The 133,615-nt window shown below is 43.0% G+C and overlaps 1 protein-coding gene across 11 annotated transcripts; it reads left to right on the forward strand.

Annotated features, from left to right (window-relative positions):
- The first annotated feature begins 8,110 nt into the window (after window positions 1-8,110).
- tcf7l2 (transcription factor 7 like 2) lies at window positions 8,111-93,899 on the forward strand. 11 transcript variants are annotated; one of them, XM_070927194.1, is made up of 15 exons: window positions 8,111-8,587; window positions 8,757-8,823; window positions 9,014-9,138; window positions 37,911-38,012; window positions 44,989-45,048; window positions 78,130-78,262; window positions 80,902-81,004; window positions 82,028-82,114; window positions 86,429-86,554; window positions 86,649-86,808; window positions 87,136-87,243; window positions 87,940-87,988; window positions 88,743-88,793; window positions 89,964-90,036; window positions 93,311-93,899. In XM_070927194.1, the coding sequence occupies exons 1-15, from the start codon at window positions 8,399-8,401 to the stop codon at window positions 93,762-93,764; spliced, it is 1,887 nt and encodes a 628-aa protein (XP_070783295.1). In that variant the 5' UTR covers window positions 8,111-8,398; the 3' UTR covers window positions 93,765-93,899. The 11 variants fall into 11 exon arrangements, with proteins under 11 accessions (XP_070783295.1, XP_070783296.1, XP_070783299.1 ...); XM_070927195.1 differs by lacking the exon at window positions 44,989-45,048; XM_070927198.1 differs by lacking the exons at window positions 44,989-45,048; window positions 93,311-93,899 and adding an exon at window positions 91,223-91,265 and having other exon boundaries at window positions 86,414-86,554.
- Window positions 93,900-133,615: the final 39,716 nt, after the last annotated feature.

Here is a 133,615-nt window from a genome sequence, read left to right on the forward strand (position 1 = left end):
ATACATTGTGCATCACAGGGGATCACAAAAGGTGGAACATTTTTAACATTAGTGTTATTATTTCATTGAAATTCATATATCAAAATCCTCCAGCTATGAGCACATAAACAAAAGAGTGAGGGGGCTTTGGAGTCACCCATGTGGAAAGCATTGATTGCTGCTCACTTGAAGCCTTCAGGAGTCTATTGGACGCAAAACTTGAGGCCAATTGATTTTTCTGCATTAATTTCTCAATTAGGATCCTTGAAGAAGACCACGAGGGCTGCAGCCAAAAAATTCTAGTTGAAGCATGAAGCTTTGGGGCCTTAATGATGTGTGTGTGTGTGTGTGTGTGTGTGTGTGTGTGTGTGTGTGTGTAGATTATGTGTCCACACTGTATCTGATCTACCTAACACAGAACTATCTGTGATCAATTTTCAGGAAAAAGGAATACCTGAAAGGTGATCAATATTTGAACCAACTATGCCCTTAAACTTCACACACTCACATCCCTCCATCAGAGTCAAACATTAGAACAAAAGGCCGACAGACCTTTAAGAGCAGCTGTGAGCGTACAGCGTTTGTCGTATTGACAACAAAAAGCATTTCAACAAGGGAGAAATTACACCACTAAATGTGTAGTTTGGTGTGTTCTGTTGCTTTTCACCCTCTGTGTTATTAATGTTTTACCTGGAAAATAACAACTATTGAATTATTATTCTTGTGTCTAGGGCCATGTCCATTGTCCATTAACCCTATGTTTTGACAAATACAGTAGTTTCAGGGTCAAGGAACAGACTTTTCATAGCAATGTGTTGTTCTAAATGGATTTATGTTGCTTACAATTGATTTTGAATTTTGAGATTCTACACAAAGCATTTACAACTGCTTTAACCTCCACTATGACAACTGTGTGTAGGGAACTTCAATGACAACTTCAAAGGTGTGGACAGTGGTTGAAAGTAACTTAATTCATGTACAAATTTGAGGCTCTGTCATTTTACTTCATTACATTTATATGACAGATATCATTTCTAGATACTTTCTCAGATTAAAACACACGATCAGTTCATAAAGTATGATGCATCGTTACAGATCAGACTAACAGACTGTTTAAGAATAGTTAAAATTAGCTCCACCTCAACAAGCTGCAACATTAAAATGCTGCTTTAAGGTATTTAATTTAATACAGAATAACAATAGGTGGTATATAGCTTATTTTTACAAATATCAAATATGTATTGATGGTAATTATATGCATTTTCACAGATGTTGATGGCACATAGTAGCCCAGTATACGTGTATAGAGACTAGGTAAATAATAAAAGTCAGTAAATATTAACACCCCACAACCTCTACTGTTATTCTCAAATATAAACTAATCTAATGAAGGCTGAAGATCTTTTTGTTTCATATAAAAAAGAGTTTATATACATGTGACCTGCATTTCACAGCCTGATGAATAGATTTTTCTTTATAAAGAGAAATGACATATGTGACCACAGAGATATGAGCCTTTGCGTCAACTATAACCTGCTCACAACTTGATCTTGGACGATGTTTACCTTCCTTTTGACTCGTATTGTACAAAGAACGTAGACTGATGTCTCATTAATGGGCTCATCTTCCATTTGGTTAATGAAAACATAGCCAAATGAACACGACGTTGCTCTGATTTGCACTGACAGGCAACTCATTTGACTCAAGGTCACGTCTCCATTGTGTCGCTTGTTAATAAGTGTGCATGTAGAGCTTTAAAGATGCAATTGTTTCTCTGTACTAAAGCTTTTCCAATCATTTCAAGGATTGAAAGAAAAACAGCCGCTACTTTATAACTCAGCAAATGAGCAGCAGTGTCAAGTTCAAATGGAAAAAACTTTATTTTATGTTTGCTATGATTACTTAAATTCTTCTCTGATTTGATTTTCTCCAAAGATGACGAGATAATGTGTGCAGAACCTTTGCAACCGAAACTTGCCCTTCACTAAAGTGCCTTGAATGTCTTGGTAAATACCAGTCAATGTGCACTAGAATTAAAAGAGCACTTCTATGAGAAAGTGCTGCACAATATATTGTCTTTTATATCAGTGTGATATGATTTATTTCATTGTACAAACTTGGATAAATGGCAACGAATATAAAAAGTCCTCGGTAAAGCTCAAAATGAATGTACATGCCAATTTAGACGCAAAATAGTACAAAAAGTTGCTCAGAACTCACACACAGTTGCACAAAGACAACCTGCCTCCATCGTGTACATAATGACCCTTCATTCAGGCCCCAAAAGGTCAACTCGTCCTCACTGTGATTTTAATTATGGCCCCGTTGTCAGGAACATGAAGAAGACACTGTTCCTCCTTTTTTCTTCTCTCACAATAAGGCCTCCTGCTTCCTGTTTGAGGAAGTACCTTCTATGAGATGCTCCCAGTCTCTTAACCAACAATCAGAAAAGGGTCTCTACCCCATTAAAAGCCCAGAGATGTGGTGGGTCCTGCATACAAGACCATCACAGAAAGGGAGAGTTCCTAGTTGCTCCTCAAACACAAAGCAGGGGTCAACAGGAGGCCACTTTCTCTGCATTCTTCCTGTGCATCTGCTTTTGGCTTTTGGCAGCCGAGGGTTCAAAAACACAAAAGGTCAGAGATTACATTTGTTGTCTGACTTTTGCTTCAGTCGCTCACCAGCTGGCAAACTAAACTAATCTATAAATTCATCAGGATCTTGCAAAAACGACTGGAAACGCTGAGATAAGAGCTCACATCCATCTCTTCACAAAGGGTCATGTTCTTAAGAAGAACACCCGCGGGGTTTATCCGTCTATGATTCCTTTTCTGGTTTAATTATACAGTCTGTCAGTGATTTTCTGTGTGATAAAATCAACACTATGCTCCGTCATGTGGGCATGCAGGAGGATCCAGTGGTCCGGTGGCACACCACCATCTTCTCTCCCAATCAAGACATAAATCAGCGTATAGAAATCCCTTTGCTACCTGACGGCTGATGCATTCACTGTAGGGCCAGTGTGAAAATATTATTCAAACCATTAACCCTCTGGCGTGTATACCATTGACCTTTAAGTAACATTTACCAGCCAGCAGTGGCTTGGCTTGCCTCTCCCTACGAGATGCTGCCGTGACGGACAGGTGAGTGGTGTTTGTGCTGGCCGCCCAGATATGCAGCAGCCGAGTACATACTGCAGGTTACCTTGTCTCTCAGGTGGATTCCGTGTTTAGAGAGTTCAGGACCTGCCTGGGACCTTGATTAATGACTATCGCGTCCATTTCTGAAAAACGCTTGGCTGTTTGTTTTGGAGACAACGGGAGACAGCTCACATAGCTGGCCTCATGTGGTTCCCACGATGCTATGTGGATGAGTTCTGGAGACACTCAGCTCCTGCTGGAGTCCAATACCTACAGTGATATGAAAAGCAGTGTGCCGACATTAATCATGAGCATCCAAGCTGTTCACAAGAAAACTCTGATCACACTCCTGGGATTTTTCAAGGGGGAAAAATGAAGCTCAGCATCCTGAGATTTGATCTATTTTGATTATTGATTCATAAACTTTTAAGCTAATGAAATGCTTGTTGAGCTGTTTGTTGTATTAGTTGCAATGTCTCTGGGGGTTAATATTGATTTTAGATGAGTGCAGAGTCACAGGGCAATGTGACTCACTCTTCATTACACGATTATTCCCTTCCTCCACTGTCTTCATTGTGATTTGTGTTGTGGACTGGAAACAGAAATATATAAAAACATTTGTGAGGTGAAAAATGTGTTTACCATATTTCCAATAAGGAGTAAGATATTTCTGTGTGGATAGACTTCACTGATAACAACAGTTGTGAAATGTGAAAAGGATCTTACCCTCAGCCCCTTGCGCTTTGGTCAACATAACACTCTGAGCATTTTGCTTTTTAAATTCAAGGACTTAAGAATGCAATTTCTGCTTACAAAGCTTTCATTTGTATTTATCAAATGTATTGTCCTATTGTGTCAAATAATTACAATGCTGAGGGCCAAAGGAGCAGAGAAGCTCCTTTTCTGCAAGTACAATAAAGGAAAAAATAAATATATATTTACAGTATGTATACAGTACATATATAATGACTTTTTTTTTCAAGAAAGCGAGTCTGTCCACATAATTCGCCATGTTTTGATGTATAGAATACAAATCCCAAGCCAGCAGAGACTGAGGGGATATGTTCTCAGAGTAATTAAAAGAAGTACGCATAGAAATATTCAGCATGGCAAACAGTGACGTGCTGAATTTAATAAGCACAGTAATAAGTACAATATTCAAGAAAGCACAATTAACCATTTACACACAAATGCAAGCACAATCCAGATATGTGTTGCCTGATTTGCTTTTACTCTAATGAATAATATACAGCATGAAACAGTCTTTTCATAATCAGGTAAATCAGACATCTATTTCTCCATCCTGTCCATCCCAAAAAATGATGAGGACCATTAGTGTACACGTAATTATGGCTAACCACAGTATTATCCTGGTGATAGAATTTATATGAGCTGCGCTGACAATAAATGCCAAAATACTTAACAGCATCCTTCCCAACAATAGAGGAAATTTGCACTCGACTAAATGCAACTAAAGTTAAATGTTAAGTTTCACTTATTATCAAGTGAACAAACTTCATTACCAGAATAAATCGAAGCACAGTTGCCTTAAAACAAGCATATTTCTGTGAGGAAAAAAGGGAAAATGTCCAGCAGTAATATGTTAATCAGCAATGAGAGACCTTTTAGCTGGTATGGTTGGCAACATGGATGCATGATGGGTAATTAACTGTTTGCAAACACAGAGGATGTGCACTGTGTGCTGCTGCTACCTTCCCTGCCTAAGATGAAACAATGAGGGGTGTTCACAGAAAAGTAGGTGATTTCTCAAAGTAGTCTGGTGTTCTGTGCGAGGATCTGTTTCTTTTTGAGTATTTATGTAGTAATGATTGTACCAGGCATTTCTACTGTGGGTGCAAAAACAGAGTAAAAGCTGTTACAGCAAAATTAAAAAAACATTCAGCAAAGGTTGTACTGAAACTGAATTGAAAATTGTATGACAAATTAATACTAAAACATTGATCTGTAAAATACAAATAAGCTTTCCCATGTAGACTGTGTGTAAACTAGGAAGTACAGACTACATATATGTTCATTTAATTGTACAGCTACAGCTTAACCACAGGATCTACAAACATAAACGTATGTGCAGTGGGATTAAGAGGATTTAAGAGATTCTTGTCATTAAACACATAAAAGCTCTATTCACTCTGCTTATTCAAACAGTGCTTTCTGACTGTGGATCGACTATTTAATTATTCAACAATAAAATAAATATTCCTAGAATCATTTGATACCAAAAAAGAATTAAAGCTAAAATGTCAAATATGTATTTCTGGCAACCTGTAAGAGTGCAATCCTAAAAATACATAAAAGAAAAACTAATACATGCCGTATACGAGCTAAATGAATGGGTATATCATGTATACATATAGTACATATTGTTGTACATACATCAAGGCAAAAACAAACATATTATGGAGTTTATTTTTATTTTATGCCTTATATAGAGGTAGCATGAAAGAGGTGGGATGAGGCAAAAAGCAAACATACCATGTATCATGTATTATTTAAAGTACTTGTTTTTTTTGTATTTTCTATAGTTTTTATTGGCTGTTTATAATTAATTGTGTCCCAGTTTGATTATTGCTGCCTTCAAATCTAATGGTGAACAATTCAAACTAGCTGGGGTCAGAATCAGAGTGTGGCTTCGTCATGAGGGCTGATGAAGACAGCAGAGAGCTGAAGTCTGGTGATCAGACACTGGTGATGCCTCTGACTTCCTTCCACGCTGGAGAGACGTGGAGGTGCGTGGATGAGACAATCCCCCAGTTGCACGAAACCACATCTGCACATGGAGCAGAGGTGAGCATGCACCACCCATAACAATATAAATAACAGCAACATAAAGCCGCGCGTGCTCCTGCTCCATCATTCAGAGCAGCGGCGGCAATGCAGCCTATCATCATCTTATTAAAGGGTCCTGTAGATTAGAATCACCAGGGCGGCATCAGAGGCAGGTGTCCCCACGGCAGGCATGATAACATGCTGCCAGCCCCCAGTAAACTCTCAGGTGCCTGCTGAGGCAATCCGGGGAGAGGCCAGCTTGGAGCTCCTCTGCTTTGGTCTGGTCTGTGTGGGCTCAGGTTTGGAGGGCCCCGAGCGGCGGGGTGCCTCTTCTTCCACCGGCTGCCTAAACACAGACACACTGGATGAGAACCAGAGACGGCGATCCCTTTCCTTTCCTCCCTGCTCCCTCACACTGCTGGCTGGGCTGCAGCCAGCTCACACAGACACTGCTTTCACCTCATCCAGATAAAGCACATCAGTGATCACTGAGCGGAATAGTCTGCTTTCATGGTGTTGCCTGGTCTAGGTGCGTTGGTAGACAGATTCACAACACTTTGGTGCTACACTGTGCACATAATTCCTCATCACTGCTGTTTGACAACACTGCAGAGAGCAGATACAGGAGGAATTACTGTCATAACATTTGTTCTTTATGCAGCTAACAGCACGAAGACATGAAACAATATTTTTTTAATCAGCAATTCTATGTTCTTCGTTTGATCTTATAGTGATTTATTTTGCCTGAGAGGAGCCAGCCATGTTGCAACAGAGTGTAAGTGTCACCTGCACGTATGTTTCAGCTCCATTCATTTGCAGTTACATTTGACATTCATTGTTGATTTTGTGATTGCTCCATCAAATATCGGCTCTAATAGAAACTGCATTTCCTGAGCTGATGAGATAAGGTTACTGAATCACCGGTGCTGAGCTCATCACCGACACACACACACACACACACACACACACACACACACACACACACATGCACAATCCCCTTGTTTAGCTGGAGAACCCCCCCCCCCCCTTTGCTTTTGTATACATTTCAGGTAGGCAACGGCATTTTTTTGGTTTGTTTTGTTATTTTGTGTTGATCCCTAAAATCCCGAAATTGTTCAATATTTTACATTTTAGATTCTCTTTGTTGTTCCATTTAAAAAAAAAATCTTAATTGTTAATGAATAGAAACACAGTAAATCCAATTGACTTCACAGAATAACTGCTGTGCATGTAAAAGGAACAAAAGTAGGTAACAAAATATGGTTTTGTAGACATTTACTGTAATATATATATATAATTTCATGTGGTCAAATTCTACTTTCTTAGCCTGCAACCACCTACAGCACACATTATCTTATATCTGTCTTTTTTTTTTAAAGGCTGTATTTCTATCAGAATAAGACACAGAATTGGAGCATTCAAATCTGCATCAGTTATTTGTGTCCAGTCTGGCTGCTGAGGGAGAAGAAGAGAAAAATAAAAACAGCCCAGCCTGTTCTGCCAGTGAGGAATTCAGGTTATAGTCCCAGAGGACATCACACCTGTCAAGAAAGCAGGATGCAACAACACCCTCCATCCCAAAAAATAGATCTGAGGAAACATTATCTAATATAATGAAAAATAGATCTAAAGGAACTGACAAAGCAGATAAAATTGGAAAACAAGCTCGGAGTAATATAAGGTTTTATTCTGCTTTGATAGGCCTCTAGTATTTAGTGAGCAAAAAAAGTAGGTTATAGAGCCTGAATGTGAAGGTTTTAAAAGAATAAAAAACTTTAATTTAAGCTGTAACGTTAACTTAATGTGGCCCCAGTGTGACAGACTGGCCGGGAATGGTGGAGTCAAACTGGTTGCAAACAGCCTGAGGAAGTACCCTCTTTTCATTTTTTTCCCCCCTCTCCACCGGGAGACCGCCCATATGTGCGTTTAATCCACATTTGCTAGAAACTCCTATCTTCCTCCTATTTTACCATCACTGTCCTGCTCCCAAACTGCCTTTTTCCTCCTCACATGCTTTCCACTGCAGTCGTCCGCCGGCTTCCTCCAGCCGCCTTCCTCCCTCTCTCTCCCTCTCTCTCTCTCTCTCTCTCTCCCTCTCTCTCTTTTTTTCCTCCTATTTATGAAAACGTCACTTCAAGTCCCTCCCTGTTTGAATCTCATTAGTTTCTTGTGTGTTTCTCCCTGTCAATAATCCTGAATCCAGACTCTCTCTATTTCCATCCCTCTCTATCTGTCAATCAGCGCCGCCTTTGAACTGAAAACCACTCCGACCAACTTCAACTCACTCAATCCGAGCGGCTCGGCTCCTTCTCCGGCTTCCTTTTTCTGCCAAGATTCCCTTCTTTTTTAGTTTTGTACCAACCGCCAGAGCTTTGGAAAACGCCAATACAGACCCCAAACTTAAACTCGGACTTTCTAGATCACCGAGATCAAGGGTTTAAAACTTCGTGTTTTTGCCCCCCTCAAAAAAAAAAAATTTTTGCACGGGAAAAATGCCGCAGCTCAACGGCGGTGGAGGGGACGATCTGGGCGCAAACGATGAAATGATTTCCTTCAAAGACGAAGGGGAGCAGGAAGAGAAAATTTCGGAGAACTCCTCGGCAGAAAGGGATTTAGCCGATGTCAAATCTTCTCTTGTAAACGAGTCGGAAACGAATCAAAACAGCTCGTCGGACTCAGAGGTAAGTTGCAGATAAAAACGGGGATCGACCGTCCCCGGCTCTTGTTAAATTAGGGGCCTACGTTTTCTGACATGTTAACGCTGATAGACTTGAAAAGAAAGTTTACTATCACCCTCATCGCCCGCTGTGTTAACTTTAACGCAATCCCTGTGTTTCATTGCATTTCAAGGCGGAAAGACGGCCTCCGCCTAGATCTGAAACTTTCAGAGACAAAACAAGAGAAAGTTTAGAGGAGGGTGAGTTTCTGCTTTATTGTTCCTCTCCTGTTACATATATTTTTTTGCACCATGACATTACATGTGCCTGGCGGAGAGGATCTCCTCCGCTTTACTCCTCAAATGCATTTTTTTTGTGGGAAAAAAGAAAAAGTTTCAAGGCCACTTTATAAAAAAAAGTTTTCTTCTTTTTCCCCCCCCGCCATGTTAGCTGCGAAAAGGCAAGATGGAGGGCTGTTCAAGAGCCCACCGTACCCGGGCTATCCATTTATAATGATCCCCGATCTCACAAGCCCCTACCTTCCCAATGGATCACTTTCTCCAACAGCACGCACAGTAAGTTCATTTATTTACAACTGTATGTGCACACACACTCCTAACACACACACTCACACACACACACACACACGCGGACTCCCGAGTAGACACGGAGGCAGCCGGACACGGGAGTGTTGTCACCCAGAAAGTGCAGCCGATAAAAATGTGGAGCCAAGTTTTGCAACTCCTCATGAAGTGTACAGTACAATGGCATGCATGTCCGCCTGCAGCTCGCAGCCTGCGTGTCTGTCATGGGCAGCAGCTAGCATGCTAACGGTGCTAAGCGCTAGGACTCGATGCATTGAAAAAATGGTTGTATGGCAGGTGGTGTGCACATGAGATTTTGACTCATATGTTTCCGGAATTTTTACTGTAACAACTTTTACATTAAATGCATGAAAAAATATGAAATTATATTTTTAATTATTATTGCGTTATTATTGTGCAGGGTCTGCTGGGTTCCACGCCACAAGTGCATGTTTTTAACCCACTGAATAATGCAATTGGCTTGTGTTTGCACAGCCTCATCAAACATGCCCTTTTTTCCCCCTCAACACAAGCTGCATGAGCATTCAGGCCTTTTACACTGCCTTTCTGACACGCTGCACGCGCTGTAAAGCTATGTAAAAACCACACAAATAAAATCAATATGCAAATGAGCTTTTTTCAAAGTGATTTGCATGTGTCAAAACGTGTGAAGACATCATGCAAAAGGTGCATGCATTAAAATTTGACAGCTTTTTTCCCCTAAAACATTAAACAGTAGTTTTTTTTCGTATTCATATATACATATATATATTATATATATATCTATATTTAAGAGTGTGATTTATTGAATGGAAATGATTGTGCAACTCAATGCTGTGTTCTGCATGTGCGCCACCTTTGCTTCAAATGAGGACTGCCTTTAAAAAAAAAAAAAGAAAAAAAAAAGCATGTGCCATGTAAACCCATATTTATAAATAAATTCATGTTATTTTGACACAATCAGCCATGCTATAATTATGCACACTTACTCATTTGCTCAGCACCTCGCTGGTCCCACTGGGCAATGGCAATCCTTAAGCGGCATAATTTTCCTCAACCATGGGTGTTTTTTTGCCCCCCTATTTTAAACGGTTGCAATTACAAGTCTGCACTTTAGGACCTGTCATCTCATTTTACAAGGTTAAGGCTAAGACCAGGCATTAGGAAATATGACCCTTCCACCCCCCCCCCACCCCCCCACCACCACCTCAGCTTTGGCTAACGAAACTGATATTTGTTACCTCAATTTTTTTGTGCGCTGTGCACACCTTGAAAATAAATGCACATCTGACACATAATGCCTTCTTTTGTGTTTGACACAATTTCTGCCTCTGAGTTCAACATGATCGCCCAAGGTTTCACATGAAATATTTTTTTACTGCTTGCACAATTCTTTGTGTGTGTGTGTGTGTGTGTGTGTTTTATAGTTTTAAAAGGTTGTATCATTCCCGGCATATGCACATATGAGAACATTTTGCCATTCTTTCCCTCTTAGTCAGGCTGCCTTGTTAACGCTACCGGCTGGTATGTGGAATTAGTCACTCATTATTCTCATCAGTGCTGACACAAACACACACATTCACAACAACACACATGATTTGAACTGAGGCACTTCCTTGTTTCAGTGGCAGAGGTTTGTAGTTTTCTTTGTGACTATCACAGTAGTATGTCCTGTACTAGTCCTTGGAGCGCTCATTTCATTGTGCTTATGCAGCAGTTAGAAAAGCAGTAAATTGTGTAGCATGGCTGGAGGATGCTGCGGCGAGACAGCGCTGACCTTTGCTCTCTTAATTCCACCCCTGAAATACTATTTTCAGACATAATTCAGAAAAGGAATGATCTTTTTTTATTTTTTAAATACACGTTTGTTTCCTGATTTTGTTACCTGTTTAGTTTCCTTGCGCCACTTTCTTGTATACAAGATGAAGTCATAGAGACAAAATCTAAAAGCCACTGTTGATTATTGTGGAGATGCTTTATTTGCAAATTAGGAGACCACATTTATTACAGCTTAATTCACAGATCTACCTGAGCAGTAGGTTTTTCAGCTTGCGGTGATCTTCCTACTGTACAGCCTCGGCCCCCACTGTCTGCAGCGCCCTGTGTGTCCAGCCATTAGAGCTTTGAAGTCAGCGGTCGCTGTAATATAAATGTATTAGACTTAAAGCTGGCATAAATAATTCACCTGGACATTGATTAGCTGTCTTGCTCCCTAACATGTCATGTGAGGCACTGAATATGACTGCTAGTATTATTGGAATGAGACTTTCTCTGTCTTGTCATGAAAAGGCTTTGATTCTCGCTGCTTTTCCCTTCATTTTTTTCTTCTTCTGCTCCTCTTGGTTTGGGCGATGCTGCTGTATTATTTTCAGGATGTGGATTTCAACATCAAGGCCTTTTTAAATCTATATTTTTTGTATTTGATATTAATGATTTAGATTGAGGCTTTTGATGGCAACACTTTCAGGTATTTCTCAGAGCAAAATTCTGATCAATTTAGATTTTTTTTCTGTCAGCTGGCACTAATCCTGATCTGTCTGGACATCTTACCTTGTTTCTGTAATCTTTGTTTTTGCATGACTTGAGGTGGTGGGGAAAAGGAAAAAAAAAATTCCTGCATGTGGTGATTACCATAATTTGTTTGACCTCTGGGAGCCATAATCGGGTAGAATTTGTTTTTCCTATCACCTAAGTCCAAGGAGGCTCACAATTTAGTATCATTTAGCAATTTGACATGACGTTGTGCCCAGGCTTTAAAAGCCTTCCTGTCCTTGTCTCCTCCTCTCCTCTCCCTGCCGTCTCCCTCCTCCCTAAACCTCACACAAAGGCCTGCTGGATCACTGGGTGCAGGTCGAATTGGAGAAGTGGCCTGCCCAGTTCACCCCGGTTTTCTATCTCCTTTCACTTCCCCCCTGTTCCCTTTGCTCTCTCCATCTCCCTTCCTCCCTCTGTCTACCTTTTGTCTCCTGCCGATGCTAACACAGGTCTTGTGAAAAAAGGCGGCGGGTTAACTCTGGTGCTGTGGGCTAACATCACACCTCAACAGGTCTGGAGACGCAGAGGCTCAGGGAGGGAGAGCGGGATCTGGGCGGCCAGCTCTCCTGCATCGGGGCTGCAGGGCCGTAAATCCACTGGCTTTATTTACTGCCTCTCGGACTTATGAATGTTAAGATATTTGACGCCACCCCTGGCCCCATAATTCTCCAGGCCTGGAGACTTTTGGCGGAGGTTTTGAGTTTCGACGTATAATTACGAGTAGTTTAAAAAAGAACAAGAAATTGGAGGAGGGGGGGGGGGGGGCAAAGGGGGTTGATGAAAACGCAACACCAAGCATCCACTGCTGTGTTTAGAGTGAAAAAAGACGCTCCCAGAACCCGTGGCGATTCCACTACAAGACGGTGGAAAGGCTTTGTGTTGTTGAAACAATAGCTTTTCTCCCCTTTTCCCTCTTTGTTTCAGTTGTGTTGTCGTGCCAGGATCGCTCGTGTTGCCGTGGATTCACCTTTTTAAAAAACATTAATCCACTTTCATACAGGCTGACTACTTTTGTTTACATTTTTATTTTATGGAAGAAATAATGGAGGATTTTCTGGTCAGATTATTGTAATGAACATGCACAAGTGAATGCAACACCACTGCCTTTGTGCTCACGTGCGCACATTGCTGTGGCCTTATCTGTTATAATTGACACAGACAGACGGTATCTTTCCTAAACGTGGCAGCAGCATAAGCATAACAATGGTATATCATATGGATTATGTGTGTTCGGCTGCTGTAAATGGATTTTTGGCTGTGACAAGAGGAAAGATAGTTTAATGCGGATTTAAGGGATAGGGCCCACACCTTATCAAATTGGCTTTACATGTTAATGGGGCCTAATTGGTGTCCGCGGGGGGTTTTGTGGCACGACGCGGCCGCATTTTGTGCCTCTAGCCGCAAAATGCACTCTGAATTTAGTTGGAAGGTTGCGCTCCTTTTGTCTTGCAAATCACTTTTGTTTACAAAGTATGGCGGAAGCGGCTCCCGCTCTCTCTCTCTCTCTCTCTCTCTCTCTCTCTCTCTCTCTCTCTCTCCTCTCCCTCTCCCTCCCACTACTCCTTTTTGTGCTTCCTCTCTCTCTCTGCTGTTTCTCTCATCCTATGCGAGGAGAGAGGAAAGAAAAGGTCCTTATTTTTCTTCGACTCAATAAACAGTCATAAAAAGCACAATCTGCTTTGGATTTGAGGAGTTAAGTTAGAGAAGGGGGGGGGGGGGGGGGGCTGGGAAGCAAAGTTTGGCACCATTAAACTAAAATTGGGGCCTGCTAGACATTAGCGGTGCACAGCACATTCTCGGAGCTTAATTAGTCCAAACTGTAATTGTTCATGGTCTGCCAATAGGAGTAATGCTCAGGAAAAGTGGAGTTGCACTAAATCGGCCCAGGGTTTTTAAAACAATAAATCACTCGCATATTTGTGCCGTGATTCAGATGGAGGCTCGACCTCTCCCATCTCGACATGTGGTAAATTGTAAAGTCAATGAATCGCAGATGTAGAGGTGGGGGGTGGATGGTGGTGGGGGGACTCAGAAAGAGAGGGAGAGGGAGTACAGTAAGGTTTTGTTGGTGCCTGGTGAATGAATGGAAAAGATTTGTGCAGTAAATATTTACTGAGGAGATATATATATTATTTTCTCTCAGCTAGCGGGGCTTAATTGTCTAATGCTGATGATGTTGGCAGGCTGAGCCGTGTGAAAGCTTACGCGCTCGTCGATCTGTCACTTTGCTTGAAACACCACAGAGGCAAAAAAAAAAAATCAGCCAGTTTGTGAGTGTGTTTCTAATCAGATTTTTAACTAGTGCAAAGGGAGTAGTGGTTCCCTGGTGGCAGTGTGAGCTGGGCTTGGGTGTAGCTAACGTTCAGCTGCAGTCAAGTCTGGTTTGGGGCTGAACCTTTCTTTAATTAAATCACTGACTTCATTGTTTTTAATGTAATAACAGCTAATCTGATGCCTAATTTTGACTTCAATGTAACAGATTATGCCTGTTACTCATTAAGTCACAGCACAGCCTGAACATTTTTTTTCTTCTTTAAAAAAAATTAAAAAAAAACATTCTCAGAATGGATAAATCCATTTTCACCTCCTGTATCCTTCCTTGTTTCTGTCAGTGAGCCACCACACTCTGCTTTCTGTGCCTGAGCGAAGAAAAAAAAAGGCATTAGTTTAGCAGCTGTGCACTGGTGCCCTCCCCCCCCCCCCCCCCACATCCCCCAGTGTAACCCCCCTCTCCCAGCAGCACCCACCCTTGCTCCCTCTTTCTCCCATGCATTTCTATAGAGCTCAACACAAAGATAGTACTGTACATCTGGAATGCAACTTTTGTCATCTGTTAAATATAGGCTAGCTCTGCTCCTGGCCCACAGGGCTTGGGGCTCCCTGAAACATGGAAATTAAATTATTCTGTGTGTGTGTGCATGTAGCCAACAGTTAAATTTGTATCCATACACAGAGCTTGTTGCTTTACTTTTATTTACTGTTTTTCATTGGTTCACAAGGAACATTTCAAAAATGGAAATATGCACAGAACCTGATTATTAATTTGGTTTTTGACCATTTTCTCATTCGATTTCCCTTTCCAAAGAAAAAGTCTGCATTTTGGAATACTTTAACATGAATATGCTCCAAACTTCCTGACAGTACTTTCAAAATACATGGTTCTTTTTGAGTTTGAAATTCTTGAAGGACAGTGCACCGCTGATCCATTCATCCTTGTGAAGTGGCCCCTAGTACAAATACAAGTGTTGACAGTGTTGGTTGGTAGAATGTGAAGCTTCCTCTCACTTTCCAGCCAATAGAGTGAACTTACATGGAGCTGTTTCAAATAAAGACTTACTGAAAATGGTGATAAGATAATTTGAAGTGGTTGCTGGAGATTTGAGATTTTAGTGGCAGTGTTACTGCGCTGGGTTAAAATAACAATTGATCCCATCTCTCAGATTTGAAGGTTATTGTTAGGATTGGCTAGTTTTAAGAGATAATCACCTAGAATTGGTATTTTTCACAAAGTGTCAAAATGACAAAACCATTGAAAATGCCATTTACTAGCGAGACAGGTTGAGTGTTGAAGAACATTTCAAGTATTTTGTCCTGCTGAGCTGTAATTGTGCACCTAACCATATTGGAACCGTACTGCATTTGTGATTTGAGGAGAAGAAATCCACATGGTGTTATGTGAAGAATTGTTTGAGCTCAGGTATTGCTCCAGAAATACTCCTGGTATGTGCATTTCTTTTTTTCTCCTTCGTCTTTTCCTTGCCTGAATGTGCATATTTCTGTAAGTTCATTCATAATGGGAGCGGAGTGCTCCAGTAGCCAAATGAATTCACCAGTAGCGGAGTGGGAGGGAAAGCATGGGGCAGGAGGGGGCAGAGAAAAGCGGGAAATGTGTGTTAGGACTCTGCGAGTGTGTGTGTGAGTGTGTGGAGGGGGACGGAGGGGCGACGGCATGGGGGGGTCTGGGGGTCGGATGCACAAAAGCTGTCTGAATAGAGCGCATAATTGCTGTTAATGCCAGGGCAATGAGAGCAGCGACAGTTCCTGGTTAGATGTCCAAACAATAGTGCCCCTAGGCTTCACATTTATCTTCCTGTTAAAAAAACCCAAAACAAAACAAAACAAAAAAAAAACCCCAGTAGGGACTGAGCGTAGAGGAACACAGAGTGGAACAGGCAAGTTTCAGTTTTCAGCCACGCTTGACGAGCAGGCATGTGTTCATGTGTGCGTGAGGTTTCTGTCTCTGAATCAGCCCCCACCCTCTCCTCCACGTTGCTCTCTCCGCGCTTCCCACCCTCATCGTCATCAAAAAATTAGCCTTAAAAGCTCCGGGTGAGAGGGCTGCTGTGACGCTGGAGGAATTCTGGCGGTGCCGGCCTTCTGTTTGGATTGTGAAGTGTGTATGGGAAGGGTCAAAGTGCACCAGCGCTGACATGCTTTTCGTTGAGAAAGGAGCTTCCCCTCTCACCCCTTTTTTACAACAACTGATGGGGAGTGCTTGAGTCTCCACTGGAGTTTTTTTTTTCCCAGCTTGTGTGTGTCTGTATGTGTCTGTATGTGTGTGTGTGTGTGTGTGTGTGTGTGTGTGTGTGTGTGTGTGTGTGTGTGTGTGTGTGTGTGTGTGTGTGTGTGTGCATGCGTATGGGTGCCACACTACCATCACAGCTCTTAATGATCATGTCGGGCTAGATAATGACTAGCCGTGCCAGTGTGCAGCGAACACCTGTGGTACACCAGCCTTTTATGGATGTGGTAGAATGCTCTGGAATGTACCACAGAAGAAGAATCTCATTCATGCTAAAATTGTTTTTAAACACTTATTTTTTCCCCTTTTTGCTCGGGTACATGAATAATCAGACAGTAGTGGTAGGAAATACTGGCATCTCCCTCATCTGCTAATTTAGTTTTCTACATAAAATGAAAACAAGATGTTCTGTTACCTCAGCTTTGAGCTCCTATGTTCTGTAATATTTTAATTTGTATCACATGATATTAAACATAAATAATAGCACTCTATGTGCAGTATCAAAATTTGTTCAACTCCACACAGTATATTATGCAGATGGTGTTTTTCAGCAGTTTTGTTTTTGTACCTAGTTTGTATCTCCATTCTTAATGTAGTCAAGGGAATTTCTGTATGCAGATAATCTGTTCAAAATGGCTCAGATGGGAAGGAGGCATTCTGTGTGTGCTAAACACATAATGGAGGAGTTTAAGGTGATAAAACTCCAGTCAATGTATTTTTAATCTACTAATTAAACTTTTAATTGTAGCAGGATAAGCTCCAAGGAGTGTGTGTTATTGTGTGTGTGTGTGTGTGTGTGTGTGTGTTTGGGAAGCCGAGCGAGTCCACTAATGAGGTGATCGTCTGCTTGTTTTGCCGTTAAAGGTGGTGGATTCATAACTGCCTGCAAAAGGTGAGGGAGGTTTTAGAGCGCGAGCAGAAATAAATTCATCTGCTAATCTGCGGATTATGGCAGGATTTGGATAAAAAAAAAAATGTTGGCGAGATTTCTTAAAAATGCACAAGGCTAATAAAATGTAACCCCTTTACTCTGGCATGCCGTGTGGAACAACGTTAGATTCTTCTTCTTCTTTTTTTCTCTTGTTGATGAACCAATTCCAGTGGAAAACAGATTAGCAGTAAATTCCCATGTTAGCTCTTTAACCAGCTGTTTGAAAACCTATTTACACACAATAATAATACGCCTCTTGTAAAGAGACAGCTGTCAACTTGTGTACAGCACTAGATAACATTTCATGTGAACAGCTTGTCACATCCACACATGGCCTACGCAGAGCACGTGAATTGCCAACCATTGTGCAGGTGATGGTGTTGATCATTAAGTGTTTATTTTGCAGCATCAAGTAATATGATTGGTTTTGCAAATTTGAATAGATTGCAATGTAATTTTATACAGTCTGTAAACAGTACTTTACATACTTTATACTATTTTAAATTTACCCTTTAAATAATATTTGTTTTTCCTTCTTTCTTTTTGTCATCATAATGGATTTTTGCATTTTTTAACTGTACGTCTAATATGCACACTCAACACGTGTGGACATTTTTGTAGCTTATTTTCATCTCCTTCCACGCCCCCCACCATCCTCAGTATTATGCATTCATTCCACTCCAGTGAGAGGCCGGTGTGTCAGCAGTGTTCGGGGTCAATTCCAAAAGTGAACAAATTGACTCACGGCACTGAGTGAATTGTCAATGGCCTTCCTCCCTCCAGGGGTCAGAGTGAATGGAGTGTCTTGTTTGGACAACTGTCCCGAGGTGAGATGAGTGGCCTTCGCCGTCCAGCCAGAAGGGATGAACTGATGGACGGACAGACAGACAGAGGAACCAAATGAACTGGCAGACAAACAGATAGGCGAGAGAGGGAACATGGCAGTGTTGAGGTGGAAAACAATGCAATCTATTCACCCTAAAATCTCTGTTTGATGGACCTGCAGTTCACCGTCGTTGGCAGCTCTGATGGTGTCCACTGCTGAGGCACTGCCACAGGGAGGAAGTAATGGCTGTAGTCTTCCTACAATAAAACTGAGCCTGAATGACAACTGATTTAGTAGACCTCTGTGTTAAATATTAAACGTAGATTAGTGCTGCACATGTTCCCGTACTTGAGTTTACATACTTGGCTCTTAGGATGATTATTCTACATCCTGGTTTCTGTAATGATGGGTCTTGACCCAAAGTTTGACACAAGTCTTATTCCGGCAGGTTCCCCTTGTGGCAGTCCCTTTTCAAAACTGTTTAAGTGAAAGATTGAATTTCTTATGTGGTTTGGAATCTACTTAAGTGGGGTGACCCCTGTCCAAAATGAACACCACAAAATTTCAAAGTTTGTCTTTGGTGGATAAACAAGTAAGAAGATATGGGCCTGTATTCTTTTTGGGCTTGGTTATGTGCTGTATGTTGTTTGAAGTGATGCCTTGTCTTTGTCTGGTAAACATTTGAGCGTTATATAAATTTGTTCTCAGACGGAAGTTATTTTACTTTACTATCTCTTGCCGTATGGGCCAAAGGTTAATTTCAGATATTAACCGTGAATCCAAAACCTCAGTTATAATGAAAGTTAAGATTAGAGCCTGGCATCACTGAGCGGGGGTGGCCTTTGTGTCATGTGATGCACGTCACAGTGCCCTTTAGAACCAGGGTGCTCTTTATCTCCTCTTTACTGCCTCCTCTATCTTTATTGGCTGCCACACTTTGCATATTTTAAATATCAATAAAGATAAATTTCCAGCTTCGTCATTACCGGTGGCGTCAAGTGGCTACGATTTCAGGATGGATCCTTTAGCGACGTGATGATTTTACTTCTCTCAATAGCTAATCTCTCTCCGTGGGAGGTCAGTGTGGACTCTGGCAGTCAGCATTAGTGTAGCCAGTGCAGGGCTCTGGAGCATTTCTAGTAGATGAGTCCAGTTTTGCATGACTATAAAAGCCCTTTGTCTGTTGTGGATGACCCTTGCTGTTGTAAGGCCTGTATCTGTCTCTGCTCAGGCAGGCAGGCAGGCAGGCCTGCAGTGAGGATGCAGCAGCTGGCCAGGGCCCAGGCACAGGAATGCTGTGTGTGCTGTTTAAACAGTGGCTTGTCTCAGTGCAGGCCTGGAGGAGCTGAGGGAAGGAAGTTGCTGCATGTTTACATAGCTGAATTGTCCTTTGGGCCCCCCAGTGTCTAATGCACTTCTGTTCAAACATTCACAAGTGTGGAGATGACCCCCACTGATGCTGGTGTTCACAGCTCTGCCTTCACCCTGCCTCTGCTCTCTGTCTGAATGTGTGTTTGTGAACAATGAAACAGTGAAAGACTGATAGCCACTACTTTCTTCCCTACTGTGGGTGTTTGCTGCTTTAACCTGGAGGCTTGGATGATAGATAAAAAGTATTACAAGGCTCAATTGATCACACTGAGACATACGGGAAGGGCAACAAGAAGAGATGTACAGACAGATGAAGAGATAGAAGGCACCTCATTGCTCTAACCAAGGTCCTGTCCAACAAGAAGCCAGACATTGACATACGGCGGAGTCGTCAAGCTAATTGTTGTTTGAATTACCTGTTATGATCCAATGACAAATCTCTCACACTCTTGCCACCAGAGCGGAAAATGTATCCGGGGATTGGCATGATCTTCGCGAGTGTGTAAACCTGGCTTCAACAAGATGGATAAATGCAATTATTGGGCAGACCTGGAGAGGAGAAAATCCATTTAAAGCCCGTAAAGCTAAGCAGGGGCCGTGGTTAATTCATTTGGCCAATTTACAGGTGATGTACGAGTGTCAGGGCACATTAGTCAGGCGGGGAGAGGTGAGTGTGTGTTGGCTCAGTGGATGTGGGTGTGTATTTTTTTGTAGGGGTGCTACATGTGAAGATGCTCTTTGGTTGCAGTGCAGTCTCCTTGAGACCTGGTTCCTTACTTCCCCCCACTGCTCCCCCCTTGCCGTCTCAGCGGACAAAACAAATGGAGCCTGGTCATGGAAATGACAAAAAGATGCACTGAGTGCATTGAGTGGGAGGGAAGCGGGATTGCTTTGCAAATGAGGTGGGGAAATGTGGCTGTGGTCCGCTGGGCGGCAGAGTGAGTACCAGTTTGCTTTGCCATACCGAGCTCAATCAGGTCCTGTTGGCACCTCCACGTCCTTCGAGTTAAATGACTGCTTTTTCTATATGCAGCAGTTGTGGCCATGGCGCGACCAGTCATAGTAATTAAATGCCCTAAAAGAGCAGACCTGTAACCTAATTTCTGGTTCCAGTGTCAATCTTTCAAGTAGTATCTTTACAAACATTTTAATTTCCATGTAATTAGAAGTGAGTGGAAGATAATGCATAAAGAGCAAGGTGAATAAAAACTGTTGTCGTAGGGTTTGTGTTTATGTTGATGGTGTTACAATTCACTCTGACCCAGATTGTCTTTGACACGCTCTCTGAACTCGGGAGTTTCAAATTGAGTTATAATTACAGTGTGGATGTCGATGTTTACTGTGTACCCAAAGCCCTCAGCGCGGTGACGGGCTCACCTGAGAAATCATTCCTTTTGGCCTCCGCCACTGGCAGTCTCACCTATGTTACTTTCATTTTGTTATTATAGAAGCTCGTCAGCTGCTTAATGCTCTAAGTTATTTTCGTCTGTTTTTCATGCGTGGCGTGGACAGATTTGTGTTTATCAACTCATTGCAACTCGTTGACATTAGATGGCTTCGCTCTGCTTAGTCTGTTACAAAGCCATTGTCTCGCTGGAGCGAAACCACTCAACAGTTACACAAGCTGAGCGGTATGCAAAAACAGTGGTTAGAGCATAGCTGGGCGGGTGAGAGGCGTTGAGGTAAGCTTTGGTTTACAGCTCAAAGCCACAGCCTGAATCGGGGCAGGGTTTGCTATCAGACAGAGAAACACGAGAGGTTAAGACCTCTCTCACTATGAAGCCGATGCTTTTTAAGTGGTTGAGATCATACTTGAGTGCCTCTTGGTTCAGTAGATTTGGATTGCCGTGTGCATGCGTGTTTGCAGCCTGTGTCGGAGGCAGTGTGTGTTAGCATTTGTCACCTGACTGCCAGGCAGCCGGCCTCAGGAAACCAGAGTCAGTGTGAATGCTGAGGCTTGTCAAAGACAGGTGCCAGTGCTGCCGCCCATGCCTGCCGCACAGCAGCTGGGGAAAGACTGCAAGGCCCACAGTCAAGTGTGGGCCATTGGGACACAGCATCAGCTAGAATTCCCTGCTTGTGGGGGATCAAATGGGCAGGCCTCACTGCAGTCCTGTGGCTTAAGGCTGCGCCTGTGCATGCACCTTCTGCAGCAACTCGGTATACCGTACATACTTTCTGCACTCTGTCTTTGCACTTCTATAAGGAGTTATTGTGCTCCGAAATAAACTTTGACATGTGCATATGTTTTCAGTGCTATCAAAATAAGAACTGAACATGGAATTCAGTTTTAATTCAAGAGTGAAACACCGAAAGACGTGCGATGGGCAATGTTTTGAATTTTGAGAGATAAGCAACAGATTTGCACCAATGCTACAATTACATCATTGCAGACGTGAAACCTGTCATGTGCTAGTGAGCACCAACAACCACAAGAGGCATGTAATGGCCTTCAGTGTATGAAATATTCCATTATGTAATATCTGTTGCCTAATTGTGAAATAAGAAAAGCAATAAAGTAAAAATGCCCCTTCAACTCCTCTCTGTTAATGTTTTAGTGTCTCTGACTTCCTAAAGTACTCTTAACATTGTGGTGTAAAACAGCAGTGCAGCTCCTTTCCCATCAGAGCAATGGCACAACTGGAAAGTCGAACAGGAAACCTCCCCCGTCCTCTCAGGATAGAGGGGTTGTAGATGTGCCTGGGAGCCATTACTGTAAGCCCTCTGAGCTTTCAAGGGGAAGTTCCATGGACCCTTTTCTTCTCATTTTCTACATTCGCCTTTGGGATCGCTTTTGAGTGCAATCTGAAAATCCTGTGGTGTAAATATGCAGATCTAGTCATCATCTTCTCCTGATCCGCCTGCTTGCTTCTTCCCAGATGCTTGCCCACCCTCATGGGAGAACAACTGCTGGCTGCCGTCTATAGGCCAGTGCAATTCCTCACCCTGACTGAGAGAGAGTAAAAAAAAAAATTCATGGAGGTTTTCGATATGCTCCCACAGATCATTTTACATCAGTAGACGTGCCCCTCAACACAACTGTTCCCAGTTAGTGGCGAGCTGCCAGTCTTATTACGGTCACCAGTAGGACAAATGTTTTTCACTACTGCTGTGTGTAGTTTCATACTATGTGGCTTAGTTGAAAAGTTATCCAAGCTGGTGAACCAACCTGATAATCTTCTTCCTCTTATGCTTTGGTACATTTAGATATAAACATTGGCCTCAGCTGTACATTGTGTAGTCAAGTTTTGTTTTACATGGCATACATTTGGCATGAGACACAAAGTTGTGGTTTAATATGACACCCAGAGAGGAAATTATGGAGCGGAAATGTGCCAAGTTACCCCAACAAGCAGCCAATCAGCTGGATAATTTATAGTCATACAGTCCAAATCATCATCTTTTTTGGTATGCCCAAGAAAAAAGTTTTGGTAATTGAGTTAACATTAGTGGTAGGCCTCGCACATTCAGAAATTATCTCACAGAAAGCATTTTATGCGTGACATTAATGAGGCCAGTCAGCGCAGTTAATTTACTGTTATTTAGCTCTGTGGTAGTGTTAAATCATAAACAGGCAGAGCGAGGCCTCACTAGCAGTCAGTGATGACTAAATAGCAAAACTTAGGCCCGAGCTTGAGGAGAGTCTTGTTTCTTGGCTGGCTGGATCGACTGTTGCAGCTCCCTGGCCAGAGATTGAGATGCTGTGGTCTGAGACGCTGGGAAAGTCAACCTCTAATTGTTCACAGAAGCCATTGGCAGGAGGAGCTGAGAAATGATGAGCGAGGCATCAGCACGGATGGATGCTGGGATGAGACCGCTCACACTTGCCGTTCTGGGGGTTTTCAGGAAAGAAGTCGAGCCCAGTGGGATGCTCCCCAAAGACAAACTGGTTGTCCTAACCAACTCTAGAAAACCCAACTCTTTTTCCTTGGCTCACTTTTAAGAGACAGACACTTTCTTCACGTTTTAAATTGGCCTTGTCATGCGGTTTCCTCAACTGGGCTGCCGGGAGCCGACTGTTTCCACATAGGCCAATGTTCTGTACCAGTTTTGGTTTCGAGAAAAATAAGGGTCTGTTTTTTCTGGCATTGATCACTGTGGTATTAAACCTCCAATTTTTTCCAAAAGCTAACACAGTCATGCGCTTGTATTCTTCACGCCTTTTTGATCTCTGTCACAGTTGCTTGGCAAGAGGCACATCTGCCTCTCTGTCCTAACACTGCCACGACCCTTTAACCCTCCTTCCCACCCACCCCTCCCACTTGTAGCACAAATCCAGTTTTTGTGGTATTTTTCTGTGTGCTATAATTCAGCAAATAACATCAGTAATGATTCAATTGGGCATAAAGTAATTGAGAGGCGGCCTGCTTGCCATCTGTCTGGTGAGATTACTACTTTCTGTGTAATTAAACGTGTGACCTTGTGGCCGTGGAGGGAGGTGCCAGTGGGCAGCCGCTGCCAAAGAGCCAGGCCGTCTTATTTGAAGTCAAGGGGAGGCTGGCTGGGAGGGGGGGTGTGTTGTTGTGCGGTTTTAACAGTTTAGCCCGGCTGCTAAAGATAGCGCAGGCTGATGTGAGTCGAGCTTAAGTGGCAGTCTCCTTTACATTGGTGTGTGTGTGTGTGTATACTCGCACACACCAACGAGCCTGTGTCAAAACCCAAGTCACCAGGCCTCAGTCAATTTGGCGATGCGAGAGAAGCCCCGCTGAAGTCGGAGTGATCCCTGTGTGCATACAGTGTAACCAGGAGAGGGTAGAGAGGCAGGGGCCAAAGAGTGTGTGTGTGTGTGTGTGTGTGTGTGTGTGTGTGTGTGTGTGTGCGTGTGCGTGTGCGTGTGCGTGTGTGTGTGTGTGCGTAAGTTTGTGTGCACTGGTGGGGTCACGACGGGCTGAATAAAGGCTGCTGTTTTAACTCTGATTTTATGTGGGGTTTTGTTTTGACTCCCGAGGTTTGGTTTCCCTTGGACAGTGTCCAGAGACTACAAGGCCTGCTTCTCCTCAGCTCTCCTGCGAGGCCGACGTGAAGGGCCCTGCAAAGCTCTGTGATTGGATTTCAGTCCTGATCTGGTTGTTTTGTGTTGTAAACAGGACATTAAAGACAGGGGAGATGGTGAGCTAATGAGTCTTTGTGTCAGTGGGTGCATAGGAGGGGCTGGTTGAGTGGTTTTCAGGCTTTATCTTCTGCATCCTCCATTGTGGTGTCACACACCCAGTTAAGAAGAGGAACTAAAACCCCGTAGTACCCTGATGACATATAGTACACACACATACCCAAACACAGAATGCGCAACTGAAAAAGACATCAGTGTGGTTTACTCAGTGTGGGCTGGATGGTGTCTTGCAATACTTCCGCCCAGAGCGTGGAAAAAAAATCCCTCTTGTTCCACCAAACAAAAATAACCATTTTAATTACTATGGTTGTGCTATGGTGCAGCCGCAGCGCGGCTGGCAGGACCCGGCTGAGGTGGCACCGGTCACTGGGGATGGGGACGAGGTCTGGGCCGGCCTCCAGGGAAATTACAGGGTAGTGTGGAGGAGGAGGAGGGGGGAAGCTGAAGCCTGCCTCCACTCCCTGCTGTCAGCCCAGAGAGCTACTGTTTGCAGCTAGCTAGCTCCTCTCTGTTTCATCCTCGCCCTCAGGAGATAATTGGAGATGTACTCTGTGTAAACATGTTTTTTTTTTTGGTTTAAAAGTTGCGTTTCATTGTTTCAGTCAGAAGACCTGTGTATCTGCCCGGCAATTAGTTTTTCTTTTTAAATAACAACACTCTTAAAGTGGACTCAATTTTCATTTTCTGTTGTTTCTTACATTCTTATGCTTCTGTTCTCTCTCTAACCTCTTCGTCCATCCCTTGTCTCCCTTTTCTCTTATTCCACCTCCCTCTCTCTCGACCCAGCAATCTCTCCCCTCTCTCCCTCTCCTCTCTCAGTATGTGCTCTGATTACCTCTCCAAACTGGCAATAAGTTGATTGCTTTACAGAGATGATGTAAGCCTCTGCCCTAGGGTACATCAGGTTGGATTTCTCCCGCTTTATCTTGTAAAGCCTAAATTAACAGCTGGTTTGGTTGGAGTTCTCCTGGATCTGACTAAAGGATTAGGCTTGGTTCTCATGCGAGTCAATCCGGTTTGATTTATTGCAGGTCTATCAAAAAAGATCAATGGGAGTCCTTTTGAAAGTAAATCCTTAATCGCTCTTTGCACTTACGTGTCATCATTGTGAATTTTTTTTCCCCCTCCTTTCTATCTCTTGCTCTCTCCTTTCTCCATTTCTCACTCCCTAATTCTTATTCTTTCCTTACACCACTTCCTTGCCTGTTTTTTTCCCTCTCTCCTTCTACACCCCACCCAACCCAGTCTGTGGTACTGATCTGTCTCTGTCGATGGTATCATGGTGAAATGCCAGATAGATTTTTCTCTGTTCTCATTAGTTATCCATCGGGGCAAGGCAGCCCTAAGCATGGTTTTAGCATCCTCTGGTTGTGATCACACCCGAAATGAGACCCTGCTGCTGCCGCCCTTGTTTTACCTTCACCTAAACTTCACCTAAATCATGCCCTGTCTTTTCTCCACATTAGCCCTGTCACTCACCTCTGGCTCTAGGTAACAAGGAAGTTGAAGAATTAATGTTTTGCTCACATATTAGTGAACACAACCTCCTCCACTGAGGTTGAACTGGGGAGAGTTTGTGTGAGAAGGGTACATTTTTTTAAATGATATTATATTATTACACTGCTTTGGTACTTTATGAAGCTGATTTACATGTTGTTTCTTAAAAACACTTCCACAGATTTCACCTTTTGATGACATTACTTTTTCAAATCTCAGTTCTCTGCTCTTTGGTTTTGGGAGAGCGAGATGTTTTAAGACGTGTTGAATTCAAATATAATTAGCATTAGTCTAAAAAAAAAAAATCCAGTATCGTTTGGACTTCATTTTCCTTCATCTTCCTTGCGTCTTCATTCCCTCCAGGCCTAGATGCATGCTAACACGTGAAACGTGCTAAACCGATTCCAATAACATAACCATAACTTAACGTCATCTCACATATTGGAATACTGAATGCTTATTTTCTTGCACATTCAAGTGCACATACTTCCCTGCCGACAAAATGATATAACACTCAAACAGCAACCTGCTGCATATTTTCTTCCAGACATTCGTAAAGCGACCTGGCAGCTGTTGAGAAGTAAGGAGGAGGGAGGGGGTTAAGATCTCACCAGCTTTCTCTTTCTACACTTTCTGTCTCACTTTCTCTTATTCCTCCAACAACAGGGCTCATTATTTGTTACCTTCTCCTCTTTCCTCCATCTCCAGGCCATGACTTTCAATGAATCTGAATACAAACCAGTAGCACAGACCCAAAGGGTTAGATGGGTGGACAAACCGCGATGATGGTGCTGATGACGTGTAGGGTACATTTCGGTGGAGTGGTGGCTCCTCCTAAGTTTCTCATCCCTATCCACCCAGCACCCATATTTCTCTTGAGGATTTCCTGCATCCCTGAATGCTCTGGAGTCTATTTCCTCCATTGTGTGAAAGTGCATGGGGCAAAGGGAGGTGAAACGGGCTCAGGGTCGATCAATGTCAAATTCTGGTGTGTCCTCCTGGCATGCTCGGTGAGCTGGATGGCTGGCAGACCTGGGGGGTGGAGGTGTGGGAGGGGCTGTGGAGTGGTGGATGTTGGGTGTGTGTGAGTGGGGGGGGATGAGATCGACGGGATACGTGGGAAGGAAGGGCTTGCTGTCAGCCAGCTGGACCTCTTAATCCTACAGCCTTGGGGAAAGGGTGTGTGAACGTGTGTGTGTGTGTGTGTGTGTGTCTGTGTGTGTCTGTGTTTGTGTGTATTGTGTTTGTCTCATAGAGATTTGTCAAGTTTAGCACACCTCTGCTCCCCTCTTTGGCCCAGCTGAGCCCACAGTGTGTGTGTGTGTGTGTGTGTGTGTGTTGTGTGAGTGTTCCAGCGAGAGGCAACCAGGATTTCATGTGCACTGTGTTTACTGTAGTCCTCGCTTTAACGGCACACTGTATATTTATGTCGAGACGACACAACCTCTCACCCCCTTGATGTTGGAGAGGCGCTGGGGGTTGGTGCGAGTTGGAAGTGGTTGAGGGTGGGGGAGGAAGGGGGAATGAGGGGGAAGTTGTGAGGGCAACAAACACTGCCAGCACCCCCTGCTCCGCCCCATCCCATCCCCTGCCTTCATGCCCAGCCCTCTCCCAGAATCAAACGCCTATTCTCTAAAACTCGTGTGTGTGCACTTTATCCCGCTCTACGTCATGCTGTAACTAACTGGCTGATTGCGTCATCCCCTTGTCATTCATTAGACACAAAACATACTATTTAGCCACATTCCATGCAAGCTCTCTCTCTCTCTCTCTCTCTCTCTCTCTCTCTCTCTCTCTGCCTCTCTCTCTCTCTGCCCCACTCTCTCTCTTTTGGCGTAGACTTTTGCATATATCACAGGCTGGCAGGCTAAGAGCTTGGGACTTCCCCACGCCACACTCCAAGCCTTTGATCCTTTGCTTTGGAGGTAACATCAAAAGGAGAGGCATAGAAAGGCAGCTACTACTGTGAAGTTCAATGTTCAACTTGATGGCTTGGCTGAGGGCTTTTTTTCCTCTCTCCTCCCCCCCTCCCCCCTCCCTCACCTCCCTCCCTCCCCCCGCTGCTCCCTCGATCCCTTCGCTGCATCCCTCAGCTGACAAAAACACACAGTTTGTAGCCAAGGGTTTTTTTTTGTGTGCCTCTGACCTCACCTCCTTAGAACCTATCTGGCATAAAACAAGACCTCCTCCCCATAAAAACTCTGATATACAGATGGTGTACACAAAGATGCAGTCGTTTCTTTTTGATGGTGTGGTAAAAGGTGCAGTTGCAGCGCCCGGCCCTTCCCTTTCTCTCTGTTTCTTCCACTCTGCGTGGATGACATGCAGCATCCTACATTGCGGCTGGTTGCATCAATGCCAAGCCAGGCCCATTGCCGCAGCGGCGGTGGATAGGTTAGTGGGAGTAGAAGGGCATCACACCATATTGTTTTCTTGCGAGCCTTCTCTGTATGGATCCATCCTCACTCTCTACGTCACGTCTTTTTGAATGTGAGAAAAGTGAGTGTCAGAAAAGGCTCATAGAAGTAAAAGATGTACTCTCTGCTTTTCCCCCAGCTGCTTTGGTTGCTGTGTTGACGCGGGGCACATACAGCTTGCAATCATTCGTTCACAGGAAAACAAATGATTTTCATAATGAATGCCTCAATGCCTGTTTCTTATGCAAACTATCTAAATTAAGGAAGTATCAGATGAAGCCGTGCATTCCAGGTCAAAGCCTAGCTTTTCTGTGGTGTAGTCAACGGTATTTAAATGACACAGACTTGATAAGGCGATCCAGAAAGCTGAGGTGCTCCACTAAATGCTTTTTCGTCTTTTATGAGCTTCCCTGTCTGACTGTGCCAATTAGCAAAGGCGTGTGGCCTGCTTTTCTTCTCCTCTTTTTCTCTCTTTTTTTTTTCCTGCTCCAACTCTCTTTCTAGATAGACGCTCTCTATCGTGCTCCCGCACACAAACACCACCGTACACACACCAAGCACACGTTTGGTGTATCATTAGCTTAGTGTGCTGGGAGGCGTGCGAGCCCGGGCTCTCCCCTGCCTTATCTCCATGTCAATCACAGCGTGTGTGTGAACATCAGTTGTAATGATCTCCATCCAGCCTGTCGGTGCGTGTTAGCGCCTGGCTTCCCTCGCCCCCGGAGCAAGCCGTTCCCTAGCTAATAGATGCAAAATTAAGCTGATCAATAGATGGCCTCAGCTCATTATTGACATGTTATCGCGGCGTGGGATTTTTGTGCGGGGGTTTTATACAGAGATAGCTGGAGATGCAAGGCAGGAGGAGCAAAAAAAAGTTAGTTGTCTTCTCCAAATGGCTCAGGCCACTTTACTTCAACCCTGCAATGATAGCCACATTAAGCTAATTTATTCTTACTCAATCTTATGCATGTAATGTGATATTTTAGATGCTAAAGCGGTGGTCTATTTATATTACTTGTCCTATTGGAAGAGTAATCGCCTGCTCAGTGGTAGGAAATGAGATGGAGACTTTGTAAAACGCCATATTAAAGATTCATCAATAATTGGCATGTGTGCTGCTGTTTGTGTTGCGGGGGAGGAGGGAGGGGAGGGCTCTTATGGACGGATCACCATGTGATTGAGCTAAGTGGTAATTAACCATGAGAGAGGTGTGTGTGTGTTTGTGTGTGTCTTTTTGAGCCTGTGCTTTCAGGTGTGTGTGTGTGTATGCATGAAGATGCATGTGCTGTTCTGTGTCAGAAAAGGTGGCATCACTGACAGAGTTGATTTGGAGGTGAGTGCTGGGGCATGTGGTCAGGTTATGGTGGTGAGGGGGGTGGGGGGTGAGAGCCACCCATTCTGGGCCGAGCCACACTGCCGCCTCCCCTGACCCTCCTCAGGTCTTATTGTCAAGGAAGCGTCTCCCATTTTAATGAGCTCCAATAACCAAGCCCTTATTACTTATTTATTCATTAAGCTACCGTGGCAAAGCGGCAGTAGCCCACTGTGTGAGTGTGCATGTTATTGCTTGTGTGGGATTTTTTTTTTCTTTCTGTCATGCACGATATCATAGTAAATATCATGTTTCGTAACAACAATAATAAGTTAGGTTAAACCTAACTGAATCTAATATGGATAGCTTAAAGCTGATGAATTAGCCTCGTTGGTTGGGTTACAAATCCATAACCTGAAACCATATTTGAGATTTGAGTTGAAACCCTTAAAATCCCGGGCTTTAGGTATGCTGAGGGAGTAGGCCTCATGAATATGGAGGCTGAAGTGCTTCGAGGTGTATGTGCAAGTGTGAAAGAGACACAAAACAGACTGAATGTTTGTTGGTTTCGTATGATGCTTTTGTGAAGATTAATTGCCTGTTGGTATGTGTGTGTGACGCGTTCTGATTGATGAATATGCGTAGGTGGAATTGTGTGATAGCGTGTAGTGTTTTCAGAATATCGGAAGTCTTTGTGAAGCCTGAGAGTGTACACATTTGCTCCCTCTGAGGCATGTTTCATAGCTTCCTTATATCCAGTGTACCGTTTAACTAATTCATAGTGAACTCTCGCAGAACAAAACCAGACACCCAACATCAAGGGCAGCGTTCAGCTCTCCTCCAGCACAATGCCAAATACAGCACTCTCTAGCAGAACGTGGGCGCTGCAATCAGCTTACTTATCTCCCTCAGCAGAGCTCAGCCGCTGTTCACCTTTTTAACTCTCCCCTCCACGCCTCAGACCCTGCTTCCTGCAAACAAAGGTAAGCATGTAGTGAGCATATGAGTTGCCCAACCTCTTCTTCTCCCTTCCTCTGGCTTGGCCTTGCGTAAGGGGCTCAGACACACCTAGGTCTGCAGACATGCCCGTTCACCTCCATGTTGCCGCTAAGTAGGTCAGTGTGACCAGAATGGTCCGGGACCTGATACTTGACCTGTCAATGCATCAGCCTACTTCCACTGGGCTGTGGAGCCTCCACCACCATTAATAACCATGCTAATTTAATTATACAGAATATAAGAATGCACACAAATCATATATATATCAATATAAGACTGCAAACTGGGAAATAGAGTATCTAGAAACACCATCTCAAAGGCAACTGGATTTGCTGTTTGAAGACATTTCACCACTCATCCAAGATTAGTTTTCAGAACTGAGTGGCATAATGTCCTCACGACAAAACCGGTAAATCCAGTTGTCTTTCACTTCAGTACATCTTGATATCCTGTTACCTGGATGACTGAAAATATTAATTGCAAGGAAAGTAGTGGGACTTGCTTATCATGTTGATGATTTTTAAGAGCACCTTTTTAATACAGACATTTTGTTACATAAAAGATGTTTTGGTGTCACAGCAAAAAAATGTTTTTTAAAATAACTGTGCACTTCGCATTCAGATATCTTATTAGCCTTTGTGGCGAGAACAAAACACAAATAACTAGACTAAGGAGTATTGATGAGTAATCCCACTCCGTTGATTAATTAAATGAACTGTGATTACAACACTATTAGGAGTAAGTAAGACAGTTGCATTTAATATTGCAATAATCAGAGCTTCCAGCCTCATAACATGTAACCCACTCAATTTGTCACCCTAGGTATTATGGAAGCCAATGAAAGTGCCCCAAAGCCCAAGTTATATTTGTGTCTGAGTAAAGGGAAAGAAAGAAAGAAGAGTCACTCAGATAGAATAGCAGCGAGTGCAGCTCTGTGAAGCAGGAGAAACACCTGAAAGCAAAGGCATTCTGCAGCAGAGCCTGATGCTAAAGGTGCCAGAGTGCCTGTTCATTAGCGGGGCTGATGGAAGACCAGCCAGCTCCTGCTGGCCTTCACCGTCCCTGCCACAATATTTATAGACCAGCCAAGAGATACTCTTAATGACACAGGGAGAGGGACAGTGGGAAAGGGGTTGGGGGTGCAAAAGTCAGAAATGGAACGCTGTTTACTTTCTGAAGCTTGTTGAGAAGTTGGTGTGTTTTGGACTGCGATCATGTCACCCTCACACTTACTTTGAGAGCCCTGTATGTGCATCCAGGTCTGTGTGTAATCTTTGCTATTGTCTATCATCATCCAATCCATTTAATTAAAGGTAGTGAACTACATTTAGCTAAACCTTCAAGTGGACAGTTCGGTCTCCTTGTGATTGTTGTAGAAAAATGTGTTGGCTACATGTTGCGCAATCCTTTGAAACTTTCCGGCCAATCAGCTGGTATTTGAACAGCACATTTGTCCACACTTGCTAAGTAAACAGTGTCACAGAAAAGCGATACTTATCTCATGAACCAGTGTTTAAGAGAGCGAAACTAACTTCCAGAACAGTCCCCAGTGTTCACTGAAAGAAGTCTAAAGAAAGTACACCAAACAAATCGGTTAAAAGCTAAGCAATTCTCCCTTTTTTGTCAAAGACTGCAATACTTTCTGAGATATTACGAACAATAGTAGTTTCACAAGCCTATTTCTACAGCCTCATTTTAAGGGGCGAGTAAAGTCTGAGTTGGGTGGAGAGGAAGGAGAGGTCATGAGCACATTCCCCTTGTGGAAAAAAGGCTTATATGAAAGTGTCAGGTTGAGTTTTTTTTCTGCAAGAAAGAGAGAGAAGGGGAGTTTGAGGTGGAGGTGGAGATTGTTGGCAAAGGGGGTACGGGTAGGAGGTGAGGTTTTGGATAAGGTCGGCGGCCCCAGTGCTGTCAGGGCCAGTGGAACCCCCAAGCGGTTCTGGCTTTGGAGTAAATATGGGCCCAGCGGACCCCTTCACGCCCCAGGGCAGGCAAACCCCAGGCCTTCCCACATTCCACTTTTATTTTCCTGGTTGCAAAATGCCTCTGGCTATCAGAGCAGGTGGGGTGATTTTTTTTTTTCTTTTAATATTTACTCATAAAATGTGCATTAGTAGTACCAAAGCAGCCATGATGGGCCCTCTTGTATTGGCTAACTTTCTTCCAGTTTTGTTAAGGAATTCTTATGCTACTTCCATTCGCTTTACAGTAATCCCATTCCTCCAGAGATGCGTAGTGTACACAGAAACAGACACAACAATGTATCATATAGCTGAGTGGGTTGGTGACTTCTTTTTTTAACCAGGGGGATTTCTCCCTCCCTCAATTACAGAAAATGACTGTCCCCTCATCAACAAATTACGTGTTTGTATGAGTGTTTGCTTCTTCTCTTGCACCTGTGAGTCAGGACAAAGACTGCAGGCAATATCCGCAACAGATCAAGACAATATGCTCAGCTCTCGTTTTTTAAAGGGATAAAATTGTAGTCAAACTGGATGGACTAATCTTTTAAGCTCTGTGCAGTTTACTAGCAGAGCTTTGAATGGGCTCCTCTTACTAGCCTTGATCATTTCAGACTTAAATAAAGCTCTTTATAGTAGCAGTCTGATTGGTGTAATCTGCAAGCTGTCAATCCCATCTCTGAGCGCTCTCCCAGAGGAGCTGCCGGGCCTGTTGACCAGAGGATGTTCAAATGTGTGTGAGCATTGTTGTTCAGGTGTGAATGAGTGAGCAAGTCTGTAAAGTATGTCGGGCGGGGGGGGGGGGGGGTCACTGTGAATGTGCATGGGTTATTTCTATCTGTGTGATATGAGGCGGCCACAGATGGGTTGAAGATCTGCTGGACTCTCTAGAGCAACAGCCAGCATCCATATGCTGACTCTAAACCCAATCTGCTATCTGTCTGTCTGTCTGTGCCTGTCTCCCCTCCTTTCTCGCGTTGCTCTCATGGCTGGAAGGCTTGATGGAGCCCCAGTGGCCCTCATCATCTGTCCCATGGTTCCCTGCTGGAAAGTGGACCAGTGTTTGGGAGCCACATTGGCACATAAGGAGCTCTGTTTGTTTGATTGGTCTGAAGCCCTCTGCTCTTAATCCAAAACAAAACGAACAAGCCGTGCGGTGGCTGCTGCTCCAGCCGCCAAGCTGCATGTGATAAACACATCAGATGGGGGCTTGATGGAAAAGAAGCTGGTTGTTGACCAGAAACAGGCAGAACAATCCTGCACTTTCCGTGTCTGTCATTCACACTAAAAAATTTATGAGTAAGACTCTTCCTTGTCAATAGCATGTATTGACGTTTGGTTAATGTTTGATAGGATGTGGAAAAAATGGTTTATTTTTGGGAGGATCAGAGTCTAACACTGGTACCAGGAAGGAGTGTTTTAGGCTTAATTGCTTCTGTGCCAGCTTGTTGAATTAGTAACAACAGTGGTGGAAGCCGGTGTGTAGACGTGCGAGGATGATATGTGAGCGCTCAGGATGCCCCTCCATTTGTCTCAAGCCTATGTCCCTTCTGCCATGAGTTGTGACACCGGGACCAGGGCCCCAGCTTGTTTTCACTGCGATGACAGTCAGTGTGGATCTGGGTTAACACTGTAGCTCATAACATGCCAAACCTTGGTGCAACAGCATTCACTCACATATGGGTCAGTGGTCCAGCATGCAAGTAGAAAGCACCCGCTATATTAAAAAAATTGCACTGAAACAAGTGGCAGATAAATTGATCAGAGCTCAACATAGAATGAATCATCAAAAAATAGTCATTCATGAAGCAAAAATGCCAAACCGTATTGGCTCTGGTTTCTTCAATGGATATATTTGGGTTTTGGACAGTTGGTCAGACAAGATAAGCAATTTGAAGACATCACCCTGGGACCTCTGGGCACATTTAGCTGTTTTCTTCGGTTAATTGAAAAAAGAACAGATAAAATAATCAATAATGAAAATAATCATTAGTCATAGCTCTTGTAAACAACTCCCACCCCCCCACCACCACCAACCCCTGTCTTGTGCTTGCGAAAACAGTAGAGGACAGGAAAATCGGGACAGTGAGAGTGAGTTCATCCCTCTGTAAGGATTTAGAGGACTCCCTTGTCTTTCACTTCATCAGAGACAATTGAGTCATTCAGCTCCCATTGTGGGGCTGGCCAGGCGAGGAGGGGCGCAGGGTAGGGGAAGAGAACGGGGGGAGGTGGGGTGGGGAGGCTGAAAGGGAGAGGAGAGAAGGAGAAGCCGTCTGGTGCACAACCCGGAGCCGGAGCACAACCACTGGGTGGCTCTTACAGGGTGGGGGTCTGTCAAGGGGGGGCTGCTTAGTGTTTGTGTGTGTGGGAGGGGGGCAGGAAGAGAGACAGAGGAGAAGAGAGAGTTATCCTGGAACTCTGGAGCAATTTGTCACATTGGAATGGCTCTTGAGTTACCCGGGGGGCCCCCTCATAGCAGGAGGGTTTTCAGGTCGCAGAGTGGGGAACAGGGAGGAGCTTGGAGCAACAGAGAGGGGTCAGAGGTCATGGCCTACTCAAGCCGAGGCGGTGCGTCCGTTAGCGGGGCAGGCGGGCGGGTGAAGAGAGAGGAAGGAGGCCAAGGAGGGGGTGGTCGGAAAGCCCGGTGCTTGCCAGGGCTTCGTTTTCCTTGGCATGCTTGTAAAACCTGCAGGAGAGATTAGTGTGTGAGAACATTTGCAATAGCAGGGCTGAAGTGGAGCCACTTGTCAGGGCATGCGCTGCGGCACCCTCCCTCCCTCTGCAGTCTTTCAATGTCTCTCCACCCCATTGCCCCACTCAGGGGTGTCACCTTCATGCTCCTTACCCACCTACTCAGAATGTTCTCTTGGTCGACCCCTTCCCCGACTGCAGCTGTGTTTGAATATTTGCATGTGTGAGCATGTGTGCACACGCACATGCGATGGCAGGACTTTCCCATGACTGGATTCACAATATACCCCCCTTCTCTCCAGCACTGCCCTGTCTTCTAGCCCCTCTGGCACCAATGGACACTGTCTTAAATTACCTCATAGATGACAGCAGCCCCGTTACTCTCTTCCTTCTCTTTTACTGTTACAACACCACCCCCCTTGCCTCCTCCTCTCTCTCCTTCATGGCAATTAATACCCAGTGTGGGGGGTCCATAAAAACCCACAAGACCTCAACTCTGGAGTTTTTACAACCATTCCTTTTTCCACTCTGAGGACATACAAACAAGCATAAACAAACCCAGTTTTTTAGCAGTAAAAGCCGTCTTGGGGTCATAAATGAGTGGTAGTGGTGGAGAAAGACCAGGCAGGAAACAGTCTTTTTCCGTGCACGGCCTGTAACCGAGGACATGGAGTCAATAACTCCCTCCAGCGTCTACCACTGGCAGGCACCCCACGGTGAACTCTTCGCTAATTACCACTGATTTAGACACAGTCTCAGGAAGGGTCGCGACACACTCACTCTCTGACCAGCTCTGCCACACATACAGAACACACACCCCCAGACATGCATACAAACTAGCGGTCACCCTTGCTGGATGGCAGCACAAAGAAATTGAGTCTAGTGTACCTGCATCAGCATACAACTGCCTACAACTGGACGATGGTTGCACTAAAGTTATAATTCATAAAACAGCGATGCTTAAACTTTTTGTCACGAAGTGCCAAAATCTGATCCTGGGCTCTGGGCTAAAAATGATGGTGAGATAATTACGAAACGTACCAGGATTGCCCGAACCTCTTTAGGTGTTATGTCATTATTGCAAAGAAGCACATTATCTCAATCACTCCTGAAATATAATTTAATAGGGTTCAGGTAGCATCAAGTGAAGCAACAACCTCTAAATATGTGGATGTCAGACGATTGTGTTTACATTTCTTGACCATGTTGAAGGTTCAAATGGCATCACAGGCCCAGATCCAAGTCCAAGTTGACCCGTCAGACTGTTTTTAGGGGGATATCTGCAGCTTATATTAATGTAGACTTTATCCTATGCCCATTTTAATGACTCTGCTTTTGGGTTCCCAAGTGAAGTATTTTTTTCTTGTTAGATCAAACCCATTTTCATTGCATGCAAATCCAGGGAACTGCAAACACGTAGGTAGCCACAGAGGCTAATATTTGAATGTAATGGAACAGGTTTTCAAAGGTCACAGGTTTTACACTGTTTACAGCTGTTGCTGTTCCCTTCCTCACAATGTGTAGGCCCTTCACCTCTTAGTATGGTACCCATTCCAAAGGCCTCAGAGCTGAAACAGCTGCTATGACCTCTTTCACTCAAATTAGGTGGCCGTGACATTGATAAGCGGAGTCTGGACCGCATACCGTAAGAAGGTCAACACCAGGCAGTCAGTGGCTGACAAATCAAAGAATTTGCTGTTCGGCCTCAGAGTAAAATGTAGTAAAAAGTAGAATTTTTCACTGACAGCAGATTTGGATATTTGCCATGTTTTATTATAATCGAATATATGGAGATGAGGACAAGAGCTTTTCCTGCTTGTTTTAGAAAGAGGTACAAGGTAGACCATTTTGGGTAGAGCAGTCAACTTAGCACATGTCATCAAATTAAAAGGACTCCACCCAGTTTATAACACAGACAGATGTTTCTCATGACCCTTGTTTCTGCTTATCTGTCTTTCTGAGCTTTAGTGTGTGTGTGAGAGAGAGATTGAGGGAGAGAGAAAGGGAGGGAGACATCTGATAGAGGCCAAGTCAATCATTTATGGGAGCAGTCAGGAGGTTTAGCCGCAGAGGAGTGTGGTGAGACGCCACGCTTTAACCTCTTTATGGGTTCCAATAAAAGTCACATTTATGACATTAGGTCATCTTTAAGCCATGAGCTGTGTACAGTACTACCCCTAACCTCTGCCCTCCCCCAGCTCCAAATTAGTGACTTAATGAAATCCAAAGTCACTCGTCAGCTAATTTAGAAAAAAATGTTTTTTGGTTTCTGCTCACTGTGAAGGAGCCTGGCTACTAAAGGAACAGTTTTGTACTGTGTATTTCAGAGAAATGTGTACTTTGGTTTACACAACTACTGTGTGCACTCCTGCTGGACTCATGCTTCAGGCCATCCTCACCCCATCCACCATCCGCCTTTAGATCTTTATTTGCTTTTCCATGTTTTTGAGTTTCCATACCCATACACCTGTCAAGAAATGTCGTCTCCCTTTTTTTGTCTTACTTTTAATTTGTTCTTTTGGTTTTTGCTTTCTGCATTGTTAACATGTTTTGTTTCTTTCTTTCCATTCTGTTTCCTTTCTGCCATTCAGTACCTACAGATGAAATGGCCCCTGCTAGATGTTCAACCAGGAGGTCTTCAAAGTAGACAAGCACTTAAAGATGCCAGGTCCCCGTCACCGGCACACATCGTTGTAAGTAACACTCCGCTCGGTACTTTTCCTCTTTCACCAGCTCTTCCTCTCTTATTCATGACAGAAAGACAAACAACCCCTGCTTTTCTTCTCTCATCCATCCTGAAAACAGCTCCAGTGTTAAAGCCCTTCCCTTTTCCCCATGAATGGATGTTTTGACTGGAAAATGCGTATTTGTTTGCATTTACCCCAAAATCACAGTCACTAACACACCCAGTCAGTTTTATGTAAACTTGTTCTTTTATACGTGCACATTTTGACAATGAAAGTTTTGTGGATCCCAGAAAGTAGAACTTTGGTCTGTTAGCAAGTGATCAGGAGGCGAATGGCACTGGGGGCTGCCTCTGTGGCAGGTGCAGCAGTTGTTCTTTGGACGGCCACGCCGCCTGTAATCCCAGAGAAAATGATAACTCCCAGCCTTGTGCTGAGCTGAATGATTATGGAAAACTGCTCTCATGTTGACAACTTTTTCATGAGAATGAGCTAATGCTGGGCATTTCAGGGAAGTGTGGGCGTTCCTTCAACATTGATTACCCTATCCACGGAGTTGGAGGAGTAGTCTGGCAGGAGAGTTGGCTCGACAGCGATAGGGGCATATGCAGTGCATACACATAACAGAGCATCCACCCCAGGCATGTCAATATCTAAGAGGCAAGCAGCTCTAGAATGAACAGTCGAACGTGAACTTAGTAGTTAGCCAAAGGCATAGTTTTCAGGAGGTCAGCGGAAAGGTTGAACATAGGGAGGTGTACGTATGTGGTCACAGGGTGAGCGAGCCAGGAAAATCAATGAGAGTGGGGATTGAGCAGAATTAGTGAGGTGATCATGAATGCCCCGGGCCATTATTGGCACAGTAGTCACTTTTGTTTTGGAGTTGTGCATCTTCTACATATTGTTATGAAAATGAAAATTTGAAAAGCGCATAACGATTTTGGATGTAGTAGCCTTCCAAGTTTGTATGCTCATGAATACAATATCTCCTGTGGTAGCAGTTCAGTGCCGGAGCTAATAATACATTGCTGACCCTTTTTGTTTATGCACTCTGTGCAACAACACAGTTAGTAGTCGTCATGGTTCTGGAGCTCACACAGAAGTCAGTGATGATTTTAATCACACAAATTACACTGTCAAGACACAGTGTCCCTCTGAGTCACATCTGACATTTGATCAGTTCAATTACTTTTATGGTCTGTAATAAATACCATCTCGAACAGTTATTCAAAAGTTGGCGAGCCAAGGCCTTCTTGGTATTTTGCCCGTTTAAGTTAAGCACGTCTTAAAATAGCAGGAGTCGACAAGGCTGTTTATTTGAAACAGAAACCTTGTCAAAAGTTGTGTTTTAAGACAAAGAGCATGCGATGACAGTGTTATTCTGAACAAAACAAGCCCAGCAAAGGCCCTCCTTATCTTTCCCTGCGATGCTGGTGTTATTTTTATACCAAAGAGTTCAGGGGCCTCTTCTTACTCTGTTATTTTAGGAGACGCCGAGAAAAGAGTCCCAACTCCTATGAAGTCATTAAACTGGTCGTAGGCAGCAAAAGCTGCAGGTAAATACTGCTATGAGTCATATGGCTGTAAATACTTACCACCTCACATCCACATAAACTCCTGCTGTACAATTCATTTTAAAAGGAAGTTTGAGTTTGAACAGTGAAGTGTAATGGTTGCAGCTCCAACTTTTTAGAATGCATTAGTGATGCCATAACACATTTTATATACACTATACAATATATTTTTTCTCTCTATTTTTTTAATTAGATTGCTCAATGCCAAGGTGGGTGCTAAAATGATCTATAATTATAACAAAATACTTTGGATTTTATTTTGGGGAAAATAAGCATCTATTTTTGTCCACAGTAAGTTGTAATCCAAGCAGTGAAGCATGCAACACTTGGAACAGACCGGCAACACCAGCAACTCAAAACAGAAACTGGCTGTGGGGCGAAAAACAAACTTGAAACAACAAAGATGGACAACCCAGTCAGATGGAAGAAATAAACTTGCACATTTCTGAAGTACAGACCCATTCACAACACAATATAGTGACTGTAATGCAGAATACTGAGCAACACTGTGTTTTTAACATGTGTTAATCACTACAAAACTTTCCCATGCTGTGAAGATGAACATCTGACCGAGCATACAGAAAGTATGAGATATCATGCCAGAGGAAGCTGAAGCTCAGTTTTAAGTTTGTGGACAACGATTCAACAGTAAAAGAAAAGTGCCAATGCCTCTGTGAGAACAGTAAGTTTAAACATTTACAGTATGCGTATTAAGTCCAGGGTGAGGTTATGTTAGAAAACAGCATGTTATGCTACCCATCATTGGATTTCTGTTGAAGTTTCGGACTTGGGCGAAGGACCAACAGATTTGATTTGGTCATGAGATCATAAGGCAATTTTAGCCAAAACTAAGAAGTTAAGAGACTCGTCCAAATTCTAAAGGCGTCTTTGCAGGGTCAAAAAGAAAACAGCTGAATTTGATGATAAATAACTCAGAATGTGAAACTTAAATTAACCTTCTGGTTTCTTTCTTTCTTTGTGCTTTTAGTTCTAAGCAGAAAACAGAAGAACAGAGCAGTGGGAACACTATTAAATGCATATCGTGATTAGTACTGACACTGATCAATATCAGAGAATATATTGTAATATTTGTGCTCATATTGCCCAGCCCTAGTGTGATGTGTTTGATAGAGTACACAGGCTGGTAAGATCAGAGGCTTCGCTGCCTCGCTGCAAAGGCACACAACTCGCTGTTAGCACAAGTGATAAATTGAATGTGAAATGCAGCTTGTATAGTTACCGCTCCTACCATCCTGCTCCAGCCATCCACCTCTGACTGAGAGGGAAGTGTGATTGAATGTTTCCTTGGTTTGCATCATACAGGCTGTTGTACATACAGAAAAGACAGATTACTGTGGACAGCATTGTGAATGCCAATGATAACTCAGCACGGGCTCCCGCTGGTGTCACTCAATCAGTCAAGTTATTATTTGTTTTTACGTCAGGATGTAGGCCTGCATGTTCCAGTACGTGATCCCCTTATCAATAAATTGGGCAGTAAACGGTAGTTTCCTTTTGTTTACAAATTCGAAGAAACACTCAGGCACCTTGACCTCTCCCTGCCTGGAGCGCTAACAGGCTGCATTGGCAGTGATAAGAAGCCGTCGATTGGCCTGCTAGATAACAGCGATCTGAAGTCTGAGTGACCCTGAGACAGTTGAAACAACAATAGAGAGACAGTGAAAGATAGAAGGAAAGATATAGATGGCTGCATATGAAGCCTGTTAGAAAGTTGTGGCGAAAGAGAGATGGACAGGGATGGAGATGCAGATAGACGGTCTCATTTGTGGCTGGAAGGCTCAGTCGAGGTGGAATGCTGCAGGATCAGCCGAGAAAAGAGGAAGTGACCTCACGCAGGCTGGTCTGTCTGAGGGCACGCTGTATGCCCCTGTTTACCATGCCCTCAAAGGGGGCCACGCAGGACCTTTTTGAAGTGCCTGACCACCCCGCAGGCAGCCTCAAAACCTGCCGCCGCTGAACTTTTATGCCATTGGCTGAAAGTTATTCAATATTTATCCACCTATTGATGTGTATTTTTTGAGGGAGAGGCTCCAAGAAATATTTTTATGCCTCACACAGCTCCTGAGGGAAAGATCATAAACAGTCCTTGCTTTGTCAACTTGCCTTTTTATTGTGATGTTTTAATTTGACTTTGTGGACTTGAAGAGTCTTTGTGGATACGTAGCAGCAGGAAGTAGCTTAAAGCTGGTGGACAAATTTAGGAAGTGGTGTGTGGGTTTTTTCTTTTAACCACTTTTTCACTTCCATTATTTAGACAGTGATTATTGCATTAACCCTGTAACACCAAATAACATACCATACTGAAAGTGTGCGTGTGTTGATAGCATCAACAACGGTGCAGTAAAGGTCTCAGCAGGAGTCCAGGCTCATGTAATGTAATGTCATGACATCATTTGGCTGAAAGGTATTAAACCATTTCATCTCACAGTCATGTGATGAAACCTTTTCTCAGTTTTAGATAAAGAGCACCTCTAGAGATGATATGACATGTGAAAGCATTTTAAACACAAGTCATTCTCATTGAATCATGTTTCTTAATTTGCCGTTCTGGGAATTGGGGCAGAAACATGCAAATGTTAAGAGCATACACACAGAAACTACTTTCCTGACATTCACGTGCATACTCACACACACACACACACACACACGCAAACACAGCCTTAGAGTCTAGAGCCTAGCCCTGGTTGAACAATGTCTCCATTGTTTTGAAGGCTTTCACTGGCAGCAGGGGACGGCTGGAGTGTTAACCATTTCCCAACTGCGCCTCACTGTGTGTTGTGGTGTGTGTGTGTGTGTGTCAGAGGTAGTGAAGCATGGGCTCAGGGATGAGGAGAGGGAGGGCACTTGCTCCAAGTGTATGGTAATTAGTGTGGAGGAAGTGATGGAATCTGGCCATTTTTATGGCCTGCAAGACCTCCCACCTGAGCCTTTAGAACTACTGAACATGCTTATTTTATTCCCATTCAGTCTCGCTTGTTTCTCTGAACAATGTGTACTGAAAAGAGGCTGTTTGAAAAGAGCTAACATGTTTTTGATATTATAAAAGAAAAAACAGAACTGCGTCTTGGCCAAGCATTCAGAAAACACACGCCACAATGACTCTGTGGACCCCAACAATGGGCAGAAAGGACTGGATGGGCATGCGACTCTAGCTCTGTGTTAGAAAAGACAGAGCCAGGATCACATTCACCTTCCTTGACCGCTTCTCTGTCCATTTTGGAGGAATGGGGATAAAGGGGGCTTCCTGTGGTCTGAATGGGCCATGCACCTGGGCTAGCCAGACAATTGCCCAGGACTCTGGGACGTCTGGCCTCCTCAGCTGTTAATGAGCGACCCCGTTGTCAGCAGGCACCACCCACACACTGTCCATAGGCTTTACCTCGAAGGCTTTCTCTATACGGACTTACACCGACCTTCTGTATTTTAAGCCTTTTTTGCAAATAACCCCGCCTTTTGTCTTCTTTCTGTGCATGCCTCCCTCCATCCACCCTTAACCTTTGCTGCAAGTGAAGGCTCATATCCCAGACATTTATTTATTGTCACTTTTGGATGTGGAAATCTTAGATTTACATATACCGTGATTGAAGATTTTATCCATATTGCCCAGTTCTTTTTGGCAAGTGATCCAGACCTCAGATAGAGACCATTGTGTCTGTCAGCTGTCTCTCACTGTCTCCTCCAGACAAGACCCTCGTTCAAGGGGTCACGCTTACATCATCAGCTCGGGCCAAAATCTGAGGCCGTCGAGACGTGGCGTCAGGCCCGGGAACTGTGACAATGAAAATGAGAGCACCTCAGTCATTGTATCGGTCCAGCAGTCTGGACGGCCGCTTGTTCCCACAGACAATCCACGCAGTGTTGGCTTAGTCAGCAACAACACCACAACAGTGACTGAAGAGTTGTCTCACTCCTTCATGGACTTAAATACCTAAACATCTTACAGTAAAGGTACCTGATACATTTTAAATATGCTAATGGTTAAAGCCAAGCAACCAGAATTCAAAATGTCTAATTTTGCAATTGTTTTTTTGTGAATGTGCGAAGAACATTGTTAAGGAGTCTTTCCATTACAACATCTAATTGTAGGAAATGTGAATAGCAGTTTGTTGTATTGCATCTGTGTGTTTCTGTGTGTGTGTGTGAATAGCTCTAGGGCCATTGTATGTACTTTTCTTCCTTGCTGTGGTATTTGACCGTCATATAACCCCTGTGAACTTAAGCTACCCCAGGGACTGTGCGACTCTATGTTGGACATGCACATTTAAAAGGATAATACATATTTATATCTGTAAGTGAGTGTGTGTGTGGCTGCGTGTGTGTGTGTTTCATCAGTAACCACAGTGTTCACTCTCTGGCTGCTATGAAAAGTTATCTAGCTGGCCCCGGGGTCAAGCACAAGTACAAATAGAACCCAGTGATCTCGGTGCAGAGAAAGCGACCTGCACAGTAGCTTTTAGGTGCTGGAGCCCTTCTGTAAACTAAAGGCCCTTTTGCTTTTCTCTGCATGTTCTGAGACGTCTACTAGCATGTCCTTTCTTCCTTAGGAAATCAATAACTCCCTGTCCCTATTTTCTTCCTCTTTCTTCCTCTTTCTTCCTTTCCTGTCCTCTGTCATCTCCTGATACGTATCAGCTCTTGCTCTTAGGGGCAGTAGGTACGAATGTGCCAGGTTAACCTCTGAATGCCTCCTCCTATAAAGAAACTTGTATTTGAACAGCTAGTAAGACCAGGAAGTTCACAATTTATATTTTAGTGCACACAGTGAAGTTATAAAATATCAGAAATGACTACTCTGGGGACCCATAGTCAGCACACTTTCTTATTTTCATTCTAAACTTTATAATAACATCAAGAAAGGCACGACTCCGACACTGAGGTGATATTATTTACTCCTCTGTGCAGGATCGTGCTATCTCTTTGCAGTTATAGATATTAGAGCTTAAAAAATCGGCGCCAAAACCGTGGTGGTGACAGTGGATCCCCAGACCAGCTGACTGCTCCTGAACGTCTGTGAAAGTGTAGATACTGAGGAGATAAAATGTTCTACCAAAGTGAAATATTGTTTTAACAACCTGCCAGTCAGTACCACAGCCATGTAACCAGTGCAGAGCCAGTGTTCTCCTATTCTCTCTGTGTAAAATTAGTAATAATGGGGCCGAACATGCACCCAGGAGAAAGCTGAGCCAGCAGAGACGAGGTAGTAGTTTAAATAACTAAAAAGCCAGGGGATGCATTATTTCCAGGGAGAACACGTTGCTTTTGCATAAAACCTGGTCAGCTGGGATTGTGTGCAGATGTGTATATGTGTGTGTGTGTGTGGGAGGGAGCGAAGAAGAGATGGAGAGCTGATATAATTGTGTGACTTGGGAACGTCCATCTTTGCCTTTCAGGGGCCCTTCTGCTGGGAATTCCCCGGACAGTCAGATCTGAGCCTTCACCAATTTCATTTGGTGAGAGACCTTTGAATTCCCAAAATATCTTGTTGGATTTATTTGGTTGATTCCACACGCAAATTAACAACTGATAATTGATGATTTTAAAACAAAAATGATGAATGAAAAACCTAAATCCTGGTGATGATGCTGATAATCACGCTGTGTTGTGCTTTGTGCTATAATCCAGTGCTGCTGCTTTGTTGCTGGTGTGCTTTTACCAATCTAGGTGATGGGATATTGTGGATAGTACGTGCCTCGTACATTTGACCAAAGTGCTTGCTTCAAATTTGAAACACTAAACAGAGCCTGTCCAGCTTCTTGGGGTAGTCGAGGTGTCTTCTTGTTCAGCTTTGTTTGGCTTTTAACTAATTTCTGTGTGCTAAGGATTCTGTTTGCCTTCTGTATTTGTCTTATGCTAAACCGGTCTCAGTTTCTGGATTGTTCTGGTTTAATGACAACATCCTTTTTAGCTTTGGCAGTCATTGTGGATGTATTTGGTTTGAATTATCCTACAATCCACCAGCAGGAGGAAAGAGTCTTTCTGTTTTGTCAGACTTATGGAGCAATAACACACACCGTTTACGTCCACTGGTTGAAGATTTGGATAAAAGATGACCAAACCTGAAAAAACACTGCATGTCCTTCTCTAATTTAAAATAGTATCACAGTCAAGGTTCCTCTGTCATTGTCCTGCAGCTCTTTCCCCTAGAATATGTAATTTAAATAAAGTGGAACCTAAATGTAATGTTAGTCTTGATTTGACTGCAGAGCTGACATGCAGAGGACATCAGTAAGCCTTGTTTTGGTTTGGGTCTGTGAAGCTGGGAAGACGCTGGCATTACGAAGCCCAAAGGATAACTTATTAATCTCCTCTGAGGCGACCATGGCTCTGTGGATTGCCTACTTGAATTGTTTGACTAATCAATTGCCTGTTGATTTTGCACACTCTGCAGGGCCTTTGTTGCCAGTAAATTACATGAATCCTTCAAAAGGAGAGAAAGAAAGAAGGTAAATCATACTTGATAGTGCAAACAGCCATTAATACGATGGTGTAGTCTACTTGGACTTTCAAAAAAAGAAGCAGCAAAATAAAAAACATTCCTTTCCTCATGTCAACTTGCTGCCTGCTTACCCTCCCTCTCTTATACAAGCGCCTTTGCTAGAACTTGTTTGACAAGGTCTGGCAGGATCACTGTTGGGTGTGTCTGTCTTTCTGCATGTGTGTCTTACAAACACACCTTTGTCTACACCAGCGTATCTGTAGTATCCTTGCGTCTAAGGTGTGACTTGAGTTTTAGATGTCAGGTAGTCGGAGCTAGGTCAAGGCAGGTTGTAACAAACTATATGTTTGCATACAACAACTTGAACTCATTTAACCCAGAGGTCTGACTTGCAGGCCTGCGCGGAGCATGGATACAGAGCAAGAAGATTAAAAAAACGTGTGTGGTAATCATGATTTGGTCATAGTTCATTTGAAGAAAGACCCAGGATCAAGGTTCAGAAGTGATATTGATAAATAATCTAATTTATGATAATCCGCTCCTAACAGACTGACAGTCGAGTGCACTCATCTTTGATAAATTTCCCCAGATAGCGCGATCCTCAGGCTCCGTTCTGCGGGCCAGCCTCATGAGCGACAACAGACTCAGCAGCTCCCTACGCTACTGTATTAACACTGGAGGCTGTTTCACAGGGAAACTTGTTTTGACAGAACTCCAGGTGTCTCATTGTTGGGGCTGGCATGGTTCAACAGATTTACCAATTAGCACTGGGCTGAGGGCACAGGAAGGGTGGGAGTGGAGAAGAGGGGAGGGAAGAAATTAAAGTGGGGGGAGAGTGGTGGGGGATGGATGAGGCGGATTTGGCCACAGTGATGGAATGAGATTTTGAGTGAGAGGTGCTGGTAGGGGAAGGTGTGGAGGGAGGGGAGAGGAGGGGCTTGCGACCATACGGAGGCAGGCTGGAGTAAGGCGATCCGTGACCTCAATTTTTTTTTTTTTTCCCAGCAGTGGTATGGAAGCGGCTGAGGTTTGAGCTGAGCCACAAAGGGGAGGGGAACTACCTAGAAAAAGAAGAAGGGGGCAGGCGGGTAGCAGAGGAAAAGGGGGAACACAAAACTTTTTTACTCAATGTACACCTTACCTCAGCTGAAATGTTTTGTGTTGTTCTTTCAACTCAGGCCTCCACTCAATGAAGCATAATTTAGGTAATTTGTGGTATTTTCGTTAAAGATAAACTCTTGACACTCGATTCTGTTGTTGTGCGTTGCTAACACACATTTATCTACAGGAGCGTTGATTTGTTTTTGCTGCAAGTCCCCCTTGGCTTGCTGTTCTCACTCTGGTACGAGGCAGAATTGTTTGGGATTAAACACAATGTTATTACTCTCACTAACCCTCTTTGTTATTCCTCAGAAATGTCTGCTCCTTTTTCCAGGAAGTTTGGAAGTGAACTTTTGAGAACGGGGTGAAGTGATTAAGTGAATATCCCTGGGGTGGCCTGCAGAATTTAGAGTAGTTTTTGGCTCTTGAGTGTTATGACACTGTTGCACGCGTGCACGCACAGGCGTTGTAGCATGCATGTTCTGTAGGTACATGAGCGCTTTGTTTAGTCACAAAAGTGGTTTGAAAATGTATAACTGCAATACTGTGCTTCATTCAGACTGACAGCCTTTCTGAAGTTGAGAAAAGTTTCACTTTTTAGAGGAGCGCGCTTTTTTTGTGTGTGCGGGTTTCAGCCGACCAATCACAACAAAGAAAAGTCAGGCTTTCGCTATATGTAGGAAGCTGTCAGTTTACTACAACAACCAGACTAAAACTGTGGAAAACAGCAGAGGAGAAGTTGAGGGGTTGCTTTTTGTCTGATCTTTTCATCTGTAAGCAGTGCATGGGGTGTCTTGTTTGAGTCCCTGTTCAATATCAGGGACTTGGACAAAGATAATGTTCATGGCAGCCAGTCTTTACGAAAACTGGTGACCACCTCACAAAAGCAAAAGTAGCACTTCCTATTTTTCTATCTATCACTGAGGACTGAATTCAGTAGCACTGGGAAAGGTTTGATGCTCAGATGCTTTGACACTTGAAGCCTAAATATTTATACGCTTTACCATAACTTGTGGGCTACCAGGACAATGCCAAGTATTTAAGAATTCAACCGTCAAAGATTTGAGAAAAGCAATCAATCATCAGAAAGGCATCGAACTAGAAAGGTGTTACAAGGAGGCACCAAACAAGTTATTGGTGCGTCCTTATAAGTTCCAGATCACTACGTGGTCTCGTGAATTTCTCTGGTTTTGTAATGGCTTAGCGTTGAGCCATCCTACAATTGCTATGGCGACTGTCTGTTGTATACATATGTACAAGCAGCCTGTGATTGAGAGTGATGGAGACAGCTTTGTGGAAAGGGAGAGAGGAAGGGGACTTGAGTGGGGAAAGATGGGGGAGAATATGAAGCCCCGCCAAATTCCCCAAAGAACAATTTACAGTTATGGATGAATACACTGTCACAGTCAAATTTGAACTCCGTGTGTATGTGTGTGTGTGTGTGTGTGTGTGTGTGTTGAAGATGGTGGAATGCTGAGTGATTCCAGAGAGCACTTAAGCTGCCTTGAATTCAGTTTTCTGTTTCCCACCCGCGTTATAACAGGAGAGGGGCTTTTCTTTTGGAGTTTGCGAGGGTAAACACTGGGTATCTGCTTTCTGAGTCATTTAGCATCGTCCTCTGTCACCTTCCTCATATATTCTAAACAGTGTTTTCAGGTTTGTCGGGCCAGCCTGAACGAGACTAACCCCCCAATTTATTTGATTTTGTTCCTCTTGGCAGTTCCACTGAAGACCTATCTGAACTTTTCTTGGATTTGTTTGGCTCTGGTTTTGATGTGCGTGTTGTTATTATTTTTTTTTTTCTTCTCCGTCTTCCAAGTCTGTGTAGTCGACGGTGCCTGAGTGCCAGGCCCTGCTTTTGTCTCGGCCCAGGGAAGGAATTTGATGTGAGACTTATTTTTCCTACCCAGTCAGTTTCTTTGAGCATTTTTTCCCCTGCTCCAGTTTTTTTTTTTGTTTTGTTTTGTTTTTTCTAATAGTCCTGGAAGTTTGGGACACTTCTTTGAGGCGGGTGACGCTGCGTTTTGACTGCTCTCGCATACCTGTGCAGGTGTGCACATGCTTTCGTATTTATTTATCCAGCCTTTCGAAAAAAAATGTACCCTAATTGAATGGCCTGTTAAAACGTCACTGAAATCAGTCATGTAATAGCACGAGGAAAGTGTGATAGGGTGAAAAGGAGACCTGGATTCCATGAGATTAAGGAGGATCACCATACTAGAGGTTTTGGATGAAGGGAGAGACGGCTCAATCCTGACGGTATATGAGCTGTTTTTCATTGGAGAGAAGTCTAAACTAATGTGTCAGACCACTTTTTCTCATCAGCGAGACGTGCTATAGACGCCCAGCATTGGCCAGACACCGCCTGCGAAAGATGCAGAGAATTGCATGATGGGAAAAGAATAAACGAGCCTGTCACCAAAGTTAGGAAGACTCCTTAGTGCAGCGCTACTGTCAAAAAGCAGCTTCCATTTCATACATTATTAACATTACCTAAACGCATTATTTGTGTATTTATTCATTCATTTGTCTTGTTAACATCCTCCTGGAGTAAGATAAACAGCGCGGCCAGACTGGCTGTGTGACAGTTGTGTGTGAGATTTGAATAAAAAGCCCAGCAGCGTGATTGGAGCGAGACAGGAGCTGATTCTATGGACACCAGACTTCCTCTCCAGGCTCATTAAGGGACAGTAAGGCGATGATGTCGAGTCGGCGCGCACTTTACTGGCCTGCCTTTTTCTTTGAACAGCGTCGCCCTCTTATCTGCAACATGCTCTGTTCCTCCATAACAAGACGCTCCCACTCCCATGCACACACACACACACACACACACACACGCTGTCTGTCTCTCTTTCTCGCGCACACACATTCTGCCTACATACACACTCTTCATACTTATTTAGTTTGTGTAGACAGAAAACTCTTAAGTATGTGGCTTGTCCACAGAATTTTGGCAGCTTTTGTTGTATTTTCTCCTACGCTATCGAAAAAGCCTGGTACTTGTTTTTTTTTTTTTTGTTCTTTTTTTCTGCACAGACATCACAAATGGATATTTTAATTGGAACTTTTGGCACTGTCTCCATCTTGTGTTGGAATGGCAGACAAGTGAGTGGCTGGCGAGGCCGGGGCCGGGCTGATTGGTGTGTAGCGAGGCGTGCCTAAATCAACTGGCAGCATGAATAGCTCGCTTGATTCTCACTGGCATTCACTGGAATTTTTTTTTTAAAGAAGATTCTTTCTTTGGAAAAAGTCTGGAATAACCAACAAGGGGCAGAGAATACCTCCTGCTTTCCTGAAGCATGACTTCCCTTTTGTTTTGTTGGTGCAATTTACTTGCCTTTGTGCCAACTCACTTTTGGTTCTTTTGTATCGTCAGAATAAAATGGCTAACCTGTGTTGTTGCTGTATCCCAGCCATAGTTTCATTCACTGTACAACTTCATTCGAAGGTTTTGAAATGTTAATGCGCTCATGATAATGGAAATAATCTCATTACCATAATGAATTATCATTGCACTCTTAATGTTTTTATTTTACAGTCTACTAACTCAAAGTAAGTGGTAAGCCTGTTGGGATTAGTGAAGAATAACAGAAACTGATGGAATCAGCCCTGAAGATAATTTAAAATATCTGCTGTTTGAAGTCACATTCAGACTACGTGGCAGAGTTAGTCATGACTCTGTTACACACTATTGTGTTTGGATGTCTTAAGCTGTTTCAGGGGCTTTAAGAAATAATGATGTCATATTAGGATCTCTGCACCCTCAAGTTCAAGCATAAGGACTAAATGAAACAGAGCTGTTAAAACGTTTTTTAAATGTGATGTGACAGAGGTAGAAACCTGGGTAAAATGCTCAACATGGTGCTTTATTATTCTTTTTTCTTTGCTTCATGAGCAATGCTCTTGAGTATGCATTCATATATAAAGAGACCCTACAACTACTCCTATTGTTTCTGCGCCAGACGTCATGTACAATAACTCAATAAAACTCACAATTTCAAATGTTGTCAGAGGTTAAATCTGCATACGGTACCACAGAGTAGTTTATTCATTCGTGTACCTTTTGGGAATTTTTAGGAAATATCCACTTCCTGAATTCAGGGAACTGAAAGTGAATAGATCACCAACCCCAAATGACATGTTAGGCTTGACTCCTGCTCCAGCAGAAAGCTCGCTCTGGCTCCACTGCAGCTACTAATGCAAACCACATGCTTGAGCTGCGCATCTGCATAAGTACACACCTGCTTAAACTGTGGACAGTCTTTTAACTCAAACAGTAAATTCAGGCACACTCACGCCAGAGGCAGAGCAGCTGCGGAGCCGGGTCAGGTTGGAGTCATTGTAATCTTCCTTGACATAATGTAGTCCTTGTCTTTGGCTCAGCCTGTGTGTGTGTGTGTGTGTGTGTGTGTGTGTGTGTGTGTGTGTGTGGAGAATGGGAGAAAGATATCGTGTGTGCAGGTGGGGCTGTGTGATCTGTATACTCTGTGCTTGTAAATAAGTGTTTTTGTGTATGTGTGTGTGTGTGTGTGGTAGTGGGCCTTTCTCTCCTGGCTGGTAGTCAGTGCTGTGTAATTGCCTGGCTGTCTGCCACCGAGCCCCACTGGAGCAGAGACAGAAGTGGAGCTGTGTCTTACACAACGTAACACAGCAGCCCATCTGAACCGCTGGCCCAGAGTTTGTTCAGCTTTGGGTCTGGACACAACATGGGATCTCTTGAGATGCAGAAGAGGCCAGGGGAGATTTCTAAACACTGATGAATCAAAATGTATATATTTAGATCTAATGATTAAAAAAACAAACCAAGATTTGAAGTGTATCATCACTTCCGTAAAATACAAAAAAACTGAAATATACCACACTTAAATTCACAGCCTGACAACCTTCAATTGCTGAGGTCATGACAATTTTGGAAATAATTAGAACTACAAATAATGAGATTGTTTATGCCAGAAAATAAGGAAACATGGTCATCACAAGTTGCTGTGGCGTCTTCAAATTGCCCGTTTTGTCCAGCCAAAAGTCCAAAACCCAAAGGTATATAATATGAAATAATATAACGTAGAAAGCAGGAAATTCTTAAATTGGCGATGTAAAAACAAATAAATGTTTGGCAGAAAGTGTTATGAAATGCAGCACTACTGCTACAGGGTAGAAAGCTCTTAACTGACAGACACAGACCAAAACAGGGCCAGCCAATCAGAAGCCACAAAACAGATTTATAACCTTGGCATAAAGAACATCTCTCAACTGGTGCATGTGAGGGCCAGGTCCTAGGTGCACAGGCAAGCACATGGCACACGAGCTGCACGAGTGCAGTTTCAGCCTGCCTCTCCCGCCATTTTAATTGTTATATCTCCTCAGCCTTGATATGAGCAAAAAGGGAGGCCTCGGCAGAACCTGGCACATCAAAGGCTACCTCCCCTAGTCTTACAAGTTGCCTGTCTCTTTGGAGGAGCCCAGGCTTCGGAGAGCCAGAAAAGGGGATTGGAGAGGCAGTGTGGATTCCCGGCTGGAATGAGTTTGATGGGCTAATTGTAGCCCCCAGTGGACACAGACACTCATCACAGAGGGCCGGCAGAGAGGGAGAGCTCTGGATGAGAAGCTGCAGTGGCTGGAAAATACTCCTGCTAGCTTTCCCCTCCATCTCTGGATCTCTGCACATGGCTCTCTGGTGCCTTTGATTTCAGTATCCTGTCTTGAGCATATGGATGTCAGAAATATTCCCGACACATATCACTCTTTTTCTCAACTGGTCCCTCATTAGTTGTGCTGCACATTTCAGTTTTCTTTTTCTTGGCTCTGTAAAACTGGCAACTCCCTTGAGTAGTCCTGCCCATCTTTGTGTTTTCTCAGAAGCCTGCAGTGGTTTTTTTTGTTGTTTTTTTTTCTGAGATGGAGCTGTAGGCCTAATCTGCTCACTTTGACATTCTCCATCGGAATTGACACTTTCTCCAGGCAATTGCGCTCATTAATGATGCAAGTACATCGGCAAGCCTTGACGAGAGCGCTTGTTGGTCACTACATTTAATAAACCTTCTGACCGCGCAGAATCAGAGGCAGAAACATAACACAGTGCATAACAAAACAATGTAATGCACAGACAAAACACACTCAATCCTTGTGCCTTTCTACCAACAACATTACCAACTGGCTCAAATGCAGTGGTGATCAAAAAGGCTCTCCGCAGCTTTGAACAGTTCTCTTTTTTCCTCCATCTGCATCAAAAAGAAATCAATAGCCAAAACTTTTGAGCACATGTATCAGTTTTTTCCCCCCCCATTGCACCTCCTCCCCATCGCCAGTTTGGCAGTTGTACATTATGCCACAAGAGTAAAACACAGTTAAAAGGAGAAAGGCACAAGGAGATGACACCAGCAAGGAAACTGCTCGTGTTGGGTAGGGCCAGGGCTGGGAGAAAATCAATGGGAGGGAACACTTCCATACACGGAAATGGCACAATGGGAGGGAGAGGAGGGAGTAAAGATTTTTTTTTTTACTGAAAAATGATGCATTTGTTTTACCCAGGGAGAGAAAAAGCAAAGACGAGGAGAGAGAGAAAAAAAACACTCTTCTGAACATCTTTTGAAAAAAGCAAGTTCTTTGGTGAGGTTGAGTTGTGTGGTTAAGGTTTGTTTTATCCAACTGTGCGGAAGCGTGTGTAGCTGTCTTTCAGGTCTCTTTTTAGTTGAGGCGCAGAAAGACTACTCATGGCATGTTCAAGGGCACTCAGTGGACATGGATGCCCTGCAGGAGGCGGAATTATGAATACAACATGAGTAAACAGACACCTACATATACTATTAAAATAGTAAGCCTAGTACTTGGCAAGACACAATCCTAAGTAGTAATTTGAGCTGGTCTGTAGCAGTTCAACCTTACTCTTCTGAGGGTCATTGATAAAGACTTGTGAAAAATCAGCTCTAATTTGCCTGATAGTGGCATGATTTGCACATTGGCAGTAATGTATTCCTGTGTGCATTCCTCCAATACAACCCTTTTAGTATTCAGTTTAGTGATAAAGGATTTTTTTACACAGCAGCTGTGAACAAAGAATACAATAGCACACAAACTCGAAACACAATTCCGAGCCTGAGCCTTGAATGGCATTCAGACTTCACTGTGACTGAGCGAACCCATTCAGTGGGAGTACGCGGCGGTTGGAGAGATGGTATCAAGTTGCCTGCAGATGGAGGTCAGTGTGACTGGCACAGTTGGCACCTTGGCACAGCGGCAGTGTGCTGCAGCACTCGGCTCTGCAAAGGATGCGTCGACTGAAGGGGGGGACTGGGGAGCGAAGCGTTTTTCTCACTTCTCCTTGTTTTATTGTCTGTGCTTCCTGTTTTGAAAGCCATTAAGGAGCAAATTTCCTCACAGCGAGAGGGGAGATGAAAAGGCCCGGTCTTTTGAAACATGTCCAAGCGCAAATGTGAAAAAGAGGGGGAATGATAGCTATCTGTAAACATCTCTGTTGAGGGGTCGACGGAAAAGGAATTGTGAGGGAATGATACATTCATTTGCGTTCTTTTTTTTTTTTTTTTGATTTGCTGATGAAAGAGATGCTGCAGTTTTTGTTCCAAGCCAGCTGTATTGCTCTATTCACAACCACACTAATATATCAGGGCAGGCTCACATAACTACACAGCCACCACCCCCTATCCCCTTCCGAAAATGCTTTGTGACATCTGCATCCACACATGTCTGCATTCACTGTAGCCAGTGAGTATTTATAGACGAGTTGGTTTTGTCATCCATTGATCCTTTCAGGTTCTCTGATCACAAAACTGCACTTTTAAGTAGCTTTTATGTGGCATCATAAAGGTAATCTCTATGTATTTGAACTGAGAGCACCTGAGGTTACCTGCAGAACCTGACCTGGTTAGGAGGACTTGATCAGGCTCTTGGCAGATCTTTGTTTCTAAGTCCAACACTGGTAACACCAGTTAGTCATTTCGTCTGTCACAGCTGTCATTTCTGTTTAGTATCTGTTTAGTTGGCATACAGTGTATTTACACCATTTTCCTCTCAGTGGTGCTTGCCTGGTTTCTCAAGAGTAGCAGTAGCTTGGTGCTGCAGACTCTCCTCCTCCCTCTCCTCTTCCTCCTCCCTCCTCCCTCCTCTACCCCTCACTGCCCCCGAGCCTGGCCAGTCTGTGCCTCTTAATAAAACTGACAGGCTCTAATTGGGCTTAATTGCACCCTTCGGGCGTCGTCAAAAGGAGTGTTGCTAAACAAACTGCAGGGTCTGCAAGCAGGCCAGCCAGTGTACGGCAGCACATTGGCCGCTGAGCTCATGCCTGCATGTGATGTGCAAAAATCGCCAAAGTTATTGTATAAATGTACAGTATATGTGAGCGTATCGTAGCACAGAAGGAATGTGCATGAGTAAGCATCAGATTTAATTGTGTGGGTGTATGCGTAAGTGGTTGGAGGGATGTAGCAAACCATTCATTCCTCACAGTGAGCCAACTGAACAAGAGCTCACAAGTCTGAGAATCTTATGCATTCAAGCAGGCAGCATCACCTGACTGTGAATCTCTCAGCGCTCTCTGCCGCTGAATCGGCACAGACAGTAAAACAGAGTATGTGTGTGTCTTTTGAGGAAGTGTCTACAACTCCAGGTGTCAGAAAAGCCTTTTAAATCCCCACTATTATGAAAAACCCCAACCAAATAAATCCCCGCCTGCTTTTCAGCCGTATAAGCAAAAAGATGAAGTAGTGCTCTACATCCCAGTAGCACCACCTCCTGGTTAACGGACACGGGCGACCACCACACTGGCTTCCATTCGAACATGCTCTGACTCAGAGAGGTGGGGCAGGCGCTCACCACATGGGCCTTTGCTGGGTCACTGAGCACAATCGATGGAGAGCTCCAGATGCGATTGAGTCATTGAAATGGCAAAGCCTAACCTGTGTGTGTGTGTGTGTGTGTGTGTGTGTGTGACAGAGTATGAGACAGTGGTGACCCCCTAAAGCTGCGACCCGCAAGGAAAAAGGAGAGATAATCACATTGAGCACAGCACTGTGCTAAAATTCTTCTGGCCATTTGTTCCCCCTTCTACCCTTTGAGCTATTTACTCATTACAGCCTTTCACAGCCTGTTAGTCTTCCCGAAAACTTTGGAGTTCCCGTTTGTTTTGAAGACATACAGCTTGATACAAAAAATGCTACAAACAGGATGATTTCTATTGTGTGCAGCGTGCAAGCACGTTATGCCAGGAAAGACACGGGGAGCGAGACATCCATGGTGTATTTGTCCAGAGCTTAAAAGTCATGTAATGATGCAGTGGCTGAGCTGGAGCCCCATAAAGACTGGAAGGGCCTCATTTCAGTGGCCTGCTGCTGCTCCAGTGCCTGACTTGCAGACTCTGTCACCCCTTCTTTTAGGAAAAGAGGCAGAGCACATAATTAAGATATACAGCCCAGGGTGGACTGAATATATAGACTGAAAATATAGAGGAGCAGACCAGTCGGCCTCAATCACAGCCTGTGGTTTAGTGTTTGGCTACAGACGGTGCCCAGACCTGTACGAGTGTGTGTATATCAGTGTGTAACTGTGTGTGTGTGTGTGTGTGTGTGTGTGTGTGTGTGTCTGTCAGCAGTCTGAGCAGCATGCTATAAAAGGCTGGTGAGTCGAGCCATAGCCTCTCTGTGTGTCGGGGTCACAGTGAGCCAAACTGTTTGTGAACACGTACACACACTCTATGTGGGTACTCTATGTATTTATTTGTGTGTGTGTGTGTGTGTGTGTGTGTGTGTGAAGGATGCTCCCTCCACGCTCGCTGACCCAAAGTACCTTCCTCATTCCGTCTCTCCGTATTCATCCCTGTAGTAATATATAATCCTGCCGTCTTGGGCAATAGTGTGTATCTGAGGGGACACATCCTCCTGCTCCTTGACTTAACGCCCAGCGTTCACACACACAAACACACTTTGCCGCTCACGCCTCAGTTGTTTCAGTGCTTTGTCACTCTCTAATGATAACTATCCATCAATGGTAGGGGTGTTGCTCTTGGAAATGAAGATGGATTGAATTAGTGTTGAGTGCTCTGGCCGCAGCATTGCGGTGGCAACCCGTAATTACACTGTCAGGACCATTGAACCCCCCCTGAACGAGACGTTGAACTTAACACATTTGCACCAGTGTTGATTACAAGGTCTTTTAGTCTGGTCAGATTCACATCATGTGGTTCCTAATAGCAAGTGAAAGGCCCAGTCATTTGCGGAGGATTAGTGTATCGTGGTGTGTCTGCAGCGGTTCCTGTGCATCGAATCAACGGCAGTGATATCGACTGACTTCTGCAAATATACCTTTATTGTTAGAAAAATAAAAACAATAGCAAAGCTTCATGCAGTCTCATTATGAACAAATACACATTTGGCTGGTATTTAGCTTTCAGGTTAGGTTCAGGATCTGTGGAAAACACTGCTGTATTTGCAGTTATAAGCAACAGGACATTCATGAGAATTCTGAACAGGAGCTGACATTACACCGCTGGTCTTTGAAGAAACACAAACACAGATAGCGTTTACAGTGTGGGGCGGAGAAGGCAAGTAACAAGCATAAACAACCAAACTCTTCCCCCCTACACCACTCGGTTCCCCGTGTCTCCCCCTCTCTGTGGGAAATGAAAATTGGGCTGAAGTGTTTGTTATTAAACGCATCCGGGGGAAACTCCTGGAAATGGACTTAATTTCATATAGAGGCACATGACTCGGAGGATCTTAGCGAACCAATTAACCTCACCTCAGCTCATTAAAAACTCTCCTTTCATGGCCAGAAGCAGCAACTCATCTGCTAACACGGGACATGAAAGCGCAAATTTGTCCATCCAAAACTCTTAAAAGTAATTGGAAAGGTATATACGAAGGGCCAGTAATCTAATGACACAGCCTAACTCGAGTGAAGTGAAAATAGAGGTGATTATTGAGAACATCCATCACACAGACGATATCATCACATAACTCTGAATATACCATCAGCTCTGTAAGCACAGCAGCAAGTTCTTAAAAGTTACCCCTCAGGATTAAGACGATTTCACTCAAGGTCAGCGCATGGTTGAGGGGCATCCTGAGTGCAACAGCAGCTGGAAATTCAGAAACATCTCCTTCACACAATAGAGGTCAGTTCACTTAGTGGCTAAATGAATGCCAGGTGAGCTGTTCTGCAAATCATTTCCGGTAGCAGCAACTGCAATATACCTGACATTTTCCAATTTTTGTTGCAGTTAAATTGAATGGTTTTCTTCTGAAATGGCCCACATCCATGCCAGATAAGTATAAAGAATGTAAATAGTTGCCACAGAGACATTTCTTTGGAAGCACATAGCCTGCCCTGGAATTTAAAGAAAGTCACTGATTTTTATCAGTAGAGAGAGATCTAAATATTTTTTTCCACCAGAGCACTAGAGGATAAGATGTGTGTTGTGATGTTTTCCTGCTTAGCTCAACACGCTCCATTGTTGCCTGGGGTTTTCTCTTTCAATCTCATTGAAAGTCCATTTGTGTCCCCCAACAAGAACATTAATATTAGTCATAACTTAAGGATTACGGCTCGGTAATTGCATGTGCACTGTGCTCTGGCTATTTTTCTGCACATAAAACATCAATTTCAGGCCTTTGTTGAAACTATCTAATGGGTTAATGGCGTTGAGAGGAACCATTCATCTCTTGCACGCCAGCATGCGTGTCTATGTGTGCATTCGTGAGTGCGTGCACGTGTGTGCATGTCTTGGCCCACACTGAGCACACTCATCAAGCCACATGCAAACAACCAATCTCTGTCATCTGCATCAAAATAATTACAGAGAGATAAACACACCATTTGACCATTTTCACAGTGATCTAATCTGAAGCCAGGCTGTGAAAGCGCACGGGGGAGATGATCAAATCCCTGCTTAATGGAACTGATCACTACTGTGTGTTCGACATTCAGCCGACAGCCGTATTACAGATTCATCTCCTCGTCTTTCTCTGCATTCAGCCATGTCTGTTTAGAATAGAAATTAGGGTGAAAATTACGGTTAGTATAAATTTAGATTTTCACTGTGTGACCCATTTTTCTTGGCTGTATATACCATGTAGATCAAATGAGAGGGGCAAAAAAGGGCCTTTTGTCTTGAGGTCAGGATGGCGATGAACTAGGAGTGTATTGGTTACAGCTCTATTGCTCCGCGCGCTTCCATCTCCCTTTAGCTAGAAGGCAAACAGCATCCGAAATCTGATTAGCCTCCATTATAAAGAGTGATATTTTCATCCCGCCGGTTCTCGGCAATGCGTCAGAGCATTTGGCCGCTTTAATGCCGGGAAAGGCCTGCTCTTTTGACAGATAGTAGATATTCTTAACATCACTTGTTTGGACATTTCTGTCTTTTGTGACATGGAATAAAAGACGGGCAAGAAAATAAAAAGCAACTAAATAATGTCAAAAGATCAGAAATCAATGGGCCGGAGGAACGTGATCCGTACGGCTCTGTGTGCGACCGACCCCCCCCCCCCCCCCCCCGCAGTGTCTTTCCACAACCACTAAAGTTGCTTTTGTTCACCCCCTCGGAGATGTAACTCAAGCATGAGGAAGCCGTCTGACAATGTTTGGATATCGGCAAAAAATAGCCTTTTACTTAAAGGTTACTGGCCAAGGTTTATTGAGTTACATGTTCATCAGTGATGGGAGGCAGAAGAGTTGAGCCATGAGAGAGCTTCGTTAATGTGTCGGTTTGTATTTCACATTTTGATGTAGCCGTGATGGTGAGTAGCAGGAAATGATCAATGAGGCTGTGGATAAAATGGTAGTTTAGATGGAAGTTGGGTTTTGGACAGATGTTTTTTATCTTTTTATCTAACAGAGCAACATCTAATCTATGCAGCAAAATACATAAAAAACTATTTTGAAATAGATTGGAAAAAATACAGGATTGTAAATTGCTGTATATTAGAAATGTATTTTAATAAATTTATTTTTTTAGAGGAGGCTCTACAGTTAGTAATAATCAGAATATATATGTAGAAAATCATTTTTTAAAATGTGTCTTTAAATTCTTTAATGTCTTGAATATATATAATGTATTGTACATAAAACACATTATTTTTAGGTAATATCATGAAATTAGCATTATATGTTCTGACAATGTCGCTGCAAGACAAACAAAATGTAATAATTTAAACAGTTCAATGCGTCTGTGAATTAAATGATAAATGCTTATGAGCAGATTGATTTTGAAGATTGATAAATGCCATAAAAAAGACGGAACATTTATCTTTTAAAGCGTTCTATTTCTTTAATCTGCTGGTAATAGCTCCCCTTGTTGGATACAGATAGATACTGCATTTATCACAGCCTGTTATTTTTGTTAAAACTGTAGGTCACTGGCAGGCTACTTTATCGCCTCCTTTTAAAGAAATGTTGGACTCCTTTTAAAATGATTTTTTACGGGTTACACCAGAGTTTACAGTATAGGGTTTCAACTTCTGTTGGAGTTGTGATCTGTTCTAATGAGAAAAAGAAAATGCAGCACCACAATGCTTTGTGTCACCCACTGAGGCTGAGAGATAGACACAGGATTAAAAAAAAAAAAAGAAAGAGGGGAAAAAAACAATTTCTGGACATTTCTAGGAGATAAATTTAATTTCTTTGCTATTTGGAGGTCTTCTTTGAAAATGCAATTGTAATGAACACATTCAAAACTGGAGAATAGATTTACCCTCGGCTTCAAATAAGTCGGCGTTATCGGACTCTGTCATTCGCTCCTTCCCATTTTCGAGCTGCTAATTGATGTTTTTGATGTCGGCGAGAAAATTGAAGAAAATGTCATGTGTGAACCGGCGCGGAAGTTAATAAGATTGACTTCGTTGACTGAATTCACAATGAGCGAACGAGAGGCGTGTAATGGGGACTGCTGCGAATTCGCCCGTCCATCTGCCGAAGGATGAAATCGACACCTAGCGCGAATGGGCCCGTAGAGGTCGATATGGAGGGATGGAGCATTTGGGATGCCCCCTCCACCTCAAAAAAAAAAATCTCAATGTTTTTTTTCCCCTCCCGTCTTCGCAGTTGGGTTTTGGTTTTGTTTCCCACTGATTGGAGTGCATAAGCAGCTGTTTTTCCAGAGGGCTCCTGCCCCAGCCCGGGCCCGGCTTTTCCGCAGAGTCGTCTCCCAGGGCTGCCTCCTTCCAAACAATAGTCGTTCTTAATGCTGTTTTGAGTCTGAAAAGCCACAGAGCTTTATAAAGGTTAGATTAAGATGTGGCTAAAAGATGCACCAATATCAGTTAGGGTCATTGCATATGCTTGGCCAATGTGTAACAGAGCCTGAACTTAAATCCCCTTAAATAAAAGGATAGAAGCACCACCGGGGTCGCTCCATCTTGAGCCATTTATCGAGCGCTGGCTGAAAGCCAAACGATAGCCGCTTTACTTCTCATGTTCTTTCTCTTAAAGTGAATTTCCTCAAATAATCAAATTATTAGTCAGTATTTGCCAATTGTTAATAAACGTATCACTCGTATAAAAGTATTTATTTGTCGATCCACATTAACGTTAAGTGTAATGGGTTCTACGTTTTTAATTGGGGTACGGATTAGTTGAGTTTGGTTCAGTGCTTCTGATTATTTTTCCCGGCCTAAAGGGGACTGAGCTAAACCCCTAATACGGCCAGTACCCCTAAGCGCTCTTCTTTTTGAAGACACCAAACAAAAAAAAAAGTGGCCTCTGCTAGCGTTCGGCCCTCCGAGGATCGTGGATAAGGGACATTATTCTCAGAATAGGCAATTAATTCCGCTGGCAACGATCGGTTAGAGCTTCTTCCCCCACCGCCCCTCCAAATGCCCTCCTCTCCACCCTCCACTCGCCATTTGAAATGCTAACACAATGAAATATTTTTCTATTGGTCCGTGTCCCTCGGCTAAGCCACCGCCGCGGGCAAAGAATTTCATCGACTGATGAGACCACAGGCATGCCCGATAAAAAGGTTAACTGTACGTGACACGCACTCCAAGTAGCCCGCGGTACCTTGAACTCTCAAGTTCTGTAACTTTTATTTGACTTTTTATTGTTAGCGAGGCCGGGCTTGTTTGGCTGGCGAGGCTGAAGACGAAGTAGCTTTTTGTCGCCGTGTTACTGAAAAATGAGGATAATGTGATGGCCTTTTTTTTTTTTTTATAAAGCAATTTCCTTGTTTTTTGATTTTTCTTTTCCTGTGACGACATTTTGCCGACGAGTTTCCATTGTTCGCTGATTATTTGACAGCTTTTTTCTTAAAAAGGAAATGGGCTATAATCAAATGCAATGCCTTTCAGATGATAACTTGGGATAGTTTTATCCATGTAATGTTGCGTTTCATACGGCGCGATTGAGGAATTAATTTGTCGAATGGGGAAAATATTCCCCATAAAGAAATGAAATTGATTAAAAAGAATAAATAATGCTAGGGTTTGTATTTGCGTGAATTATTATTATTATTATTATTATTATTCTGAAACTACCAAACCCTTTTTGCTTTCATTTACATTTTCCCTCAACGCGGTATACATTTTGTATCCATTGTGTTGGGTTTTACAATAGCTTGGCGCTGCTGTGTGAGAATAAAGAACAATCCAGGATGGCACATTCCCTCCACCTTCAGGGATAGCAAGGTAGACTGCCAGAGAGTGGGAGGAGGATTCCAGGCTGTTTTTAAATTGTTAGTAAAAGATACTGTATATGGGCACCGAATAGGTATGGCTGCTGCAGTACCCCCAACCCCATTTTTCATGCACACAAACACACACGCACGCACACACACACACACACACACACACCGAGAGCTGTGCGAGGACTGAGGCAGGTGGCTCCCCATGGCTGCAGCTTCATGACAACATGCCATTAGAAATAGCAGGCCTGTTGATCAATCCTGCCGACATGACAGCTTCGCCGCGAGGCCTGGCTCTTTGAGTGCCGACGCCGCGGCAGCTCCCTCTCCCGTTTCTCCCCACTAATTGGTGAAGGTTTCTCTTATATATGCTCGTGGCACAGGGCTTTTTTTCTCCTCCACCACCTCCTCCTCCTTTTCTTCTTTTTCTCCCTCTCCCTCTTTTTTTTTGCTTTTTTAGCTTCAGCTTCTCTTTCCCCCATCCATCCCCCCACCCATTTTTCTCTCTCTCTCTCTCTCTCTCTCTCTCTCTCTCTCTCTCTCCCTCTCTCTATGTGTATATATATTTATATATAATATATATATATTTTTTTGTTTTTCATTTTAACATTGTCACATTGGAAGCGATAACTTTGGGTGAGATATTGCAAGTGGGTTGAGTAAAGGGATGTGTGTGCCGCGGGCACTGTTCGTTCTGTATTTTTTGTGGGACTATAGGAGCTGGGATTTGACATTGACTCTAGGCAATGTGCATCAGCACCAGATACACAATGGGGAGCATCCAGAAAAAAAATTAATCTTTGTCAGGTGAAATGAAGGAGAAACTAGGCCTTTGATACAATTGCATTTTAATTGCATGGTTTATTTTGACAATTTAGGCAAGGCTGCTAAAAATATATATATCCATAATTAAGTGACACTGTGTCATTTACGTTGAAACTTATTTATTTATTTTTCACAAACAGCTGTGTTGCAGAGTCCGTATTTGTGTTTTTTTGATTTATCACGTAATCCCTTTCTTTCTCATCAAACAGAATTAAGTTGCAAAACGTCAAAACAATTGTCAGGAAATGGCTGCGCGTTGCTTGCTGACTTGTCACGGCACACGGGGCTGCGTTCTAATTCCACCAGCGTTTCGCCGGCGCATCACTCTTAAACGCCACCCACTCTGAATCTCTCCCAACTAAATAAATGAGGGGGGAGATAAGCACACATTAAATGTTTAACTGTCTCGCATTTGTCATCTGTTTTACCCCTCTTAATTAAACAGACGCAGCTTAGCCCCGGCACTCCAAGTGCAGACACACAAACACACACACACACACACACACACACACACACCCTGCCTGTGAGCACTGGAGCCTGAGCGCAAACACTGTCCTGCCGATGATTAATTTAGCCGTTAATATTTATTTTACTCAGTCCTGCTAAGTTAGCAGCTCAGTGGAGGGCGAACCTGAGGTTTTGTTTCTCAGTCTTGCAAGCTGCCTTGCTGCAAAATGAGGAAAAGATACACTTTTGTTTATTTTTTGTTTTCTTTATTTCATTTTTTGTTTTTTTTGTTTTTTTTTACATTTGTCCCATAATGGTTTCAGCCGGTAGAGAGGAGAAGTATTCTGTGGGCCGGTTGTGATTTGTGTCTGCTTCAGTATATTGTAGTGATACGGTGCATGTTGAAAACATTAACTACTACCTCCACCCAGTGGCATAAAATGAAAAAAAAGGCAGGTGTGATTGGCAGCACACAGTATTTAATGTAGTGGGAAGACTTGCCTTAAGCGAAGAGGGGGATGTATTCACCACACAATAGTACCGCTATCTCCCACTCTGCATTGTCTCTCTCATCGCCGACCTTATTACATGCCGTATTTGGCATGAAGAATCCTCTTCTTATCGACACTGAATTTTAATGCCGGTGCGCTTAGATGGCCGCCTTATGCTACTAGTTGTTTTGACATCATATTGCATTTTCTGTGTGTATGTGTGTTGGTTTATCATTTCTTGGTGAATCAGAAAGGAGATCTGTCTGCACCACTGTACACTACTGTGCTCTCAACTCGCTGACCGCTCTGTAAAAAATGTGGCGCGATTGAACATTGCGTGGCACCGGTGCTTCGCCGGGTTCTTGGGGCAACAGCAGACGTGGAAAGGGAAGAGAGAGAGCTGGAGCCCGGGCCGGGGTGAGTGGGAGAAGAGAGGAGAGTAGAATTGGGGGTTCCTCTGAAGCCCCCTCTCCAGATCCGAGGAGCAGAGCGGGGATCAAAGTGGCTTGTTTTATGTGGCTGGTGCGAGACTTTGAAGTCCTAGAGTCACCTACAGCACTCACTTCATCAAGTTCACTAGTGTCTTAATAGCAGATCAATAAGTTTCAAAGTCAGCGAGTTAATTTGATACTAGCGCTGATGTGATCACGCTGGGCCACAGAGCTGCCTGCTCTGCTCCCTCTCGTCTCTCTCTTCCCCTTCTCTCCTCCTCACCTAGATTGGACCTGTTTTAGGCTCTCAACTCGAATTAAGCCGCGGTGGGATTCTGTGTTCGGTGCCTGTTTTCATAGACAGCCTCATGTGAACACTTAATCAGTGTCTGCGCTTGTGTCACAACAATTAAAAGATCATTTGTTTAATTAGAATTTAATTTACAGCACTCCTTCGCAGCTGTTTGAATTTTACGGTCTATATTTTACATCCATATTTGTGATGTTTGCATTATAAAGGGCTTATTTGTTAATGGGAATTAATAATGTCTGAGCTGCAATACAGATATTTTATTTCTCTGATATTTTGAGCAACAAATCATAACATTTTTCTGGCTCAGCACAAAAAACACTCAAATTAATGTAATTTTAATTTATCTATTATTAAATCCAGTTTGGCTCCCTAATTTTACTACATTTATCATTCTTTACTGCTGAATTGGATCAAGTCTAATTCATCAGACATCTCATTGTGAGATTTAAATTCTAAATTTTAAAGGTATGTGTATAATAATACACATTTAGGTAACATTTTAACATCAGTAAAAAATAAACTGTGATAATCTAAAGTTTTAAATGTAAATGGAGCGCTGAGAAAAAGATTACGGCAATGCCGACGGAATTTGCAGATCGAGAGAATCAGGAAAACGGAGCGCTTTCTTATGCGCGCTATTCATTTCAGAAAAAGGCAGCACCATCTGTATTTGGTTCCGTGATACCAGTGAGTTGGTGAGGCTGGATCGGCACCTGGAGAACAAAAGCCCAATTTTGTATGTTCATCTAAGGGTTGCTAATGGTATTAGGGAGCCGGCAGGGTGGTCGGCAGGGGCCCGGCGCTCCAAGGTGAGCCCGCAGCTTGACCCCCACACTCACACCAATTCACTGGGCTGCTGGCATTAATGCCCCACATCTGCCATTTTTTTGTGCGACCCCCTCAATGCTTTCCCCTTTATTTTATAGTTGTATTCTTCAGAAGGGCGCAAATAGAAAATACGTTTTAATTTGACCCAAATAAGATTTTGCATTCGGCCGCTCCACTGACCGAAATCAGTGAGCGGAGAAGACTAATCGGATAATGGTGGGAAAAGGGTGGATGCTGCTTTCAAAGCTTGACTCTGTGTTGCTCAGAATTTGCAATATGTGAGAAAAGAGAAGAGGGTTTGCTTTCTAAAATCATGCAAAAGATACAATGATGCTTTTGGGTACAGAGGAGTGAAGAAGATGGCTTGTCATCTTAATTTTTCGAGACAGGTACAGGTAGGAATGCTTTTGGTTCAGACAAATGTTTCAGATACGAGAGAGCTTTATATTTATTAAACCGTTACAGAAATAATATTCTTCAGAAAAACTGGAATGACATCATTATTTAGGAAATATTTAAAACTGTGCATTGTGACATATTTGATGAAGGTTTGGAGAATTGTGCAGAGAGCCGTAGTTGACAGAGCCGTGGTTCCTAGTGTGAAGCTGTTTCTGTGGGGAGCGGGTGGCGGAGCAGGGAGAAAGCTCCTGGATGGAGCTGAAACGCTGCAGCGGGTGGTGCTGATGGAGGCTGCCTGTGTGGTCCTCAGCGGTCGGCGCTCCGCCGGGCTCTGCTGAGAGTGCTGGAGGTCCAGGCTTTTAATGAATGTTTCATGTTAAATTTAGCGCCAGCGTTGTTCACAGTGCAGCGCACTTGTACATCTTATTTCTCTTAATGTTCCAACAAAGGTGAAAACGCAAATCCAGATCTTCATGTAAAACGAAAATCAAGGAGAATAAATCCGTTGTATTTCATCAAAAGATTAAAAAAAAGAATGTTCTTTGAATTTAATCTGCAGTCATCAAAATTATTTGTAGTTTATGATTTCAATCTTTACAAAAATGGTTAAAATTATGAGTCAAAATATTTCTATATTCCTCTCCTTTTTTTCTTGAGGTTCCTGCTGTTCATGCACCATGAAATCTTGCTTCATTAAAAGTGTATTAATCTTGTCTCGTCTCATGGGAGGTACCTTAAGATGATGCTGTGTCTTTTTCTTTAAATTGTTGGAGGAAAAAAAATCTTCCAGATTTGGTCCCTGTCAGTCAGAAATAATTGTGTGCTTAATCTTGTCCCTGATGGATGACTTGGAGTTCAGCAATGGGCCAGCTCCAATGACAAATACAATATTAATATTCATTAACTGCTTTGACAATGCTAATTTTGATGCAGTAGTAAAGGGCCTTCCAAAGTTAGCGGCCAAAGCATCAGAGCTGAGCAAGGTGGCAAGATAATTTGTGCTGCTTTACTGAGCTGAAGGCTTTTAAAGTCTTAAGCAGGGGAAAAAAAGGCTAGGTACCACAAACAAAATAAAAGAGAAAGGGAAAAAGTTCAGACGCATTGGAAACCAGGACTGTGGAAGTAATACGATCAAGAGACGGCTACAAAAATTTGACACCTCCAATGCTGCATCTTTGAGCAAATATTTTTTTTATTTAAACAAAAACCTACAACAAAAAAGGAGCACAACATGGTAAGTCAGCACATTCTCCTTTTTTTTTGTTTAATCTTTTTGATCTTTTCAATTATCGCTATTTGAAGATCAATAGTCATTTTTTTCTGCTGTGGTTAAAAGGCTCACAGCGGTGGTATAGTGGATGGTCGGATCACGGCTTTAAGAGTGGGCTTCTTCTCTTCAAGCCACCAGTTGGCCGGGTTGAATTTTCTATTGCCAGCTCTCCCGAAAACCATACAGGGCTTGTATCCATTTATTGGTATTTTTGGTATTGTTTTAACTGCTGTTGTTGGCTTGTTGTCTGGCAGGTTTGACTTTGGAGATGGGGTTCCTTTTCCCCCCTCAGTTGTCTTAAGAGAGTTCAGGCAGGAGAGTTGGAGGTGCAAAAGCGGCACTACAATGACAGGCTCTTTTGGTGATAAATGTTTGTTTTTTGTCTTTTGTGTGGCTGTTTTTTTTCCCGGGGCTTCTTACATCAAAAATTGGGGCTACCGACGGGCAGGACTGAGGGGCAATGTGGCTGCAACACCACACACCCTTGCCCCGGATCGGAATGCTTTCTGTAGCCTTTTTTCTGACATTTTCTTCTGCCCAGCGTTTGTGTTTTTGATTTTGTATTTAATTTAGTGTGACTAGCGGTGAATGGAGCGTGGCTAGTTTTGGGGATTAATGACATGACGAGAGACACCCCGCTGCTTGAGTTTAGCCAAGTTAGGGCAACTCCTATAGACGGCACTCCACTACCTTTATGTCTGCCAAGCCGCTGAATGAAAGCCTCTCTCTTTCTCTCCCTCTTTTTGTTGTTCTTTCAACTTATCAAAGAAAGAGAGATGGACACAAAAGAGCTTATTAGGGGGGATATGAAGATGGGCGAGGGGGAAAGAGGGAGTCCCGGTCAGACGCGGAGAGGAGCAGCGCAGCCTGAATGTGCGTTTGAATGCATGAGGGGGCTGAGAGTGAACAGCCAGTTCTGGCCACCCGCTCGTGGTCCTCTCCGCTCTGGGACCTGAAGGGGCTGCCGACCGTCCTAAGTTGCTCCAGCATACCTTGGCTCTCGCCTGGTCCTCCGGACGCTCTCTTATCGGCTTAACCCATCGGGCGTTAGCGAGGGGCTGCCGTAGATGAGGTGCTGCCCCCCAGTGGATTAGTGGCTGACATGGTGGTGGGAGTCTGCTTGGAGTCTGTGCACTACCACGAGTGCCAGCATGCTTGTTTTAACCAGGAACCGAGCAGCATCCCAAATACAGCTCTTTTAAATGGTAAGACTTTTCAACATTTTAATTACGGCTGTGCTTTATTTTCTGGTGCTTGTTTGGCTTTAAATATAATGTTTTGATTGAATTTATTCATGGCTATTTTTCTGGGCTCCGTTTGGCAATTTATAACACTTATGTTGCTAAGTGACAGATTGACAATTTGGATAATGAAAGGCAGTGTTTGATTGCTTTGTCTTGACAGCCTGACAGGGGTGTATTATTCTAAGACATCAAACTAAATATGATTATTGTTTATTGTATGTTAAAACACAGTTATATTAAATGTAATTGATAAATGCCATTATTTATATTGAAGCAATTTAAAATATTATATGTGGTATTAACACTTAAATTAAAGTTATTTTGATCGCAAGTCTTATCTGTTACTCCTGTGCTTCTGTTAACATTAATAAATCAGGGTTATTATTTTTTAGATTTCATGTCTAAAATCCTTTAGTTTCTGTGATTTTTAATCAAATATGATTTTTTTTGTAAGTAACATGATTATACCGTTATTATTATAGTATGTGCTAAAGGAAGAGATCCAAGACTTTGAAGTTAGTATTTTCTCTTTATTGTTTTATTCTGCATTGTTCAAATTTATCTGAGAAAACAATGAATTTGTAAAGGTCAGAGGCCGTTCCGTTAGCTTGTTTTGTAAAAGTTTTTGTTCGTCCTTTTTCTTCTTGCATTGCACACTTTTGGGTCTCGTGCGAACACCTCAGACAGTGGAGTGGAATAGAGTTTTTTTTTTTCTCCCCCCTCTGCTCTCTTGTGTTGTGGCGTTGATGCCATTGTGGCTGGGTGATTGGGAGCTGTCCATCACTTGCTGGTGAACTGGCAGTTTACTTAAGAAAGTGCACGTGGGACAAAAGGAGATGGCAGGAGTGTGGCAGGCCGGCTGAATGGAGGGAGGGCAGGCAATTAGCCACCGCCTTGTTGGGGCTCTTTTACTTGTCAAGCTGGAGCCCCCGCGCTATTGTCCAAGCTGTGTAAAGGACATTCCCAGGGCTTTGTTTTGGCTTTAAGGGCCTCAGGACTGCCTGCTGCAGGCCAGGGGAAGAGCAGGGTCCTAACAGAGAGGCTGAGCGAGTACAGGAGAAAAATGAAAAAAAAGAAACAGTGTATTAAGAGAAAAGTCTCTAAGTTTTTAGTTGTTTCTGTTGCCAACTTTTAAAAAGCCTTACAGCTGAGAAACATTCATCTTTTTGTTTTATTGACCTCACTTTTAAAGATGCATTTCTTTCATTTCATTCACAACATTTCTAAATTCCCTCAATTAATTAAATTTTTCTTAATTATTTTCTTCAGTAACCTTCATCAGGTTATATTAAAAGATTATATTAAATATACATATATATGTTAACTGTGCTTAGATGGAAATAATTTCTTCTATAAATATTTAATTTGTCATGGTCATTAGTCAGGTTCAGGTTGTTAGAGGCTATAAAAGGTAATTAAAGGATGACAACTGTAGTTAATTATAGAATGTAAAACTGAAGTGATCCTTACATTTAGAAACTGGTTATTTTGTTGTCAGAATTGTCAGTTTTTATAATTTTAAGTTACTATGAAAAATACAATTTCTATAACTGAGGTGGTTTAACATTTTTTTTAATTGTGTTTAATTTTTTTTTCTCCTGTTCTTTTATCTATTTTCTTACTTTTTCTAGCACCTAGATAATATTTCCCTAATATTAAATGTTTAACGTGGGAACAAATCTTTTCTCTCAGCCACCTCAGGAAAAGCAACTCAAGATTTTTTTCTTTTTTATTGACTTTTTTTTTTTTTTTTTTAGAACAACATGGCAAATTTGAGGAACATGTTTAGTTTTCCACCTTACCAAATTAAAAGTCACGTTTGATGGAATTCCCCTTTAATGCACCTTGTCTGTGTTCTGTACTCTGATGGCCAACAGATCTCCTGAATTTCTTTGCGCTTGCTGAAAGACGTCTTGACCATGTGAAGCTTATCATTTGACTTTAGTATTCAGAGGAATAATGGATTTGAAGGTGAAATAGTAGAGAAAAGAGAATGGGGAGAAGAGGGCGCTGAGGAGGGGCTTGAGGCCTTGTTCACATTGAACCTTGAATGGAGACAGAGTTGAGGGGGGAGTTAAGAGAAGAATTGTTCTCCACTCTGAGGTATTGTTTAGAAAAAGGGTGAGTGGGGGGGGTGTAAAAAAAAAAAAGGATTGTGTCGAAAGGTGCCACGTCCGTGTCAGAGTGAAGGCTCTCTCTCCCTCTCCTCGGTTTCCCCCCCGGAAAGTGGGTATGAAGAGGGGACTGTCAGCATCACACAGATAAAGTGACTGTTGGCCACACTTTGCTGAGCCTGCCCTCCCTTTGTGGATGTTGTTGTGTCTTGTTCCTTTTTTTCCCTTCTGTCTCTCTCCCTCTCCTGCTCTCTCCTCTTTGTCTTCATCTCTCGCCTTGCTCGCTTTACCTTGTAGCCAAAGCTTTTCAAGCTGCCAGTTCGTCTCTGGGCATCCTGGAGGCACAGCAGAGCCCACACACATACACACACATACTCTTAAGAAACACATACACAGACCCAACGTACAGCAGGGATTTGGGTAATAACTGATTTTTTTGTGTGTGTGTGTGTGTTTGTGAGTATATATTTTTTCTGGAGTATTGCTTGTGGGAAGACTGCTGCAGTGCTGAAAAGCTGCTCACAGTAATTTTTTCCTTCTCTCTGTCTGGCTCTCACTTCTTGTACTTCTTGTCACCGGCATCAAAACTTTCACTGAGAAAGAAGAGGAGACTGCTGGCCGCTAAGAGCGAGGGCTTCTGTGGTTAGAGTGAGGGTTTTTGGGGATTTTTTTTAAAGATGGATGTGGGTGGGTGGGGAGGATTGTGGTGAGTGAGTGTGTGTGTGTGTGTGTGTGTTTATGGGGAAACTAGGCCTCAGACCCTGAGCCTGCTCTAGACACCTCAAGAGATACACACACACACTCTAATGTCAAAACCTGGGGGAACAATGGTCAGCCGGCCACGGCACCAAGTGCAAAGAGAGGGGGGACGATAAACACACATGCACACACACACCACACATGCCCAGGAACACACTCGCACACAGTGGAGGAAGGAGCCAAGGCAGAAACAGACAAAGAAGGAGGAGAAGTGAAGGAGGAAAGCGACCAAGAGAAGCAAGAGGGCTTCTTTCCGGCGTAGAGAGGGAAGGAGGATCTGGGGGGGCCAGGTGGAAGGAGGAGGAGGAGGTGGGGGTGGGACAGAGGGGGTCATGTACCCGCGGGATGGAGCTTCAGCCGGGCCGGAGGAGACGGGAGCCAAGGCAGGAGTCCTGGGCCCCGGGCTCTCTCTCCTCCAGCAGGTGGGCTGCTGGCACCTCAATCTGAGCAGCTGGGTGAGTAACGCAGCACTGCTCCCCTGCTTCTTCACTGTGTCTGCCTTTTCTTACTGCTGAAGTCTTTTAGCATTATTCTGACAGGTTGTTGTTGTTGTTGTTGTTATTGTTTTTGTTGTGGTGGTGCAGGTTGGTAGTAGGTTGGTGAGGGGAAGGGAGGGGTTTGGTATTTGGGTGGCGAGAGTCGTGGTCATCAGATTTTTAAGTGTCTAAAATATTCTGCCACATAGAAAACTTTTGTGTGTATGTGTGTGTTCATGCATGCTAATTAATAATGCATGCTAATTGCTCAAACCATGTTATCTCCTAGATTGATGCTCCACAGACTTTTGTAATTGTCACACACTTAAAAATAATTTATTTTTTTAATACTCTTAAATTGAGGCCTAAATAATAAATATTATAAACAGTTTATCTAAATGAATTTAAAAAAGAGGACATTTCCAGAAACATGATTCTCTCGAGAGGAATATTATTTACTTGACAAAACATTATTTGATCAAGCTCATGTCTTAACCATGAAATGTAAAATAAGATTTCAATAACCTCACAGATTAACATATCCCTTTGTTAATGTTGCCATCCAATTCAAATTCTTAATTGCCTGGCTTTCAACTGAAATTCTGAGGAGCTGATTGCATTTCAAAAGGCAGAATTCAGTCTGGCTCTTAACACTGTGATACAATATCACCTCTTAGAGAAACCCCTTTAACTCAGGTATGAGAGCTCAAGAGGCTGTTTACATTGAAAAGAAGAAGGCTTTAACACACGTGTGTCTAAGAGGCGATTTGTCTTTACAGAATACAACAGTTCTACCAAATACCACTTCATATTTAAGCTATTTGTGCGCAGTTTTATTTATCTGTGACATATCAGAACATGTCCTTTCTGCAATTCTATTTGATGTGCCGACTATCAAAGATGGGAAGCAAAAATAAATGGTGACGAACGACTTGAGTGCTAGCGAAGAGAGCAGGAGGAAGGGGAGCAAAGGCTCTGGCCCACATAATATTTTTGTTCAGCGCTCTGATCAAGCAGTCGGCATGTCACTGCAGCAAAGTGAATAGATTAACTTTTAAATATACTGTGGTCTCCGGAGCCCCTTGCCCTCAGAGACGCATCTTCTCTGCAAGAGAAAACTGATCAACACCTCCATATCTGCTTTTTAAATCCTTTTGCTCCCCCTACAATTCCCAGGTTCTTGATATTGTGGAGATTTTTTATTCTCTAATGATTAACCAAGAAATTTAGAGATTTCTGAAATAAAGCAGGGTTTTTTTAATCAGCGTGGTGCTGGAGGATCGTGGCTCTGATAACCCTTTAATTTGTCGGAGCATTTCATTTTCCATTGCCGTTAATCTCTAAGTATTCCTTTAGATTGTCTGCTTGAATCTGAGGATTGATTCGACTGAGTGCTACCAGGGCTAGTGTGTGTGTGTGTGTGTGTGTGTGTGTGTGTGTGTGTGTGTGAGAACATTGGTTGGTATGATATGGGGTTTGCTAGGAGATGAAGATCTTTAGCCTAGAGGGGGCACTCTATACCTCCCAAAGGAAAACAGCAATCGTGTTTGTTAGATTTCAACCAGATGATTCATTAGATTGGTGGCAGCACAGTTTGTACTTTTTGTTTTGCTCAAATCAAATGATGCGCACATACTCGCACACACACACACAAATTACTCTTCTCTGACACTTTCCCCCAGCTCTCCAGTGTGTGTGTGTGTGTGTGTGTGTGTGTGTGTGTGTGTGTTTTCTGTGCGGTGTCACTCCATGTGCCTTGGACGTGGGCCACTTGCACGCTCTGGGAGAGGCTCAGGGCGCTCTGGCAGCTTTTTCTGCTTGCTTTGGAATTTGGAGGCCTGAGAGGACCCCAATCCATCACGGCACTGTCATCCCCACATCTCTCTCCTCTCTTCCTGGCCTCCCTTCTCCCTTCCCTGCCCCGGCCTCACTACAGCTCATTAGCGCCCCGCAAGCTGTTGTGACAACTCATCATATCATGACATAAAGCAGAGAGACAGAGGCTCTAGCCCCCTGCCCAGCCACCCCCTGGGCCCGCAAGGTCGCCACCTTCACATTTAGGGCTCAAATTGGCCCTACGAGGTGCCACCAGGCGGAAATGCAAGGCCAACAGCTTTTTCCTGTCCGGTCTGCACCTCTCTGTCCCCCTCCCTTTGTCTCACTCCGTCCTGCTGTCACTTTCTCACCCCCTCTGCCTTCTCCTGTACCCCACTCTCCCTCCCCAGAGATCTGACTTGAAGCAGCTCATTCATTTGTCGACTTCCAAAAGGCTCTTTTCACACAGTGGCGGAGCAGCATTTCTCACCAGCTAGTATAGGAAATATTTTACACTTGAGATTGTATTCTGGTGATACCAGCGCTGCAGCTTTTGAAATTAGTTTTAACACTTGCAGAGTTACATTGTTGAAGTTTTGAGACCATAGAAATAGCTGTGGTTGTTAGCCATCAATGCCCAGTAGATTACTTGTCACAGGTATTGTAGAGAAGCACCATTGTGAGTAAAGGGTGATCACGATGACATAAAAGACGAAATACAGATGCATATAAGCTCCTTTTCCTTTTGAGCATATGAGCCTCGCAGCTGGAAATAGGAGAATAGAATAGAATAAATAGAGCCGAGCCAATATCAACAGCATAACCAGAGGCGGCAACTACTGCTTCTGTTTGTGTCTGCTGTATTTAAGTGTGCTGCCTGCACTTCACAGCGCTGGCCTTCCTCAGCAGCAGGCGCCGTATGTGTCCTGGACGTGGAAAGAGTCAATGTGCTCATTGATGTTCGTAAAAGAGTGTGCTCTTTTTTTCTGCAGGGTCTTTTGAATGTGAAATCTCTCTTTTTGAGGTGTGAATCTGGTCATCATGACTACAGAGCAGTGTATCTGTTTGTCTTCTGCTATATTTGTTTGTTGTAATGACGGAGGTGGTGGGAAGGATGCGAGTCAGCGGGGGTGTAGGGGCAGGAAATGTTCTTTCTTTTCCCCTGGCTTTTGTGGAGCAGGGAGAGTAAAGCCTCCCACGTTGCCTGCTTTTGTTTCTCGGCGCTTTATGAGCTCTGTGCGGCTGAAGCACCCAGCAGCCTGCCAGACGAGTCCTGGGCTTGTATTGTCCCACAGTGGCCACAGGGCAGGTGCTGGGCCTCCCTTCCCGCGGGGACCACCGGGTGCTGCCTTGACGTCAGCAGGACACAAAGTGGATGCTACTGCGTGTGCGATGATCACATGGCATGTAGGGAGAGCGGGTGAGATAACTGAAGACTTCAAACCACAGGAAGTCCACATCAGCTGACTGACTATATATGCATCGGGTGATCAACGCTGTGGGTGTCAGTTTGAACAGATTTCTTGATTTTTCACCCATGTCAGCAGATAGAACTCGAAAGGAAAGACCTCTAAAGGAATGTGAAAATATAGAAAAGGGTCTTTCATTGGAAAGCAGCAAAAGCCACCAACATACTTACTACCAAAACTTGAGTTGATTTTTTGCTTCTTTTCTTGTCCCAGCCACTGTCTGTAGACTGACCCGACTGTGGAGGCAGCAGTCAGTCCAGCCCGTTGCTATTTGCCTCACTCTGGGCTTTTCAAGAAAAAAAAGAGCACACTCTTAGACCACAAGTGACTATGATGTAAATCGGCTGGCCTCTAGCGCTCCCCGTCTCTCTCTCTCTCTGTCCCATACACACCCTCTCTAACACCCTCTGTCTAAATGTGGACTCAGTGGATGGGCATTTTGAACTGTCTTCTCAATGGCCGGGGCCCCTGGACAAAAGAACTCATTTAAATGGCCACTAAAGCTTTTCAGCACTGTGAGATGAAGAATTGACAACATTCTTTCACATCATTACCCGAGGGAGGAGCGGGGAGTCGTGAAGGAGGAGGTTAGGAGGTGAGAGATGGGGGGGACAAGAGAAGAAGAGGAAGTGAGAGAGGAAGACAGAGGCCATCTTCTAGCATTCAGCTGCAGACTCATCAGCTGCATTTGGCAGCTCCATCTTGGTTCTTTTTTTTTTTCTACCAGTTTTTTTCCTTCTTCATCCCTCTATTCTAGATGTACAGATCAGATCAGGAGCCCCTACACAACGAGGAGTGCCTTGGTTTGTGTTTCTTTTTAACGAATCCCCTTCCACCTACCGCCCCCTCCACCCCCGACACACACAAACACACATACACACCCCCAACCCCTCTCTCCTTCTCTCCTCCATAGCCTTTTCAGCTCAGGGCTGTGAATGAGTCCCAGGAGTCCCTCTGCCTCCCTGGAGTTCTGCTGGGGTTCATTAATCTTTCATTGGGACCATGGCAATAGGGAATGCCCCCCCTTCCTCCCCACTCTCCACTCCCCCACCGCTGCCACTACAGAATAGAGGTCTAGATGGCCAGGCTTGTACGGACCATACAGATAGACAGCTTTAACTACCCAGTGAAAATTTAGCACGGGGCTCTGAATGGACTGTTGATGTATAAGGCTCTCGCACGGGCCCGATATTAACTTCAGCCTCAAACAGCCCCTGCACATGATTAGTTTGCAGCATTAAGTTCTGCTCACATTTGTCTCGCCCTGGGCCCACAGCTTTGCATTTGTATTGTCAATGAGCATCGGGCAACTGAGCATCTCATGTATGTATGCCCCCCTGCCAACATCTAGTCCCATTAATGTTTTTCAAAGTCTGTTGGAAATGTGCCACAGCGGAGCTTTTTTTTTTTCTTTCTTGCATGGGTTAAAGTCGCTAATGAGGGTGTGTGGCCTATGAGAGAGCAGATTGAATGCACACACACACACACACACACACACACACACACACACACACACACACAAGCAGCTTGGTGTCTTACTCCTCTCCCCCTGAACATATCATCCATGTTATGATAAGCCTGATTAGTGCTGCTTCTTTGACTGCTGAGGGCAGGATAAGGATGTGTGGGTAAAGAGGCGAGAGCAGCCTCTTCCACCAGCCTAATCTACAGCAGAGCTCTAATCTGGTTATCTTGTGGTCGGGGGACTGTGTGTATATTAGTGTCTGACTCGGCCTGGCCTTATGAGAGGGGCTGAGCGCCGGTTAACACGGGCCCACGGCAGCACACCCCTAAAGCTCCACTGTAATCTTTGGGTAATTGAAAAAAGGGGCCTGCACCACTTAGGAGCACAAAGAGAAGATTACATAGCTAAAACTAATTTGGCAAAAATGCAGAAATGGATTTTCAGCCCCACCTCCTCTCTCCTAACCCTTTTATTACAATACACCCCTACCCTCCATGAACTGGGCCCTGGGGGAATAGATGAGGGAAGGGGAGCGAGCAAGAGGGGAGACCAGGAGGAGGCTCGAGAGCAGGGAGGAGGCGAGCCAAGCGGAGCGCTGACTGGAGCTGCTAATGACTGTGGATTTACACGCGCCGCCTTGATTTCGTGGTTTACAGATGATCGATTACTTCACTGCAACCGTGGCTGCAAAGTGCCTCATCACACATCAGACCCAAATGTGAACTGGCAACCCCCCAAGCCCCTTCGATTGTGTTACTGAATTCCAGGGTGACACCGCAGAAGTGTTTTTAATTACAAACCACACTATTTTCACTGTGGCTTGGTGGTTTGGCGCCTTGAGAGGACCCAGAATTTGATAGCTTTTCTTTCGAGAGCCTTTAGACCAAGTTGTAATCCTGTGGCAAGCGCCTGCAATCTCTAACCCTAACCCAAATATTAACCGTCTGGTCTTTTTTTCTTTCCCCTTCTCTCTCTTTATTACTATCTATCTGTCTCTCTCTGTATCCTTCCTCTTTCTCTCAGTCTAATAAGGTTCCAGTGGTACAGCACCCTCACCATGTGCACCCTCTCACACCTCTGATCACCTACAGCAATGAGCACTTCACACCGGGGAATCCCCCACCTCACCTACAGACAGACGTGGATCCCAAAACAGGTAAGCCCAAACTATTTTTTCCACTGTATGCATGTTATCTTTTACTGCTGTGTGGAGAGTTTTATTCAAAATAGAGTTTCAGTTAGCTACGTGCTACTTGATTCCTGCTAAAAACACCAGTATAAAACAACACAGTGTGTTTTTTAAAGGTGTCAGGATGAAACGTCTGAACACCCCAATACGTTTCAAAAACTTGAAAAATAAGTCTCAGAAGTTGAGAAAACTACAGACGCAGCTCTCCTTAGATAAGGCTCTTCACCTCTTAGAAACTGTTTGCACTGATGGGTGTGTGTAAATGTTTTATTATGTGCTGCCACCATGGCTCACATATTCAGGACTTTGTTTGTCTTGATGGCGTCTGTCTGTCTGCAGACACATTCTTGTATAAGCAATGCAAGATTAAAACACAATTCAAGTGTCATGTTTACAATAGACTGTATTGTTTAAACTATTCTTTTTAATATTGATACCATCCATATACTGTATTATGTGAAAAAGTATTATGAAATAGAAATTCATTGATTGCTTACCTCAGAAACATAACTAGGACTGTTTACGAGATTGACAAAGTCATAGTCCTGTCAAGTGCTTCTTGTTGACAACTGCCGCTCTCATCTGTTACTGATTGATTTAGCTATTACACTCGTGAACATGGTTTGGCTTCGGTGGAAAGTGGCCTTACATTCGAGAACAAGAACCTGAACAGTGGCTCATAAAACCTCTCGTAAAACATGGAATTTAGCAAACAACCACGACTTCTCATGACCGCAACTCCATTTGCCAAGACTCAAAACAAGACAGCCACTGTAGCTGGAGGTCTTCGCATCTAAATACCGGAGAGCAGTAAACACGGAGAGTCCTCAAGACGTTCTGTTTGGATTTATGTCCACTCAAAATGGAAGATGTGACCTGACCACTTGGATTTATACAGGTGTTCGATTATCAACCCTGTGCAGTTACTTCTTTACTGCCTGTTGATCCTGCAGATTCAGAGCGTCCACGTTTCAGATTCTTCCCACACGTCCTTCTCCAACAACCATTCAGCATACATTTTTAGGCAATTCCTTCATTTCTGTAAGCATCTTGACCCAGCACTTCGTTTTGTTAACTGTCATTCAGCCCGTCCTTTCAGGTTAATGCATTTTCAGTGCTGTGAATAATTTCATGCTTTCCCGTGGTCTCTGGTGGATTCAGTCAATGTTTTAGGTAATAATGTTCCCTTATTATGATGGTCCTTACAAGGGGGAAATAATGCGCCAGCTGCTGTTTAATGTAGTGCTTAATGGGGCTGCTTAATTGGGCTCAGTGTTTAATTAATTAATGAGCTATATTAGGTCTTCAGCGTTGGGTGGCGATGGGATAATGTTCATAAGGCTTTTCTTTTAAATAGAACTTTGCTATAACGGTAGAAGTTTTCCGCTTGGAAAGCTGCTGCACAGCATGTTGTCCATCAGTAACAGAATCCCTCTCAAGAGCCACTTCCTGGACAACCTGGATCAGCTGCAGACTTTGGGTGTAACCACCAACACCGGCCAAGTTCTGATGTATAAAGACTGATCTGGCTCTAATTCGGCCGTGCTGGCACTGGTCCGAATATCTGCAACAACAGCTGCACAAGGCAAGCCAGCTGTGTGTAAGAAACATCACATCAGCCAAAATGAAAGTCCCCCCCAGTTCCTGGTCTACTGAGCGCACACACCTCCTTGCTGTGCTTTTACACGTCTAGTGTTCCCTGTTTCAAGTTTGTCATGAGAGAGAAAGTTATTTTTACACCCGGCTGTGTACGAGACCTTTTCAAGGCGTTCATTCAGGGCAGCTTGTCGATGCAGTTTCTTCGCCTGTCAGCTGCCACAGAAAGTAAAGGCAACACCGTGGATGCTGTGATTGCTTGGCGATGCCCTCCGCGAGAACTGTCCTTAAATTGGACATCTTTGTCACTGTTCGACTGCGGGGGATAACAAAATTTGCTGCTGTTTTTATGTTAAATCTGAGGATCTGTTGGACTGAATGGAGACTAACGAGCCAATACGTACGCCGCGTTTCACATTGTCATTAACTTTGTCAAAACTTATTGTAACACTGAACATATAGCTGTTGAAGTAGCCATTAATCTGAGACAACAGAATATTTCTAATATTGGCTTATTCCTGTATAATATCAGGTAAAATCCATATCCATCCAGCCTGTATGCCAGTGTAAATCAGCCTGACTCCACCTGTACTCCTGTATTAGCAGCTCTCTGATCACAGAGAAGGCTTTAATTATATTGTTCTGTTAACTTCTAAACCTCAGTCATTTTATATCATTAGTCTTCTGAATCAGTAGACAAATGTGACAAGAATCGTGTTGGTGTTTTCTCCTCACCTCTCTCCCCTCTGCCTTTACCAACACATTGTGCCGCCACCGCCGCCTCAAAGGCCTTTGATCAGGACGTGTGATTTAGCACTGTGTACATGCGAGCAACAAACCCTCTTCCTCCTCCTCTTCCTCCCATCTGCACTCCTGTGATGTCTGCCCCATTCAGATGTGAAACTCTCAACAAAGAATGAATTCAGCACTGACAAAGATTTGGTTCTCTCTCTGTCATCATCTTCTCTGTCCACCTCCTCTCTGCTCCTGTCATCCTCTTTCTTCCACAGGAATTCCAAGGCCTCCACATCCTCCAGACATATCTCCTTATTACCCACTGTCACCTGGCACTGTCGGCCAGATCCCCCATCCGCTAGGATGGTTAGTACCACAGTAAGCAAATCCTTTTTTTATTACTCTTTCTACTGTGTTCTCTTGTGATGCATGTGTGTGGAAAGGCTAGCAAGAAGCACATACTGTAATGATTAATAAGCATAAACTGTATATCAAGCCAAATCATTAAAGAGAAAAATAGTAAACAATAAAAGCAGATATTACCTTACATGTGAGTGCATGGTGCAGCAGGATGTTATGTACACAAAGCCAATTATGGAAGCTGCCTCTGTCTCATCTTGGTCCCCAGAGTGGGTCCTCATTCTGTGTTTGAGTCCTCTAAAACTTAAACTTGATCCCTTAACTTTCTAACGCACTCACTCCTGGACCACAGCAGCCCATTGCAGCTTCCTCAGGCCCTCGCTAACCTCAACTTGCTACTTTGTGGCAAATACTATTTTGCATGTCTCTGTATGGTCCAATTAGAGTAATGAACCGTGATTGCCCGTATTTTACCCACAATTCCACACGGGGGCTCTCCCCTGGTAACTCTTGTCAACACTTGTTAATATGACAAAAGGCTACAAATTAAGCTCTGTTAATTTAATGTTTTCTCACCGCGATCTAAATACCGAGAGAGGCCCCGAGCGCAGCCATGGCGCCCTTTGATTTGCTGCACTTTATTTTGGTATAAATTTACATTCATTATTGTTTGTCTTTGAATGTGTAGACCTCAATTAGTGTGATGGCTCCATTAAAGAGACCCGCGCTTCGTCTTTAATTATCACAACAAAACACCTAGTTCCAGCTTGGGGAGGAACAGGGCCCCACTCTGTCGACACCGAGCGAAGGGTTATGAAATTTAATTAGCCATTGCTATCAAGATTTGTGGCATTCAAATTGTTCAGAGTTTTCCTCCCTTTGATCTGCACTCTGCAATCCCCTAGATTTTTGTCCTGATCAAATGAGAATAAAGAGGCCCATGGTGGGGAGAGGAGAGAGACAGAGGGCTTTACCTTCTCCTCTTCCATCAACCCTGTTCCTTTACCTTTTCTCCTTTCTTCTTTTCTTCCCCCTTCCCAGGCAAGGTCAACCTGTTTATCCAATCACAACAGGGGGTTTCAGACACCCCTACCCAACTGCGCTCACTGTCAACGCATCCATGTCAAGGTGAGTTGAGCCCTAGGAGCTAAGCACACACACACTTTCTCACTCACTCACTCATACATTCAGTTGTGTGTTTGTGTTGGCTGTGAGGGAAATGCACAAGCAACACACACGCACACTCACATGCAGAGACAGTGAGGAGCAACTTCTCCCTTAAGGAGAGCTCACACTCCCCATCTCTGTGTTCAAAAGGCCAATTCTCCAGTGTGAGGCTCCAGCTAGCATGCTCAAATATTAATTATATTTATCATTTTCTAATGAGGCCCCTGAAGAACATTTACCCCCACTGCATGTCAGGCAGATCTGAAATGAGCTGGGGCATGTCCTTGCTGTGAGTTTGAGCAGCCAGACAGATAAACAAACACAGCAGCACTTTGAAGGGGACTAGATGATATAAGCTGGGGCCTGACACTTGGCTAGTGCTTTGGTCCTGCCCATTAGGGTCCAGCTCAAGTGCTGCTGTGGACATTATTGCACCCATGGGGGGTATGTGTATTTGTTGCCATCTTGTATACATTTGTGTGTGTTTGTCAGTTGGTGTTAAACTACTTAGTGTTCCCTTGAGGGACACATGTCCTCTATATTGGTGGGAAGCGAAAATAATTAATTTTGGATGACTAAAAGCCCCTGATTTGTGGGTCTGCAGAAGCCAAAAAAGCAACAACACAAAAAACAAACAGCCTCCTACTCCTCTCCCTCCGCTCCTCCTCCCTCTCCCTCCCCCTCTATACGCCCTTGCAGCAGGGGACTTTGGATTGGGCTGGTTTAGAGTCTAGGGATGAGGCCAAGCTTTAGTGTAATTACAGCCTGATTGGAAAAGCAGCTCCTGGGGGCGACATGTTTAGACCTCTGTGACATTGATGGATCATGTAGATGCAGGGAGGGAGGAGAATGACATTTTTTCAAACCATAGCCCTGAGAATAAGGGAAAGTTGAGTTTGTAAGCTCATCTAGACGGTTCAGTTCAGTCTTTTTCAGCTGTTCTTTGCTGTTAAACTTTCATTTTAGTGGTTCAAATATAACTACCGTCTTGTATCAGACGTTACTTTTAAATTAATTCTGGAGAAGGGTGTCTGGATTAGAGCCAGATCCCCCCACCCCCCCTCCAGCCCTTCCCCAGCAAGTCTCAGGTGCAAAGGGTCAGACAGTGGGTCTGTCCAGACATCGGCATCTGGCAGCAGTACCCAGCCAACCTGGGCTTTAAGTGACTGCTAATTTGGTCCCTTAATGACAGCCTCTACATTGTGATCATCTTATTTCCAGTGCAGATAATTGAATATACTGGCTGGGTGTGGGGGGGGACTGGCCATGGGGAAGAGCTAATGCCCTGTGATGAGGCCCCTAATTGAATTAGTATAACTGAATAGATGGAGGGCTCTGGGAGCTCTCTGGAGAATGGGAGGGTTTAACACATCTCCCCCCCAAAAAAATCCTCCAACTCCCTCCCCACACTTAACAAAATCAAACAAAAAAAACAAAATTCTGACTTTGACAGGGCAGGGAAAAAATCAATTTGTTGACAAAATCTAGAAAAAATCTGTCTAATTGTGTCAGCAAAATGGCAGGATCCATTCATACATAGCCTTCAGCCAGTTGGCTTTGTTCAAAGAATGGACCAGACTGTTGTGATAGCTCAAACGATTTGTAGGGAGCAGGCTGAGTGGAGGAAATCGGAGAGAAAAGACATCCTGGCCTTGTACTCTTGTCGGGAGCCCGTTCTTTGCTGGAGCGCGCTGCTTCAGTATCAGTCCCCTGTGCCATAGTTCGAACTGAATTAGGATGCAGGGAATGAATCTGGTACCTTGTAGTCCTGCAATGAGCACCTTACACCTAGGTCCTGTTAAAAAATGCATTCTTTTAGGACGGGAGGAAAAAGAGCCAAGGAGAGTAGGGACAGTCAGTGGAGCAAATGAAAGACATTATTTTGATAATGGGGTTGGAGCCAGTGCAGGTCCCCTATATTGTGTATGTGCGTGTGAATGTATGTGTGACAGGTGGGAGGATGTGAAGGCCCCTTTGCCCCTTATGCTTAAGCCTGCCCTTTGATATGTTCCCCCATCATCCCGCTCCCTCTCTTTTCCTTGGGAACGGGAGAAGCGCACCGGCCGGATCATTATACATTAAACAGGCACGGGGGCTACTGCTTCGCATCGGCAATTAAATGGCACTGGCTGACACTGGGCTTGCTGCGCCAGTGACCCCCACCCCCCACCCCCCCCACCCCAACCCCAACACCGCCAGGCGTTCTTACCTTTCAGATTGAGACGTAGGAGCCCCGGGGTAGGGGTGGGTGGATGGGTGGGGGTCTCCGCTGCATCTCCCTCTCTGTGTTGGTTAAATTGGTCCAAGGCGCTGCTTGCTGCTGATGAGCCCGGATGATGATGATGATGCCCCCACGCTTCAAAGGGATGGCCGTCATGTTTAAACCATAACCTGGGCCATGCAGTGGCAGCAGGAGGAGGGGGAGGGAGGGAGAGAGGAAGCGAAGGAGCGTGGAGGTGATGAGGGGACAGGGAGGAGTAGAGAAGAAGAAGAAGAAGAGGAGAAAAAAATAGATCTTGGAACAGAGGAAATTTTAACAAGTGCACAGAGAGAGAAGGAGGGAGGGTGAACAGGGAGAGAGGAAACGGAGTGAGCGAAGAAAATGCAGCAGCTCTAATGATGGGCGATATGCAGCCACTGCTGCCGAGCTCCCCATCAACGGATGACATGGCACAAACACCAATGTGTCAGTGATGAAGGGAGAAGAGGGGAAAGGAGAAAAAGAGGGAAAGAGTTTGAGGGGGGAGCACACTGGCACTCCCCTGAGATGGCCTCCAACAGAAACTAGTTGTTCCTGGCGAGTTTATCCTCATCATTATATTCTGGCTCGGAGCCATGCAGCCAGACACAGCCGGATAATGAGCTGCTTTAAAAAAAAAAAAGAAAAAAAAAAAAAGAATTATTCCTCCTTTTTTTCCCCTTCTCCTTCATCCTCCTCTCTTCTCTTAAATTTGTGTGTGGTCACGTGGAGCCGAGGCGCAGCGCTGTAAACATACACATGCAGATAGACGCCGCGCACATGTTCAAATAATCTGACACAAATAATTAGTGTCATACATAAACTGGCGCATACAATACAGCAGCGTCTTATTTCTGTTCTGGCCACTGAAACGATTTCATAAATAGGGGGTTTCTGGCCTCGATATGTGGAGCGGTTGGAGATGATGAAATGATGGTTGGAGTGTAGAGGGATGAAGATAAAAATGTCAGTGCTGCTGACAGAGCTGAATTTGCAGAAAAGAATGGGAGGAAGCAAACAGAGATCCAATACCTGAAGTGATACTAGACTTTGATAGAACATTTTAATCTAGTTTGCAATATTCCTTGATAAGAGATAGTGGTTCAAGCTTTACCCCTCCAAAACCCTGGCATTTTCATATCAATGTAATTACTAAAAATGCAGTTTCCTCAAATATTACAATGAATTGAAATCTACAGATGAAAGACAAACATTTTCATTGTCACTTAAATGTTATTTGGAAACCGTTCCCTCAGCTATCAACGGTGACACCTGTTAACTTTTCCCTCAAAAACTTTATGTGACGGGTAGTTCTTCTAGATCTGAGAAGCGCTTAATCAGTCTCACCACAGATACAAGCTATGGATGGCACTGATATATCAGTCTCTCCATAACTAAGAGCAGAGAAGTTCAAGGTGCATAGAGCCCTTAAGCACGATTCATGTTTCATTGAATGTTTGACATGAATTGTTGCCTTTATTGGTCAGGACACTATTGATAGAGATTATTAAATTTCATTGAGTGATCTTGTGATTAAAGTTTAAAAGAAAACGGATAGGTTTTTTGTGTTGTTGAAAAATGGCATTCAAGAGATTTATCCTTGTGCAATTGCACTTACTTATTGCCACACAATATAGCTTTCATCATGTTTTACAGATGGTCTGCCATAATTTTGCTGTTATACCTTTTGTGTGAAGTTTAAAGCTGTCCAGGCTGGAATTTGTGATCAAATTAAATTGTGTGACATTTGACTCAACACTCATTTTGAATAGTAAAATAGAATTGGTTGTGAATAATAATGCAGGAATCAGCCTTGGACATTTTAATGTGGATGTTTGTATGTGCATTTATGTCTTTTCTTGTGACTAAAGGCCAATTCCATTTCTCTGAAAGAAATTTAAAATCCACTTTGTACTTTTGATATGTTCAAAGATGGGAATGGAATTTAGCCCCTTTAGTCTTGTGTATACATGTGCTCCATCTTCTCATTTCACCCGTGTCCATTCTGACGATTTACACAGTCTTCTGTCCTCCAGGTTCCCCCCACACATGGTGCCCCCTCACCACAGTTTGCACACCACGGGCATCCCACACCCAGCCATCGTCACACCCAACGTCAAGCAGGAATCCTCCCACAGTGACATCAGCTCCCTCAACAGCTCGTGAGTAGACTTTCACTGCCCTAAACTCATGTTTCTTGTTGAAACCAGTCATAGATCGACTCTGCTCACCTTTCTGCCCTCTGCTGCTCCACAGGAAACAAGACGCTAAAAAGGAAGAGGAGAAAAAGAAACAGGTCCACATAAAGAAGCCTCTGAATGCCTTCATGCTTTACATGAAGGAGATGAGGGCCAAGGTGGTGGCTGAGTGCACACTGAAGGAAAGTGCTGCCATCAACCAGATCCTGGGGCGGAGGGTGAGTCCGCCAACAGATCACACCAACACTGTAATGGTCTTAATCCTGGTTCCTGACACAGGACCCACTGCTAATTTTATTCTAAACATGGGCTGATTTACACCTGGGATTCAAGGTGAAGGCAGTTAACAGCCTGGTGAGATAGAAGACGAGTTGTGTTAATCAAGAACCATGATTTGGATTCACGGGCCTGTTAGAAGAAGGTTTTTGAGGCGACCTGATGTTCCAGTATTGTAGATTTAAGTTCAATTCACAACCTATATTTTTCCTGTTCATGGTGAAAATCTTTCTATGTCTTCCTTCTGTGTCTTGTTTCTCATTTTACAGTGGCATGCCCTATCACGGGAGGAGCAGGCCAAGTACTACGAGCTGGCCAGGAAAGAGCGACAGCTCCACATGCAGCTGTACCCAGGCTGGTCAGCACGAGACAACTATGTAAGTTTTTAAGTTTACAAGTCGTAACGGCCTGTTCTTTTCCCCTTTCACTAGGTGACATGGCCAGAATGAGTTCTTTCTTTTGCTTTTTTCTTATCTAGCCAGAGGGATTACTTTCTTCCTGTAATTTCCTTTTGATATGTATATCTGAGACTGGACAAATTGCCTTGACCTGAGCCCATCCTCTTGTCACACGAAGGAATATGTGTAACAAAGTCTGAGCATGATGTTGTTGATATGAATCCGCAGTGAATGTTTTGCGCCCTAGAAGCTTTGTTCTGACACATTAGTGGGCAGATTCTCATCAATTTTGTCCAGTTTTGGGATCAAGCTGACCAGTGGAGTCTTCCATGAGCAGCCTTAGAGAAATCTATCTTCCAAACCAGAAGCTCGTCAAGATGTCTAGATGTTCACAGAGGAAAATAAGACAAAAGAGTACAGAAAAAAGAAGAAAAGAGCAGAAAAAGGCAGAAAACAGAGAGAGGAGGGAGAACTCTGGTTTGGCCTGCAGTGGCTGTTACAAACCGGAGGGCAGAGACAGAAAAAAAGGCAGAGAAAGAATGAATGAATAAATAAGTAAACACAAAGATGAGTCCTATTCTCTGTTTCATGTTTTGGGCATTCTGCAATATAATAACTAAGGTTCCTGTCTGTGTCTATTTTTTTCTTTCTATTTTTTTGGCGGCTAACCAACAGGGGAAAAGGAAGAAGAGAAAAAGGGAAAAGCAGCAAGCAGAGAGCAATGGTAAGTGAGCTGCAATTATCTCCCATATTAGAAGAGCCCCATCATGTGTCAGGCAGATGTGACATCTTGCAAGATAAAAGTCAAGCTAGTTTTTTTTTTCGTGTTATGTTTCTTTTGTGTGTGTGTTATTGTGCCTGGCTTTTTTCTTTTTTTTGGTATAGTTATGCTACCCAATGCAATATTTAAATGGTAGAGTTGCTTGTAATACCCCCCTTTTCCCATTTTTCCCTAGCCCTCCCCAGCTAATAACAACTGAATATGCATGACCCCCCACACTCCTTCTCACCTCCCCTCTTGACACCCCCCCCCCTCCCCACTTTGCCCCTTAGCGTTCTGGTATTGTGATATGTATGTTTTGAGAATGTGAAGTTGAAGCATTGTGAGAGCCATTAACTTTGCTAGTGTTGTGTGCGTGGCCCCGTTTTATAATGCCTGTGCCCTGCAGATAGACTGCACTACAGTACTGTGTGTGTGTGTGTATGTGTGTGTGTGTGTGTGTGTGTGCGCACTTACTGGGCTGCCCCTTGCTTGCTTCCCTTTCATGCATGCTTTTTATACCAACATAAGAGAAATCACTTACATCTTAAAATTAAGGAGGTTTGCTAATTCTATGATTGATCCATTTTATATTCTCATGATTCATATTCTTCTGATCGTATTGTGAGGAACAATGGCGACTTGTTATTATGTATTTTGCGCTCGTTTGGTGACGGATTTCTTCTTGAAGGCCTCTCTATCTGTTCTTTTTTTTCAGAACACAGAGAATATTTTCCAAACCCTTGCCTTTCACTCCCTCCGATTACAGGTGCTAATGTCATTTTGAGTATTAAATTACTAACTTGTTTTTATTTTTTTATTAATGTATATTTATTTATCAATGAATGTGCAATATTAGGCAGGTTTAAGATTAAATTCTTTACTTTGAAATATGCTCTTTTTTTTTGCTTTGTTTGCTGCTTTCTTTTCTTCAAATGTTGCTATTGTTTATTTGACTTAAAGCTAGATTATATTTTATTTAATTTACCTCCATTTATTGCTATTTAGTTTAGAGCCTTTTCCGTATTTTGGCACAATCACTATGCAGGATGCTTGAGGAACTGATGATATAAAGTTAGATTATTATTGTGGTGTATGACCTGAAGGATGTGATGTCAGGGTAAACCTCCTTAATCTATATGCTTCAGTAGCTGCGCTTGAGCCTTTCCTATAGGCCAGCATGAGTTTGGCCCAGTCCCCCTTTAAAATCTGTCTCTACTCAGACAAGGCCTGGACTCAAACAGTCCACCACAATATTCTGCTGTCACTCTGCTCTACTCCTGATAATGACATGGCCACTGGGTAGAGCTAGCAAGTGACTGGCAGCTTTTCTGCAGACAATGCTGATGGAAAACAGTCAACTGTTTGATGCCAGGCTTAAGGAGTAGATTCCCTCTTCAGGTTCCAGCCTTTTCGATCCTTCCCCTGGCTAGGGCTAACTCACCACCGTGCTGTTTTTAGCAGTCTGCTACTGCTGCCTAGTTCTACCACCTTGACCTTGTCCTTTTTGAAACCATAGTGCACTGATAACATCTAGCAGTAAATTAATCCAGTCTGCATTTGCTCCATTTTATATCCTCTCGACCAAATAAGCACTTCTTATCTTCAGCTTAACTCCAGCCAGAGATTAGATTACACGACTGAAAGCCACTGTTTCCATATTAATGTCATGATTTGATAATTTGCATGCATTTTTACTAATGTCTGAAACACACTAATTGTGTTCAGTCCTATCTTTAAAGGCACACTTGAGAATGGCTTTATGGGTGTTTTGGGGGGATTTCTTGCACAATGAGCCACTGCCAAGCTTCATAGATTCACTGTTACCTGTTTTTTCTCCTTATTTCTCTCCTCCTCCTTTTGATTTCTGTTCCTTATGGTTTTGGTTTTGGTTCTATTCCTCTTCTCTGCTGGCTTCCCCTCCCTGTTGCGGCATCAGACCTGAGCGCTCCTAAGAAGTGTCGAGCGCGCTTTGGGCTCGATCAACAGAATAACTGGTGTGGCCCGTGCAGGTGTGTATGGTGTGTGCTTGCACTGGCCGGGGCCAGGTGAAGGCTGGGTAACTGTACACTGGGACTTCCTCCTTCGCTCTCTGCTGCTTCTTCCTCTTCTCTTCCCTGCCTCTGTCTGTCCCGCCAGGCTATCATGACCGCTCAGCTTCCTCCAGCCACGCCCTGCCGGTCTATCTCTAGGTTCCCACTATTTGATTTTTACCTTCTGTTTGGGAAGAAGGGTATTAACAGCATATTCCAGAGTGTTTGTATGAATGGTGTCTGTGCGTATGTGTTGATGAAGAAACATGTCTGGTTACAGGGGTTTCATTGCAGGATGTACAGTACAATAAGCCTCACTGACATTGGTCAGAAATCCTAAACTGGCAGGTCGGGGCTTGGAGGATCTGAAGCCTGATTGCTTGGTCAATATGGAGGACATCCCAGTGTTGCCAGCCTGAACCTAAGCCCTGGCTACATGTTTTTGTCTGTGCAATGACGTGTCCATTTTCTTTTTTCTTTCTTTTTCTTTTTTGTTTTTTTGTCTCTGTGTGTATGTTTGTGTCTACCTCTTTGGCTAACAGATGCAAATACCCCAAAGAAGTGTCGTGCCTTGTTCGGGCTTGACCAGCTGAGTTTATGGTGCAAACCGTGCAGGTATAACTGCTGTAGTACCAATGGGAGGAAGACATCCACAATGAGCAGCTTCTTCTCCTTGATTATTTGCTCAGATATCCCTCTAAAAACATGTTTCCATCAGTGTGGTAACAGATGGCAAACTCTTCTGCTCCTTTTCCTTACTGAGGAGCTTCCTGCTATAAATTCCCTCACAGCAATTTCTCCTCATTGAACTCGGTTCAAGCCCAGTGGCAGAAAATGGATTTCTAAATAAGATTACTGAATATTTTATCTCAACAAAATATCTTGCTGCAAGATCATGGCTTCCTAATATCATTTTGAACAATATTTCTTACAATCTGACTTGTTGTGGTTGAAATCCATTTTCTCCCCAGGCAGTGGATAATTCCCTCCCATCTTAACTGTCATGTTTGTTCTAATTGGCGTCCTTTGAATAACAATGTCATGCTTACAAATTTAGCCCTGCTTTCTCTGAGGGCCTGCTCAGTGACACTCTTTTCTGTGCCCTCTTCCTCCTCCTTCTCCACCTCTTCTTCCTCCAAACTCCTCTTCAATAACCCTTACTTAGTCCCTACCTGTTGTCTTTCTGTTCTGACACAAGCAGTCTTTGAATTGGGAATATTTTCATGGTAGGTATTTGTTTCTGCTAAGTAATACCCTTCTCTGTGTCTGGCTTGCACCACACCCCTGCCCCACTCTTTCTTGACACAACCCTTCAGCACCAACCATTGCAACACATTGTTTGTTTCTGCTGCTACACTTTTCATTTGTTTTAATCATTTATATGGGTCGGCTCAAAATCTAAATTTAGTCAGATGACTTTTTGTATTTTGCTGCACTTTGCAGTCACATTAAGAGGTAATTCTGAGCTGTTTTATAAACTTATTTCAAAGGGTATTTCTCAGTTTTTGTCACAATCTCAATGTCCAACAACAACAACAGATCACCTATACTTTTTTGTAATCAGATTTTTTTAAGTAGGACGTCACAGTCACCCACCTCCACACAGCCGGCCATTGTTGGTGTTTCCACTTGGCTCTCTTATTTCCCTTCCAGCTGACACACACACGTTATCAAAAATACTGCATTATTTCTTAAACAATAATAAGCAGACCAGGAGATCAGGAGATGGGACAGTGGAGAATTCAGTCTTCGTTTTAGGAGCCGAGAGGTTAAAAGTTCTCTCTGGGCTCCATTTCCTAAAAGATGCATCTGGTGTAATTTCCCCCGAGGCGGAGAAATCAATAACATACACGGGCACATACTATGAATCGATATGTCTGTTAAAAAATGGATATTAGCTCATTTGTTGCAGTTTGACAGACAGTTATCGAGAGCAAGATGTGTATGTAGTGGCAAAATGATACCTTTTTACGGCCGGTCGATACTCCGCACCACCCAGTGCTACAGTATCAGTGTAGAATGCACTTAAAAGCCTCATCCCCACTCTTTTCCAGACTTTCCTAGTGTCCTATACTGTCTGGTGTTGTGTGCTTGTACTGTTGAGCTTATCGGAAATGCATGCCTGTCTTTCACCCTAGCATGCGATCAAGGTTTCGTGAGCCCTTTTTTGTGATTTCTTGATGTCCCTCTTTCATTCTCAGTAATCTGCTCTCTGTTCAAGTTTCCCCTTCAGAATTACAGGAAAAGGTTTGATTTGACAACCTTAATTAAACAGTAGATCAGCCTTATATGTTCCAAAAGCTTTCTTTTTAAACACCTTAGTCCTCTTTCATTACCTACTCCCTGTCCCTGTGAGTCTTAAATACTAATACTCCGTGGCCTTCAGGCATCCTTGTGATAGAATGGAGAGCTGAGAGAGGGGTCACTGCCAGGGTCAGGGTAAAGATGAGGTGGGCAGAGATTCCCCCTTAACCAAATCTGAGCCTTCGCAGCAGAGTCACCACAGATAAATGCAACAATCCCCTACTCTCCTAACTCCCCCTCCCTCCCCTCCCTTGCTCGTTCATCGGGTTCCACTGAGCGCAACGGGCCTGGCCTAAGGACTCAGCAGGCAGGGGGAGGGTCCCGACCCCAGGCAGGGATGCAAACATGATGCCTTGACCCCTCACGCACACACACTTGTGTCTGTGGGGCAGATGCTGGGTAGTGTGGATCTTGTTGACTTTTTTCGCCCTCAAATCCAAACTCTGTCCCCTCAGGAGAAGAGAGAGTAGAGCCAGATAGAGGTAGAGGAGTGAGACAGGTCCAGTAACCTCGTGTTGCTGGAGAGAACAGGCTGATCCCCAGCTGTAGCTCTGCCTGTAAGAAAGGCCGAGTTTACATCCAGAGAGCAACCATTACTACATCTCATCTGCTTCATTTTGTTGTATCTTCATCATCATCTCTGTGTGTGCTTTTCATGTCCCTGCTTCTTCCTGTCCAGGTGCTTCACCTGTGATCTCTCCTCCATGTCTGTCCTGTCTGATGGTTTAGTATTTGGAAATTGACATTTCTACCACCTTCCTTCTTAGCACAAAGTTTCTAAAGCTACTTAAATGCACCTGCAAAATGTTACGTAAAACCAGTTTCAATTAACAGTTCCTTAATTTAAAAAGCCAAAAGGTGCGTTTAAGTGAGCAACAGTGCTAAGAGGCGATGTAGTTTGAAGATGTGATGCTAAAAGATGCTCTCTTTCTCTCGCCTTGTCCCTCAGGAGAAAAAAAAAGTGCATTCGCTACATCCAAGGTGAAGGCAGCTGTGCCAGTCCTCCCTCTACGGACGGAAGCTTACTAGACTCCCCCCCATCCTCCCCCTCCTCAGTGGTTCCCTCCCCCTCCTCAAAAGAGTCCAAACCTCAGACTGAACAAATGCAACCTCTCTCACTGACTATGAAACCGGCCCACCAGCCACTCCACCACCCGCACCTCCTGGCTGGGCCTCCACCATCTTTGGTTCAGCTGGAAAACTCTGCTGCAGCTAGGAAAACGCCCGGCGCCTCCTCCCACAACGGAGCCCTGGAGCACGGCGACGTCTCGTCCTCGCGGCAGCCGGGCTCCTCTGTGGCGTCCTCAATGGCCCGGCCCTCGGCATTGCTGTGTCATTCCCACTCGCTCCTCCCCTCCACGGCCCCTCAGCCTCTGTCGCTAGTGACCAAGTCTATAGAATAGTCTACCCTATTCTTCTCCTCTTTTCTAGCTCTGCACACACACACACACACACACACACCTTTCTAGGCCCTCTCTCTGCTACATTTCACTTGCCGTCAGTTCTTTTCTCGTTATGTTTCTGTGCCATAAGGCTTTGAAATTTTAGTTTTTGTTTTATTAAAGTTCATTGGTCAATATTTGACCCATCATTATCAAAAAAATCTAATTATTATAAAGAAATGATACAATGAGCTGTAGTATAGCTTTGTGAATCTGCCAAAATTTTTATGAATTTTGTTTTGTCTTTTTTGTAGTGTTAAACAGTGCAAACAGAAAAATTATCTAGTTCAACTTCAAAATGTTTAAAAGACGGATATAAAAAGGTAGGCTAGATTATTCAATGAGCCCTTTTCTTGAAAGAGTTGGTTCTCCTTCTTTATTTGTATTAAATACGAGCTTGCGAACCAATCATTTGACATCTGTTCAAACTCTAGGAGGGCATGAGGCTAGTGGTGACACCTCTCTGAGGAACAACTTTAATTGTGATGTTACTTGTTCTTGTTTAAATGTACAGAATAATGGGGAGGGGGGGATTACTGTGTTAAATATGCATTCTTCCACTGCGTTGTCTTTTTCTTTGTTGTTTACCTTTGGAGTGGAGTCAGGCAAGTTGGGTGGGCTTGAGGGGAGGTTTGGGTGGGAGGGTTGAGGGTTATTAAATTCAAAATGTCACAACGCTAGGACCAGTAGTATTTATTGCTTTAGAGATTGCTTGTTGTATCTTGTATGTGTCTCTTTTTGACTTTTTTTTTCTTAATACATTGTACAAATATTTTTTCTTAAGGTAAGCGACTTATATATGAATGATCCATTTTTACAAGGAGGTTTTAAAAGGCAAAATCTTTTGTTATTGATTTCTTTCCTTGCTGAAAACCTGGATTCCACTCAGTGTACTGTGTAGATCTCATGAACAGAAGTATGCACAACTTCATTTCAAGAAATGCGTCTATAAGCCATTTTACAAAAAGAAGAAAAGAAAACTTGAAACAAGAGACAGTGGGTGCCGTGTCTTCAGTAGTTGGAAAAGTGTCTAAAGCCCTTCTTTTTTATTGCACAGTCACATCTCTCAGACTGTAGATTGGTGTACAGATTTTCCGTGCCAAATTTTGTGATAATTTTCTCTGCCCCTCTAACCATGCTGTAGGGATCTTCTTTTTTTGTTTTGTTTTGTTTTGTTGTTGTTTGTTTTTTTTAATTTCGATACCATTCTTTGCTGTGACGTTACATAGATTGCTATGTATGTAGTATAAATGTTGCTATAACAAATGTGTTTGGTAGCAAATTGTCAAATATTAAAATTTAAACTTAATAAAAAGGCGGACATCATACTGTATAAACCCACAAGGGCCAAATTATGTATATTAGGAGGTTCATAAAAAAACTATTAAATACAAAAAAATACACAAACTGCCACTTTTAAGTACACTACTACATATAGGTAGATAGAAAAAATAGGCATGTTGATGTTGCAAGAGGCTGTAAAAAAAGCTACAAGAGAATCATCCACTCGGTGCCATTGTAGTTGACATGACGCGACTGTAATCTGTCGATTTCTTCTCTGGTTTATTAAGATGCTAATGATAAATAGTTTGAATGTTTCCTTAACGGCTGTGATGTTCCTGTTCTATTTTATGCTCTTATCTTTTTGTTTGTTTGTTTTTTCCTGTTATTTTAAATGGTTCCAAAACCATGTTTTTTTGTAATGAATAAATGTTTATGCTGTACAGTCTCTGTAGCATGCAGTTCTGTATTAATAAAAGCAACTTAGTATGTGCACATCGTTGTCTTCCTTTTATTCACTGACAGGTAACGCGACCTAAGAAAATGTTTAAATGGCGGCAAGTAGCTCTTATCCAGCTGCAGCTCCAGCTGTAGAGAACTACAGCTCATAACAGAGAATCGCCAAATAATGAGACATGGTAATTTAGATATCTTCTAGAAATAAAATGAATAAAGTTATGGTTTCATGAAATCCAATGACCAAATTAGTAGTAATTATATACAACAAGGAAGAAATTATCAATGTGATGGTCATTTTAATCCAAACTCTGATTGTCAAAATGTTAACGCAAAAAATGAGCTCACGAAACTCCTGTTAACACGGGAGCCACTGTGTTCAGTTATTATTCTGCATGCAGCTTTCAGCCATTCAACCCATTACACACTTACTACTTCACTTCCAATACACTCAACAATAACATAAATCAATCATGTAAAATGGTGAAAACTTACAAGTATCAGAAAATAATATCAGCGAGATCAGAATGCCATTTTTGATTTGATTACGGCTTAATAACGCTGGGTCATCATGTCTAGATCTTAGTACATAAACAAACACTGCAACACTGCAGCTAACCATCATCTTGTTCAGAGTCAGTCACATTGACCAGATTGGGTCTAGCTTCAGCTCAGACAGACTCCAGTTCACACTGGGCATCAAACTACATCTCGATAACAGCTCGTGTGACCACTTGTGATTCAATTCTCCGCTCAGTTTGGATTTCATCTAAGAAGAACAGAAAAAAACACATCTGCATCTGCACCACCAGGCCATACACACAGACTGAGAGGAGGATCATGGTTAGTATTTGGTACCATTCGTCAGGTACAGACTAAATCTACTGTAAAGTATTAAGCACAGGCAAATCAACGTTTTGAAGATCTGTAGCTCTATATGCACACTACAAATTAAGACGTGATCTGGGATCGATTTATTCATTTGCCAAGTATATAAAGAGAGGAAAAAGAAGACTACATTGCGCACACATTCGTAGAAACAGTGGAGAGTACAGAACTGTATAAATGTGTAGAGAGGACTACAGAAACTGGAGGGAAATACGAGAGCTACTGCAAAGAGGAAAAAAAAGGTTCTTGACACTCTGATCCCTGACATACAGTAAGACAAATCCCGTTTTGCCTACATGGTCTGACACAATCGGACATACCTGTGTCTCATGCAAATGGACCTCCAGCACTAAATTAATAATAGTGACTCTTGACTAGTCCCTGTAGGGAAATTCTCCATCCCCTTGCCTCTGTCTACGTGGAGGCCAGAGTTCAGTGTTGGCTGAGAGCAGCACCTCTGGAGCAGGCAGAGATACAGTAACTTGCTGGACAACACTTAAACAAGGCTGTTTCTTGCTGACAAAAGGGCTTTTATATTTCTGTGGGTATTGTAGTAGTCCGTTTGCTCAAGAATTTGAAGTATTCTGACATCGACATAAGGTGGCCCTGAACACATTCAGCACTTCAAAACTGCTTTTAATACACAGGTTGCTGGATGTTTTATCAGAGCAAGGATTTAATTTTGTGTTGGGTCTGTGAAATATTGCAATTGCACTGTTTAAGTTCCTCCATTGGCGTTCTATCATATCATCAGAAATTTTGTGTTCACATTTTCTGTATTAGAAACAGCACACAGACAATACATTGCAGTCAAAGCAGGCTGTGTTTGGGTTGGTCTCCACGTACGTGACGTTCTCAATGGATCAACAACAGCTTTGCAAGAAAACAGTTTGAGTGTGTACATGCTCGCAAGTGAGCGCAACATTTTATGGATTCTCTCCGTGCACTGAGGAGAGCTGAATTGATTTCTTATTTATTTGAAGTTTGCTTAAATCTACAAAGTATCCAAACAACGAGAAACTATTTAAGTGTAGCTGAAGTACAGTGAGCATGTTGTACTTGAACAGGGCCATAATATATAGACAGTTCTCTGGTGAATATCAAGCAGAGCTGAAACCAGGGGGATGGGTTCAGTTGTGATCAAGTAAATGTGGGACTCTTCTTTGTTCCCTTTGAATGTATACAATATGCACACTTAATGCATTTGTGTGGGCTATATCCTTGAACTATAAACCACCGTAGCGTCTATATGGGTGCGTCCGTGGCAGTTCTATTACATTTCAAGAAGGAGGAAAGGCGTTGTATACCTGAGTAAAGAAATGACATTTTTTGATGTCGGTGTGGCATGGAGGAACAATGTTGAAGGCCATTGCTGCAGGCGAGCATACAAATTAAAAGACATTGCATTAAATATGTCCCCTAGGTTACAACAAACAAAAGATGTTGTTTTGGATGTTATTTAAAAAAAAAAGAGATGTATACCCCTGACCCTGATCACCGTGGTCAAACCAAATTGAAGGGTGTAAGAAATGGCCGAAGCGTAGCATAAACATCTTCAATCTTCTTTTCCAAAGATGAAAATGCCACACATTTTCATTCAGCTTTATATTATAATATAATAGTTGTCCTCCATAATGACATTCCTCTTTTCACCTCAATTAGGTTTAACATGAAGTTAAAAGAAAAGAGGATGGAGGGTCACTGCTCAGTTCCTCGAGATTAGTTTTTCGAAGGTGCTCTTTCGTTTGGAGCCGATGCTTTTTTGTGAAAGGGCTTCTCATAACACTCTTGAAGCAAAAAATTAAAAAGCCTGAATTGCACGGATGGTTCAAAAGAACATATTGAAACCAACTCCAATGTGTTGAAGCCCTGTTGTGACCTTCATCAGGGAGGAGCAAACCTTCATTCATTCCTCATGCACTTTGATATGTTGCTCCCTAAAGAAGACCACTGCGGGCCAATAAAATTCATAGGTTCAAAAAGCACTTGAGTAATTGTTTGGGAATTGGAATACAGAGCCAATGCCCTGTTTGTGCTGTTCTTGACCATATCTCATGATCTCAAGATTTAAGTCATGTGTCTAAGGATGAACTGGAGATTTTTTTGTAGGATTGTAGTGAAAAAACACAGAGGTAAAGGATTCTGAGGTCACGTCAATACTTATTACAAGTTTACACTCTGCAGTGTAGGTGAAGAGGGTGAGAAAGAAGAGGACAACAAAGGAGGTGATGGTAAAAAATGATGTGGTGTTTTCTCAAACAGTGGCGTGAAAAAATAAGTTAATTCAGAGGGTTACAGAGCAGCTAAAAAAAGAGTAAAGCCTACATTATCAGAATCACAGCAAACATCACAGACACAAAGTGCGGGATCTGGCCAAATTCTACATTAACTAAAAGAGGACTGTGGTGCTACAGGATTTCAGTTTAAGGTCTAAGTGTTCATGGAGATGCCGTCATTGTTGTCTCTCAGTTTAGCACAAATTTGCTAAAATAAACACAAACAATTTTAAAGATTGGCAGAAGATGGCAGGGCTCAAAAATCCTAAGATTGCCATTTAAATGAATTTTGCAAATCAAATAGAAATGTGGCATTTCTTCCACATCAAATTTTATTTGTTAGTAAAATTACATTTAGGATTATCTGTTACTACATGTTGCAATATGCTTTGTGTTTTGGAAATACAAATGACTGAGTTGCATGTAAAATACATGAAACTCTGAAAAACAATTCCAGTTCTGCATAAAGAGTGTAAATGGGTAAAAGAACAACTGGATGGTGGGAAAGTAGAAGCACTTTGCATTCAGAAATGTTAGTGGTTACTTCTTTTCACATGTCATTGGCTTTCGAGGCTCAAAACCCCTCATCTATACCTATTTTCATCAATTTAAATACATACCACTTAGGAACTTGTAGACTACATATCCTCCTCTTTTCCAAAACTATTTTTGAAAGGATGATCCCATTCCTTATTCAGTAACAATTGTCCTCTAACCTTGAAGAACAAAATGATGCACATGAAAGGTGGGTATTTTGAGAGATTTTCTCTTCCCTACAGTATGAAAGAGTCTCTTTTATCTAATAAATAAATAGGGGCTACCACACAAGGGGAAATTTGGTACAATTTGGTGCACAATGCTTTCCCTAAAGGATTATCCTGCAGTGTGCCAGTAACAAGGCCATCTTTAATCAGAAAGATTTTGGATCCATTAAGGCCAGATTGTGTGTATTGCACTACAATAGATTCTAAAAAGGGGGACAATGAAAGCAGCGATTAAGTACACAGAGGAGAGGAATAAGCAACAGGGAGTGCAGGGCTGTTCCATCAGAGAAACATTTCAGCAATTCAGACCAGAACATGGAGAACCTTTTTCCTTTTTCAGCTCGAGTCTCTCTCATAAACCTGCGGTCCTACTTGAAAATTAAATGCCACAACGTCTGATGTATGAAAGCAACAGTTGGGCCACAACACAGAACTGAAAGAAGAAACAGATTTGAATATCTGTCGAGTTCCTCTCATTATACTACATGAGCCGACAGGACAGTCAGTTGCTTTTAGAGCATTCTCACATTGTGTGATGAAGTGTGTAGCTATGACTGACTAGACAACAATGAATGTTATTTAAACCACACCTTCTCAAACCACAGTCATCCCATCAGTTAAAGTCAAAGGTGTGCTGTGTAAGAGGTTGATGAGATAAGTTCTGAAATGTTTCATTTATTATGTGATTGAACATTAATTGACAACAAATGTGAAAATCAATTAATTGATTCAGTCATTTTCTCTGTTTCATATCTTTGTAAATTTGGTTTTTGACTGTTGGTCGAAAAAAAGCAAAACATCAACTTAGCTTCTGGGAAATTATATAAAAAAAATATTACAGACTAAATTAATAGAATAAATAATCCAGAGAATAATGTAAAATAAAATATTCACAGGTCGCAATCCTAAATGAGAGTCAAGTTCTCTTGATTAAGTGATAATCAGTGATCTACCTTATGATGTTGAAGCCACTATAATCAATATCAATATTAACAATGGATCAAATGACTACGTGTACGTGAAAGGGGTCGCTTGTTTTGACTACCCCACAGATAGTTATTAAGTTTTCTGGCCCGTCACTGTTTTGGTTCACCCTCCCAGTCCTAGCAGCAGCTGTTTCGGAATAAAAGCTCTAAACATCCACTGTATGCTTCCTGTCCTGCACCAGCTGATGAACATAGCAGAGCACTTATTAGCTAAAGAGACAAACATTTCCCTCACAATGGAGGTGGACACCAAAACAGAACTAAAATAAGAATGAATATCGGACTTACATTCATCAGGTGATCAGAGAAATGAATGCTAATGTTGCTCCATTTCGGCTGGATGTGTAAATAAGCTAACTGTTTGCTAACAAGTTTGTCATATTAGCTATATAAGGTGATAGGTCAATGTTGTGTTTACAGCTTGTTTCCAATGCCCCCAAGCGGTCAGAAAATCAGTTAATGCAGGTTTAATGGACCGCTTTAGACGGCCAATATTGCCAGCTCAGCACAGCTAATATCGGCCATGCAGAGAAAATGAGCCTAAAAAATGTATTTTGAAAGCCAGAAACCTCCGCAAGTCACCATTACTGTAGGTATTGATTAACAACCCTATCAATGCTCCACAGAAATGTACTGTTTATTTTACACCTCATTCGTCACACTTTTAAAGTTTACGTACAGCCTAATCATTGTTAAATGCATTTATTGTCAAGATGAAAAAACCTTGATCTGCATTTCAATTAAATAGCGCTTCATGTGGGGACTCAGTGATTATACAGAAGAAATAAGAGAGCAGCGTGAGGCCAAGACCAAGAGAGAGAGAGACGCAGAGAAGAAGTGCAGCATATATACAGGTGTTATGTGTATGTGCTGCTGTCTGAATGTAGGCTTGTGTGTCACCTTCCCAGCACAAGTGCCCTAGTCCCTAATGATGGCGGTGTGCAGCGAGCTAACTACCCTCACAGTGGAGCGAGCCCCCAGGCTAGTGCCACATCTCTCCATCAAGGCCTGCCTTCATCCCGCTTTACACTGGGCCCTTTCCAAAGACACACACATACACACATACACAGAGCCAATGACAAATAATTCATATTATGGCCTGCCTGAAAGTTTGCCACACTACCTCATTAAGCAGCCTATTGTAACTGGCTGACATTCTTTCAGCACAATAACATTCCTTGGTCGGGTTGTTTTTGAAGTGACATCTCACTAGAGGGAAACAGAAATAAATAAAGAAATAAAAAACACCCAGTTGTGCTATGTTGTTTTTCACCTTCGGAACTCTCAAGGTGATGTAACTTTAGCTGCCAGATATCAATAATGGATCCCTGTTGTTTCTTGATATGAATGATAGATATTAATGAAGACACTATGGCTCAATCCGAACCTACATATTGAGTTTGATCTCCCACTTAGGGCTGCATTGATTTTTCCTCTTAGCCACACAGTCCAGTGCACCGCTTCTGACACACCAATGAAAATGAGTCCGTTTGATTTCATCTGCAAAATGTACAGTGGGCTAAGAGAGAGGCAGGTTGGGTAGGTAGGGAGGAGGAGGAGGAGGCGGAGGAGGAGGAGGAGGAGCAGCAGCGCATTGGGGGGCATTCGGGAGAATGGGGTGTATGGCTTGATGCGGTATGGAGAGGGGGTAAGTGAATATGCTCCTTTGATGTGCTCCATGTTTGCGCACACAGCAGCAAATGGCAGAATGGCAACAGTGTGGGTGTTTTGGGTTTTTTTTTTGAGTGGCAATCAGTCAGTTCAGAGGCGCTGAGCTCCTGGCGAGCCTACAAGGCATGTGGCTAGGTGCTCTCTGTCCTGGGGGCGAGACAGGGAGAGCTCTGACTTAGCTCTGACTTTTCCGGGGCATCAACGAGGCATGGGAGAGGAAGAAGAAACTTTCTCGGCAAAGTGAAAAGGGGGGAAAGGGGGGGAATCATCCAAGTAAGGCATACGTGGAGTTAAAGCACAGACGAGCACTTCAATCTTCATTTCAGTCTCGACAAGTATGCCAAACATGGATTTTGCATAAACACACAGCACTTCAGAGGCAGACGCAGAGATAAAGATGAAGTTATTCGAATAACAAAAGGGAAAATGTGAGGAAGATGGAAGGCGAACCCCCAAACATGAGGAAAGATGGAAGACAACCCCTGCTAAGTTGGATTCTGCGGCTGTCTTCCATCTCCCTCAGCAGATAGCAGGAATGATAGCAGAGTATGTTCCAGCCTCCTATAATGAAGTCCAGATGCATCAAGTCAGCTCTGCTCCTCATCATCACAGGCTGTGACCTTGGGAAAACTACCTCAGCTATGGGCCGTCTCTCATATTCACAGAATACTGCAGAAACACTGCAGCCCCGCTTGCTTCTTAGGGATTAGGAGAAGAAAAAGTAACAAACGTCTTTTCCAAATGCCAAACGGCTGTATCTCTGTGCTCTGTTAATATTGAATTAATGGAGTGTGTTGCGTTCTCCTCTCCATAACAGTCTTCTTCCAGCATGAGAGGCGATGCTATTGAGTTGACCCTGACCTACCCTATATAAAAACACAGAGGCCACTGTCATTGTGGAAGATCTGCTCCTTTGTTTACTCAGCTTCATGAACGATCGACTGCTATTTATAAAAGGCTGACAGAGAAGCCAAGGGGACATGCAGTTTTTCATCTGTATGTAACCAAGTAGCCATGTAACCATTGAGTTAGAACATCTTTGGCTAATAAAGCTGCATCATGGTTTAACCAATGTGCAGTAAATAAGCAACATTTAATTAAAATCAGATTGTATTTTAAGCACAAAATCAAAACGTACTGACCAATAAGAAAGCAGGCCCAGGACAGCCTTACAGAGAACCACTTGCCGTTGAATTGGAGGAGAGATAAAGAGACTACAGTAGATAAAAACAACTTAATAGTGACATAAGGAGAGTGATGTACTAATGCACTGGGTGCAGACCTGCATGTAAAACATCACTGTAATCAATTAAAAGTGGTGGCAGTCTTCCTATTTTTAGTCGCCAAAGGGAAAAACTTGAGTAGTCCTTAAAATAAAACCTCAAATCCTGCTCCAATTTTCCTACACGGTGCTGAATATAAGCCCCGGAGAAGAGGCAGTCGTCAATTAGTATTCCTAAGTCCTTGTGAAATCCAACAGTCTCAATCACTTTGCCTGAGTATATTCTTAACAAGTTGGTTTCATCCCTAGGCTGACAATGGGAGCAGATTGTGTTTTTGTACTGTATATTACTTCTTATTACCTCTTTTAGTGATGGGAGATTAGAAAGCACAAGACACACTGATGTGGCTGAGAATAGCAGGTAAAAACATTTCACTGATTTTCAACTCCTCAGTCAAGTGCAATGCATCATAACTTCAGTGGCGCGCACTCACTGTATGAAACAAAAGTGGTGTAAAAGTGGGACGGCAAAGTCTCATCGAGTAGACACAATTACAGTGTTGAGGATATGCTGTGAGCAACGGATGTAAGACAAGAGAGCCATTTTAAAGGAGATTAGTGCTGACACCTCCCTGTGTCTCAGCGTGCAGTGATCACACTGTGCCAGCTACTGTGTGTGGGAGGCCTTTTGTCACTTGTACCATTCAAAGTGGGAGAGGGAAAACAAGCGATAGGATGACACCCAGCCGCCTCCGGTAGATCAAAACCAAACTAATAAGCCAGGATGCTCAAATTAACAATGAGGCCTCTTGTTTAACTCAGCTGCTTGACTTCCTCAGCTGAGGCACATCAACTACACAGGCACATTTAAATCCATACGAGGACGAGACTTTGGAAATAATGACTGCACTCACCGTCATCGGAAAAAGAATTCGGGTGGAAAGAAGATAACAAAAGCTATTTTCTGTCAACATGCCTCCATGTTAAAATCTAAAGGTGATGCGCATGAATCACAATCACAACAAAAACTGTAACACACATCAATTGATGACAAAAGCAGTGTACTGTAGTTCAGGTGGAGGCACATTAAGAGGCCAGTCATCCACTTAGTGGACCTTGGAGTAAAGCACATGAGGTCCTCCCTTTGCAACGATAATCCATCTCCATTGTTACCCTGAAGAGGCTTGTTGAAAATTAATTTGGGCTGGTCAACAGTCAATAACATGCTCCCCAGAGACACGCAGTTTAACCCCCATACTGCTCAGTGTATTAGAGCACGCACACACACTCAAATCCACATTCCACTCAGTTGCCTCTCAATAGTGAGAGGAAAGCATTATTGACCAATTTCTGAGCTTAATGTGCCTACATTTCACCCTCCAGGCAATCCACTCGTGCCTCCTCCACCCGCTTTTATCATGTTGTCATGTCATCATGTTGTTTTTTATTCATGTTGCACCATTAGACGAGAATTTTTCAGTGACAGGAGACAATGATGAGGACCGTGCTGGGAGAGTTATCATAGGGTAGACCAACCTGATGATATATTTCATCTCAAATGATTAACCTATTATTAATGGCTGTATTAAATCCTTGGTAAAATTTGGTTCTATTGAAAACAATTTGTACAGTTTGTAAATTTTTTTTAGAAATATATTTTTTTTTCTTTTAGGGTGCTAGGTGATATTGGAGAATTTTTGCCAATATTGATATTTGCAAATGTATGCAAAATCAATCGCATTGATGCAGTAAATTATGTGCCACAGTAACGCAGACAAATCTCCAACAAATGCAAACAATACTTAATTTGTTTTGTGTTGAATTCCAATTTCCAACAAACATTAATTTGGACAACAGAATTGTGTAAAATATGATCATGATACAATTCCAAACTTTATAAATGATTACACTGAATTATCGCCCTGCTTTCTGTAAGTGTCGAACCTTGATTCATTTGACATGCCCTGCCTATGCAATTTTAAACTTCTTAAACTGACTCCTCACTGTGATCTACATCATTTAATGTCTTCTCTTTTTCAACAGCTACATTATGTGGGCGGTTTGTTGTAGTTTTTGTTGAGGACAAATGATCCTTACAGAAATACAACCTGAGAAGAAAGGGAGAGAAGAAAAAAAACTGTGCACTAACCTGAAGCCCTTGAGACCACTCGTTATACTGCTGTATATTCATTTTAGATCACACAAAATACCTGACAATGCTGCTGTCAGCTTCGCGTTTTGGCCATTCACTGTAGACAGTGTTTGACATTACAGACTTTTTCACATCTTTTGCTGGAAAGTGCACCAGATATGTTTTATAGTAGTCAGCTATTTTCAATGCTCAGTGCTCAAGTTCAGTGTTTGCAGACACATGCATGAGGCAATTCTGCAAAGGAAAAACATAATAGCTTGTACTGTCCAGTGTGTGTATTTATTCTTCCATAAAGTAGACATTGTGATTCATCCCTAAGGGTCATCCTATAAAAAAAGCATCTTTGTCTGGTGACAGACTGAGGCAACAGTCGGCAAAAGTGTTGCAATTCCCTTGAACAATTTTGGGACACTTACATCAGGACATTTTCTCCAACTATTATCTTTTGCAAGTCTGAAAACATTCCCCAGTGACAAAACTCCTGACTGTCTTGTTAAATATAACAGCAGATTACAGTTCATTTATATGGATGGTGACATAATAAGACTGAATGTTGATAAAGCTTTGGTGGAAAATGAGACATAGAAAAAAGATTATTCTGTTGTGGAGAAGCTTTGTGGATATCATTTCTATTCTTTCTCATTTACTCACAGTTGGGCACTGACGTGCAGTAATGTTTAGCTCGTAATATAATAAATCAAAAGAATGATTGACAGGGACTTCAACACAATAATCCTTTTTTTTATCTTACCTTGTGGAAACAATTAAAACTGAACTGAAACAGACATTGGCGAATATCTTTTCAAAGTGTAAGCACTTGTTTTTCACCTGTGCATCTCGACATTGTGGGAGAAAATAAAGGCTTTTCTCTAACTCACTTGGCGCCATATACTCATAACCAATCCTGCGCCCTGTATCTATTGATAACAAAACTGTGTTTCTCCAACTCTCACCTCCTCTGAGAGGAAAACTACAAGCCCCTGAACGTTTGGCGCTGCTGAGATGTGTATAGAGGAGCACACATGAGCCATTTTGTCAGAGCAAGCGGTGAGGGTTTGGTGGTGAGTGAAGACACTAGAGGAGAAGCGCCTGTATTAAAGTTGAGAAAGAGTGAGAGAGAAAAGAGAGAATGGGGCTCAACCCCCCCACATCAAAGCTTTTCCCTCCAGCGTTGTCTTGTGATATTTATTTATTGAGATGATTTTGCCAGAAACCCAGTGGCCTGGCTGTGCCCCCCCACTCTTTGATATGTTGCTTGGTTCTTAGCTGGCTGTCCTCAGAGAAAGAGGGGTCGGGGGGTCAGCCAAAGAGACCCCCAGAGGAAAAAACATGGCTCACAGAGTACACCTAGAAACACCACACACCATACCATATACACGTACACACACAAACAGCACACCAGATGATGCACGGGGGAAAGTAGGGGGGGATGGTGGTGGGTGGGGGATCAAGCATTGATTATTATTAAAGGGCCAATGATTTGTTTCCTCCACCATTTGGAGGAACACGGCTCACATCTAAATGAATATCAGATTAACACCTTGAAGTCATTACAGCGCACTCTTTATTGTCATGTTCAGTCCACGCACCGCAACAAGCTAAACACAGAAAAAAACACAACAAGCTGAAGTGTGATGACACTCGGGAGATTTTTCTTTTTTTTTTTTCATGTGTTTGTCCAGTGGACAAAGAACAGAGAAACAGCCTCGGGGTTCATTTCCCTCATTAAAATGTCCAAATACAAAACAGGTTGACACCTTGTAATGAGATATTCACGCACACGTACACATGATGTGCACACACTACCGCGGTAGTGAAAGATCACTTGTACATCAGTCACATTACATTACAGCCTGGCCTCTTGTAACCAGATGAAGCTTCCTTTATGGTCAAAAAATGGTCATGTGCTGCTCAGAAAGCTAAGATTAGCTGCAGTGGAGAGCCAAGAAGGACGATCCCGATCCAGTAGGCCCAGGTGGAGGCCATTTGTTAGCACCATGTCATTCGCAGTGTATGATAGCCTGGGGATGGATCTTGTGGTGGCACATTTATAGGCCAAATAATTTCCACAGAAGAGTAAAACACTGGACGGGGCAGAGCTGTGAACTCTTTAAAACATCAACTAGAATTGCCATAACATCAAGATTTAAACAACAGTTTTTCTGCTTTCATGTGGGGTGTCATTTGTAGCATCTCAGGATGTACATTTTATTTTTTACCTCTAAGCATAGGCCTATGAGCCCATTGCTAGCTCAAGTTTAAAAGTCATGTTTACAGAGGAAAGAAATGCATGCAAAGTTAAGGTTATGGTCAACAATACAGTACAAATCGGAGACACAAAACGACAGTGGAATCCATGCATACTGATGTTTTTTATCATTCATTTTGGCAGTCACTAACTCTGAGTAAGTGAGGAGGGCCCCCGTCAATGGGCCCCCGTGCCAAAGCCGTCCGCAGAGAATTCGCAAAGAGGGCGGGGAGCCGCTCCTCACTTCACCGCAGGTTGTAATTTCAGCCGCAGGGGAGGGCATGCTCATCTTTTTTGTGTGACAGATCTCCAACATAATGCATTGTCAAATAATTCTTAATATGGCGAGTGTGACACGATGGCCGTGTTCTCAATATTCAGATTTGCTCTGGCTCATAAACTCAGCCGCCACCGCGTGCCATTGGCCCATCAATCAAGACATCTCCACCCCACCCCGCCCCACCCTCCTCCTTCGACTCTTCTTCACCTGTCAGCCCATTTGAATATGAGGTGGCGCTTGGATGGCTCACACAAAATAAGCCTCTGGGAGAACACGGCCTGACAAAGCTGTTTACACGTGTAGGGATTTTGATTGAGGAATATGCATAGCTCTCCTGTGCCAATGGATGTGACAACCCCGCTCACCCCAGTCAGAGGTCTTCTCCAGATTTATTTACACATTGTAAAGGTATATCTCATCATCTTGTGGAAAAGGTCCAGGCTTGCATAAATCAATTTAAATAGTTGCCTCTTTTGTTGACACTCATTGTTTGAACAGGCTTTTACAAAACTCCTTGGCAAACAAGGTGGCTAGAAATGAAAGGCTTGACAATGTTTGCTCTAGTTTGATGATGAGAACAAACACTGACAGGAAATATCAAGCACTGACAATCACTGCCCATCTTTCTTAGTCTCCCCTTCAATAAGTCTCCATTAAGACCCCTATAATTGAACTTGTGTAAACAATAATCCATCTAAAAGCAGAAGGGCCATTTAACACAGACTGATTGTCTGCGTATGAGGGTAAACAAACAGACTGCTACTGGATCTGTCATGGCTTGGACCCCTCTAGATAAAGATGGATGGAGGAGTGGAAAGGAGGGAGGGGGCCGAGAGACTGGGACAGGCAGTAAAGAGCCGCGTCAACTGCTCTCCCTCCTCATGCATTAAATTCAAAGGAGGCTGGTGTACAAAACTCCCACTGATCAATTGTAAGCAAAAGGGAAGAAGAGGAGGGGGGCGAGCAAGTCTCTGGATTTGGCATACGTGATCAGCACATTGGGCCAAATGATGTCATCCATCAGGATGGACACTGCAATTTGCCATCTATTTCCTCATCAATCAAACTTGAGGGCTCTTACAAGGGGGTGGGATATGTGTTTATGTGTGTGTGTGCGTCTACAGACAGAGAGGCATCGGCAATCTCGAGACCTTACCTGAAGGACATTAAGTGGCATCAACAGAGTGCAGCAATCTGCTCCACTGCTCTCTTTTAACTCGTGAGTAAGATTTACAGTCTGTTTAATTTGAATTAAACATTACGGATACAATGCTCAGGGATTTTCTTTCTGCAAATTTCCACATCTTTGTCCAGATACAATTCTTATGCCATTGTGAAATACACACAGAAGAGAAGACAGAAGACTGTTGAGTTTGATCTTTTTTTCAAAATTGCCTATATGGTGCCTGCTCTCTCTCTCCTGCTGCACTGCTATCAGTACCTTCACAGCATTCAGCTGTTGAGCTGTTTTGAACTCAATGCGCCTTTGGCTCTTGAACATACTATATCTCATATAAGATCCTCTAACTGACCACTAGATGTTATCCCTGCTAAATTCACCAAAGAGCTCCTTAATACATTTAGTCCTAACTTTTTTTTTATCTATCATCAACAGGCTACTTAGCTGCTGGCACATTTCCAAACACATTTAAACATGCAGTATTTTGACTGCTCTCGAAAGAAAAAAGCCCATTCAGAATCCTGTTAGTCTCACCAACTACTGGAGGCTTCAATCATAAAGATTTTATAGGAATTAGTTCATGAAACCGATTACTTCAGTGGGGAAAAAACACTCTACATATATTTGTGTTAAATTCATAAACTGAATTAACAGTGTTGGATGGTTTGCCCTGGGCCTCTCAGATAGAAATGACAAATTACCTGTTGGATCCTGATCAGTTTATTCTCAGCACATTTTCAGTCTTATCTCATGAAGCAGTTATTCTAACAACTGAGCCACTCCCAAATGGTGGCTTGTAGATACAGTAGCTATTAAGTATTTGATAATAAATTAAACCAGATATGTGGTTTAGAGCTAACCTGCATGTTTTTTTTTTATATAATAATAATATAAATAAATATTTGATCTGAGACAAGCAGGGTGGCTTCGTATATGTGAATAAGACCTCAGCCTGAGACCCTTTTGGTCAATCCAAAGTCTAGACTGAAGGTCACATGTGTTAAAAGTCTTTTCTGTCAGGACCATTAAGCTTTGGAACAATGTGCCTGAGGAGATCAGGGTCTGCTTTCCCAAAAGCAACTCAGAACTAGGATCACCTTTGCCCACTGACTTTAATTTAACCACGCTGATCATGGCAGAAAGACGCCTCTGGGAATCCCATCAGACAACAGAAAGATCGGCAGCTAGCATGAAATCATAGAGGAACACGTTTATAGACTATATAGATTTTTTTTACATATCTGAATTAAGATTGTTTGAATTCGATTTGTCAAGTACAAACACTATACCTGGAGTTTGATCTAGTTCATTTAGGCTTTCAGTACTTTCAGGGTATGACATACAAAGACTTACCATGTACTACAGGCACGTGATACATTTCCCTTCTTCAATTAAGTGATTTATGGTACTTCAACCATTGGTATCGAATACATTGTTGAGATAATGGTCTTCTCCCCTCTTGGGGAGGGGGGGGGGGGCGACTGGTCTTGTCTGGGACTGGAGAAAATCAAGTTCACCTCATTATTAACCTACACACCCCCTCTGACCTCTGTAGCACCCACCCACCAGGCAGCAACATGTGCATTTCATTGTGGAAGGACTCATAACCCCCCGCCTTTTACCCCTGGCCTGGCTCGTGTGGAGATCCAGAGCTGATTTATGGGCCTAACGGATTGGTCCCAAGTGACTCGGATGCTTTGCAAAATGTGATGCATGACTAAGGGTTGGCAAAAGTGCTTCTTGCATGATTGATGAGCAGGCAGAGTTAGTTAATTAGTTAGTTAAGCTGTAGTTATTCAGGAAATCTCATTGAGATCAAGATCTCTATTGCAAGAGAGACCATGGGAACAAATACACAAGATCATAACAAGAAAATTCAAAACCATCGCAAACACATGGTCACACTAACTAAAACAATCACAAACATTATTGGAAATATAAAATAGTAAAGCTTTAAAGTCTCTAACTTAAAGCTGTGTTCCAGTTCATTCTAGTAGTAAGGTGCATAATATGGAAAACCAGTCTTCCCCAGTTCAGAGTTGGTATGAGGAACTCATGGTTATTAGCTAGGATGCTAAACATCTCTGCAGCTTAGGTAGCAAGGCCTTATAAATGAAGACACAGGTATACTGATGTCTTCTAGATGCTAGTGACCATCCAGTCTTTTCATATAACTCACAGTGGTGAGTGTGATAGCTATCTTGTGGAATGAATCGAATGGCACTGTGGTGGAAAGCCACAGAGGATGATAGGAGTGGGCATATCTGAGAAATGCTCGTTTTGTCTAGGATTTTAGAACAAGCTTTCAATTAAACAGGGAGGTCCTTGAGGTTGTCCAAGCAGACTATAATCTAGAGAAGGCCTGGTTTGCGGTGGGGCCGACATGATGGTATCATCAGCATAAAAATGGGCATTACAGTGCTGAGTTGGAAAATAAATATTATTTATGTACATACTAAATAGCAGTTGGCCTAATATCGATTCTTGAGGGACACCTTTATCAATCATTTGGGAACTTGATTTGAAACAAGCGGCAACAACAGTTTGAACTCAATCAGAACGATATGATTTCAACCAGATGCAGATAACGGGAGGCGTATGTTTTTATGTTTAAGTTTATCACAGCATTATATACCTCTGAGTATGTGAAAGGTCTGAGTGAAAATGTGTGAATGTGTGTGTGTGTATGAAGACTGTGATGTTGTAGTGTTGTCTTTGACAGTGTGTGTGGATAGGTTAACACACGACTCACTTGACGCAATGAACGGATTATTTAAAGCTTCAACAATGTCCCTTTTATTAATTATTTTCACCATTAATTACTAGCAGTGTGGAGGACTTGTTCTTCAAGGGTTTTACCAATTTCCAGAATGCAGTTCCATTATCATTGCACTTTGGGAAGACAAATAATCAGATTTAGCTTTTCTTCTAAAAGTTTGTCTGAAGTTTTGCCAGTAAGTGTTTGTGCCAGGAGCTCTTGCAATGGACCAAAGTTTATTTCTATTACGTATGGCTAGAGCAAGTTCAGGAGAAAAACAGCTGTTTGATCTATTTTTTATTCTAAATGTTTTGTGAGGAGCATGACTATCAGAAGTGATGGTAAAAATATTAGAAAAGTCATGTTGCACCGATTCTGGGTCTTGAATAGAACATATTATTCCGATGTTAGAGTGATTTAAATTGTTGAGGAAATCTAATGCATCAAAGTGTTTGAAAGTTCTCTTTTTTTAATACACTGTATTAAATACAATTGTGTTTTCATTTTGCTACTTTTGTATGCTTAGTTTTTCATCAATTAATGTAGATTTTGCAAGATTTTTCATAAATGCCAATGAGAGTGAGTTGAGTTATAAATACAGAGCATCAAAATAGTGTTCTTAGCAATGCACTGCCAGTTTCAGTAAACCCTTGTGGAGGCTGGAGAGATGAAAGCTTGGGGGATTGATAACCTGTAAAGTGCATAAAGCCAAATATAATCAGGCCTGCGTGTTTCCTTTTAAATGCCTTTCCTCATTGACACATTTATTCCTCATTAGGCCCATATGAAAGGGTTTTTAATGCACATTAATTGTAAAAAAAATATGAGGCAGATGGTGAATTCCAGCAAGGCCTAAGTGTGTGGTGCGTTTGCGCGCACAATGGACTGTTTGAAATCTTGTGACTTATCTGGAGTTAACCGATCGAGTGAGTGCATGTCAAGTATTAGTATAATGTTCATTTGATCTAGAATTTCATGGGATTGTAAACACACTTCTCCTCTCTCGAGCCTTTTTGAATGTTGCATTTTTAAAATGTTAAACAAATAACAGAAGTGTTTTTATGTAGACCATACTGGGTGGTGTTTCTTAAACCCAGACATGCTTAGTGTTAGAGCACAACATATGAGATACAAAACAGAAGGACAGAGGGCCGACAGTTTCATAAAAGAATAAATATGCAAAAAGAACAAAAAGTAGAGGCACTGTACAAAACACACACAGACACACACAACAGATTCTCTCTTTCTCACTTACTCACTCTCTTTCTCGCTCTCTTTTTCACTCTCTTTGTCATCCAGTTTCAGTGCTAGCAAGAGTGTTGGCATCCACTCGGGCTGGGAGATGTTCTAAGACCTCTTCTTACTTTGTGCCAGCTCTGCTATACCCTAGTGGGTGTGCGTTTAAGTTTCCCCATCTGCTTCTGTTCACATTATCTAGCTCCAGGGCAGGCACCTTGTCTAAAATACACACATGCACACACATGCACTCGCGCACAGACACGCACACACACACCCAGAGTTTCATCTTTGTGCTGATGACGCAGTTTTACAGTTGTGTGAAGCCCACACACACAGCATAGCAGGGGTGTTTTTTTATCTTTACCTTCCTTTTCTTTCTCGACAGAACAGGCAAAATCAAGAGGAAGTGCTGGCCTCTGGAGAGCGGAGGCCGCTAACTTCCTCTGAGCGTTGTGATCACTGGCTGCTCATCCCTGGAGGTTAAATCAGCGGTGGAGCTCAGAGGACTTAGGGGAGCAAACATCACTAGCGGCTCTGCTGTGAACGAGGGTCCAAATTTGCATCAGAGTTCTCCTTTTTTTTTTTAAATACCTCCTCAATCAAATCATATTCTTAAGCACTGGGTTATGACTTTCGAGGTATGAGAAAACAAAACAAAAGCTACAGAAGCTTCAGATTCTTAAAGAACACTGATTATGATCCGAGAAAATAAAGGAGGTGAGTAATACGCAAGGACGGTGTAAACGCCCAAAGGGATTTGCCATGTCATGCTATTAAATTAAAACCTAAAGTAACAGCTATGTGACTGAGGAAGGGTTACAATGAGAAAGGAAACTCCAAGGAGGCTGCCAGTGTCTTATTTTCCTCCACAGCCATGTGTGTGGCTATGCTCTCTCTTTCTGTGCTATGACTGGTGCCATAAAAAGCTGATTGAGCTGTCTGCTCAAGGGGTCAGAGGTCAAACTCATCCTGTCAGAAGCAGGCTGGTGGTGAGCCACAGGGAGGGGTTAGGGGGCTGTGACCTGTTGATTGTCCGAGGCATGATGGACTGGGAGTGGGGCAGGGGGTGGGCTGCAGTGTGTGGCTCCCATGAACTATGAAGAAAATCAGTGGCGACAAGAGGTGACTCGGGGTGGCTGGGCAATTCTGTCACCACCTGACGCTCTTTTCTAAAACTGGGGAGGAAAAGAGGGAGTTGAAAAGGAGAAAGAGAGAGGAAAAATGTGTCCAGCAGGGGGCTGCGCTTCTAAGAATATTTTAGTTCAAAGGCTTAGTCAGACATCATTCAGAGTTATTTGAAAATACATCAGTGGAAGTTAAAAATAAAAGCACCATGAGGTACCTGGCACAATCACATAGCTATTATGTAACAAAGTAAAATTCATGAAAATGCCTTGGACCATTTCTGGAAGCGTCATCTCAACAGATTTATGCATGCAAGCTATTTCCACCTCCGCAAAGAAAACCTCAAGGGCAAGGTCCAACAGACCTGAGAGCACAGCAGGATGTCAGTGATGACACCTTCTTTACTGTAAGTCTGTGTGAAAACCAAGAGACCCTGACAGCCATGCAGTGCCATCAAACAAATGATTATTTCCCATTTAAAAAGAAGTGCCTTTCACATGTTTAGTTTTCATGTTTCTTTCATTTCCTTGGAAAACCTTGTCTGGGCCCCCATGTTTCACGGCCATGAGATGTTGTGTGTATGCCTCCCCTCTCCCTTATTGCTTTATGTTTGCTTATCTGTTTGCCTTTACTTATTCATATCTGCGTTTTGGGCGCTCCTTTCTTCCCTCTTGATATTTGTCAATATGGGCTTGACCTCAACGGGCCAAGTCTCTCCTCTGAAGTGGGAGCTGGCGAAAGCCTTGAAAACAGACCTTTAAATTAAACGAGGGAGAACACAGATTGTTGTATAATTCATCTGGACCCCCCGCCGAGGATCCTCTGTGCAGTCGTGTTACTGTCTAGATTAGAATTTCCTTTTGTTGCTGCCTGTTTGTGTAATACACAATGTGGATCCTGCCAGGGCCCAGTAAATTACCTCTTTAAACATTCATTTGCCTTAACCAAGAGGAAGGAGGAGAGGGAGCGGAGGGGAGAAAGGAAAAAACCTCTTGATTTCACATACAATGAATAAGTTAATAAAAAGATTTTTTCCCTCTCCTGTGCACGCATTTTTTTTTTCCTCCCCACACTTGAAATCATCCTTACCAAATCAAAAAGTCAGAGAGAAAGAGGAAGGGAGGTAGGAAGAAAGAAAGAGAGGGAACTAGAGTGAGACAGAGAATGTCTGCGTATGCAGAAGTACAACAACAACAAGAAAGAGGAGAGGAGTGAAGCCGATTGGAGAGGAGAGAGGAAGCAAGAGAGAGAGAGAGAGAGAAAGAGCCACATGAGCTCTTGGAATGATGTGCCTCATAGTCCCCGCTTGCGTATCCCAAAATACCTGGTGCTGGAAATGTGAAAGCCAGGCGCACGACGGACGCCATTCCCCAGAGAGGCTCCGCTGGTATCATTAGCGAGGGAAACGGCGGGCTCAAGTGGCGTACAAACTTCAGCAAAACGTCAAGCGAGAGAAATGTGCACGCATTGCGCCTCTTTTTTTCCTCCCCTCTTTCCCCCTTTTTTCTCACTCTCCCTCTCTCCTTTTTCTTTCTTTGTGTTGTGTTTCAGATACGACACCACTCTTCTACCAAATTAATATTTCTCAAAATAAAAGCCAGGACAACTTTAAACTAGCGGGTGAAGAAAGGGGAGGGAAGAAAAGAGAGACGGGGTAGAGAGAGGGAGAATTTGGTTCAGTTTGCACGCTTCCTGTGAAGTGGAGTCTCTGTCTTCCTGCTCACCTCATTTTGAGGTCTGTGGTTTTGTCTTCTCCCGTCTCAGAGTCAGCTCCATCTAACTGATGAGGTCGTCACAACTGCTTATGAATGCCAAATGAGGGAACACAGCAAGCATCCTCGCTGGTACAGGGACATTAACATACAGTTTGTATCACAAGCAAAAATCCTCCTCGACCTGGACAAAGTGTTGTCACATCACCGGACTGTTCTGGCATTTTGAGAATAAATTTAAGCACAAAAACAGCATTATGTGCCATCCTAACCTACAATCACACTCACTCCTGTTTGCTTATGCTGTGTGCTTAGTTATAGCCTTCTACTTTCTGAGGCACAAACTTAGCAGATTTCCATTTAATGGTGTGGAATAAAAGTGTTCTTCTGTCATGTGAAATATTTACTCATACCAACACATTCAGAACAGTTGAGTCACTTACAATTGCTTCTTAAATGAGATCCTGGTGGCTCACTTCTCGCAGAGCCGTTGGGATGGCACGGCTACAGTGCACAACTATAATCAAGAGGGACAGCGAGCGCCCTTTGACGATTGGCTGGTGAGTGGAGCCAAATATGTCTTTTCTACGTGGTGCAGTCTGTCGCAGACGTAATTACAAGTTAGATCTAAATAAACAAACAGCTGCTGCCTGACCGCCCCTTCAGGAGCTGTTTGGTGGCTGCTGCTGGAGATGTCTGCTCGCTTTGCTGCAGCGTTCAAGCACAATCACAGAAGAGTGCACACAGATATGTTCTATATAGAGTGCGCTGCACACACAGCACAACTAACCCTGTTATCATGCAAGACCTCACATGCACTGCATACTTCCTAATGACAACTCTAGTAAGAGGATAAACATACATAACGCATACATTCAGACATATAATTTTAGCTGTGATGGCCTATAGACGTGCAAGAGAGGATTTTTCTGTCTGATGAAAAAGAAGAAGGCACAGAAATTGTTGAGCAAACTAACAATTAGCCCTTTATTTTAATTGGAACATTTCAAAATGAATCAGTGGGCCACTGAGGCTAACCAAAAGTACCGAGTGGTGCTAAACTTGGAGTGTGTCGGGCCATTTTTCACCACTTCTATTTTAGAAAAAGAGGGACCGAGAGGGAAATATAGAAGTCAGGAGAGGTGGAAAGAGAACTGTACTCTATGATGCATACAGAATCCAACGGAGCACCTCAACAAAACATATCTGTGGTACGCCACTACAAAACCAGACAGGATACGAAACATCTGCCTCCCTCTAGGGAAGATTACAGGTGGTGGACAATTTAATCTGTGTGCTGTGTACTTCAGTGCTTTTGTGGCCAGAGGATGACATAGGGTTAGATGGCCATTAACAGCTGCAACTGTTTAAATTGGCCCAATACTTAAACAGATGGAATCTAGGGTAATAAGTTAAGTCAACGTGCTACTTGATAATGTCATCTCCAAATATAATCTGGTCTGAGATTTCAGATGAAAAGATTTTGGTATAATATTTTTAAATTACAACTAATTTGTATAAGCATTTGTAAAGGAAACTGCTCTGGCATTTATTTCTGGTGGTTTTGTTGTGACGGGGGTTTTGCCATATTTTTGCTTAGTTTCAAGTAGACAAACCAGTCACATTAAGTAATGTTTATTTTCAATTGACAGACTGATATTTTAATACATATAAGTAGCCTATGAATTTCCTGTGAGAACAGACACATTTCTGGAAAATTTTAAAGGAAATACTGCAGTATTTTGTAAGCAATTTCCTTGCATTCATGATGCAAATCAATTTGAGTTAGAAGTGTAAAATGAACAAGACATAACTTAGGATGTGACAATAAATATTAAACCAACTCTGCTGCCACACATCAATGAGCTAACTTCCAGTTATTCACATTAGGGAGTCAGACTGAATCAACAGCCTGCTGTGTCATGATCACTTATATCCCTGGAAATCAGAGTTAACTAAGCTATTGACAAACCATGCAGTTAGGCTAACTACAGCTAGCAGGTGAACTAACATGTGGCTCTCTCACCAATCACAGCTGTCGGAGGAGAGGAGACGCGACTGGCCGTAAAGGAAGCTACTGCTGCTCAGTTAATCCAGATGCCTTCCTGTAGAAGTTGTTGGAAACTGTCTTTGGGGAAATGCAGACACTGCAGATGTGAATTCTTAATGCTGCTGTCATCCAAAATGTGCTGTTAAAAAGTTTTTTGTGACATATTATTAGTGTTTGGATAATTGGCAAATAGGCAGGAATTGGCAAAGTGGGCAGTTGGTATGATTATGTTAATATGGCAGATTGAGGCTTTATAATGGCTTCTAGTGACTAACTGACTGACCACATATGTGAGAATCTGGAGAGAGCAGCCAACAACAACATCTGAAATCTTAACATGTAAGATACGTGTTTATTTGTGTCAAACTGCTGGTTTGGGAGTTAATTTCTCCTCTGACATTTTGATCCAACCGTGTTTAGGTGATAAGTATCCTGCAGGTACGGTCATAGTTCCATGAAAAATTAGAAAAAGGTTTTGCAAAGAAGAGAGACTTGTTTTAGGAAACCACCTAGACAGGAATACAAGCGATATAATGACTACTCTCAGTCAAACAAATGATAGAGTATTAAGTAAGCAAGTAAGTTTCCAATCAATAATAAGAAACCCTCTGTAATTCATATCAAACAAGTTGGACAAATAGCATAGTGAATGGTGTGAATCCAGTGAGCACCGAGTTCAAAGGTCGCTCCCCTCTTTCAAACTGTGTTACATTGTCCCCTACAGAAAAATTAGCCATTGATAGTGGCTCTAGAGCAGCTAATGTGCTGATAACACATTACATTTGAAGGTTTCAGTGCTTTGAAACACCGGAGGGATGAGGTGTGGGAATCCAATCCATTAGATAAAGCCACCAGTAATAGGTATCCCATATCAAAGGGATATAGTTTAAACTGCAGAGGCTTTGGATGCGCTCATTTCTATTTATTGTTTTAAGTGGAGCTTTATGCACAGGAGGTGATATCAACACACTAACAAAACCCTTTCAACACCATTGGGCTTTGCGTGACATCAAATGTGTCTATTAACCAACCTCTTGACAAGCCAAGGTGATTCATCTCTACTGTGCGGCATGTGTGTGTGTCTGCTGTGTGTGTGTGTGTGTGTGTGTGTGTGTGTATGGATGTTTTCATTCCAGATAGTAGACGATTTGAATGTAGCCTAACAACAAACCAAACCGAACATTAACTATTTTAACTACTCCTTAGAAGTGATTTTCAAAGTGACTTCTTTCTTTCAAACTGTTCCCAAAATTCGACTTTTCCTCTCATGGCAGTGCAGAGTAAAAACAATAACAACAATAAAAAATAGAATTTTGAACACAAAATCCTAAAAGACAAAACCTAATTTTGTCCCTTCAGAAGGATGGACTTGGTACTGGATTACTACAATAAACGGTTAAGAGTGAATCTCTTTGTGTGTGGTAAAAAAAAAAGTTAACCGTCATACGCTGACAGCTTACCAGATTCCTGAAGCCTGGCGGCTAAACCCAATGCCATTCTGAAAAACAAGGAGAGGCCCCTGAATCAAAGTCCCCCTTCAGCTCAATCACTCTAGCTGCCTCTCCCAAACACTAATAATCACTTTCCTCCCTTCCTTTTTTCTCCCTTGTGTGAAACATCACATTGCCTTTGATTGGGCTGTTTAAATTATTAGCACACCACCTCGGCAGAGACGGCTGGCAGTGGCGCCGGGGAGAAGGGGAGCGTGAGCCTCCTGCTGAGAGCGCCGAGATGCACGGTGTAGAGATGAGGCTCGGACCCGCTGTCACATCACAAGAAGATGGTGTCCAATAAACACTCACAATGGCCACATCTCTCCCGCACAGTTTGTCTCGCTTACCTACATGCTTTCACTTAGTATTTGTTCCCTTGAGGGTTGTTTTATGAAGGGGAGTTGGGGGGGGGGTTGTTGTTCTGATTTGGAAGATGTCACCTTAATGCGGTTTTGTTTTGTTGTGTGGCTAGTGGCGTAATGCAAATCTGGGTGCAGGTATGGTGTTACATCTCCAAACTAAGAGGAGTAGAAGATTTAATGTCTGTCCACAAACTAGGCAGAACAGACCAAAAAAAAGAGAGAAGTCGTTTGCAGCTACTGCATTGTTTCCGGCCCTCCCTGTACATGATCTGACATTAGACCAAAGTACAACATGAGGACATTTTTCAAGGAGCTGATTCTACCCAGAATCCTTGTGATGAACACTTACTAACACATTGAGTGTCAATACCTTCATACAATAAGCCTTTGTTGCAAAAAAAAAAACTGCAGCCTTGATCCTTGGTTACTTGAGAAAGGACGTCTCAAAGGAGTGAATTGTGGTGACCGTTGGTATTCAGAGGGCCTAGTTCCTGCGGGCAGACCGGAAAAATACAAGTGGGCAGAAAATTGGAACAAGCAAAATATGGAGCTAAAGCCAAAGCCAGAATTTCTTTTTTTCCACTTTGAGGACACAACTTTGGTCTTGATGCCCAGAGTCTTAAATGAATAGCACGGAGAGAGAGACTTTGAAGTGACAATCATTCCCAAGTTAATTTGTCTTCAGTCACAAGTGCTCAGGGCATCCAGTGTGCAATCAGTCGAAAGACAAAGAAACACTACAGAAAAAAATGTTTTCTGAATAATGTTCTCGCTTTGATACGCCGGTTGATCGGTGCCCACCTAAAGGCTAGACTGTAAGTTCAGATCCATAAAGACAATGCATCAGTCAGAGCCTGTTATTATGCAATATCCACACATTCATCAATCAATTTCTTTACTTTGCTCTCACTCCTGGATACACACAGTCACACACGCACACAGACAAAATGTTGTTTGGATAAATGACTGCTGAATAAAGTTACATCTACAGTATCTGAAAGGGAACAGACTGCATTTTGTCAGTATCAGTTGCCAAAGAAAAAGTAATATGTGAGAGGCCACTGACGTCAATATCATCATTTTTTGCTTTTATTGGGTATTTAAACAGCTTTAGTTTTTAGTAAGTGTACACATATTTTAAATACATGTCAAAGTAAAATAGTTGAATGAATGAATCTACTGTGAAGTAGATTTCCCTATGTGACGTCTAATGTTCATCAAAATGTAAAAGCTACGCATCCAAACAATTACCAAAACCAAAATATGAAAAACTCTACTTGAAATTAGATGGAAACATCTTGATCCCCTAAAAGCTATTTCATATAATTTTATCAACTTCATATATTCACACTTTTTGTGCCTACAGTAGCATGTATTTATGCTTCACCTTAATGCACTGAATCATACAGAAATAAAGAATAATCTATGTATCTGAATGCGATTGAATGAAACGCATTTAACTATGCCTTTCATTGTCAACATTTTTACTTGACTCTGCCTGCATTTTAGTCCATTGCTGCACTAATTTTGTCCACAAAAGGCCCTTTTAAGATGAGTAAAGGGCTTGCATATTAATGCATTGCATGTGTACAATTGCAGCCATGTGATCATGAAGCATATCTGCATACTTGACTGTAAGTTTAACAATCATTTCCAGGGTTGTTGGGGTAGTTTTTTGTAGTTGGTTCGCACGCAGTGCAAAAAGCCTCCCCTTCCCGTCTCTGGTGAGTGAAGCCGAGCCGTTTAAAAAGAACGGCCTGTTCCTTGTGCTCTTCTGCCACCCGGTGGCCGCTGGGGAGAACAGAGAAACATCTCCAAAGACACTTTGCCTGGGGAGGTTGATCAGTCTTCATCCTGCATCAAAATATCATGATTGCATCTTAGGAGATTCTTTGCCATCAGCCTGGAAGGCAAAAAATAAATCTCTCTCAACTCTCTCTTCTTCACACCCCTCTGCCTTGCCTTCTCTTTATGTCTTTGTCAGTGGCGTGACAGCTGATACCTCTTTAATGACTAAGACAATTAACTTTCTTGCGGGTGCAAAATAAGAAATAAGGGGTTTGCAGGGGGGATGGGGTGGGACTCTTAAAGACAGAAAAGGAAGCTATGTCTGTTTACCCACGTCATCATTAAAGTGACTGCCAACACTAGCCCAACGGGCTCATCTGCATAATTGAATAGAGTTAAGAGTTGCACCAAAGCCTGTGGTTTCTGGCTGTGTGTGGACTCTAGAGACTCAGTTTCTTCCTCCTGGTACAAACGTCATCATTAGACCTTCTTAGCCCAGCGCATAACAAAGAGTTAGCTCATTACTGACAAAAATATCTTTGCTAATGTCCCCCTCGCTTTCCCCGATTCTCTTCTAATCTCTCTTGGCACAAATGACTTCAATTTCATGATGATAACATAGGAAAAAGAAAAAGAAACGTGCACAGAGGAACTGGAAGAAAAAAGAAACAGCTTCGGTGACATGGCCACACTGTGTACAGAGATAGGCATGCCAAAATACAGAGAGAATAAAAAGAAATGAAAGAGCTTTCTTCTTGGCAATATTCCTGCCAACATCTGTCACAGGCAATGCTTGGTGTGTGAAGGTGCGTCTGTGTGCCATACAGTATGTGCCATCCGTGCGTATGGCTGTGTACTCACTTCTGAATGCTAAGGAATACATATTCATGTTGTGTGAGAGCGTGTACAAATCCAGCGAGTGTGTGTGTTTATGTGACTCCATTTGAATGTCTGCGGGAGTATATATTCACACACATGAGTACGTTTTTATATGTACATCCAAAGCCACCTCTGCTCATTTCCTGCACATTTTGTGTGTGTGCATGAAAGAGCGCGGCTTTATGTGTATGCAAGAGTGTGCAAGGCCAACCCAAGTGTTTTTATGCATACATCCAAAGCTTCCTCATTTACCCCATATTTGTAGGTGTGTGTAGGGTTTTGCGTGTGTTGATGCGCGCGTGTGTGTGTGTGTACTCCAGCATGCCATTAAGATGAGCAATGACAGCTGTAGCCTCTTCACCCTGCAGCCCTCCTTTCTGTCTCTAGAAATGTGCCTCCTGCTTGTCATGGAGGAGCTTGGCCTCTCACCACTATCATATATCAAACTGCTGAATAGAGGTAGAAAGAGTGCAGAAATATTTTACTCAAGTACAATCACCGCAACTTCAGTAAGAGCCCCTTTCTAATGGTGTCGCAAAGCTGACTTCAGTGAGAGCTGAATGAAATGATAGAAAAGTGCTCTTAAAAAGTAATCATAGGGAGGTAAAGGCTCTCAGAAAAAAAAGGTTGTGTTACACTCAAAATATCCTCTCAAGCCCAATAACAACGAGATGAAATAACTAGTTAATTTATACCTCTGGTCTTGAGTGTATCGCATAGATACTGAATAAGAGGGGAAGTGAGGTATGTTAGGCTGATGTTCCCTCCAAGGAAAGCTAGAGCCACTAGTGGATGAGGAGAGAAGACACATCGCCTGCCTTTCTGGCAAACCTTCATGAAACATTTGAGGAAAGATGAAGCAAATGAAGAAAATGACTGTAATCTGGGGAGAGAAAGTAAAAAGACACAAACGACAGATAGAAAGAAAGAGTCTTATAAGCTAATAAAGAAAACCCTTAAGATATATTAAATTAAAAATAATATTTCTTATTTGTCTGTTTAATTGAGTTATAAAATCATAAAAATCACACCTCCCTTAGCTCTGTTACAATACCAGTAGCCTAAAGAAAGAAAGAAATGTAAGGTCAATTAAAAGACTTCAGGGCATCCGCAAAAGCCATTACTCTGAAATAAAAAATAGTGCAAATTCCATTGAGCAGTGAGAAGTAGGAAAATGACAATTACAGCAAGGGCGATGGAATAACATCGTAAATTTGAGGGCAGTAAATTTCAAGCCTCAAAAAGTGTGTTTTCCATATGCAATCAAAATTACAAGCAGTACAAAGTCTGCCTTGAAAAGTATTATAACAGAGGTCTGCAGGAGTGATAATACACTGTAGGCCCTCGACTGAAGCGGGTGAACTGATGTTATTACTGATCTCATCAAACACTGCAAGGCACATTAGTTTTGGCTGCTGAAGTGTTGATGGTCAAGGTCGAGATTCCTTTCTGATACTTTCGAATAATTTAACTTAACTATAATTGCATGTGAGCATTTGCCCAATGATTGTCATGCATGTCACCAGTGATTAACATTGAGATGATGTGGGAACACACTAAGAATCAATATTAAATCTCGCTGACCCGCAATTATCATTGATCATAGGATCAATATCCAGAATCAGTCAATCAACACACCAGCTATTAAAATGGAGAGTGGCTCTTGAGCTGCAGATGGTGACCAGAAAAGGATTAAAATACCCAAACTCTATCCTTTCTGTCTGTAAAAGCAACCTCTTTCAACACTAACCTGACCCACACCAGCATCACCCAACCCAGAGCCCTGCATCTCCAGTCAAGGCCCGTCCCCCCTCAGCCGTCTCCACAACATGGTTGAGATCCAGCTTCTCCTCTAAAAAGTCCATCTAAAAAGGAGGAGCAGACCTGGCGATGCTCTGGTCTCCTCTCTCCACACATCTCCCCTGTTCGAGAAAAGCCTCAGTGCTTCTACTGGGCTGATTGGCCGGCTCAGTGTAAGGACCAGATAGGATCTTTCTATTTGCCCAGCGGCGGGGCTGCCTCTCTATCAGTGCTACCTCTGGAGGGGGTTTATCTGGCCTGCTGATAACAATGTTTTTCTCTGCCCCCCCCCCCTCACGGTTTGTTACACTAGTAAATGGGAGTCAAGGCTGGGGCTGAGCAGCCGCTGCAGTCAGCTGGTCCTACGCTACTGCTTGTAAACAAGATTGCCTCCGTTTGCTTTTACGACTCCTCAGTGGTGTGTGTGTGTGTGTGTGTGTGTGTGTGTGTGTGAAAGAGAGCCATGAAGAGAAACTGGAAATAGAGCAAAAAATGTAGCTTTCATAATCAACACTGGCTCTATCACCAAACAAATTAGTCAGGACATACAAGTTTATGAACACACTTCTAATGCATTTAACATTATTTTCACACTCATGTGCAGTGCAGTCTAAGTCCTGTTTTTACTGCTCTGCTGCAAGTATATCTGTCGCTGGAGAGTCGCCAGCCTGACAAATCTGTGCCGAACAATATGCACTGGAGTCCATGGAAGCAGCACTAAATAGAGTCTGTGTCAGATGAAACCTTGGCCAGTGCAGGAGGTAGTACTTAGCAAAGTGCACCCAAGTATAAGTTGTAGATCACTCTCCGAAGCTTGGCTGGGGCAAAACCCTTCAACATGCTTTTTCATTCATGCCGTGGTGGGAAAAGCCTTGCGTTCTCTGCATGGCTGAAACATCTGTAAGCTGTTGCAGAGACAGAGCCCAGAGGAAAACATTTACCTAACAGAATACTAATTCTTTCAGGCCCTAGTGTCAGCACTTCGTAAATAAGCTTGCACATATGGTATTGTTTTCTTAAGGTGGGTCTGGGAGAACCATTCTGGCCGTGGTAATCTGCCACATCCACTCATGAGGTTTCGCTGAATGTCGCTATGCTTCTTGCTTTCCTTCTCCATTTCCATATCTATATGTGCAGTATGTCTGCTCTTCATGGATTTATCTTGCTTGACATGTATACATGTAAGTGTTGACCTTTGATTTAAAGCAAATAATAAAACTGTGACAAAATATTGGGGAACAAATTGAAAACATCGCCTGTATGAATCCATGAGATCCTTCTATCCTGCTGCGTTGATCTAATGCTACAAGTCTTTTACTGACACTCTGAATCTGCACGTCCAGAATAAATATGTTTGGCTCTCATAAAAAAAGCTTTTAGCATAAAAAAAACGGTCCAACATTTTTCAAACATGCGGGATGCTGTAGAAGTTTTCACAGGCTATAAGAACACCATCCAACTAATGGCCTACCATCTCCATTGCCCTTGTAGCACAGTTAAAACTCCGCTTTTATGTCCCTGCAATGAGTATGTGCATTCCTCTTTGGGATGACTGTCCTAGATTTAAAGGCTTGTCAGACACCACTAGCCCTTTATTTTTCCATAAACTCGTGGGTTTATGTTTTATCTTTTGCATTTTTCACTGGGGAATTCCTGCTGCAGGAATGGTGTTGCAATGGATTATACGAAAAATGTCCACAACTGGGAGTTGAAATGGAAGGCTCCTTCATCTTTGCCTTGCAGCATCTTTTGTTGTGATGCCTGTGTGTTGCAGCACTGGAGTGCAAAAGTATTAAAATACACAAGAATTACAGAATTGCAGGTTTAATTTCAGGTACTGTAATGTGAGCAATCTCTTTATTAAAAAGGCACAAGCTTGAAGTTGATGACATTTAACGACCTCTCGGTAAATGTCATTATAATTGGCATTAGTTGAACATTTGTGGGCATCTGCAGCTAATCAATGCTCCATTGTAGCCAACAAGGTCACAGTTTGTCTGAGACAGGAAATGGAGGCACTCGACGCTGACAAGTCATTCTGTGATTGTGTCAGCCGCTAAGATACATAATTCAGTGGTTTTAAACTGGACCCGTCTGGTGAAGCGAGTGGCGCTTGTGTTGTTTCTTTAGTACATCTGTCTCCTCGTCACTCCTGGAGGCTGACATCTCTCTCAGCGACGTGGCACGACGGAGGAAAGAGCACTTCCGTGGCGCAGGTAAACCCGCCAAGAGATAGAAGGCCTCCTCATGAATAAATGATTATGACACGCAGCAATAATTTGCATCTGTGTAAAAGTGACGCATCAGCGCTTTTGTCTGCCGAGAAGTCTAGAGGTGTGTTTTTATTTTATTATTTAATGGAAAATGGCTTTCATTACCAGTGGCAAACCAAAAGGTGTTGACAGCGATGCACCGACTTGTCAAGCCGATCACAGACTGTTTTTCAAGCCGATCACAGACTCTGCCTTTTTTTCTTTAATTAGGCATATGCTGCAAGCATCATAACAAACGCTGAAACAGGTTTGTCCTTGCCTAATCCGGGGAACTAATTTTTAAGGTTATTATGCAAATCGATACTGTTTACAAACATGAAAGCTGGCGTCCTATTTTTGATCTGCCACATCGGTTTTCGATATCTTAAAGCCCGGCTCGGCAGGTGTCATGTCAATAACAACCAGCAATCGATCAGTCTGAGGGGGATTGGGAATGCTGGGCCTTGCTGTGTAGAGGGGATTTTCATCAGCTAAAGACTGAGGCAGAGCCACAGTCACAGCACACCCTTAAATCCTTTGTGCATGCACACAGCCATAGATGACACTGTGGCTAATGTCACGCTAAAACAGGAAAGAAGTTTATGTCTTTTTCTTCTCATTTCATTAAGATCTAAACAGTAAGACATATTTTGTTTAAAGATTATACGTCTGTGACTCTGTAATCAATACAATCTGAAAACCTCTCCATATTACATATGTACATTAAGACAATCTAGTTTTAAAGATTTAAGGATCATTTGGACTGGTACAGTGCCTATAGATGTATATAAGACAGAATGGCCCTATCGTGTAACTTTTTTGATTATTATGCTCAATTTCATAGTGACTTTGAACGGTTGAGCATATTTCTTTTTTTAAAACCATGTGCAGGCAGCTACTTGTCCTATATGTGTGCTGGTACATTGTTTTTAAGTTGCAAGGAAAGTGCTAGATTTTGACAAGCTATTTCTGCACGATGACTCTTCTACAGTAGGGTTTGAGAAAAATACAGTACAAAGCCAGAATCTGGTTTCTCATGACTTCCTCTATTGTGGCATCTACCAGCTCTACCAAGATCAGCTAAGGTTTGCTTACATTTTCTCTGCTGCTGCCTTTTTGAAAAGCCAAGCAAGAAATGCTGAGAAAAAAAAAAGAAATAAAAGTCTTATTTGGGAATGAATGGATTTAAAAGTAGATACAGCAGTCAATATATTTGTTTTAACAATGAAATAATGTTTCTGTGCGTCTTGAATGATTTTTTTTTTTTTTATATCAAGATTTACCACAGAGAGAGAGAAGCAGGCAGATTGACATGTTTTACACTGGACATGCCCCAACAAATAGAGAACAGACATCTAAAGACTAGTGTAAATGATGTAAAATAGACTACTGCACTTATAAAATTAGAAAAATTTAAATTAGTCCATATGGTAATTGTTGGACCAGCAGAGAGAACCTTGTTGCCGCTGGCAGTTTGCCACCATTTCAAAAACATTAATCTTGGCCTTTTCATGCATATTATTCCAGCTACACACAACACAATGTAGGTTAGCCCAGAGATGTGACTGGAGTTGGCAATTTACACTCAAGCTGCACTCAATTTACACAAAAATTTAGTGCAACTTGAATTGTGTATACAATAATATATAATCTTTTATGGAATCCATGTTTGACTTGTGAGCAATAAGCATCATTCACGACTGCCGTGGCATTTTGAACATTTCCACAGGAGCAAAGTTCTTTTGGTTTTTTGATGTGTTACATTGTGCACCTGCCAGTCACAGTTGTGGGACACCAATTAATCAACAACATACATCCATGATCGACACACGCAGCACGCAAGCTGTTTTGGCCGAGCCACTAGATCTGTATCATACGTAGCAGCCTTTGGATTTAGGGACTTCAAAGCCCTAAAGGCTAAAGAAAACTGTGCTGTGTGAACGTGTTTGCTGCCTTTAAGTTGGCCTCTAGTTACTGAACATATCCGGTGACTACATCCTGATCAAGTTTTTATTTTGTGATGTTTAAAAAATGTTTTAATGTAAAGAATTTGTAATGAGACTTGTCATTAAAGACTTGATTTAGACTTATTTGATTTGGACAATAATTCTATCCATTTTCTGCCGCTTATCCGGGGGCCGGGTCGCCGTAGCTAAGCAAGATAGTCCAGACGTCCCTCTCCCCAGCAACGTTTTCTAGGTCCTCTAGGGGATCCCGAGGCGTTCCCAAGCCAGATGAGATGTATCATCTCTCCAGCATGTTCAGGGTCTACCCCGGGGTCTCCTACCAGTCGGATGTGGCTGGAAAACCTCCAAAGGAAGGCGCCCAGGAGGCATCGTGATCAGATGCCCGAAGCACCTCGACTGGCTCCTTTAGACTTGAAGAAGCAGCAGCTCTACTCCGAGTTCCCTGCGGACGTCTGAGCTCCTTACCCTATCTCTAACGATGAGGTAAGGAGTTGTTGTGACTTATGGGTCATAAATGTTCGCCTTGCCTTTATTTTCTGCTACAGTTTTGCTTCTTTACCAAAGCAATTGATTTTCAGTTGATCAAACTGAACCCAGAGAACAATTTTAGGATTTTTGTCTTGCCAGCACAACTACACATTCAGCTTCAATCTCAGACTTTGTCTAGTGATTTGAGTTGAGCCTTTCATTAATCAGTCAAAACTGTGCTGTTCTGCTAAGAAATCTAAATTGTAAGCTTCCAAACTAAGAAAAGAGCACAGTTTCCGATTGGATTTTTTTCCCTCCTTTTTCTCTACAACTACTTGATAAAGTTCAAATCTTTGGTTTTCTCCAGTGATTTCAGTCCAGCCGTTCATTTATCAAGTAATTTATTCATACATTTATTTGAAGCATCGCTCAATAGCATCTGACCCCGGTGCCCTATCATCCGAGTCTCCCTTCCGAGACAGAGCGCAAGCGGTCCCTCAAGATTGAAGAAATGCAGGTTAGAGGCAGAGTTTACTTGGGGAGGTGGAGGGGGCGAGGGGGGGAGGCATTTTCTCAACGCTATAGTGTTAAGCGAGTAATCATAATGTGATAGTGCTCTAGTAGATGGGGTCATGTATGCTTATGAATGTTAAGGAGGACTGTTTTAAAGGGCTTCAAAATTACCCCTGATATCAAACACTGACCTTTTGTGGAGACTGCAACATGCTACGAAGATTAGAATTACAATGTGTTCTGCTTTTGCCAAATTTCACACCAGGAACATGCCAACACCCTGAAACTGTTCTCACATATATGTTCCGATAAAAGAAAATGTATTTAGTATAGTTAGTATTAAGTATAATAGTGTATATATACGTATTATATATATGGGTTTTGAAACAACAGGATGTACCAAATTAAATTGACTACTTGTGGCAATATTTGAAATATATGCCCTATAAAACCCCATTAGACCCAGATATTCACTGACAACATGGGTGTTTACCAGAAGTCACTAAATCATCTATCATTTGACATGGAGAATCAATACTGCAGTGAGGTTACCAATTAAGCTCCATGTGTCTTTTAAGTCTGCTCCACAGATCAAACTCTTGAGTTCCTATGTTGCACTTTAAATTAAAATACAAAAAGGTTTATAGATCTATTTATAATGTTCAGCATCAGCTAGTTTTCTTTTTTTCCTTCACAATAACCCAACCCTCAAATGCTACGAAACTGGGGCTTGGAAGTTAGAATACACAAGACTTTGTCACCAATGAAAACTTTCAGTTAACTCGACGAAGCACACATCCAAGGAGTTCAGCTTTTATCAGAGAGCAGGATAATTGTTGAAACAGGTGTAACTGTCGAAGTGTCAGCGCGCCTCTCTCTGTGTTCTGGTCCCCGAACCAACCTCCGCCTATGACTCCATCTCATAAGTCTTTCAGACAACCTTGGTGTGATTTCTTGACAAAAGCACACTCGCTCTCAAGGTGCACTCGAGCGCGATATAAAAAGGGACAAAGACAGAGCCTGAGAGAAGATAGGAGAAGAAATGGATTTCTTCTCTAATTATGCAAGAAAAAGAGACTTTGTGAAGATAAAGTTGGGTGACACAAGGGCATATTGAGGGACACACTCACTTTAGGAAGATTTTTCAAAGTGGGAGGCACAAATGGATGTTTGTGCTATGAGCTATGGCTGCTAATTGGTGCAAACTTAATGAATGCAGGGCGCTGTGTGGAGACAGATGCTTTGTGCAATGTGGCAGATTTCAGTGGCTGCGCGTCTCTCTCCATCGCTGGAACATCAAGAAGAGGAGAACATTTGGCAGGTCACAAAATTATGCGAGGAAAAGGGGAAGCCCAAGAAGAAGAAAAAAATGTAAACAGTTGTTTGTTTATTTTTTGGTTAATTTATGGGTGACTGTGTGTATGTGTACGTTTGTGTGTGTGTTGAGTGTGAGAGTTAGCAGTTCTCAAGCGCTTGTCTATTTGTTTGAGCCATCGCTTTTGTTTTGGCTTTCTTGCCTCGCCAGCTCTGTGGCTCTCAATTAGCGTGCAAGCCTCAGGGACCTAATTAACCAGTTCAATTAATAAATAATTTTCTTAAAAATCCCATACAAGCCATTCTGACATTTGTCAGCCACTCAGGAGCTGTTAGTGTGTGTGTGTGTGTGTGTGTGTGTGTGTGTGTGTGTGAGAAAAAGAGAGAGAATGATTAGCTTGTTTGCAAGCTCTGCTTATCCCCCAGGTGGCTGATGCAGGGGACAGTGCTGTGTGTGTGTGTCTGTGCTTGCATGTGTGTGTGTATGGCTGGATGGAGAGGGGCTTACTCACAGCGCTGGACCCCACAGCAGAGGAGGGCCCCCATGACCTTTTATCGAGTGTCCAATCAATAATGTGCGAGCGTCCATCTCTTTGAGTTGCAGCCCGAGCCCGGGCTTCTGAAGGCCTGTGGCCAGCAGCAAAGCAGGATGGGAACAGGCTACACAGTGGGGCAAAAGAGTCCTTGGGGGTCCAGGAGTGGAACAGAACCAACCGCCTCATGTCATTTACTCATAATGATGTCTTCCTTTAGTTGAAAAAGGGGGGGGGGGGGGGGGGGGGGGGGGTGCAGGGGATGGAGAGGGGGGCTGTGTCCCCCTCCTCCACTAGCCACCACAGATTCAGCCTCTCTCTTCCTTTGTCTGACGGTGAAAGCATCCTCTTTGGTCTGTCACCGGGCTCTGTGATTAAGGAGTAGAAACAGACCCTGGCTTTTTTCACATTAGAATCCCATTTAGTGTTTCTTATCATAGCTATCTATCTGGTCACATGTTGGGATGGAGTTGTATTTCATTGTTTCGTGAACTGTAACGTATATTCCCTTGTGGGCACAATGGGACAGATGTGCTTGTTTAATTTGTAGCATTATCTCCAAACATCGACATTACAGGATCTGGTTGTCACCGCCAAAGAGCCAGCGCTGATGGATCTGACTGTGTACCAGTGTTCATTAAACACACTCCAAACAGCCTTCAAACCGATTCTATTAGTGGCTGCCTCTAGAACAAGAGGCGCCTGAACGCAATTTTTGACCATGAAATGCTCTTTAAGCAGATGAACGGGACATGAAAGATGAACGGGACTTGAAGTTTCCTTTTTTTCCCCAGAAAATGCCAGTGAGGAGTCAATCACTAGATATCAAAGCAGCAGGGACACACAAGAAAATCCAACGATAATACACGGGCTGCCCATACTCACTGAAGACTGTTAAGATGGCCATTGCAAGTATCGGCGCCGACACAAAGAGCAGACACCGGCCTTTCAGCGAGCAGCAAGCTGTCGCTCTGTATTAGCTGCAGGCATGCGACGACACTTTGCATTGAATTGAGATCCTGTTTGCTGTGTAGCTGTGCGGAGGGAGTCCAGGGACTTATTCAAGACACTTGGCTGACCCACGCTGCCTACAGCAGTCAACATATGGCTCCCTGGTCTGGCTTCATTGTATATGTATGCTGCAATTTATTTCTACGGTGTTCTACTGAGAATACCCACACAAAATGAAGATGCTTGACAAAGGAGGAAATGTATTCTGGCAGCAAGATGAGAAGAAAAGCAAGTTAAATATATCTGCAGACAAATAACTATTTAAGTCTGCATGTTCATATTAAGCATCATCTGTGGTAGTCATTCCTCATCACAACTGGGCTGGAGAGATTTCAGCCCAATCGATCGGTAAAGTAAGTGTGTGAAAGAGAGTATGAGTCAAAAGGGGATCTGAAGGTGGGCTGACAGATGGAAGACACATGGAGGACCTAAAGATGGAGAGATCACTTTTGTTCCCTGTCAGGTTTGACCGAGGCCTTCTCTGCTCAGAGGTGACTGTTGCACTCTCTGGCGCCCTCCAACACCCCCCTGAGATCACTCCACTCAACTCCACTGCCTTTGCTTTGATGCAAAAGGGGGGTTATTGTGTAAATATTTTGCTTGAGCATTTGAGCATCTTAATCTTCCATAAGGTGATCTTTGGAGTGGAGCAACACGGGGTGCTGATGTTCAGAGGAGCTCCCAGTTGTAGAAAGAAAGAGGGAGCGCAAGAGACAGAGGAGGGAGGGAGAGGAAAAAGAAGAAGGTCTGTGTACTTGCTAGAGTGCTGGGAGCTAGAGTTCACTACGGGGGCGTAAGTGTGTCAAGAAGAGCGCTTTTCCCCCATCCGCAAGCCCCGGGCCCTCTCCACAACATTAAAAAGCATAAACAGTCAATACTGAATGTAACTCAGAGAAAGAGCAAGAGAGAGAGCGTGGAAAAAAAAAGAAACAAGTACGAGAACGCAAGGGTTTTTCAAGCGTTACACAACATAGTGAGATCAGAGAAATGGAGGCTGGGCTGTAGTGTATAGTTGCAAAGCTTTCTGATGGAGGAAGGGAGCCTCTCCAAGTGAATCATTCATTGCGGGCGGCAGGGGTGTAAATATGAAGGGGAGGGTTGAAGGAGAGCGGGATCAAGGAAATGCACACCTGGTGCAAGACAG

Source organism: Enoplosus armatus, chromosome 20 (genome assembly GCF_043641665.1).
Source record: "Enoplosus armatus isolate fEnoArm2 chromosome 20, fEnoArm2.hap1, whole genome shotgun sequence".
NCBI lineage: Eukaryota > Metazoa > Chordata > Actinopteri > Centrarchiformes > Enoplosidae > Enoplosus > Enoplosus armatus.

What these genes read in the sequence shown, in the direction of transcription:
- tcf7l2 (XM_070927194.1), top strand. Translation starts at nt 8,399, where the DNA reads ATGCCGCAGCTCAACGGCGGTGGAGGGGACGATCTGGGCGCAAACGAT. An exon ending in GTCAACGCATCCATGTCAAG is followed by an intron (nt 82,115 to 86,428) that starts GTGAGTTGAGCC and finishes TCTGTCCTCCAG; the next exon opens with GTTCCCCCCACACATGGTGC. An exon ending in AACTGGTGTGGCCCGTGCAG is followed by an intron (nt 90,037 to 93,310) that starts GTGTGTATGGTG and finishes CTTGTCCCTCAG; the next exon opens with GAGAAAAAAAAAGTGCATTC.